General features: G+C 31.4%; 8 protein-coding genes across 9 annotated transcripts; all 8 read left to right on the plus strand.

Annotated features, from left to right (window-relative positions):
• The first annotated feature begins 19950 nt into the window (after positions 1–19950).
• Positions 19951–20856, plus strand: LOC113870089. The gene is made up of 3 exons (XM_027506686.1): positions 19951–20296; positions 20387–20641; positions 20705–20856. The coding sequence occupies exons 1-3, from the start codon at positions 19951–19953 to the stop codon at positions 20854–20856; spliced, it is 753 nt and encodes a 250-aa protein (XP_027362487.1).
• Positions 20857–43710: 22854 nt separating this feature from the next.
• On the plus strand, positions 43711–46819 carry LOC113869879 (mitotic spindle checkpoint protein BUBR1). The gene is made up of 11 exons (XM_027506383.1): positions 43711–43907; positions 43993–44052; positions 44436–44580; positions 44668–44825; positions 45110–45191; positions 45316–45379; positions 45607–45655; positions 45914–46073; positions 46179–46261; positions 46570–46650; positions 46737–46819. Exons 1-11 carry the CDS (start codon positions 43711–43713, stop codon positions 46798–46800), a joined length of 1143 nt encoding a protein of 380 aa, XP_027362184.1. The 3' UTR covers positions 46801–46819.
• Positions 46820–53796: 6977 nt separating this feature from the next.
• On the plus strand, positions 53797–57166 carry LOC113869168 (splicing factor U2af small subunit B). Of its 2 annotated transcripts, none has more exons than XM_027505357.1 (3): positions 53797–54891; positions 56625–56720; positions 56862–57166. In XM_027505357.1, exon 1 carries the CDS (start codon positions 54009–54011, stop codon positions 54810–54812), a length of 804 nt encoding a protein of 267 aa, XP_027361158.1. In that variant the 5' UTR covers positions 53797–54008; the 3' UTR covers positions 54813–54891; positions 56625–56720; positions 56862–57166. The 2 variants fall into 2 exon arrangements, with proteins under 2 accessions (XP_027361158.1, XP_027361159.1); XM_027505358.1 differs by having other exon boundaries at positions 53869–54850; positions 56862–57089.
• A 23663-nt stretch (positions 57167–80829) lies between these two features.
• LOC113870090 (cytochrome P450 71D11-like) lies at positions 80830–82877 on the plus strand. Its single transcript, XM_027506687.1, has 2 exons — positions 80830–81732; positions 82257–82877. The coding sequence occupies exons 1-2, from the start codon at positions 80830–80832 to the stop codon at positions 82875–82877; spliced, it is 1524 nt and encodes a 507-aa protein (XP_027362488.1).
• A 10065-nt stretch (positions 82878–92942) lies between these two features.
• On the plus strand, positions 92943–95766 carry LOC113870492 (cytochrome P450 71D11-like). The gene is made up of 2 exons (XM_027507078.1): positions 92943–93951; positions 94903–95766. The coding sequence occupies exons 1-2, from the start codon at positions 93040–93042 to the stop codon at positions 95524–95526; spliced, it is 1536 nt and encodes a 511-aa protein (XP_027362879.1). The 5' UTR covers positions 92943–93039; the 3' UTR covers positions 95527–95766.
• Positions 95767–99614: 3848 nt separating this feature from the next.
• On the plus strand, positions 99615–105126 carry LOC113870491 (pyrophosphate--fructose 6-phosphate 1-phosphotransferase subunit alpha). The gene is made up of 19 exons (XM_027507077.1): positions 99615–99872; positions 100008–100180; positions 100288–100400; positions 100549–100623; positions 100711–100824; positions 100913–100980; positions 101173–101256; positions 101667–101720; positions 101849–101929; positions 102016–102109; positions 102203–102276; positions 102494–102604; positions 102703–102747; positions 102843–102899; positions 103391–103495; positions 103598–103714; positions 103849–103952; positions 104101–104266; positions 104766–105126. The coding sequence occupies exons 1-19, from the start codon at positions 99783–99785 to the stop codon at positions 104892–104894; spliced, it is 1854 nt and encodes a 617-aa protein (XP_027362878.1). The 5' UTR covers positions 99615–99782; the 3' UTR covers positions 104895–105126.
• A 1394-nt stretch (positions 105127–106520) lies between these two features.
• Positions 106521–108889, plus strand: LOC113869030 (pentatricopeptide repeat-containing protein At3g48810). The gene has a single exon (XM_027505134.1). It carries the CDS (start codon positions 106645–106647, stop codon positions 108619–108621), a length of 1977 nt encoding a protein of 658 aa, XP_027360935.1. The 5' UTR covers positions 106521–106644; the 3' UTR covers positions 108622–108889.
• Positions 108890–110046: 1157 nt separating this feature from the next.
• On the plus strand, positions 110047–115827 carry LOC113869031 (G-box-binding factor 1-like). Its single transcript, XM_027505135.1, has 12 exons — positions 110047–110077; positions 111306–111407; positions 111505–111543; positions 111648–111737; positions 111824–111898; positions 112051–112226; positions 112300–112351; positions 112522–112549; positions 112719–112795; positions 113877–113954; positions 114999–115124; positions 115570–115827. The coding sequence occupies exons 2-12, from the start codon at positions 111351–111353 to the stop codon at positions 115645–115647; spliced, it is 876 nt and encodes a 291-aa protein (XP_027360936.1). The 5' UTR covers positions 110047–110077; positions 111306–111350; the 3' UTR covers positions 115648–115827.
• The last annotated feature ends 2082 nt before the right edge of the window (positions 115828–117909 follow it).

The raw sequence follows: 117909 nt of genomic DNA on the forward strand, positions 1-117909 counted from the left end.
CAACTCAAAATTTCTCAAAGGCTAAAAATCCATGTAATGAGTCTAGAAATTCTTGCACAATTATTCAAATGATCAAAATTGCAAATTATATCTATGTAAATCAATGTAAACTAACCAAAAATTAAGAAACCTATGAAATTTGACCAAAATGATGTTTTTATGTTATTTACACTTCCTAGATCTATTTTTTCTATTAAAGAATACTAAAAAGATAAGTAAAAATCCAATAAATTATGGATTCATCAAATACTTCAAGTGAGGTCTCTAGGAATCAATACAGACTCGCCACCCATTCTGAATTCTGGTCAAAATCAAGTCATCAAACTGGTTCTTTGTGACTATTATGCTGGTCTTCTTTGGTACAACATGGATCAGACTCACCCACTCGCTATTAGAGATTGGGTATGTCATGCCAGCAACTAACAATTTGCCAACTTGTTTCTTCACCACCTCTAGGAAGGTGGGATCCAGCCTTCTTTGGGGCTGTCTCACAACTTTTGCATCTTCATTCAACATAATTCTGTGCATATAAGTTGATGGGCTAATTCCTGAAATGTCTGCCAAAGTCCACTCAATTGCTTGCATATGAGTTGCTAAAGTTTGCAACAACTTCCCTTCTTGTGCAGCATCCAAATCTGCTGAAATGATCACTGGTAGCTTGTTATCATCCTCTAAAAATGCATACTTCAAATACTTGGGCAAAGGCTTCAGTTCAAGTGTAGGTTCTTGCATAATAGAGGGAAGTGTCCTGGTAGAGAAGTCTAATTCTGCAGCATGTATCTGAGCAGGTTCAGGGGTATGTGTACTTGTCGTAATCAAGCTAGAGCTTCCTAAACCTGCTGCTGCATCACATGAAACATCATCAGCTATTAAATATGTATCTATTTTAGCACGAACTTTACACAAATCTCCTACAGTGCATGTACAACTAGAAATATAAAAAAAATGAATACAAAACTCTTTAGTTAGAACATCAATAATATTTATATGAAATGTAACTATGCAGCTTTGATAGATGCTTCATGGCCTCAAAGATGTTGAGTTGCACAACATCGTCTCCAAACTCCATGGATAGAATTCCTAAGTGCACATCAATATTTGTCCTTGTTGTTTTCAGGAAAGGTCTACCAAGAATCATTGTAGGCATGTTGGACTCTTCTGCCATGTCCAAAATGTAGAAATCAGCAAGGAATATCAACTTATCCACTCTCACTAGCACGTCTTCTACTACTCCAGCAGAGAATACAGTGCTCTTATTTGCCAATTAAATGACTACATCAGTTTGCTTCAGAGGGGGGCCGAGGCTCAAAGACTAATAGATTGATGTAGACATCACATTTATGAAAGCACTAAGATCAAGTAATGCATTGCTGAAGGTGGAATTTCCAATAGTATAGGGGATGGTAAAAGTGCCAGGATCCTTTCACTTCTATGGCATATTGGGTTGTATGAGGACTGACATGTTCCTCCCCGTGTTGACTCTTTCATCCCCTTTCAGTCTCCTCTTATTAGTGTACATCTCTTTAAAGAACTTTGCATATTTTGGAACTTGTTTTATCGTATTCAGCAGTAGAATATTCACTTCTACTTTTCTAAATGTCTCAAAAAGCTCCTTATCAAAGTCTGTTGGTGGCCTTAGTTTGGCCACTCTGTTCGAAAAGGGAAGGGGTGGTTTCTGCACAATTTTTGAACTACTAGGGGCAGTTTATTGCTCTGTGTTTTGCTGCTTCTTTGCCTCCACATCATCTTGTACCTTTTTATCTTTCTTGTTGCCTAACAAATCCTTCCTACTCCTTAATATTATGGCACTCACATTTCTAGGATTAACCTCTGGTTGAGGAGGGAATTATCCAGAACCTTGAGACGATGTGTAGAATCCAATGCAATTGGAATCAACCAAAAATGATATATATAGAAAAAGTTATGGCCAAAAGAGTAGTCAGATGTTAGAATAACCAAAAATACGAAACAAAAACATTTATTTGTAACAAGCTCAATTTATTCAAATAACTAAAAAAATGATAAAAAATTTAAAAATAAAGCAAATGAAAAGTGTTTATTAATTAAAATAAAACTATAAATATAAACCTAAAATATGTCACATCAGTCTTTGGAACACCAAGTGTAACATCCTCATTTTTGCTCCCTTCCATGTTTACATGTATAATGTGATTTTCCTTTTCTCTCAAAGATAATTCAATGTGTTTTACAAAATTTTATGATATTGGTTAAAGAAGATTTAATATAAAAGCATTTATTTTATTTTGTTCAAATAATTCGTCAGTATGTGTTTGATGTTTTAAGAGATAGATCTCAATGCTTTAGATTATTTAGGAATCCTGTAATTATATTTGAGTTTCAAATGTTATATGCACGAGCAGAGGCAGCGTAATAGTGAAGGGTTAGTCCTTAGTCAAGATTTGGTAGTTGCTGGGTTCAAGCCTTAGCAAGGTAGATTTTGCTTCAACAAGGTTTTTCAGAATTTTAATTCATAGAATGAATTACAAAATGACCAGACTGCCATCAAAATATCATGCATGCATGATATAGGTGGCAAAACCATAAGATGAGTGGTGATAGGTGGCAAAAATGTGGTGAGCCCTTACATGCGTGACGACAGGTGGCAGCCACGTGTCGAAGAAGGAGAAGTTCTTGCATGCGTGACGACATATGTCGGCCACGTGTCAAAATAGGAGAAGCCCTTGCATGCGTGAGCCACGTGTCGAAGAAGGAAGACCAGCCCTTGCATGCGTTGTAACACCTTATGTTTAATTTCAATAAATCATAATTTTGCAAATTCAGAATAAAATAAATTTCATTTCAAATAAAGTTCTCAATCCCTGGTTTCATCAAATATTTTAAAATAAGGAAAGGGGTTACAATTTCTATCAAGTCACTACTACAAGACCCATTCAAATACATTAGTTTTAAATTAAAATCCTAGTTCTATAGCAGTTTCACCTGCCCCTTTCACTGAGTCTGGTGCTGATTGTCTTAATTACCTGAAAAATGAATGTAAGGGTGAGTACTCTACACTATCAAAACATACAATTAAGCATAGAGTCTCACCTCCAACACATTTCCAATACATTAAACAAATACGAGCACAGGCATTATTATCACATCTATAAGCACAATTCATGAACCCATGCATACTCACGCCATCCATACTCACATTGACACTGTGATCACAAATTTATACCATGAATGGTCACCGGTTAACCCCGCCTCATGGATACCACGTGGGCAGTCATGGGTCGCTCAACAAAGATAATGGTCAGAGGTCTAGTCAGGAAGAGAGTGTGTGGCCCGTGGTGCACCCGTTCCACAGTCAGTGTCACCACCACTCCCTCTCCCCCAAGGTATTTCTACCATCCTCATCTCCCACATCCCCAGTGTATCGCTGAACCATTCACAACACATTACAACGGTGCTAATATGCCCCAGTCACACACATTTCAATATACAACACATAGCCCACATTTAACAGTACACGACACTCGACTCATATTTGTTCAACTTTACGGCACTGGGCCCACATTTCATTTTTCACAGGACACACAGCACATAGCCCACAATTCATTCTAGACACACGGCCCCTAGCCTATTTCCATTCATATTACACGGCTCTCAGACCCATATTTTCACAATGTTCATTCAGATATACACATGTATAAATGGCACAAGTGCCCACATCACATATCTCAACAATTTCCTACTCTCTACTCAGCCACATCACAATATCACACAAAATATCAGCAAATCACACATAAAAGAGTAGGGTAGAGTCCTCCCTTACCTCGGATTGAAGACCCACACGCTAAATCCACCAAGAGATGCTCCCCTTCATGGATTTTGTCCTAAACACATGGAGAAACTCCATTAGAACTCAGGGGAACCACGAAAACAGAGAAAGGGGATGAAAAACTGAAACCCTAACCATTAAAACTCACCTCCAAGCATCCCCACATGAATTCAACCTTCAATTAAGCCTCCGAACGGCTTTAGAGGCAATATAATCGGTGAAAAAGGTTTTAGAGATGAGAGGATCAAAGGGATTTTGAAGGGAGAGGGGAAATAACTCTCCCCTAACCCTAACCCTAACCCCTTTTAAATCCTTTTCTGGTCACGACACTCTCGCTACAACGAGATATTCTCGCTGCAGTGAAGTCTCACCCTCTCGCTACAGCGAAAAAACCAAAGAAAACTGCACTCTGGTTTCTGCAGAATCTCGCTACAGCGAGACTGCACCCAGAAATGCACCCTAAACTATCGCTTTGTCGCTATAGCGAGACGTCTCTCGCTACAGCGAGAAGGCGATAGTTCTGGTCCTTCCTCCCAGGACCCTCTCACTACAGCGAGAATCCTCTTGCTGCAACGAGAACAGCCCAGTATCATGCCCTATACTTAGACACTTAGCCCATTTCAGCCCTATCCAGTCATACATACACGTTTATACATACACACATGAATATACATTTAGATTTATATAATTATCAATAATTAATACTACAAAATTCGGGGCGTTATATGCATGACATATATAGCCATGTGTTGAAAGGTTGGCAAAATCAAAATTCATTCTTTCTCCCTCTCGTAAAGTTCTCTCTCACTCTCTTTTTCGATTTCTATCTTTCTTAATCTTAATCTTTACTACAAAGGTGTATGAAAGAATGTAAATAGACTACACGTGTAATATAACTCTTTCCAACTCATGGATTTAAAATTTGACAACTGGAATGTATGTCTTTGTGTGTGTAATAAGAGGGAGCAGAATTGCCTTGTTGTCTCATGTTTCTCCCATCCATTTTCTTGTTGCATAGCAAGAGTATTAGAAAGAGCTCTTGGTTACTTTATTGAAACTCTGTAAAAATTATGGTTTAAACACATAGAGAGAGAAATATGAAACTGCATCTAGGTAGGTATCCCACGAATTTACATTTCAGCACTTAAGTTCTACTCCCTCATTCTCTCTTCCCCTTTCCATTCTAAGGTATTCACCTCTACTGCATTTCTGTCACTGCATTTGTGAAGAGTCAAGACCACCTTTGAGGGGACTTTGAGGGGCAAGAAAGAAAACCAAAACACCATGATGAGCCAAAAGTTAGACCAAGGTGAACTTTCCCAAGAACTTGTTGGTTTTCCTAGAAAAGTTCATGTTTTCCCATATGCAAGCATTCTGTCCCAACATTCTCAGCCCCTAAACATTGTGATCTTTAACATACATTCACTCCCTTGTATAGTTCCCACTCTCAGCTATGCACATCACTTTGTGGAATCAAGATCAGAGTTCGAATCGTCAAGATACGCCAAAAAAACATAAGTACCTGTCCAAGATTTCATTTTTCTGATACATGCGACCAAAAAATGATTTTTTTACACCTTGTGAATGATCTAATATAACATGAAACCCTTCCTTTGTGTTCCTCATAGAATAAACTTTCTAACGTACTATCGCAAGCTTGATTTGGAGTTCGTTTCACCACTATAACATTTAATCCTGTAAATTTGATCAAGGCTGAATTCTACTAGTTGAACAACCACTGTTCTTGAATTTTTGGGAAAATTTAATGTATAGAAACTGACATTTAAACCTTCCATATTGTTTATTGTTGCCTTAGCTTTCCAACGCACTTTGCGACTCGTCAATCAGACTCTAATTGATAAAGATATGCACAAAATGGTGAGATGTATGCAAAGTTCAAAGCTTCATAGAGGAAGTCTGTGTTTTTCACTTTGCATGCAAACTATTCTACATACTTTACTTGTTAAACCCCCTTGTTTTAACTTGACCTTATTCCTTCACATAGTACACTTCATTAGCTTTCCATAGCCACTTTCGAAGTAAGATTTAGAGCAAAGATCAAAGAGAAAAACTATTTTTACTTATTAAACTATTCTACATATTTTACTTGTTAAACCCCCTTGTTTTAACTTGACCTTATTCCTTCACATAGTACACTTCATTAGCTTTCCATAGCCACTTTCGAAGTAAGATTTGGAGCAAAGATCAAGGAGAAAAACTATTTTTACCATGCTATATCTGATTCATAAAAATTTATGAAGACAATGAAAAGAATATGTTTTTAAATCCCTCTTCATCCAACTTTATGAACATTCATAAACACTTATAAAATCCTTATAATTAGATCTTTCCAACAAGCTATCTTAAGCCCATTTTCAATCTCATTTGCTAAGTTGAAATGTCAGGACAAGCAAAGGTCTCATTTCAAAAATTGGCAGACACACTCTGTATTAATGTGAGTGCTGCGACCAATCTGCATTTCCAAAAATTTGAATGAGCATATTTTTATAAAGCTCAATGTCTTAGTTTTCAAACAAAATTGGTTGGACTTGATTTGGATCACAAATTAATGAGATATGCAATTTTTAATGAAGCTATCTCAGAATTGCTTTTTCTCTGCTAATAGCAGCAAAAGTCTTCTTTTTTGAATTACTTGCATGTGATTTTATTGACATGCATGCATATACTTGTGTTCCTTATGACATAAACTTTTCATCAAGCCATCTTTTGCGCAATTTGAAGTCCATTTGATATTTTGACGACAAGCATGAATCAAGTATCTCAAATATGCTAAAGCAATCCATGACAACAGAAACACATCTCTGTAAAATTGTTATTTAGTACCTCCTACGTGCTTGGAAAACTATTTTAATAACATCTCCACAATCCTTAAGATGTTACTTTTCAAACCTTTTTGCAGAACTTAATTTGGAGGTCATTTTCTCTGTGTTTGGTCCAAAACTCACAAGCTGCCCAATGCGAAATTCTGTAGAAAATGTTTTTCTGAAATTGCATGTGGCAGCAAATTTCTCTTAAGTTCTGGAAAAATATGCATGTGGAAAACATTTCCTAACTATGTTCCTTTATTCTAAGTTATATAAGCTTTCTGACAAGCTATCCTAAGCTTGATTTAGATTCCATTTACTTCCCCCAAAGAACGAGGATAAGTCAACAACTCATTCTCTGGATTGTGACAGTTTTACCTTTTCAAAGAACTATCTTGAGCATGATTTGGACACCATATCACTCAATTACACTGCATTTGGTAAGTGCACCGAAACTTGAAATTCTAGTTGTTAAGAACTAAGCACCTTGTTGTACCGATATTGTGTTTAGTTAACTAAAATTATTTGATTCAGTTAAAAACCTCCTCTAATGAGTTTTGTGTCTGTATTCTTGAATGAGAAATGCATCAGTATCCCACGTGCTTCATTCAGATTCTAAATGCCTAAGTTATGGGCTTAATCGCAAGAACCGCTTGGAAAGGACGATTGTCGACCCCCTTGAGAAAAATGCGATTACAAGCCAAATAAGGCTGGAAGTGGAGCATCTTTCCTCACCAAACTAAGTTAATCTCTAAGGTGAAACTTTCATATGACTCGAGTTAGGAATTGAAGGAATGGTTAAGAATACACTTGATGAAATTATCAATCTTGTGTGTGGTTGAAAGCTCTTGAGATTTCCTCACTCTCTTGAGTTTATAGATATGTATTTGATATTGAGATTGATATGTTTGCTTGTGTTACTATGGTGCATATATATGTGTAAAATTGTGTGATTGAATGCTAAGTGAGGAAAAATTTCATTGTAAGTTTTAGACTCCTAAACTTGATAAAAAAAACCAAGGAGAATGGAATTATCCTTTACAGTGTAGCATTAAGTACACTAAGACTAGTTAAATGAAATCAAACTACAATATGCTGGATAGAAACACCTAGGCACTTGATTCTTGATAATTTAGAAAAGGATATGACCCTTTAATCAGATTGTTGCTTAAGCAATCTAATGAACCACTGAGTCTTATAACTTAGTCATGCAAAGCTTAATTACGCTAATTCATAATTTTAGTTTAAAAAGGAAAATCGATAATAAGCAACAAATTGGATAAGTTTAACAGATGTTCCAATAATGGATGAAAAAGGAAAGAGAAAATGAAGCCTCGATTTAGGCATCTGGCCCTTTAGAAAATTTAATTGAATGTGGTATAGAATAGGAACAAAATGACTTAGGTTATGTTTGATAAATACTAGCTACGTTAACTATCCCCGTGGATTTAGAAAATAATAATAATAATAATAAAATCTAATGTCCTTGTATATAGCAAAGTGTCTGATGAAAAGATTGAATGAACTACCATAAGAAAACTTAGACAAACCTGATGTAGGACGCCTATGAGAATAAAATTCACCTTTACTGGTAATGATTGAGGAATTTTGGTTTTGAATATACTATTTGCATATGCATAAGTCTTGTACACATTGTGACATTTGAATATGAATATGATGATTACATGATTTTAAGGTCTGGTTTAACATATGTGAATTAGTGACCCCTAGTTGGTTGAAAGCATGTAGAAATGCATAGGCAAGAGAATTGAGGCCCCCATTGTGATTATAAGACCCTGAAGGGTTGTGTATGAGTTAATGAGAACGCTTAGAGAGAATTGACATGTAAGTATAACCACACTATTGAGTCTAGCCACTTGCTTATCTTAGGCCTAGAATTCGTAATAGAACCTTAATGATTGAATCAAGGAAAGCAAATGTTTGTGAAAATCTAACATCTTTTCAATCATAAGTAGTAAATTAGGTGGATAAAAATTAGGAATTCAAAGAAAGAGACAAGGCTAGTGAGCTAGAGACTCTTAGTGGATGTGCTTGAAAGCATTGGTATAAGTATATGTCAATCTCTTGTGGAAATTGTCTGAATAGTTGAATGTGAAATGTTGATCCTAGATTTAAACCAATGCCTGAGTGCATGATGTGAAACAATATAGAATATTAATCCTGATTGGAATTGGCACCTGTTGCGTGATATGGAGATTGAGCTCCAAAGGGAAATGAACTATTCATATGGCAATATGTGTGAATACCTCTCCCCTGTGAAGGAAGTCACGAGGTTATTTTATAACTGTCGTTGGTAAAAGATAGGGAGGACCTCGATGTTTAGGGGATTTAATGGAGTTGGGTGACTTCCAATATTGTAACACCTTAATTTAATTTTCAAGTATTAATTTTGCAAAATCAGAGTAATAAAAATTTCATTTAAATAAAAAGATCCCATCGTAGAGTTTCACAAGACAGTTCAAAACAATAAAGGATTACAAATTTATATCAAAGACTACTCCAAGACTAATGTAGTTACATAATATCTTAAAATACAATCTATGTCCTATAATAGTTCATCCTTTCTTCACTGAGTCTGGTGCTGATCGTCTTGGTCACCTGAAAAATAAATGTAAGGGTGAGTACTCTACACTATCCAACACACACAAACATAAAAGCTCACCTCAAAACATAGTAAATAAACAGGTTTTCAAGCAAAATTAGATAGGGTAAAGTCTTCCCCTTACCTCAAGCAAAAAGGTTTTCCCTGGGAGTGTCCTCACTGCAAAATAAACAGGTTTTCCCACGTATGGACTTCCATAGGTTAACTAGGGTTATTAGAGTCAATGGATGAGTAATTCTTTGATGTTGGATTTATACTAAATTGGTATGATACTAGTTAAGGATTTAACATTTACCTCGTGAACTAATATGGTATGGGACGCATTAGATCCTTGAAGTACAAGGTGTAAAGTGGTATAGGATGCCTTATGCCTTGTCCGAATCTTCATTCAATCTTTGGGACTACCAAGGATGAAAGTATGACAAGTTGCTTATAATTGAAAGTGTGTTTGCTTGATTAGAATATACATGTGACAGACTGTGTGAGAATGATTCACTAAGAGTAAGAATCAATTTAGTTTGGGTAATGAAAAAAAGATTGGCATTTTCATCGTCAGAAAAAGGTCATTACACCAAGGTTAGGGTTATTGTTCTATAAAAAATCTAAACATATAATCCACCTTCAGATTAGTAACCAAGGGAACAAAGATTAGATTATCTCCTTTATTTATGCTAGTCCCCAAGAGGGTCTAATACCCCCACACTTAAGCTTTTGTACTCCCAAGCAAAAGAAAGGAAAAGAAAGCTAGACAAAATAAAGCAAAGCAAAATTTTTCAATGGATCCAAAGGTGAAAGTGATGTGAGCAAGAAAGAAAATGAATTTATCAATCAAAGTATGAAAGAATAAAAAACAATCAAGAATATGTTCTAAAGATAAAAGTAAAGAAGAACTTCAATCTAATTAAATCATGGATCATAATTGGCAAAAATTCTCTCAACGAAATTGGCAAAAATTCTCTCAACGATATGTGTATCACTCATTCTCTCAAGTATTTAAGTTAACATTTTCACTCAAAGCACATCATGAAAGTAAGCACAACCATAAGCTTGAAGAGCCTCTAATTTTCACTATTTGAAACACATGCATTAAAAGATCAATAGGACTTTTATACAAGGCGAGGGAAAAGGTGGGATAAAAGAAAGTATACAAGGCTAAAAACCAAAAGAAAGAAGAGCAATGGGGAAAGTTAAAAACAAGTAGAAAGGTACCGAAAATTCAACACAAATTCTGTTTGTTTTTTTTTTTTTCATTTTTTTTTACTTCATGGTACAGTTCCAATGATTGATAATGCATCAAAATTTTTCAAAGAAAGCACAATGTAAAAAATACCCCCACACTTATTTTTAACTAACTCCCAAAACAATTCCAAAGCTCATATAATCTCCAAGGTTAGGTGAATCATGGTTTTTCAGGTTACATGACTTGTAATGAGCAGCAAAATCATCAAGAAAAGGTTAATAAGGCTCAAAGGGGTAAACAAGTGGGATAAATGCAAGGTGAGTCAATTTGGCTAAGTAGCTAAAATGTGAAAGAAGGCCTACATCATATCAAAAGTGCATGTGAACAAATAATCTAAAAAAAAGTCAAGTCAAGTTCTAGAATACCTACAAACATGAGTGAATCACATAAGAAAGAAAATAAGCTCAAATCATACTAAGGTAATTATTCTACCAATCATTGATCCAAAATCTAATTATCACGAAAAACTAGCTAAACTCCAATGCAAGACAAAAATCTCAACTAAGAATGACAAATAAAAAGTTGCTCACACAAATTAAATCTAAAAGCAAAGGAATCCAATGAAAAATATGCTAAGACACACTTCCCTCACACTTGAATCAAACATTGTCCACAATATGGGAATAGATAGAAAATGAAAAACACACGAAAATAATTCAAATAGAGTGAAAAGACATGCATGAAAAACTAAAGGAAAGTATAATGAAAAGAAATAAGAGTAAGATAAAATAATGCTCCAAGTGCCTATGTAGAGACTTCCTCCATCAGAATAGGCTCCACTAAAGATACATCATCTATGTTTTGAGGTTTGCTTTCCTGGAATAGTTTCAGCTGGTGACCATTAACTTTAAAAACTCTGTCGGTAGCTTCCTCCAAAATTTCAACTGCACTATGGGGAAAAACATTAGTAATAACCAAAGGTTCATCCCATCTAGATCGAAGCTTACCTACAATCAGTTTGAAACGAGAGTTAAACAATAACACTTTTTGTCCCTAAGAAAACTCTTCCCTTAGAATTTGTGTCATGAAATTTTTTGACTTTTTCTTTATACATCCCAGAGTTCTCATATGCTTGCAAGCGTAGCTCATTGATAGCTCATATTTTGTTCCCACATTTTTAGTCTTATTGCATCCTTTGCATGTCTTTTCATTCCCTTATTTCTTCCATTTAATATGTTTTTGCATTTATCTTGATAATTAGGAATTTTTGTAAATACTATACTTTTGTTCATATTTTCTATTCTGACCTTTGGTTACTAATTTGACCATAACTTTTTCTGTAGATATCCTTATTGGCTGATTCTTTTTGCATTGGATTCCTTACTTCCGGGCTTTGGATATTTGGATCATGCTGTTTGGAGTCCAGAGCTATTTTCTACTAATTTTAGAAGTTTAGACTTTTAGTTGACTATTGTATAGTTTTTATTTTGCTTTTATTTTGCAGTTCTTTTGTATTTAATTTCGGCCAAACTTTGGCCCACTCGGTTTTTGCTCTTTTAGGATTAGTATTTATAGAGGTCAGGGGCTGATTGGGAAGGACTTTTGATTCATTTTTTCATTTTTCAGTTTGCAATACCTTTCCCGCTTCCAATAGAACCTCTCATTTTTTTTACCATTCTTCTTCTTTTCTTTCCATTCTGAATTCGTATGCCTTTGCAATTACAATTGAAAGAAGTTTAAGATTCTACAAAGTCAAGATGATTTCTGCTATGTTTCTCCTTCAAATTCATTGCCAAAGTCCAGATCGCATTTGTTCAAGACGTTTTTGATGCTCCGAGTTTGTTTTCTGATCTCACATTTTTACGATTGTATAGAAGCATTGTTCGATTGAATTGTGCATTGTTCTTAATCGTATAACAATCAATTGATTAATTGTTTGTTGTGCAAAAGAGATTTAAACAAATTCAGTTTTCATTCAATCTTAGTTTTGGATTTTCGCGCTCTGGATTTCGATTTTAACTTTCGGTTCTAATTCTGTGCAATTTCGTTTGTTGCATTTCAATTCTGTGCAATTTCGTTTGCTGCATTTCAATTCTCTGCGATTTCATTCTCTGTAATTTCATTTTCTGCATTTCAATTCTCTGGGATTTCATTCTCTGTAATTTCATTTTCTGCATTTTAATTTTACAATTCAGTTTTTTCATTTAAACCCCCAAACATACAACCTTTTATGCATAATTGAGATTAGAGCAATGTGCATTTGCATCCTTGTGAGATATGACCTAGGTTGCTCCCTGAATTGCATGTTTTTGTGAGGAATTTAGTAGTTTTTGATACCACTGCGACATGGCTATCAAAATTGGCGCCGTTGCCGGGGATGCATTTCGTATTGTTTTGATTCAATGGTGCATTGTGTTTTCTGTATTCTGTGTTTGTGTAGTTCAATTGTGAATTCTGTAAATTTTGTTTTCTGAATTCTGTAATTGTGCATTGTAGTGTGTTTAGTGTCCTGTGTCCAGTATAGTTCGTATGCATTTGGTTATGTTATACAATTGTAGTTCTGTGATTTGTGATTCATGAATTGTTCAGTTGCATATGATATGGTGTGTTCTGTTCTGCAATGGTGTGATTTGGTGTAATCTGTTATGATTTATGTTGCATGTGTTTGTATTGCATGATATATAGGTGTTGTGCTTCAATTCGTGTTTGAGTGTGTGACTAGGTTCAATAGATCTGTGATAGCATTTTGTGTAAGTTGTAGTTTAGTGTATGCATGCTGAAAACAGAGGACTAGTAGAAATCATGTTTGCCTTGCTGAATTGATGAATTGCTGAATTGCTGCACTATTCCTACACTATTCATCAACTATTCATCAAATTTTGGAAAATCTCAAAAAAATAGTAAATGGTCGAATTTTGGCCTGAATTTTTGTGTCCACATTACATTTAGTGTATATTAGTGTGTAGAGTTGGTAGAATTGAAAAATCATTTGTAGAGAAAGAGATACACCATGGTGGTAAAGAAAAATTTTGTGCAACTTAAAAGTGTCATAACTTTTGCTAGGAGTGTCAGAATTTTTTCCACCACACATGACTTTGGGGTAGAATAAAATTTCCTATTCACTGCAATCGCTTCGCTGGTTAAGGTTTTCCCGATTTTCAAAAATCGCATGTTTTCTAAAAGTTTTTTTATTTATAAGCATTTATTGACCTATTTTTCTTGACTTTAGGCTTCCAGTTTCCATATCAGATCAATTCCAAAAATTCTGAAAATTTTTATGGTGTTATCCTATACCATTTGGGGATTTATCATGGTCTCACTTCAACCATTGCTTGTGTTTTGATGGTACTTGCTTTGTTAACTGATTCTGTGCATTCAGGATTTATGTGTTGTTTCCTGTGACCCTAACCTTGTATGACTAGATCTAATCCAGGCATACTGCATTCATTTGACCCTGAGATAGAGAGGACGAGATTGAAGCTTTTGAAATTGAGGAAAGAGCACAACACTACTCATAGTCAGTTTACTTCACAAACAAGCAACATGACAAACAACCAAGAGAGAACCTTGAAGGAGCTTGCTGCCCCTGATGTTCGACATCAACCTTTATGCATTCAGATACCACAATTACAGAAGGGAGTAGCAAGTTATGAATTGAAGTCTGGTCTTATTCATTTACTTCCTAAATTTCATGGTCTTGCAGGAGAAGTTCCACACAAGCATTTGATGGAATTCCATGTGGTGTGTTCTACCATGCGACCAGTGGATGTGCCAGAGGACTTTGTCAAGATGAAGGCATTTCCATTTTCATTATGTGACATAGCCAAGGACTAGTTGTACCTGCAGCCAACACCAATCTGTACATGGAGCGACATGAAGAGGCAATTTTTAGAAAAATTCTTCCCTGCGTCCAGAACAGCAGCAATAAGGAAGGAGATTAGTGGCATTAGACAGCTGCAAGGAGAGAGTTTATATGAGTACTGGGAGAGGTTCAACAAGTTGTGTTCGACCTGCCCAAACCATCAGATAAATGAGTAGCTTTTGATTCAATATTTCTATGAAGGATTGATGCCTATGGAGCGCAGCATGATTGATGCTGCTAGTGGAGGTGCTCTGATGGACAAGACTCCAGCAGCTGCAAGATATTTGATCTCCAACATGGCAGAAAATTCTCAGCAATTCAGTTCCAGAAATCTTACCACTAGAGTTGTACATGAGGCATCCACAAAGTGCGTTGCTGCAGTTGATAACCAAAGGCTGGAAAACAAGCTTACAGAACTGACTTCTTTGGTGAGGCAATTAGCCATGGGCCAGGCAATTCCACAGATCCAGCAGACGTGTGGCATTTGTGCAGGTGACCATTATACTGATTCTTGCCCTCAGCTGCAGGAGACAGCCCAACCTTCTCATTTGGTAGCAGGTATACACCTTCCTTACAAGAGTCACCAGCAGCAACCTCAGCAATATAACCCTTTCTCCCTTACATACAATCCAGGGTGGAGAAGTCATCCCAATCTGTGGTATGGTCCACCAGCACCACAGCAACAGCAGAAATATGTGTACCAGCAGCAGTCTGCACACCCTTCATACCACCAGCCACAACATCACCCTGTGCAGCAGCAACAACCAAAGTATCTGCCTCCTCCTATGAGACAACAATAGCAGCCTGCATAGCAAAATCAGACTCAACAACAACCTCCTCCACAGACCTTCTTTGGAGGAGTTGATGAGTCAAATTGCCACTCAAAGTCTGCAGTTTCAGCAGAACGTTTCACCCACCATTCAGGACTTACAGACCCAAATTGGGCAGCTGGCAACTTCAGTGAATAAATTACAATAGCAAGGGTCTGCAGCACTTCCTTCGCAGCCTGTAGTTAATCCGAAAGGTAATGTAAGTGCTATTACTTTAAGAAGTGGCAAGGAACTGACCAATTGTCCAGTGCAGGCTAGTAAAAGTAGTGGAAGTGAAGAGGGAGTCCGAGATAATTTACCACATCACCAGATTCCACTTCCTTTCCCAACTAGAGTTCCTCCACCAAAGAAAATAGAAATGGACCAAGAGTTGCTGGATACCTTCAAGAAGGTGGAGATTAATATTCCTCTGCTGGATGCCATTAAACAGATTCCTCGATATGCAAAATTCTTGAAGGAGCTCTGTACTTATAAGAGGAACTTAAAGAAGAGGAATGTCCAGCTAGTTTCATCCTTGTCCCAGTCTAGCCTTCCACAGAAATGTGGTGATCCAGGAACTTTCTCCATTCCTTGCACAATTGGAGAGTCATCTTTTGCTAGTGCCTTGCTGGATTTGGGAGCTTCTATGAATGTTATGCCTTCAGCCGTATATAAGTTGTTGCATTTGGGAGACTTGAAACCAACCAACGTGATTATCCAATTAGCAAACCGAACCACAGCTCAGCCCTTGGGAGTGCTCGAAGACGTGTTGGTAAAAGTTAACCAATTGATTTTTCTGGCTGATTTTTACATTCTTGATATGCAGGATGAGAACTCGACCTTAATTTTGGGTAGACCATTCTTGATGACTATGAAGACAAAGATTGATGTCTATACTGGCACACTGTCCATGGAGTTTGGAGATGACACAGTTCATTTCAATATCTTTGATGCCATGAGACATCCGGCTGAGAGCCATTCGATGCTTTCTGAGTGTTCTAATTTTTCTGTTTTTCTTATTAATGTAGTAGATAGAAATTCTGATTTAGATTTTGATACAGTTCATGTAATTGATTCTGATTTTGATTTTGCTTTTGATTCTAATATTGATATTGCTGTAGATTCAGATTTTGACTTGTCTCAGTTTTCAGACTTAGATTTAGATGCTTTACCAGGATGCACCTGTGATAGTGGCATTTGTTCCATTTGTGCTGAGATTAATACTGCCATATCTTTTGCTATTTTGCCTTCTGATGAATCCACATTTTACTACATTTTTATACATCATTTATTACTTTTTATAGAAAAGAATAGACTTAGATAGTGTAAATAAGATGAATATTCCAATTAGGCTAAATAATGTAGGTTTCTTAGTTTTTTGTTAATTTACATGGATTTAGATAGTTTATTTTACATATTTTGATCATTTGAATAATATGGCAGGAATCCCCAAGCTTATTTTGTAGAATTATTGGATTTTGAGGAATTCGAGGTGAAAGTAACTACTTTCAAAATTGATAGTGACAACTACAGCAAGCCACTTCCAGCAAAGGGACCAAAGTGATCACTTTCAAAGCTTAAAGTGACAACTACAGCAGCCCAGAATCCACTAAACCTGCGCGTGGTTACTATGAATATTCATAGTGGTCACTCCAGAGCATGCAGAACTGAAGGTGTTGCGGGTAGTTACTATCAAAATTCATAGTGACAACTCCAGAGAGTCCAAAATGTCCTAGTGTTGCGCGTGGTTACTATGAATATTTATAGTAATCACTCCAGAGAGGAAAAATTCAACTGATGCTGCGCGTGTTTACTATGAAAGAATGAAAGTAATTACTTTGGGCGGTGCCAGCTTTAGTATAAATAGATTTTTACCAAATTAGGGTAGGGAGTTCTTACACTTTTTGTACCTTTTCTCTTCTTTACTAAATTTAGGACACTTGGAAAGCCTAGGGTGGCCTTGGGTGACAGCCAAGGGTCCAACCTAGGGTTTGATTTCCATTTTCTCCTTACTTCTCTTTGATTTTTCTATTGATGTTATTAATTTCTCTTTACTTTCATTTTGCAATTGTGAGACTCATCCTCATGAAGGGTTAATTTTCTTGTAATCTCTAGTGAGTTCATATGAATTCTTGAATTCTTGTTTTTGGAATGTTAATGCAAATCTTTTTCTTCCATGAATTTGTTCCTCCCAAACTCCTGAATTGAATTAATGGTTGAATGAGGGGAGCATTGCGTAATGAACCCTAATTCGTTTTAAGGAAATTCTAAATTTGAATTGCTTAATTCTTGTTTAATTCCAAGATTGCGTAATCAAGGAATGAGATATTGGAGTTCATTGGATTGCTTAATTCATATGAAAACATAAGGTTGATTTTCGCTTGTTAAATCAACCTAATTCTGGGAGGAGAGGAAGAGTATTAAATTTTGAGAGGAATAGGGATAGACTTTATATGAATGAACTAGGGGTTACTGCATTTTATCGATTGAACTTTGCAATTTAATTTTCTGCTTAAGTTGATTGAACTTGAAATCACAAAACCCCCCTTTTTTACTTGCTTTCTAAATACATTGCACACTACATGTTTGATATTTGGTCACTTGTCCAATGATTCATGGGAGATGACCTAGGCTTGCATCCTAGACAACATAAATTTTTCTGCATATTTTGATGAAGGTTCACGACAAATCTTTTTGCAAATGAGAAAATATTTCATTCATCACCTTCATTGCAGGTGCAGATCCAGATTCTGTGATATCCATGGCTACTGCAGCCCCACAGTCTCCATTATCAGTTATAGAGCAACAGCCAAGTTCATTGGAGTTGAGCCCTCTGCCAAATCACCTTAAATATGCTTATCTGGATGCAGAGCAGCAGAGGTTTCCAGTAATTATATCCAGCAGCCTTCTGGAGGATCAGGAAAAGAAGTTGCTACAAGTCCTGAAGGTGCACAAGAAAGCCATCGGTTGGAGCTTGAGTGACATTCCTGGGATCAGTCCAACTGTATGCATGCACATGAGTCACTTGGAGGATGAGTCTAGGCCAGTGAGGCAGCCCCAAAGAAGACTCAATCCTACCATTCTGGATGTAGTGAAGAAGGAGGTGACCAAGCTACTGATGGCTAGGATCATCTACCCCAATTCTGACAGTACATGGGTGTTACCTGTCCAAGTGGTACCTAAGAAGTCTGGGATTACTGTGGTACAGAACCAGGAGAATGAGATGGTTACCACCAGAGTCACCAACAAATGGAGAGTGTGTATTGACTACAGGCAACTCAACCAGGCTACAAGAAAGGACCACTTCCCTCTCCCATTCATTGATCAGGTCATTGAGAGGTTAGCAGGTAAATCCCATTATTGTTTTCTGGATGGTTTCTCTGGCTACATTCAGATTCATATTGCTCCTGAGGACCAGCACAAGACCACTTTCACCTGTCCTTTTAGCACTTTTGCCTATAAAAGGATGCCATTCGGCCTATGCAATGCACCTGCCACTTTTCAGGGGTGTATGTTAAGTGTTTTTTCTGACTTAATTGATAATTGCATGGAGGTGTTTATGGATGATTTTACTGTTTACGGTTCTTCATTTGATTCATGTCTGCATAGCTTAACCAGGGTGTTAGGGAGATGTGTTGAAACTAACCTCGTGCTGAATTATGAGAAATGCCATTTTATGGTAAAAGAAGGTGTAGTTTTAGGACATCTTATTTCTGAGAGAGGAATACAGGTTGAGAAGACAAAAATTGATGTTATTTCCTCTCTATCTTACCCCGCCTCTGTGCAGGAGGTGCGTTCTTTCTTTGGACATGGAGGTTTTTACAGGCGATTTATCAGAGATTTCAGTACCATTGCACTGCCGCTGTCCTGTCTTCTACAGAAAGACGTACCATTCTTATTCTCTGATTCGTGTAAGGAGGCTTTTGAGGAGTTGAAGAGGAGACTCACCACAGCACCTATCATGCAGCCACCAGATTGGGAGCTCCCCTTTGAGTTGATGTGTGACGCCTCTGACTATGCACTTGGAGCTATTCTATCTCAGAGAGTCGGTAAATTTTCTCATGTTATTGCCTATGCCTCTAGAACTCTCGATGCAGCCCAGATAAATTATACCACCACTGAGAAAGAACTCCTGGCTATAGTGTTTGCATTAGATAAATTTCGTTCTTATTTGCTTGGTTCCAAGATAACTGTCTTTACAGATCATGCTGCACTAAAATTCCTACTGCAGAAGCCGAACGCGAAACCTAGATTGATTAGATGGATGCTTCTTCTACAGGAGTTTGATATTGAGATAAAAGACAAGAGTGGTGTTCTGAATCAGGTTGCTGATCATTTGAGTCGTATTGAAGGGACTATAGACCCTTTACATATTCATGATAGTTTTCCTGATGATTATTTATTTGCTCTGAACTCTATAGACTCTATTCCCTGGTTTGCTGATATTGTGAATTATTTGGTTACTTCTGTTGTACCTCCTGATGCATCTAGATCCCAGATTGATAAATTGAAAAGTAATGCTAAATATTATGTCTGGGATGATCCATATCTGTGGAAATTTTGTAATGATCAGGTCATCCGTCGATGTGTTCTTGACCACGAATTTCAGGACATTCTGTATTTTTGTCATGGCACATCTGTAAAAGGCCATTTTGGACCGCAGAGGACAGCCGGGAGAGTTTTGGACAACGGATTCTATTGGCCTACCATTTTCTGATATGCAACCAGATTTTCTGAGAGCTGTGAGATATGTCAGAAGGTGGGAGGGACTATTACTAGGAGACATGAGATGCCTCAGCAGCCCATTATTTTCTGTGAGATCTTTGATGTTTAGGGCATCGATTTTATGGGTCTTTTTCCTGTTTCTGTTGGATACTCTTACATATTACTTGCTGTTGACTATGTGTCTAGATGGGTGGAGGCAAAGGCCACTAGAACTAATGATTCTAAAGTTGTTTCAGATTTTCTCCGTACTCATATTTTTTGCAGGTTCGGTGTGCCTAAGGCTGTCATCAGTGACCAGGGAAGTCATTTCTGTAACAGGACCATTACAGCCTTGTTCCAGAAGTTTGGGGTTACACACAGAGTTACTACACCATATCATGCCCAAACTAATGGGCAAGCTGAGGTATTCAATAGGGAAGTCAAGCACCTGTTGCAGAAATTAGTGCACCCGAATAGGAAAGATTGGAGTAAGTTTCTGGATGATGCTCTCTGGGCTCAGAAGACAACTTATCGGACACCATTAGGCATGTCTCCATTTTGAGTGGTGTTTGGTAAAGCATGCCACCTTCCGGTGGAAATTGAGCATCGATCATATTGGGCTGTGAAGAGTTGTAACATAGCACTTGAGCAGGCCGGAATTAAAAGGAAGCTCCAGCTTCAGGAGCTTGATGAAATACGCCTGCAAGCCTATGAGAATTCTAGATTGTATAAAGAGAAAGTTAGGAGATTTCATGATACACATATTTTGAGGAAAGAGTTCTCTTTAGGCCAGAAAGTGTTATTGTTTAACTCTCGATTGAAATTGATTGCAGGTAAGCTTCGATCTAGATGGGACGGACCTTTTGTGATTACTCATGTTTTTCCCCATGGTGCAGTTGAGATTCAGGATGAAGCTACCAGCAGGATTTTTAAAGTCAATGGTCATCAGTTGAAATTATTCCAGGAGAGTAGACCAGTGGAGTCGGCTCAGAACATAGTTGATCTATCCTTAGTGGAGCCTACTTTGATGGACGATGTGTCTTCTTAGGCACTTGGAGTTTGGAGCATTGTGTTCTTTGATCTTTGTTTCTTTTCCTTATAGTTTCCTTTACTTTCTCATATATAGTTTTCATTCTATTCTTGGATTGTTTGCATGTTTTGCATTTTATATTTCCTTTTCCCACATTGTGGACAATGTGTGTTTTAAGTGTGGGGGGAGGGAGTAGTCCTTAGCATATTTTTCATTGGATTCCCTTACTTTCAGAGACTTCATTCTTGTGAGCATCTTTTCATTTGCCATTCTTAGTTGGAAGTTTCTTAACTTCATAGTTGTGTTTCTTGCATTTTAAGTTTAGCTAGTTTTTCATGATGATTAGGTTGTGGATCATTAATTGGTAGAATGCATGCCTTAGTGAGATTTGAGCTTATCTTCTTTCTTGTGTGATTCACTCATGTTTGTAGGTATTTTAGAACTTGAATTGACTCTTTTTGATGTCATCTATTCACATGCACTTTTGATATGATTTAGGCCTTCCTTTGATTTTACCCACTTGGCCAAATTGACTTACCTTGCATGTATTCCATTGGTTATCCCCTTTGAGCCTTATTGACCTTTTTCTTGATTATTTTCCAGCTCATTACAAGCCATGTAACTTGAAAAACCATGATGTGCCCAATCTTTAGGAATAGATAAGCTTTGGAATTGTTTTGAGAATTGGTTAAAAACAAGTGTGGGGGTGTTTTGTACATATTGCTTTGAGCATATTTTGATGCATTGTAGGTTGACTAGAAAAGTGGATTGTATAAAAACAGTGCAGTACTTACAAAGTAAAAAAAAAAAAAAAAAAATGAAAAAGAGAGAGTAAAAAGTACTATTCTATTTCTAGCTTTTGTACATGTGTTCTTGATTGTTGTGATGTGTTGTTGTTTTGCTTTTACTTGTTTTTAATCCATTCCCCATTGCTCTTCATTTCTCTTTAGTTTTTAGCTTTGTTCACCTTCTTTTATCTTACCTTTACCTTAGCCACATTACAAGCTTAATTAAAGTCCTATTGATCTTTGGTGCATGTGTTTTAAATGGTAGAAATTAGAGGCTCTTCAAGCTTATGGAATTAATTACTTTCATGATGTGCTTTGAGTGAAATTTCTTGCCTAGACACTTGAGAGATTAAGTGATACACATCTATGTGAGAATTCTATAAATTGTGATCCATAATTTGATTTGATTGAAACTCTTCTTTACTTTTAATGTTGGAGCATATTCTTGATTGTTTTGATTCTTCCATACTTTGATTGCTGGCTGATTTTTGTTGCTCACATTACTTACACTTTGGGAACCATTGAAAAATTTTGCTTTGTGTTCATTTCATTTCATTTCTTTTCTTTTCTTTTGCTTGGGATTGCAAAAGCTTAAGTGTGGGGGTATTTGATAGCTTATATTTTATTCCCACATTTTTAGTCTTATAGCATCCTTTGCATGTCTTTTCATTCCCTTATTTCTTCCATTTAATATGTTTTTGCATTTATCTTGATAATTAGGAATTTTCGTAAATACTATACTTTTGTTCATATTTTCTATTCTGACCTGTGGTTACTAATTTGACCATCACTTTTTCTATAGATATCTTTTTTGGCTGATTCTTTTTGCATTGGATTCCTTACTTGTGGAGCTTTAATTTGGATATTTGGATCGTGCTGTTTGGAGTCCGGAGTTATTTTCTACTAATTTTAGAAGTTTAGACTTTTAGTTGACTATTGTATAGTTTTTATTTTGCTTTTATTTTGCAGTTCTTTTGTATTTAATTTCGGCCCAACTTTGGCCCACTCAGTTTTTGCTCTTTTAGGATTAGTATTTATAGAGGTCAGGGGCTGATTGGGAAGGACTTTTCATTCATTTTTTCATTTTTCAGTTTGCAATACCTTTCTCGCTTCCAATAGAACCTCTCATTTTTTTTACCATTCTTCTTCTTTTCTTGCATTTTTCCATTCTGAATTCGTATGCCTTTGCAATTACAATTGAAAGACGTTTAAGATTCTACAAAGTCAAGATGATTTCTGCTATGTTCCCCCTTCAAATTCATTGCCAAAGTCCAGATCGCATTTGTTCAAGACGTTTTTTATGCTCCAATTTTGTTTTCTGATCTCACATTTTTACGATTGTATAGAAGCATTGTTCGATTGAATTGTGTATTGTTCTTAATCGTATAACAATCAATTGATTAATTGTTTGTTGTGCAAAATAGATTTAAACAAATTCAGTTTTCATTCAATCTTAGTTTTGGATTTTCGCGCTCTGGATTTCGATTTTAACTTTCGGTTCCAATTTTGTGCAATTTCGTTTGTTGCATTTCAATTCTGCGCAATTTCGTTTGCTGCATTTCAATTCTGCGCAATTTCGTTTGCTGCATTTCAATTCTCTGCGATTTCATTCTCTGTAATTTCATTTTCTGCATTTTGATTTTACAATTCAGTTTCTGCATTTAAACCCCCAAACATACAACCTTTTATGCATAATTGAGGTTAGAGCAATGTGCATTTGCATCCTTGTGAGATATGACCTAGGTTGCTCCCTAAAGTGCATGTTTTTGTGAGGAATTTAGTAGTTTTTGATATCACTGCGACATGGTTATCACTCATCAAGCTCCTGAAGTTAAAGCTTCCTTTCTTTTCTGACCTACTCAAGTGTCATGTTACTCCAGTCTTTCCTGTAAGGATGAACCAACTTTTGCAATAGATGTTTGACTTCTCTGTTAAATACCTCAGTCTGCCCATTAATTTGGGGATGATATGGTATAGCAATTTTGTGTGTCACACCATACTTTTGGAACAATGCTGCTATGGTCCTATTACAAGAGTGACTTTCCTGATCACTTATGACAACCTTAGGCATACCAAACCTACAAAATATGTTAGTTCAGAGAAAATCTAAAACAACCCTAGAATCGTTAGTCCTGGGGCCTTTGCCTTCACCCATCTAGAAACATAATCAACAGCAAGTAAAATGTAAGAATATCTAGAAGAAATAGGAAAAAGGCCCATGAAATCCATACCCCCAAACATAAAAAATCTCATAGAAGATGATAGGTTACTGACGCATCTCATTCCTCTAGGTGATGGTCCCTTATGCTTTCTGATATATCTCACAGCTCTCAGAAAACTTGGCTGCGTCCCTAAAAATGGTGGGCTAATAAAATCTATTGTCCAATACCCTCTTAACTATTCTCTGTGGTCCAAGATGGCCTCCTACAAATGTGTTCTGATAGAAATGCTGAATATCTTGAAACTCATGGTCAGGAACACACCTACGGATAACCTGGTCACTACAAAATTTCCACAGATAGGGATCATCCTAGACATAATATTTAGCATTACTTTTAAGCTTATCAACCTGAGATTTAGATGCATGAGAAGGTACTACAAAAGTAACCAAATAGTTAACAATATCTGCTGTAGCGTCCTAAATTACTAAACCTCTGATACCAACTTTTATAACATAGTAGTTTAGAAAACACCAAAATCTGGTAAAATTTTTTTTTTCCTTTAGACAAGTACAAGTATAAGTTCCTTTCTTTGAAGGGAATTTAACATGTATATGAATTCAGAATTCCATAGATAATTATCATTCAACATTTCAATCTCAATAGCACACTAGAGTAAGAATAGACACAACTCATGATATGATAATACCTCGATATATTAAGCATTAGTTTAGTGGAATAGTCAAGTACTTAATCATAATTATAGACGATTAGCATTATCCAAATACAAAACATAACATAATAAAACCAGACTTCCTAAGAGCAGCTGCCCTAATACATAAATAAATAAAACAGAACATCAATCATAAGGAGAGTAATCCTCAATGGAATAGGACTCCTCAAAAGAAGTAGGGGAAGCAGAACTATTAACAGTAGCTGTGCCAGGATCTCCACCATTCTCTTCCATCAATCCAGTAGTGTGAGGAGGTGAACGAGTAACAGTAGGTGGAAACAAGGTAGATGGGTAAGTAGGATGCATATAGGATGGCATAGTAGTGTACCTAATAAAGGATTCCACCACATGGAAAATCCCTCTCCATTGGCACAGGTGGAGAAGCAGGGTGCATAAAAGAAAAAGGCAAGGATGTAGAGGCTAGTCTATGATGAATCCATATTTTATTGGATTTTTACTTGTCATTTTGATGTTTCTTAATAGAAAAAGTAAACTTAGGAAGTGTAAATAACATAAAAACATCATTTTGGTCAAATATCATAGGTTTCTTAATTTTTGGTTAATTTACATTGATTTACATAGATATAGTTTGCAATTTTGATCATTTGAATAATTGTGCAGGAATTTCTATAATTTTTTCCACAGATTCATAACATTTGAGAAAGTTTGAGATGAAAGTAACCACTTTGAATCCCATAGTGAACACTACACCAAGCTAAGTCTAGAAGGGCAGACTAAAGTGATCACTATGAACCCATAGTGACAACTACAGAGACCCATTTTGAAGAAGTGTTGCGCGTGCTTACTTTGGGACCATAGTAGAAACTCTGGAGCAGCCAAAGTTATCACTCTAATACCAAAGTGACAACTCCAGAGAGGCCAAAAACACAAGACTTGTGCGTAAACACTATGAAGCGAGAGTAACCACTATGGAGCGCTGCGTGTTATCACTATGAAGCCAAAGTGATAACTCCAGAAAGGCCCAAATCACAGGACTTGCGTGTAAACACTATGGAGCGAGAGTAACTACTATGGAGTGCTGCGCGTCATCACTATGAAACCATAGTAGTTACTTTGGGTAAAAATTTATGCACTATAAATAGGATTTGAGAAATTAGAGTACGAAGCTTTTACATAATTTTAGATTCTTTTGCCACTTTGGGAGCATTTTACAGAGCTTAGGATCCTTGGGTGATAGCCATGGCCAATCTTAGGGTTTGATTTACGATTTTTCTTCATTTTCCTTTAATTCTTGCATTGATGATGTTGAATTTTCCTTGTTTTCATCTTGAATTTGTAAGACCCATCCTTATGAAGGGCTAAACTTTCTTGTAATCCTTAGTGAGTTCATGGATTCTTGAATTCCTGGGTATGAATGTCAATATAATTCCCTTTCCTTCATGAATTTACATTTCTTAACTCTTTGAATTGAATTAATGGTTGAATAAGGGGGACATTGCTTAATTAACCCTAATTTATTTTAATGAAATTCTTAACTTAGTTTGCTTAATCCTAAGTTTATTTCTAAGGTTTCATAATCTTGGAGAAAAGAGTTGGAGCCCATGTAAATTGCTTAATTTGTATGGGACGTTAAGGTTAATTCTTGCTTTTTGGGTTACCCTAATTCAAAGGAAGAAGAAAAGTATTGAATCTTAAGAGGGATAGGGATAGAATTACATGAACAAACTAAGAATAGCACATTTCATTGATTGGACTCATTAATTTTATCACTTGTCTTTACATTAAAATTGGAGTTACACAAAACCTCCTTGTTTTAATTGCTTTTTATAGTAAATGTTTACAACATGTTCAATGTATGTTACAAACCTAAGTCGTTGGAGACAACCTAGGCTTGCATCCTAGACTACATAAATTTTTTGGCGTCACAATCACAAACCAGTCCAACAATCAACATTCAGCATCATCAAATATTCAATAATATAGTAGGGTGATAAACAATATCCATAATCATTGCCAAATTCACAAGCACTCAATCATCCCTAGTAGTAATGCATATGATGTATGAATGCAGGTTTCAATCTCACCTATATAGTCACTCATGTTTCAATAGCATGCAAATGATGCATGGGGATCCCACTCCTCTATGACTGACGACTTGTCCAACTTTTAGCACAAAGATAGATAGATAGATAGATAGATTCAAGTCGTATGGTGATCGGAGGACTCCATCCTACGCTGTACAGTAAGATTATAGATAAAAAAGAAATAGTAACACATCAGTTCGATGTGTAGTGCCATTTGACATGTTCAGAAATGGACCTCAACGACCCTAGGATGTGGAGTTCTTGTCAGGTTTGACTAAGGTCTTGCAAGTTGGGTCACGACCTGGCTACAGGGACCGAAGGTCTACTCGGGACCGAACCTCCAATACCTACAGTTGTGCCTCCATAATGCCATCAAGTCGTTCAAAAGATAGTATGATGCATTAAGTAGCATTTTCAGTTTTCTTTTGATAGTTTTCTCATTTCATTTAGCCGCTTGAAGGCTTATTGCACAGTGAGAATAGAAGCCATCATGGGCTTAGCATCTTAGATAGGTAGATTTCATAAGTCACATGTAGCATGGATAGATATTTTCCATGGGCCTCATGCCGTGGCATGGATAAATAGAACCCAAGAGTCTCATGTCGTAGGATAGATAGGTAGTTTTCCATGAGTTTCATAACAGTTCAATGAGTTCATAATAGTTTCAAAGTAGTATAGTTTCAGGAACTCATAACATAGAATATATCTTTCATCATAGATTCATACTCATGGATTAATTTTAGTGCAACATTTAGTAATTTGGACCTTAGCTTAGTTAAGTCATTCAATCCTCCATAATTCATATTCTCTTTCTCGATTCACTGTATACCTGCCATATTTCAAGTCTAGTTCTTTTTAATTTAGTACAATTTCATTTCTCAACCCATGTAATCTCGCTGTTCAAGTTCATCCTAATCATTTCATTTCCTTTTCATCAATCTCTAACACCTTCTAAACCATCAAGTAATTAAATTAAATCCTAACTCACTTGATTCTTTCCTCCTAGTTTTCTCTCTCCATTAGAGAATATCAATCAAACTTAGGCTCCTTTTAAACCATGAAATAGTCAAACTAATTTTCAAGCACACAAGGTTCTTTCCTCTCGGTTTTTCACACCTTTCCTCATAGAACACTCGCTGATTTTTCATTCCTCATACTCAATTACTCACAATATAGATAGATCATAGAATTTCTAATAAGTCCAATCATATTCATGGTCGATTTTAATCAAACAGCCCTCAAGGGCACTAGATCATCAAGATCATAGTATTATAGAATCATTTTAGCTGCACATTAGTATAATTCACCAAATCTTTCATAGTGAAATGCGAATGATGCATGCGATGCTAGCAAAATAATAGTCTCACAGAATAGTTCATAGCAAATAGCAAATAACTTAGATTTTCAGCCATGCATCACATCATGCTCCTTCATGATTTTCTGAGGGCAATTACTAAGGATGAATAGTGTTTAGTTTCACATCATTCACATTTTTCCAGCACTTTCACACAAGTAATTGTCATTAATTTCCAATACCATGGCAAGGTAAAATCAAGCCACTCCTTTATTCTTGTCCAAGTCAATCATCCAAGTTTACAAGCAACAAATAACTATTCACACAAGCATAGTCCATCACAGATTCAATCAAATCCAGCCAAGGTAAAACACTGTCACTTTCATTTTAGCTTCCTCACACAAAACAAAGCATACAAGGTAAAATTTAGATTTGGACATGCTTTCAAAATGGTCAAAACCGAGATATGTCAAGTGAAATTTGCTCATCACTTCATATAATTTCTTTTCATAACTTCCATAAAATGTTTCCAGTGTTTCAAAGCATCAAAATATGGAAATACTAGCCATTTTTGCAAAACTCAAATTTGTCCAACACCAAAGTTTCCCTTTTTTTTCAAAACCAAGACATGCAAAATAGAAGAAAACAACATGCAAGCACATAGCTTCATCATCCAAGTGCAAGACATTATTTCCAAGAAGGATTCATGCTTAGAAAGGTAAGACCAAGGCATTCACAAATACTTTCAGCACTCAAACACTTGACTTTCATGATCCTAAAACGGTAAACTTGTTTCAAGAAGGAATTAAGGTTAAAGAATAGGAAATCCAAGACATGCAAGGCAAGAACTTAACATACAACACCTTATCTTATCATCCAAGTGTAGGATTTTTGGTTTGAAATGAAGATTAAGTTTAGGAGATGAAAAACCAAAACATACAAGGCTTGAAATCAACATGCAAGTGGAGAGATTCATCAAGCCAGCTCATGGTTCCATGGTTCCAAAGGTAAATAATCATTTGAACAAGAAAATCAACAAGTCAAGTGCAAATTCGTGACATGCACAAGGAGAGATCAACATGCAATTATTAAAAATTCAAGCTTCCGAAGAGATTACCTCACCCAAGCACAAAACCGAGAATTGAGAGGCAACAAAAGTGAAGTACAACATGGAAAATTCAACATGCAAAGGATAATTTCAACTTGTCCAAAGACATTGAAGGTAAAAACATAATCTTTTCAATAGTTTTTCACAAGTACAGACAAGGGAAAGCAATTTAAGAACAAGTGAGAACTCCCCATTGCCTTTGAGTTTGAAGTGTGAAGTGAAGTAGAAAGGGCTGGAACTTGTAGATCTCCAAAGGAAATTTGCTGGACCGAAAAAATAGCACCAAAAGACTTGAGTTCTTCCTCCAAAGTAAGCTCCTTCAACAGAAATCTTGAAGAGAAGATGGAGGAATATGCTGGTGAAGAAATGGTGGAGTGTTTGCAAGAGTTGGATGGAAGAATGATGAGGTTTTGTGGCTGGAACCTCTCGGTTTCTTAGAGAGAAGTTGAGAGATTTTGAGAGACTTTGAGAGAGTGAAAGGTTAGGGAGCAAAAGTGAGAGAAATGAAAGAGAGGTTCTCGATTTTTTGTAGCAAAATGGGCAAATGGAATAAGTAATTTTAATTTATATGAAGGGTCAAGGTTCTAATTGCCAAATGCAATTAGGATTTCACGGTTTTGGCTTATTGGACAAGCCTTGGAAGTCCCAAAATTGCACACGGTTCAAATGAGGTAAAAAGGAAGTGAAAAGGGTAAAAATTTATTCAAGAAAGGTGGTCACGATTTTCTCAAATTGAAATAGTAAATTTTAGGGAAACTTGCAAGCAAAACATACACACTTTTAACAAGCAAAATGCATGGAATGATTTGTCAAATGCATACACAAAGTTTTGGGGTGGTACCATTCTCAAAATCTGCACAAAATTCCAAAGAGAAGATTTTGGACAGCATTTGCATGAAATTTAATTGGACGGAAAGGAATGTGATATGACTAGGTTGACATGTGGACAAGACATTTGACATGGTGCTAAGATGATGTCTGCAAATCGGGAGACAAGAATTTCTTGTATGTAATTCTAGTGGCCGACACTAGACATCTGCAAACCAAGGTACAGAATCTACAGAGTATAGAGTAAACAGATAATCATTAAGAAAATGATCACGAATGGTTAAGGGATTTACTGTCCCTTTAATATGGCTAAGGTGATCAGCAACTTGATTCAACACACCATTTCTGTCTTTTATATTAATATCAAATTCCTATAGGAGAAGCATCCACCTGAGTAATTTGGGTTTAGCATCTGGCTTCTTCAGTAGGAATTTCAATGCAGCATGATCTGTAAAGACAGTTATTTTGGAGCCAAACAGATAGGAGCGAAACTTATCTAATGCGAACACAATAGCCAAAAGCTCCTTTTCAATGGTGGTATAATTTACCTAAGCTGTATTAAGAATTCTAGAAGCATAAGCTATGACATGTGGCAATTTACCTTCTCTTTGTGACAATACAACTCCAAGTGCATAATCTGAGGCATCACACATTAACTCGAACGGGAGCTCCCAATCTGGTGGCTGCATGATGGGTGATGTGGTGAGTCTCCTCTTCAACTCCTCAAATGCCTTCTTACATGAATCAGAAAATATGAATGGCACATCCTTCTGTCGAAGATTGGACAGTGGCAGGGCAATCTTACTGAAATCTCTGATGAATCTCCTGTAAATACCTGCATGTCCAAGAAAAGAACGCACCTTCCTCACAGACGCAGGGTAAGATAGAGAGGTAATAACATCAATTTTAGCTTTATCAACCTGTATTCCTCTCTCAGAAACAAGATGTCCTAAGACTACAACCTCTGTTACCATAAAATGACATTTTTCATAATTAAGTAAAAGGTTATTCTCAACACATTTGTCTAAAACTCTGGTCAAACTATGCAAGCATGAATCAAATGAAGAACCATAAACTGTAAAATCATCCATAAACACCTCCATGCAATTTTCAATCAAATCAGAAAACATACTCAACATACACCGCTGAAAAGTAACAGGTGCATTGCATAAACCAAATGACATTCTTTTATATGCAAAAGTGCCAAAACAGTAGTGAATGTGGTTTTGTGTTAGTCCTCATGAGCAATGTGTATTTGAATGTAACAAGAAAAATCAACCGTAAAACAGTAGTGAGACTTACCTGTTAACCTCTCTATGACCTAATCAATGCATGAGAGGGGGAAGTGGTCCTTCCTGGTATCCTGCCACTACTAGAAAACTTGAAAATATAGATGGATTTACAAATGAATTTTTTCACTATGACAGACGAATTTTAGCATTATAGACAGATTTACAGACGGCTACAGTCCGTCTGTAATATGCGCGTCGGTAAATAATTACAAACAAATTTTTAAATCCGTCTATAAATTACAGATGAAAAACTCTGTCTGTATTTACAAACAGAAAAATCTGTCTATGAATTACAAATGGAAAACTCCGTCTATAATTCATTTATGAAATTTTAAAAAAATATTTAATTTTTTTATAAACATAATTATTTCTCGCTGTTCCTAATTATCACAATTTATAAACATAATAAAAACTACAAAATTATATATTTAAAATTAAAAGTTATCTATAAAATGTAAAATTAAAATTTCATTACAAAGGAAGAAGTAAACATCTAGAAAAATAATATAAGAAATAAAATAACATTGTATATCACTAATAATCGGCGTGATCATCTTCTGAAAAAGTATCGCCACCAGTAGAGGAAGAGTCAGAGGAGGAATGACGCATGGAGCTGAAGATTGGTGGTGGAGGAGGAGGAAGAGGTGTAGAGGTGCTTGCTCTCATGAGCTCAAAGTATACATTTGTTTACACCTACTTAATACAAAAATCTAAATTTTCTTTACACATTATCTATATATTATGTAATCGCCCACTTCTTCCAATGCATAAAAAACATACACATTACAATCCTAAACTGTTCTAGAGCACATCCCCTTATAACTCCACAACATGCATATTCTACAAACTCCGCAAACACAAACAATCCAACAGCACACAATAATCAGGTTTGGAAAAGGACCTCTACACCCTTCTCCCCAGTCATACAATCTTCAATCCTATAACTCTATCTTAGAAATTTTAAGTCTCTAAAATACATCAAAAATAAAAAAACTAAACCGATTAAAAGTTAGAGTATCGTACCAGGAACACAATGATGCAAATTATCTTTCAAATGGATGCTCCAATCACTCGCAAAGGCCAAAAAACTGAAGCTCCTTGACAGAGAGAGGCGAGAGAGAGAGAGATTTATGAAAAATTAGGAAGAGGAAGGGGAAGGGGGAGGCGCAAATTTATGGGTTTCAGACATTACAGACGGGAAAATTCATCTGTAAATGGTTTAATAAAATGGTGCGTTTTAAAGATCCAGTTACAGATGAATTTTTTTGACTATAAATTCGTCAAGTCCATTTACAGACGGATTTTTCCGTCTATAAATTGCCACATGAAAAGTCAGTTAAAAAAGGGCAATATTTATAGACGGAAAACTTCGTCTGTAACTCCCGCTCCAAATTTCCCTCCCTTTTTCAAATTATAGACAAAAAAAATATATCTATAATTCCTGTCTATATTGTTTTGCGCCAAATGGCGGGCAAACTACAGACGGATTTTTATCTGTCTGTAGTACAGACAGGTATTACAGTCAAATTTTTATTCATCTGTAATACAGACGGATTTTTCAGAAAATTTAAAAAAAATAAAAATCACAAATCTGTCTGTATTACAGATCCGCCTATAATCAATGCATACTCTCCATTTGTTGGCAACTTCTGTGGAAACCAACTCATTCTCCTAGTTCTACACAATCATTATCCCAGACTTCTTAGACATCACTTGCACAGGTGAGACCCATGTGCTATCTAAAATGGGGTAGATGATTCCAGCCATCAATAGCTTGGTCACCTCCTTCTTCACTACATCAAGAATGGTGGGATTAAGTCTTCTTTGGGCCCGTCTCACAAGTTTAGACTCATCCTCTAGCAAAATCCTATGCATGCATATGGCTGGACTGATTTTAGGGATATCAACCAAAGTCCATCCAATGGCTTTCTTGTGCACTCTCAAAAGATTTAGTAGCTTCTCCTCCTGGTCCTCACGAAGACTACTCGAATATAATTACTGTAAGCCTCTGCTCTGTATCCAAATAGGCATCCTTGAGGTGGTCTGGCAAAGGATTCAGCTCTAGTGGTGGCTGTTGCTATGTGGATGATGAAGGAAACTATGAAACTTCAGTAGTCATGGAAATACCAGATTCTGCACCTACAAACAAAGGTGAAATAGAGGATATAGCAGTATCAATCTCAGCACAGATGGCACATACGCCACTATCACAACTGCAGCTAGGAAATGCATCAATGTCTAAATCAAAAAACTTGAAAAACTCAAAGTCTATGTCTAAATCTACTTCTACTCCTACATCTAACTCTATACACACATAAATATTTTTAATATTTTCTGCAACATCAATAAAAAAAATAAAATGATCAAAAAGCATGGAATGGCCTTCAGCTGGGTGTCTCATGGCTTCAAAAATGTTGAAGTGAGTTGTGTCCTTTCCAAATTCCATGGACAATGTGCCAGTATGAATATCAATCTTAGTCCTTGCAGTTATTAAGAATGGCCTCCCCATAATGAATGTAGAATTCTCATCCTACATATCAAAAATATAGAAGTCAGCTGGAAAAATTAACTAGTTGACTTTACCAACACATCTACAAGCACTCTCAAAGACTGAGCTGTGTTGCGGTTTGCCAATTGAATGATCACATTAGTTGGCTTCAAGTCTCCCAATTGTAGCATTTTATACACAGCTGATGCATGAAATTTACGAAAGCTCCAAGTCCAGCAAGGCATTAGTAAAGGTTGTTTCTTCAATAGTGCAGGGTATAGAGAATGTGCCTAGATTATCACATTATTGTGGAAGGCTGGACTGAGACAGGGATGAGACTGTTTGGACCGCCCTCTTCTTCAAATTTCTCTTGTATATACATAGCTCCTTCAGAAATTTTGTATACCTAGAAATCTGTTTAATGGCATCTAATAACAGTATATTTATCTCTACCTTTTTGAAAGTATCTAGCAGTTCTTGATCAAACTTCAATTTCTTTGATGTAGAAGCCCTGGACAGAAATGGAAGAAGGATCTGCTGCTACTATTGTACAGACTTCTTTGTGGAGTATGCTCTGGACTGGGCTAGTTTGGCCTACACCGGGCTGTTATCCAGCTCCTTGCCACTTCTTAAAGTGATAACACTTACATTACCTTTACGATTCACCACAGGTTGAGAAGGTAATGTTCCTTGCTGCTGCAGATTGTTCTGAGGTAGCTAGTTCCCCAATTTGGGTCTGCAAATCTTGTATTGTGGCTGAAACATTTTGCTGGAATTGCAGACTCTATGTGGCCATCTAGTTTGTTAGTTCTTTCAAAGAGGGGCCAAAATTAGGTTGCTGCAAAGGTGGCAATTGTGGAGCTTACTGTCTGAGAGGAGTAAGAGTGTATTTCAGCGGCTGCTGTAGTGCTGGCTAGTGGTGGGCAGGATGTTGCACAAGCTGTGGTTGTTACTGTTGGTAATTATACCTCTGTTGATGTTGTGCTGGGCCTAGACCATATCACAGGTTAGGATGATTCCTCCACCTTGGGTTCTCTGTGGGTGAAAACAGATTGTATTGATGCTGCTGGTATGGAGGACGTATACCTGCCACCACATGAGAAGGTGCATTGAACGTCTCTTGTAGCTGAGGGTAAACGTCTGTGTAATGATCACCTAAGCATATGCCACATTGCTAGTTGCCTCACCAATTAAGTTAACTCTGTAAGCATATTTTCTAGCCTCTAATTATCAATTACAGCCACATTGCTATTTGTTGTTTCATGTACAGATCTGGTCACCCTCCTAGAACTAAACTGTTATGAGTTCTCTGCCATATTGGAAATCAAATACCTTACAGTTGCAGGGGTCTTGTCCATCAAGGCTCCTCAACTAGCCGCAACAATCATGCTCCTTTCCATAGGAAGTAAACTTTCATAAAAAATACTAGATCAATAGCTGCTCATTGATTTGGTGATTTGGACAGGTTGCACAAAGTATGTTAAACATTTCTCAATACTCATACAAAGTCTCTCCTTGCAATTGCTTAACCCTACTTATTTCTTTTTTGATTGCTGCAGTTCTGGAGGCAGGAAAGAACTTCTCTAAGAATCTCCTCTTCATGTCATTCCAAGTAGTAATTGGTGTTGGCTGCAAGTAAAGCCAATCTTTACCCACATCACACAGTGAGAATGGAAATGCCTTCATCTTTACAAAGTCTTCAGGCACATCTATTGGCCGCATGGTAGAGCAGACTACATGGAACTCCATCAAGTGTTTGTGTGGATCTTCTTCTGCTAGTCTATGAAATTTGAGTAGCAAATGTATTAATCCAGGCTTCAATTTTTAGGTGGTTGCGCTCTCTTGTAATTGAGGTACTTGGATGCAAAGTGGCTGGTGGCCAACATCAGGGGCAGCCAGCTCCTTCAAAGTTCTCTCTTGGTTGTTTACAGCCATCTGTCTTGTAATGTTCTCTCTTTCTTGTAATTTCTGAAGCCTTGTATGTGTCCTCTCAATCTTAGGATCTAATGGATACAGTATACCTGCTTTTGACCTGGTCATGCATGATTAGAATGACCAAGAACATCCTACACTTAATAAGCACTTACTGAGTGAATAGTGTCAGTTTACAAAGCATGTACCATGAAAATGTGAGATATGGATGAAGTGAAACCTTAATAAATCTCTTTTTGGTGTAAGAAAATACTACAAAAATTTTTAAAATTTTTTGAAATGCACAACTATGTGAACTAGATGCCTAAAATCAGGAAAAATAAGTTAATAAATGGTAAAAAAAATAAAAGAAATTAGAAACCAGGAAATTTATGAAAATCTAGGAAGCCTCAACTAGCAAAGCAAGTTACAGTGGATAGGAATTTTTTTCCTACTCCAAATGCATATGCAATAATGTCAATTCTGAGTTTTCTAGCCAAAGTTATGTCTATTTTAAGTGTCTACAATTTTTTCTTTGCTACTTACTTATATATTTTTTTCTACGACTACTTTTACAAATTCGCCAACTCTACTATCTAAAGGATACTAAAAGAAATGTGGACACAAAAATACAACTCAAAATTCAATCTTTAACTATTTTATTTGATTTTTCTAAAATTGGGTGCATAGTAAGTGAGTAGAAACCTATAATAGCGACCACAATTGAGGCTAACTCCTCTGTTTTTCACGCCTACTACTCCTCTGTTTCGAGCATACAATTGTTCTGTTATGAGTTACAAGGCACAAATTGTTCTCTAATTAGATCAGCAATGCAAGATACCACACGCACAAACAAATCATACAAAAAACAATGCAAACGAACAAACACAAATGAACTACAATAAAATTAAAACAAAATGACTTGTATCCCGACAATGGCACCATTTTGACAACCACGTCATAATGGTTTCAAACAAAACTATATTTCTCAAATAATTTTGCAATATAAGGAGCAAACCTAGGTCATCTCACAAGAACATAAATTCATTCTGTTTCCAATTTTAAACATGCAACAGTGGTTAGATTGGGGATAGTTTTTTTAAGAAATTATACAGAAATGTAAATTGGCAGCAAAGAATTGAATTAAACCAAAAGAAAAATGTAGTAAAACAAATAAAATTAAATCATTAAATTAAACTCAGAAAATGAATTCAAGTTCAAAAAATGAAAACGAATTAAATCCAAATCATGAAAAAGAATTTAAAACCCTGAAAAATGAAAACCAATTGAAGGAAGAATGAAAGCAATCAAAATAAAACCAAAAATGAATATTAAAAATGAAAACAAATTTAAAAACAAAATCAAAAAAAAATTTGACCCAGAAAAACAAAAATGAATTGAAAACAAAAAAAATAAAACAAAAACAAATTGGAAAACGAATGGAAAACAAAAGTGAAAAATGAGCAAAACCCAAAAAAAATGAATTGAAAAAGGAAAATGAAAATAATTTGAGAGTAAAATAAATGCAGATGAAAATGAACAAACTAGGATTACTATACCAAATTTGCCTAAATCTCAAATGCAAAAGAAAGCAATCGATCACTATTACACTCAAGAATAAAAACTAAATTCAATCGAATTATGCATGCACAACTCTTAATCAAGAATTGCAAGAAAATGAAAAGACAAACTCGGAGCGATCAATCGATCTTGCAATCCACGCTTGAGATGAGATGATTTGCTTGAAAGGAATAATTATGAATCGTAGCAAAATCGGGAATTAAATTTTGGAAAATCTGAAATAAATGGGCTAAGGCTGACGCAAGTAATTATAATAAAAGCCCTAAATAAAAACCCTAAATATAAAAGGTATGTTTTAAGTTTGAACTTTAAAAATTAATAAAAAAAATAGCTTTGAACTCCAAACAGCAAGATCTATGTCTAAATTGAAGCCCAGGAAGTCAAGAATCCATTGCAAAAAGAATCAGTTAAAAAAGAGATCTACAGAAAAAGTTGTGGCCAAAATAGTGGACAAAGGTTAGAATAGAGAAAATATGAAATATAAAGTAAAGATAACAAGTATTCATGAAAACTCCAATTTAATGCAAGAAATGCAAAAACATGCTAAATGAAATAAATAAAGAAGGAAAAGGTATTTTGGAAGATGCAATAAGGCTATAAATGTGAGTACAAAATATGAATCATCATAGACCTAATTGCTGGAAAGAGCTAATAGAATTTAGCTTAACCATTAACTCTCCTTAGTGCTTAGCTGAGGATTTTAATTCTATTTTATATGATAAAGAGAAATTTGGAGGTAGACCTGCTAACTTACTTCTATTAGAAAATGTGATGATTGTCTTGATAGATATGGGCTCTCTAATATGGGTTTTAAAGAGGACCCTTTCACTTGGCATAGAGATTATCTTAAGGAAAGAATAGATAGAGTTGTTAATGATGTTTGGCGTCTTTTGTTTCCTAATAGCTTTGTTATCTATCTCCCCATCCTTAAATTAGACCATGCTAGCCTATGGTTGAAGATCAAAGGCCAGAATAGCTACATTAGAAATAATAGTGCCTTTAAATCTATTGCTCCTTGGTTGTCCCATAGTGATTTTCCAAATCAGGTTAGAAATTCCTAGCTCAATTCCAGCTCTTGGACTGAAAATGTAACCAAATTTCAATCTAATATAGCTAACTGGAATAAAAATGTGTTTGGAAATATTTTTTATAGGAGAAAGCGTATTTTTAGCCACATAAATGGTATTACTAGGCAGCTAGCTACTAGGGATAATCCTTATCTATTTAACCTTAGAATATCTCTTTGGAAAGATTACCAATCAATTTTAGACCGAGAGGAATGTTATTAGTATCATCAATACCAAGTTTTTCATAAAGCTGTCCAAAATTGTAAACGTAGAAACCTAATTGAGGCTCTAAAAGATGATAAACACAGATGGAAATATGATCTCTCAATCTTGGAAAACATGATTGTGAATTATTTTCAAGATCTATATTTTGACCCTAACCTTTCTGAGTTCTCTCTTTATAATACATATTCCTTTCCTTCTCTTAGAGAGATTGACAAAGAGAGAATGTAGGCTGTGATGACCTTGAATGAGGTTAAGTCTGCTCTTTTTAGTATATGAAACTTTAAGTCTTCTAGTTTGGATTAGTTGCATACCCTTTTTTTCAAGAATCAATGGAATTACCTTTCTTCTCTTATTTTTAGATTTGTGTTAAAGGTCTTTGATAACCTTAACAATTTTTTAGGTTAATCATACAACCATCACTCTTATTCCTAAAACAACTAGTGTAGAATATGTTAGCAATTTTAGACCTATTTCCTATGTAATGTTAACTATAAGATTGTTACCAACTAATAGCCAACAGAATTAGGGATTATCTTCCTACCTTAATTTTTTAAAATTAGACTAGTTTTGTCCCTAAAAGACAAGGGATAGATAATTCTCTTATTCTTTAAGAACTTATTCACTCTTTTCAAATATCAAGAATAAATCAGCCTATATGATTATCAAGTTAGATCTAGAGAAATATTATGATAAAATGAGGCAAAATTTTATTCAAGATACCCTTCTTATGGCTGGCTTGGACCCTCACTATGCAAGCTTATTTTATGAATGTGTCTCATCTTCTAGCATGTACGTGAACTGGAATAATAATCAAACTAAAACTTTTAACTCATCTAGAGGTATTAGATAGTGTGACCCCCTATCTTTTTGTCCTTTGGTAGGAGAGATTAGCTCATCTAATTGAAGATAAAGTCATGAATAATGATTGGATTCCATTCTTATTCAACAATTCTGATCCAAAACTTTCGCATTTATTTTTTGTTGATGATATAGTTTCGATAGCCAAATCTGATATGCATCAAACTAGGATTATTAAAGAAACTCTTACTGCCTTTTGTTCTGCTTTAGGGTTAAAGATTAATTTTAGCAAATCCTCTATATTTTTCTCTAAGAATATTGATCCAGCCCTCTCTCAGGATATTAGCAATTTCCTTGGGATTAATATTTCTCCCTAGGTTGGTAGTTATTTGGGTATTCCTGTTAGCAACCATAAACTAAATAGAAAGGATTTTACCCATATCATTGATAAACTAAAGAAAAAATTAGGGTTGTGGAAAATGAACTCTATTTCCATGACTGGTAAGATTACATTAGCCTAATCTTGCCTCATGAGCATCCTTGCTTATACCATGCAATCCCTGCTCATTCCTGTTTCAGTTTGTGATGAGATTAATAAAATTTATAGAAATTTTATTTGGGGGTCTTAGGGGGGGATGCCATTTGATAGGTTGGAATAAAGTTTGTAAACCCAAGAATGAAAAGGATTTAGGTTTTAGGGACATCAAAATTTTAAATAAGGCCTATCTCTTAAAACTTTGTTTGAGACTAGTTAACTCTCCCAATAATCTCTAGGCACATATTGTTAGGAATAAGTATAAGTTTGATCTTGGAAAAAACCATTGTATAGACAATTTTCATAAGGTTTCACACCTTTGGAAAGACATTATTTCTGTGTGACCTATCTTTTCCTAGGGCCTGGGGTGGGAGGCTAAGGGATGGCTCAACCATCAAATTTTGGACTAAAAAATGGATTCCCCAGCATCAACCCCTTGTTAATTACTCTAAGGTTCATACCCCTAAGGTTGAGTTAGACACCTCTGTGGCCCTTTTCTATACCAATGGATCTTGGCAGTGGGATAGAATTTCTATCTTTCTTCATGCTCAGATCTGTAATGAAATCAGCAAAATTTCCTACCTTCGAGGCCTGATAATCAGGATGTGTTCTTCTAGAATTTGTTCAGTGATGGTAGTTTTTTCCTCAATACTGCTTACTCTCTCTTAATTGAGAATCTTGTTCAATCTAACCCCTACTTTGATAATTTCAAGCTGGTTTGGAAGTGGATGAGTCCTCCTAAAATTACTACGTTGCTTTGGAAAATAAGTCATGGTCACTTGCTTACTAACTAGGAAAAATTTGAGAGAGGCATGGCAGCCTCCCCATACTGCCTTAGGTGTGGAAATGACATTGAGTCAATTATTCATGTTCCCTGTAACACCTTAACTTTAATTTCTAAAATAAATAAATTTTTGCAATAAGTGGGAATAAATAAAAATTTTCATCTCAAATGGTTCCCAATGCATAAGTTTAACAAAACATTTCAAAATAAGGGAGGGTTACAAGCTTGCATCAAAATAAACGCTATAGGACTCTATTAAATACATCAAATTTTCACAAATAGTTTTCTAAGTCCTATAGCAGTTTCATCCCTCCTATTCACTGAGTCTGGTGCTGATCATCTTGGTCACCTGAAAAATAAATGTAAGGGTGAGTACTCTACACTATCACACACAAGCACAGAGACTCACCTTCGCATATCATACATATTCACTACCAAATTCAAATCATGTATCAATTAGCAAATTCATCACTTTCAGCATTTCATACCAATCCACATATAGGTGCACTCATTACACCATCAAACAATCCACACACACACGTGTGCTCTCTACACGTAGCCACGCTCACTGTGACACTGTGATCACAGTTTCACACCATGGATGATCGTTGGTTAGCCCCCGCCTCACGGATACAATGTGTGCGGTCACGAGCCCCTCGATAAAGGTGTTAGTCAGAGGATGAGTCAAGAGGAGAGTATGTGGCCTGTGTGTCACCACCATCCTCTCTTCCCCAAGGCATCTCTACTGCCCCCATCTTCCACACCTCCAGTGTATCACTGAACCATGCATAGCTTCCAACACTTTCATAACCGCATTTAACATGCCATATCCTCAGCCACACACAGTATTCATATTCATACACAGCACATATGCCCACATTCACTCACTTCACATTCCATACACACAACATTTCCATTACACTATACTTTACACAATCTCACTACAATCAATCAATCCCATCCACACACAATTTCCTACCTTCTATCTCGACCACATTGCAATACATAGCAATTTAACGAAATTCAAAGCGTAAATGAGATAGGATAGAGTCTCCCTTACCCCGGATTGAAGACCCACATACGAAATCAACAATGAAGAGGCTCTCCACACGAATTTCATCCTAAATACATGGAAGAATCCCATAAGAATCAAGAGAAACCGAGAAAACAGAGAATGGAGTCGAGAAACCAAAACCCTAACCATGAAACTTACCTCCAAACGCCCTCAAATGTGAATCCAACCTTTAATCCTACTCCCAAACGACTTTGGAGGCAATTTAATCAATGAAATAGGGTTTAGGAGTGAGAGAATCACGAAAGAAGGGAAGGGAAATGTAAAATAACCCATTTTCTCGAACCTTAACCCCTCAAATACCCCTTTGATCGCGACACTCTTACTACAACGACATATTCTCGCTGACGCGAGGTCCCCTCGTTGCAGCAACACCCTCTCTTGCTACAACGAAAATCTTAGAGGAAACTGCACTCTAGTTTCTGCAAAATCTCGTTACAGCGAGACCCTTTCACTACAACGAGACTGTACCCAGAAATGCACCCTCAACTGTTGTTCCCTCGTTACAGCAAGAATGCAACAGTTTCACCCCATTCTCCTAATGTCTTCTCGCTACAGTGAGAATCCTCTCGTTACAGCGAGAACAGCACAATTTCATGCTCTTCTCCTAGGGCCTTCTCGCTACAACGAGAATGCCTCTACAACACACACTTAGCCTATATACTCAAACAACTCCAGCCCAAACACAAGTCAATGATCAACAATCATGAACAAGCACAAGTCCACATCACATTTTAACCACATAATCATACATTCAAATCATTACACAATCAAATGCACATTCAAACATCCATTTATACATTTATATTAATAATTAAATAATATTACAAAATTCAGGGCGTTACATTCTCTGTGACTGTTTCTATGCAAAATAGGTCTGGGAGCGCTTTATCATGCCTGATCAGTGGGTTAAATTCTTTAGTAGCAGTTTACATAATTGGGTTAATAGTAATTTATCTAATCATTGTTATAATAAGTTCCTCAATTAGAATAGACTGTTTGGATTTCTGATCTGTTATCTATGACTTGATAGAAATAATTTCATATTTCAGTAATCCTCTATATTACCTAACTATTTGGTTCATAAGATTTTATGTAATCTAAGCTACTTTAATTGTGTTTTCAGGGACAATAGGAAATGTCGTTCTAGTCTGCTACATCAATAGAATCGAGTTAGGTGGACTCCTCCTAGCCTTAGTAACCTTAAGCTAAATGTTGATGGCTTAGTCCCTTCACATTAAGAGCTGTTGGTTTTGGAGGACTTATTCGGAATGATAAGGGAAAGTTTGTTGCTGGTTTTCATGGATGCTCCAGTTCCTATTCTCCCATAGTTGCTTAGCTTTGAGCTCTCTTTTGGGGCATCAAATTGGTCATACAAAAATAGGTTCAATGTATTTAGATAAAGGAAGACTCCAAGGAGGTTCTATCTCTTATTCTTAATATTTTGTCAAGCTCTCACCCCTGTGCTTTGCTTTTGTATGATATTAAAGTTTTATATAAACTAATCAAATTTGTTAGATTTAATTATATATGTAGAGAAACCAGTCACTATGCAAATTAGTTGGCCAAAATTGATGTTGATAAATGTATTCTCATATTCTATCTTGATAACCCCCTCGTTTTTATATCCATCTGTTAGTTTAGATGTTAGTAGCACTTGATATTTTAGATATAAACTTTAGTTTTATTTGTTTGGGTTTTAACCTCTCTTAATAGAAAAATAAAATAAAATAATATTTTATTTTATATTTTAACATATTATATTTTCATTTAATATTTTGTTATAAAATAATAAAAAGATTATTTTATATTATTATTACTTACACTGTGAATTAAAATAGTTTGATTATATTAGAAAAAAATAGTTCAATTATTATTAATTTATTTTTAGAATTAGAATAATTGTATTCAAGCAAATTTTTTACTAAAAGTCAAGAATTTAATAGAAAGATAAAGAAGCGAAAATATAAAAGAAAATAATGAAGAGAAATAAATTGTAATAAAATATCATTAGAGGTAACGGCTAGTAGGGTAGAATTAGCTATCATAAATAGATTTTCAAAATTTGAACGAGAAAAGGCAACAACGCTCCACTTTATCTGAAATTCCCATTTTCCCTTTCTTTCCTTGTGAGCACGAAGAAGAAGCTTTGACTGCAGCAACAATGGCGGAGAGTGAGATCCAGAAGATAGACCTAGAGACAGAGTTTCTGGCGTCGAAGAGAGAGAGCGGGAACGAGTGGGAAACCTTCAAGGAGAACGTGAGGCCACTGAAGAGAGGCCGAAACGTGAACGTTTTGAACCACGCTCTCAAGTCTCACACCGACAACAACCTCAAGAAATCGCTCCTTCAGCATCGAAGGTTCTCTCTCGCTCGCTCACTTACTCTTCACCCACACACCCTTTCACTGTTCACCTTCGTTTCACTTATTAATTTCCTCCAACAGGAAACTTATTGAAGCCATCGACGAATACCAAGGTGATGACCCTCTTCTCCCGTGGCTACAGTGAGTATCCCTCTTTCCATCCCAATATTCCGTTATTTTTCTAAATTAAGTTCAACCGAATATGCAATTACAACCTTTCGAGTTCTTTTCATTATTCAGTTACTGACACGAGATGGATTATTTTAATGTTATATACAATGTGCTCACTTAAAAATTGCTGATGAGGTAATTTGATTGTTTAGGGCTTATTTGTTTCCTAGTTAAAAAAAATATGCTTTTGAATGCAAAATATACGTCTCTGTAGTTAATTTATGCTTGTATTTCAATTATATTCAGCTATTTAAAATAAATTTTATTAAAATAAATTTTGTTTGAGTTTAAACCAAACGGGCACTAATTACAAACCTTTTATATTTACATATTTTTGTATTTACATGTTGAAGGTGTATCAAGTGGATTCAAGAGGCGTTTCCTCCGGGAGGAGACAGTTCGGGGTTGGTGGTGATTTACGAGCAGTGTGTGCGTGCTTTTTGGCACTCGGAACGCTATAAGGATGATTTGCGCTACCTCAAAGTGTGGCTTGAATATGTGGGTGTTCTTATCACAATCTTGTTGGTTAATGTTCCTTACTTCAATTATTCTAGACTACTTAATAAAATATATGTATTGTTGCAGGCAGATAATTGCTTTGATGCAGACGTTATATATGCTTTTCTGGATGCAAATGGAATAGGAAAAACTCATTCTGATTTCTACATTTCATATGCATTGCTTTTGGAATCTAAGAACAAGTTTAAAGCTGCCAACCAGACATTCGAGCTTGGAATATCCAGGTAGTGACCCTAATTTCTTGGAATCCGTGAACAAATCTTTTCTTGTTTGATATATGTTAGTTCCATATTCTCCTATTGTCTGCTCCAAGTGTTTATTCATCTGATTTTATTTCATACAAATTTGGTTTGGAGTTTGGGCTTCACAAGTTTGTGGGTGTTGTTTGGTGCTGGTGGCATGTTATTTCATGCTTTAAAGATTAAACTTTGTATGCTGTATTCTCCAGTGACTTCTATATGTTTCAAACTTGCAAATGTAACTCCTCAATTGATTGCCCCTTTTGCAGGAATGCTCAACCGGCTGATAAATTGAAGGCTGCTTATAGAAAATTTTTTGCACGCTCAATGACAAGGCCAAAATCTATAGATGTATGTGATGATACTGAGTTACTGTCTTACTGCTACCTCTTCTTCTAAACTGTTGTAATTATAATACGATCTATGAGCTATCTACTATTTTTGTCTAACCCTGCATCAATCTTTCGCTGTTTAGGACTCATTGGAAAAACTGGCACCTGTGCGTAGCTTTGGAACTGTTCTTGCCAAGGGAGAAAATCGTGAGTCTTTTGTGAGTTTTAAAATCGTGAGTCTTTTGTGAGTTTTTGTTTTTGTTTTTTGTTTTATATTACACCATTTGCCTTCTAGTTTATGATTTATGGTATAACATTATGGTGTTTTTGGTCCAAGTAATCGATCGAACCCATTTAGTAGAAAAGGTTTGGTTTGTTGTTTTGTACCTTTTGTCTCAAATCCATTAATTCTGTACATCTTCCCTGTGTTGCAGGTGCTCCTCTGACCTCTTTAAACTGTGATCCTTCTGCCAAGAATGATAGGTAATAGGGTCATTTCTTTGGCTTTATTTAGTTGGAGTTAGCTACCTAGTGTTTCCTTTTGGAATTGCTATATACTTCTTTTTGTGGAATTGCACACTACAGTGTTATCTTGTTAAGAAAATATATAAATTGACGAGATGTATGTATGACATGTTAACTACAAACTCGTGCATTCAGAATGTGTGAAGGGTTTCTCAGTTTTTATGACTATGTTCATTACTTGATGAATGTCCATCGTATTGTTTTCTCATCATAAAGGACTCGGGCAGCTCCACTTTCCATTTATAAAGATTCAGTTGGCACTGGAGATACCAGCCCTCATCATCCAGACCTGTCACACTCTTGGCTCAAACTTGGAGCTCATGCTGACAGAAACAAAGAAAACAACGCAGTTCCTGGAAAATGGAAATCCTACAAGGTGCTAATTTTCGCAGACCTCTATATTACAAAACTTCACTTTCTCCTTCAGGTTTGTGTTCTGCATTCGTTTAATGTCTAACTTTAAGATATTAAATGATTTCAGATTCCACAGCGACCTGGGACTAGAACTGAAGGATCTACTGCAAGTGCTTGCATCCCAGTGTTTGTTGATGAAGAATGTCATGAGTAAGTTGAATCAGAATCACTTTCCATAATTAGTTTGGTCGTTAGATTTACGTGGAGATATTCAGTGGGATGTAGTAACTTGTCTCCTCCACTGCACCAACTGAATTTGCTTAATAATCTAGAATACTGTTAAACCTTTTCACTTTTAAAAAAATACTGTTAAGAATGATTATGTGGGAAGCAAGTGAAATGATGATTTATGTGCTTCTGGTCAACATGGATACAGAGCAGTTTTAATTGCTATATGGTAGTAGCTACCGGTAGGTTCTTTTATATATACTGGTGAATTAACATGTTTGTTTATACAGTTCACAAAGTTTGAAATCAGCCGAGGGTTGCAAGTCCTCAACTTTGAAGATTAGGGAAGACGAAGACAAGGACTTGAAAAGGTAATCCTGATTCACCTGACAATTTCTGGTACCAGTAATTGAGGATTTTCTTGTGACTTGATGAAATTTTGTATTGTTCGCTGCAGGGAAACAGAGCTACTAAGGAAGAACCCATTACGCAACTTTCCTCGAAACAGCCTTCCCAGATAATTCAAACAGCGTCAAAACATGCCTATTGCTGCAGCAGTAGGCCATACTTCCTGTTGTAACTTTACATGTTGGCATTAACAATTTGCGGGTTAGGCTTTTCCCTAGAAAGCTTGATGACCCACATCCAAGTTGGTGTTGGAATTTCAGGTCTGTTTGATTGTTTGAAAATGGGGATGCATGAGTACTGCTTTTGTGACCCAGAATTTTAAGAAACTTGTGATGCTCAGAAGATGTAATAATTACGTCACTTCAATTATTTTCTCATTTAAAACTATTCAATAATGCATTTTCATCCTATAACTGTATCCTAAACTGTAACACAAACGCACTTAGTTATAAGTTTAAATTTACTGAAAATTACAAAAATACAAAATATTCAATTAGAAATAAATAAAGGGCCAATTCACGTAATTTTTATAAATTTCATTCAATTTTAATCAATAATTAATAATTAATTAAAAATAAATAAAAGTGAGACTTAATACTAGTCCCAATTATAAAAGTTATTTTATAATTTAATCACAATTAAGACCACTTCCACTCTAGCTATTACTATGTAATTAAGGCTATTGGAGGGTACAATGTGAGGCCCCTGTTTAGGGTTTAGGTTACAATTGTGGGCTTTTGAAAGAGTGAATCATAAAATAAGTTAATACTACGAAATATTTTATAAGAAGCAAGGGCATTCGTAATATCGTATTTCGACTAATTAAAATAATTTTATAAGAAAAATAAATATTATTTTAAAATATAAAGATATAAATAAACATTTTAAAATAAAAATATCATTTTTAAAAATTAATGCTAACAAAATTAATAATTTTATAGTAACTTCATTAGGAGTGAGAATGAGTAGGTTATGTTGAGTTTGGGTTTAGAAGCTCATAATTGACTAAAACTAAGGATAAAAATATTTTGGCCTGAAATTATCTTTAAGCTTTTATTGGACTGATTAAAGTTTTAAGTAAAAAACTGATTTGATCAAGTAAATTTTGTGGTTTCAGCCTTTTTTTTTTTATTTGAATATTATTTAGGTTCATTTTCAATTTTTTTCAAAAGTAAATTTTGTCAAAGAAAATAAAATAATTTTTTTTTTATGTCTTGGACCCTGAATTGAAAATAGACTTCTTTGCTATAATAAGTTCTAATTGAAAATTCTAACATATATTTCTAGTCATAAAAAAATATTTAAATATTTAATTATATATATATATAAATTATAAATTTTTTATTGTACATATGTACTTCAATTGTATATATAAATTTACAACTCTATATGAATATTAATAGGCAATTTAAAATAAGTTATATGTTTTTAAATAACATGTCCATTGTCTAATAATAAATATTTGATAATTATGAAATTGTTCAAATAAAAAAATAACTTTACAAAATGAATCAAAATAAGTTTGTTTTTTTTTTAATTTTGAGCCAAAATTAAAAAATATAGTTTTGAAGAATCCAAAGATGAATATTGAATTAAGAACTACTTCCTCCAGTCCTTTTTATAAGAAATAAAAGACTAAATCACCAGAATTAAGAAAAGTAATTAAGTATGTTATGTTTTTCATAAATATAAATTTTATTTCAAAAATACCTATGATATTAAATAATATAGTTAGTAATTTGTATATTTAATGATACTAATAAAAGGGTATAAAATAAATTAGCAATTAATGTATCTTGAATTTATCATTTATTTTTTATAATAAGAAACAAGAAAATGTTCCATTTTATTTCTTACAAAAAGGACCGAAGAGAGTAATAATCAAATCTCATAAAAATATACAGAATACTTGCAAATTTACATTTATTTGAAGAATAAATTATAAAGTTCTCTAAAAGACAAATCTGAATTAATTTTTATATCTCTTGTTTTGTGTGAAAGTTACAAGGAAGACAATTTTTGAAATCTCAACCAATTACACAAGGCTATAAACAAAATCATCAAACCAACAACATAAATAGTATTAAAAAAGTAATTATTTTAGCATTCAAACCATCAATTTCATTACATAATTAAACTATCTCCTTAACTATATCATGCATTTTTAACATACTATCAGTTTCATTAACATCATCTATGAGAAGCAATTTTGAAACTTTATATAAAGAAATGAGATTTAAAAAAAAAAAAACCTTGTTTGAACTTCTAGTAATATAAGCTTATTGTCATTATGCAATTTATGCCACATAATAGCCACTCAAAATATCCTTTATTGCAGATATGTATATATGACACATAAAAAAATAATAATTAAAAATATAAAAAAACATGTAATTTTAATTACTATATTTTATAACTCAAAAATAGACAAGTAGGAAGTGTTGATGCCAAAGCCAAAAAGTTGAGTACTCTTATATATATTGTCAAATACAATAATAGCTCATAACTACATACATAAGACAACCAAAATTAAATTTGCATATATCAATACTAATTAAAATAGAAATTAAATTTAAAAAAACTCACAATATGTCATTAGTTAGTATTCCTACTTATCATGATTGTAAATATTTGAAAAATATAGAGTTTTAAACTTATAAATATACAATAAAATTTATAAATACATAATGTCTAATTGCTACATTAAATAAGAAAATTAAATTTAAAATATAACTCAAAAAATTGTATTAGTTAGGTTCTTCGGCCTAATACAATAATAGCCCACAATACATGACAACCAAAATTAAATCTGCATATATCGATAATAACTTAAAATAAAAATTAAATTTAAAAATAACTCACAATATATATCATTGGTTGATATTCCAACATGTTATGTGAGTAAATATCCAAAAAAAAAAATATAGACCTCCAAACTATAAATATATAAAATTTATAAATACATAATGTCTAATTGCATTAAATGAGAAAACTAAATTTAGAAAATAACCTCACAAAAAATGGTATCAGTTAGGTATTTCAACCAATGGTCAAAGACTGAGATAATGAACTTGCAGATTCAGGTCCACCAATATTAGATGACTTGTCTCAAATTTTTTGGTTTCATTGCATGAAAAAAGTAATTAGAAACAAAAAAAAGTTATAAAAATGAAAAAAAAAATAAAAGAAGTAATCACTCGATATAACTCTTTCAAAAATCTCTAAATCTTCACCAACATCAATGTATTTAAATTGATAAACATAAGACTTTAACCAATTTTGAGTACAAACAAGTGCCTCAGTCATTTCAAGGGATAATGAACTTCAAATATATCTAATATTGTACCCCTATTGCTAAATGCACTTTTAGAAGCCATTGTAGAACAGGTGTGACTAACACATTACTTGTCATTGATGATAAGATAAGGAAATGTGGTGAATTATATTTCTACCATAAAAGCAAGTGGAAATTCTCATCCGATCACCACAACCTTTAGCAAGATATCTATCAAGTTTATTCTTTTGGTTAATAGAATCTTTTGTCTTCAAATGTTTAAAAACTTCTATTCTAGCCAAATGTGTTGCAAGTATGTTAGGACTAGATGTTTGACCATGTGAATAGCCTTCCATTGAAACAAAAGAAGACTGTACCACCTTATTTTGCTGCTTATGAGTTATATCATACCAATTATACAATTTACATAGACTCTATTTCACACTATTGACTAATAGATAAGTTTGTATTTTGACATGCTTTACATATATATATATATATATATATATATATATATATGTGTGTGTGTGTGTGTGTGTGTGTGTGTGTGGAAGGATCTTCTTACACTAGTGTAAGTGTAAAAACTCTTACACCCAATCTGAACTTTTCATTTAACTTAAATCTAACGGCTAGTGAAGTAATAAATTATAACCCATTAGATTTAAGTTATACGACTCTTATAGCAGAAGTACAGTAAAAAATCTAGACAAGAAATAAGTATGGGGCCTGTGAATGCTTTCACTATCAATTGTGTACACATCAACTATTAGTATTCATTATCCTCATTTTCCAAATTCCCTTCAGACTCAATACCCCCAGTGTATATCTGAACTATCTATATGGAAACTCAACATAGCATGCTAAAATCATATTGTTTACACCAATCAATATTGTCTTAATACATATGTTATAATCACACTAATCAATATGTTACAAAATATGTGTTATATTCTCACCTATCGATGTATTACAACACATATATTCACATCAATCGATGTTCTTACGACACACATATTAGTTATTTCCTTTCTTCAACTCCTACTTTCTCATATATTCACATCAAATTTCATTTATCACTTTTACTATTAATCAAATTTTCTTCATCTATTTTTCCTCATTCAGTGCATTGAATTATGTTTAAATTACAACATATCTAAACTTAGTCCTCATCACATATACTGAAGAAAAATATTTTAATCATTCTAAATCAATCAATAATACATCATTAACTTTTCATGACAGTCAAGGATCTCATTCAAGCATATATTAATGAAATAAAAAAATATATCATTATATAGTTTGATACAATGTGTTGAAGGTCAAACACCTTTGGACTTAGTTCAATCGTACAATTCATAAGTGTATTATTGGAGATCACATTTCATCATCTAACACATGTATTATTCAAAATCAATAATTTAAAATATTAACAATACATATATACAAATATAATGAGTAGCTTGCCTATGAAAACTTCTTAAAACATTGTTTGTTTATAAATGTTATTATAAAATTCTGTTTTAGGTGATTCTTAAATCAAACCATATATTTTCATGCCAAAATTCCATTTTTAACATTACACTTTCCAGAAAAAAAAAAAAAAAAACTTCAGATCTACTATTTAAGATAGGATATTATAGGTTTTTCAAGTTAAAGCATAAAAATAAAACTTAAGGTTTAGGATCAACTCCCTTTACTTTTAAATGGGTTTTTCACAACAGAGAGATGGAAGTTGATGTCTCCAAGACCAAGTTCTTCTAGAGATCCAAAGGAAAGATACAAGGTTACAATGGAAGATATTGTCCAAAAGAAGAAAATGAAGGAATAGAAGTGAGATTGGAAGATCAATCTCCAAGAAACTTATTTGGAATCAAAAGGAAGAGATATCTAAGCTCGGATTTAAAAGAGATTTAAAGTTCAAAAGTGTTTTTTTTTTCCTGAGAAAGAGAAGTGAGAAAATAAAGCAAGAGATGAAAATGGTTTCTTATTTTGAAATATGTGTTTTTAAAAGGTCAGAATAACTTAACTAATCCTTTTTCTCGAGTATTCTCACTTGAGCGGAAAACTAGACAAAAATTGGTGTTTTTCTGCTGATATTTTCGCTTGAGCAAGAGTATTTTGGCTTAAGTAAAAATATGGCAGAGAACTACCCATTTTTGTTGTGAATTTTCGCTCGAGCGACATATTTCTTACTTGAGCGAGAATATAAATGGGAAAATTTGATCCTTTTTTTCTTGAGTGTGAAATTTTTGCTTGAGCTAAAAGGAATATTATTTTATTCTTTATTTTTTTTTTAAGAAAATCTTTTATTTTGAGAACAAGAAATATAATTGAAAAATTAGGGTGTTACAATAGACATCATTATTTCTTATGTATCTTGACCTTTTTTCATAATGTAAATAAGGGATGACAATAAATTTGTTTATGAAATAGTAGGTATTTTAGAGATTTGTGGTCAAGCAGGTGGAATATGAGCGTGGAAATAGATAATTTATAATCTTAGCAATGTTGCCGTTAATGTTATGGATTAGGTTGTTACCATCATATTGTGTTGTGAAATAACTTGGTTCTTGAGTGCATTTATGTCAACCCTATCCCTCATGTTAAAGATTAATTATTAATCAATCTCTCTCAAATCCAATGCTTGATTAAAGCTTGTTGGCTTCTGATTAGTGACTTTAATGACCTACTTCTTTCTAATAAGGTTAAGAAGAGTGAGTTTTTTTTATCCCAGACCAATAAATTTTTTGCTATAATGCATGAACGCGTGACCTTTTAAACTTAGAATTTCAAAGAGCAAATTTTACTTATGTAGAAAAGGTTAATAACTTTCACAAAATCTTGAAAAGATTAGATTGAGCATTGACAAATGTCACGTGAAGGTATATTTTTCTTAATCCTTTCGTAGAGGTTTAAAATCTCACTCAATGCCTTTTTCATTTTTAGGTATTCTAGATTATTTATAGATATTTTACTTCAATAGTTTGCAGGATTTGGAATAAAGGTAAACATTCTTTATTAGATAGTTTGTTGTACTTAAAGAATGATACACTTTAATTAATGATAAAGTCTTTTGTGAACATTTTTGTTGCAAGAATCATATTATTTCTCGACTACATAGTATCTAAATATAACTATCTCATATGATTTACTTGATTTGATAATAATGATTTTGTTCTCTGTGCTAAATTGAAAATAATTTATTTGGGTCTCCATTTGATTAGGTTAAAATGTTACCATATGATAATTTTAGAATATAAATTTTTAAAAGTGATAAATCTTATTATAAAAAAATTAAAATTAATCTCTTTAAAATATGTTTACATAAGATATTCATTATCATTATTGCATATATTCATAGATCATATTATTTACAAATTTAGCTTAATAACCTCCTTTAACACTTTTATACGAAGATCTTTTCCACTCTCTAGATATGCAACATAATGTTAAAATTTCTAATTTAAAACAATTTATGTGTTCAATAGTTTATTTTTATATTTTTTTCTTTACTAAAAATAAATTTTTTATATAATTTAATTAATAATTTAAATCGGTAAAATTAAAAGTGAACTAACAATTAGGAGCTAGTCACTTTTTAGAAAAATAGTTTAAAAAATAAAATAAAAATATTGAAAATATATTTTTGATTTTTAATTCCATAATTAATATTTTTAAACCGATTTTTTAACTTGTATTATATTATACATAATAAAAATAAATAAATAATTTTTTTGTTGAAAAAATAATGGAAAATGAGGTTTTTATTTTATTTAAAAACATTTTATCTCTTTATTTATTTAAATTGAATAATTTGTTATTCGGGTCAAAATTTATGGAAGGGAAGGTTCATTTAATTTAACGAGGCTTGATCGATCGGGGAAAGGCCATTTTCTTGATTTAGAGAGGCAGAGTGAAGTGGTTGGGTTATTAGGCAGAAATTACTGTAAAACAGAGTGGTTGTGGTCGCGATCCGTGAATTGAATTGTTCCCCCAATCCCATTAGGGTTCGAAAATCAAATCTATTGACAGAATCGATCAGTTTGGATGGCTGAGCACTTGGCATCGATATTCGGGACAGAGAAGGACCGCGTGAACTGCCCCTTCTACTTCAAGATCGGCGCGTGTAGGCACGGCGACCGGTGCTCGCGTCTGCACAACCGTCCAAGCATTTCCCCAACGCTTCTCCTATCGAACATGTACCAACGCCCCGACATGATCACCCCCGGCGTGGACCCACAGGGACAACCCATCGACCCTCGCAAGATCCAACAACACTTCGAGGATTTCTACGAAGACATCTTCACAGAACTCGCCAAGTTCGGCGACATCGAGAGCCTCAACGTCTGCGACAACCTCGCCGACCACATGATCGGCAACGTCTACGTCCAGTTCCGCGAAGAGGACCAAGCTGCCAAGGCTCTCCAAGCGCTCCATGGAAGGTTCTACTCTGGCAGACCCATCATCGCTGATTTCTCTCCCGTCACCGATTTTCGTGAAGCCACGTGTCGTCAGTTTGAGGAGAATAGCTGTAACCGCGGTGGCTATTGTAATTTCATGCACGTTAAGCTCATCGGAAGGGACCTTAGAAGGAGGCTCTTCGGTCGCCACCAGCGAGGGTACCGCGTGAGCCGAAGCCGGAGCCGAAGCCGAAGCGTGAGCCCGAGGCACAAGAGGGAGAGAAGAGAGAGGGATTCTCGCGGAGGAAGGGGAAGTAGGGAGAGAGAGAGGGATTTCAGGGATAGGGATGGTGGTGGAAGGAGGAGACATGGGAGTCCTGTGAGGGAAGGGAGTGAGGAACGGAGAGCGAGGATTGAGCAGTGGAATCGAGAGAGAGAGGAGAGGCATTGATTTGATGTTGTCCATGTGCATGTGCAGTGGCGTCAGCGGTAATAATGTTCATGAACCCTAACGATGTGTTTTGCTTACGGTAATTACTACTACTACTACTACTATTATTATTATTATTATTATTTATCTGATGATCTTTCTCTTTTGTGGTGTTTAAGGAGAATGGGACCTTGTAGGGCTTTTATTGTAGCTTATATGGGTGTTTGCTGAGATTGCAGGATTTAATTAGATTGGGGATGTTTTGTACTGTAATTGGGCTGTTACGACTTTTCCATATGATAAATTGAGCATTAACTACTGAATATGTTAGCTTGTGCTTGTTTCTGCTCCATATTTTTGCTATTGTGAATTATGATGTAGCTACTTCGGTAAGAGGAGCAATTGCGAGGGTGATTAGTACTTAGTACGGAGAAGATGAGAGTCGGAGTTGGAACCTTTTCAAGTTGAAATTCATGCTTATACATGGTGTTGTGTTTTATATTTTCCATTCTTCTTGTTAGATATTTAAATGGTCATGCATGGGCGTTAGTTGTTGAGGTCCTTTCTGGTTCATGATGATCTAGTAGTTGATATCGCGAGGGACAATACTTATGCTTATCTTGATCTGAAATATGGTTTTGGGTCTCTGTGTGCATTATCTAAGGTTGGCTGGTAAATTAAATTCTGTTGATCGGATAAGTAGTTTCGGTAAATTCTGGCCCAATTAGAGCTTTTGTCAGAGGCTTCGATGAATTACTTGTTCTAGTTTGGTCTATTTCTGGGTTTGAGTATGCATTTGTTTATGAAAATTCCAGTTTTCTGGAAAAATAGTTTATATGCAGCCCTAATAGTATTGAGTTGCAGCTCTGCCCACGTTCTCTTGTTTTATTTTGTTGTTGCCTTTGTTATGACAAATACGAAGATAAGATGGAAAATATTTACTGGGGACAAATTAGGTTAAGGCTTGCTGTGTGGGTATGGGACAACAATTTTCATTGGCGTGCTACTTCCCTCTTCAAGGTAGATATATTAAAGTAGGACATTTGGTTTACCGTTAGACATTTGATCATTTGGGAGTGTGGCTGTGTGTGACTGTTGTCAGTTTGCTCTCTTCCTGCTACCCTATTATTGCACATGTCAATTATTCTGTCACATTCTGATATTCTACCGCATATATCCCAGTTAATAAGTGGTAATGGGTATTTTTTTCTACTTCTTTGTTAATGTGACATCTACCTGGGTTGAATATCTTTCCTGGTTGTTTGTTGTTTTAGTTCTCTCTCTCTCTCTGGCCCAAAGCCAAAACATTTTCATTTTCCTGTGATTTTCTGATCTATGATGCTCTGTTCTTCCTCTGCATCTCCCTCTCTTCTCATCAGTTCCTCAGTTTTTGTGTTTTCTGTAAAATTCTTTTTTTCTTCAGATATTTTTACTCTTAAATATCAGTACTGTTTTAAATTTATATAGTATTGAAATATAAATTTGTAAACAATTTGTGCAAAATTTCTAAAGAAGCTGTTCTATACAGCCCTGCTGAGTGTGCTGTTCACTGTTAAGCAACTAGCAGGTGGCAGCCATATTTTGAATATGTTTTGTTAATGAATGCTCTAAAGGACATGCATTAAGACATCTGAAGTTAAAACATTAAATGAAATACTAAAGAATATAATAATTTGGAACTTAAAATCTTTTGATTTAAAATTTGTTTTTGATTCATTAACAAGTGTCTTGGGCACTTTTTAGCTTTTACTGACGTGTTCTTTCTTAATGTCTGTTATTCCCTTCTGTTTAACTGAATGACAAGATAACACACGTATGTTTTTCCCCGTGTAGGCTAGGTGCTAGGGGAATTGGTTGTGCAGCTGGTGTTCTTGAGATGTAGGAATTGCAATTCAAAGATTAACGAAGTTGGGGTTTGAATTGCCTCTTGTAAGACTGCATGCTTTTGTCATTAGTTATTATTTTTATTGAAACGTTTGCATGTGAGCTTGGAATCGTTTTCTTCGCATGCCATTTCAGGCAGGTCCACCAGTGAATTTTATAACGTGTTTTTTTTTCTTGTCTTTTCAGCACTCTAGGTATATAAAAGCATGTTGCGAAGAAATGTTTTTGATGAGTCCAAGTGATAAATACTGTACAAATATGAGACAATTAAGATGGGCAACTTCTGGTTTTTTATCATGGGATTTTTGCCACTTACTATATGGTGTTTGAGCACTCCAGATTCTTAGGCTGACATCATGGCTTAGTCCTTGTATTAATTTATGCTTACCCTACTTGTTTTAGGTATGTTTGGTTGAGGGATTTTTGAGGGATAGGATGTGTTGGACATTTTTACTTTTAAATGAAAACAGTTATATAATACTTATAAAAATAAACAAAAAGATCTTATATAAAGTTTATGTGTCTATTATTTTATTTCTTTTATCAAATCAGAGTATTTATTTATTTAGTTTTGGTCAATAAAGTTTTTATTTGAAATGAGATTGTTACTGTGTAGCTAATCTAGCTCGAGCACACAGGTTTATATATATATGACAGTTCTTCGCCGTGACTTTAGGAAGGATCAAGGATTATCATCGGACAATATGTGAAGCAACAGTTTCGTCGTCTTACCATAGTTGATTTGTTTTCTGTTTTGGAGTGGCGGGGTGGGCGTCATTGACAGTACTTTAGTTATCAAATCCGTATAAGATAATAATCCAAATAAGAAAATAGCTGCTCTTGTTTATGTTGACGTGTTGAAGTGTTTGGGTATACATTATTTTCTTCATTCTCTTTTTTGGTAGTGTGATGTCACTTCGTGTAATATCTCATAATTAAGTATTCGAGTATGTCTGAATAAAAATTAGTTTTTAATTTCAAATTTGTGCACATTGAAATTTCTTTGGCTCAAAATATAGGAGTACCGTTAACCCTTTAGGCGAAACAAGTTTACTCGATATTTATCTGCAACAAAGATGATCTGGAAGGGCCACCATTGGAGTTGGGATCTTGGATTATTGATTCACGATTTCCTTTGCTGCACCAGTAGCCAAAGAAATAAACAAATAAAACAACACTAGTATCCAAGATGCATCCTCTTCCAAAATTCCCGTCTCAAAGTCGTCCCACTCTGATATGTTGAATAATTTACGTTTAGAAATTTTCTAATTTAAACAATTAGGCCCGAAGTAGTTTCCGTACTTGTACCATGCTAAAGTACATCCCCCTATGACCTCTGCCTGTGGCTTGCCCTCCGCACATCTTGCGCCTTCTGCGAACTTTTTACAGAAAACAGCTTAAAAAAATAAAATATACATAAATAGATCTAGTTTCAATATATTTATCTAATTAGACCTATTTATTGTACAGGGGTTCAGAATTTTTATTTTTGGGAAGCCTGCAATTTTTTTTTTCATTTTGAAATTTAATTTTTTGTTTTTATATAATAAAATAATTTTTATGTATTTTTTAAGTTTATATATTTATATATTGTGAAATTTAATAAATGTTTAGTTAATTTTAAATAATAAAACAAGTTTTATTATTTAAATTATATTTATATTTTATTGAATATGTAAATTTGTGTTATAGATTTTTAATATTAATATGATAATATTATTTCAAATAAGTATTTGATTCTAAAAACATAAAATTTGTATATAAGATGAATAAAAATAATAAAAAATACTTTGTTTATATGTTTATTAAAATATATACTTAATTAATTTTTAAAATTATGGTTATAATATTTGGATATAAAATTTGTTATTAATATTCATAAAATGAATAAAGAATATGATATATATATATATATATATATATATATAAAATCATAATTTATTAAATATTTAATAAAAAATAGCACTTAACCCAATATTTTTATATTTTTATATAAATGAATATTTTTATTATGTTAATTTGTGTAAAATAATATTTATATATTTATATTATGTGAAATAATAAAGAATATTAAGTTAATATATTTTATTGAATATGTAAATTTGTGTTATAGATTTTTAATATTAATATGATAATATTATTTCAAATAAGTATTTGATTCTAAAAACATAAAATTTGTATATAAGATGAATAAAAATAATGAAGAATACTTTGTTTATATGTTTATTAAAATATATACTTAATTAATTTTTAAAATTGTGGTTATAATATTTGGATATAAAATTTGTTATTAATATTTATAAAATGAATAAAGAATATGATATATATATATATATATATATATATATATATATATAATCATAATTTATTAAATATTTAATAAAAAATAACACTTAACCCAATATTGACAACAACATTCATCAGTGATTTTCACTATCACTATCTCCGTAATGATGTCTAGTTTCACGAGGGCTACGTCTGTTATGTGCTGAGTTTTGTTGTCGTGGTTGCTGCTGTAGAAATTCAGGATGAACTTGTGGAGGATTATCGAGGTCTTGTTATTGAAATGCAGCTGAGGAACTACCAGGTTCATTAGCAAAATTCGATTGGTAAAGAGACTGCACGTAACTCTGTGCTGAAGATAGAGTTGTAAAATCAACTCCAAATAAGTTTGTAAAAAAATCCTCCGAAGTTATTGCAAACGAATGTCTTCTGTCCATTATGTTTGCATCTGGCGTGATATCTGATGGAGGAATTGATGCAGTCTCATAATACGATGGTGTGAAAGTTGTACCAATGGCAAATGTTGTGGTAGTCCTTAACTGGTGGTGGCTCTTCCTTGAATCTTGTAGTAATAGTGGTAGAGATAGAAAATATATGGAATTGACAATGTACCATTCCATATAATCTCGTATGTGACACAATGGGCCTGATATTGGATGACCCATTAATGTCAGGTCACATTTGTTGTTCCACACATCGATCCATCGAGCATGTCTTGTGATCCAATTTTCATCATGTCTTCCTCTCATGTCAATTGTGTGGAGATCATCCAAATTATTGGGTAGAGGAGAGACTTCTTGTCAGAGCCGAAACTGTAATTTGACTCTATCTGATTGGTTTCATTCAACAATCGCAAAACAAAGGATGGTGGTACATGAAGTCTATATTTGGACATCTATATATGCTTCCATAGGCATTGATATTTGCAACTCTTGATATGGCACCCATAAAAACTACAAATAAATTTAACTTTGTTAATTAAGATAATATATAAAACAAAATAAAATAAGAAAAAAAATTAAAATTTTAGTTATGAAGATTTATCCAATTAGCCTGAATGTGGTCAAACATTGATCTGTATCTCATAACATCATGGTGAGGTTTATTCTGAAAGTTGAAGACTCTACCCCTGCTCCATCTGCACACTAGAGGGTATGTTGGTGGATTACTAGAAATTGACGCAATATATGACATGCGATACCATGTCCAGGACATTAACAGTGATGCACAACCACCCATTGTTTTGCTCCTAACTTCTGTCGCCTTGCACATTTTCTTGTACAACAGCTAAACAAGCAGACCCCCAACTATATCTTCTAATTCTTCTAAGATTAGTTAATAAAGATAAATATATAAGATGAACTTTGTTGTTTGTTTTGTCAGGAATCAAAACACCTCCAATCAAACCCAATATATATGTCGTAACATGGGCTTGAACTTGCTCTTCAGATGGTTCATCTGGTAATGGCAATATGTTGTCTTTCAACCACTTCAGTTTTACCATAGAGCCAATAAGTGTTTCTCCCTTGACTAGCACGATGTCGAGATATGTGTCACACACATCCTCTCAGTCAAACATTGTTGGGCCAATGACTAGTAATCCATCAACTCTTAACCCGAGTTGAAGTGCAACATCCTCCAGGATTATGGTGCACTCCTCAGTTGGAAAATGGAATGTGTGAGTTTCAGGTTTCCACCTCTCGACCAAAGTTGTCACCAGTGCTTGATCCACTTTAAGATGTCTTAACTTTGCAACACCATCAAAATCAAGTTGTTCAAGAATAGGAACAATTACGAGGTTGGGTTCTGGCATTGAATAACAGAAAGATGAGATCATGTTTTCAGTTTCGTGCAATTATTAACAAATTAGTGAGTACCATTATACGTAAAAATTGATTTATATTTTAAGTAAATAATGATGATGTCTCAAACCTACCGTTCTACCAATGAAGGTAGACCTGTGTTTGTTTTGCTTCGACAACAACATTTTTGTGATTGATGAGTGAGTCATTACGTGGGAGTTGAGAAAGCTTGTTCAAATTTTGTGATGCTTTGAATGAGAGGGAATCCAATGGTGTCATAGACAGGTCATCATCACTCGTAAAACGTGGATGGCAGAACATTGCCTTAGTACTTGGGAGTCGAGAAAGCTTGTTTGAATTTTGTGAAGCGTTAAATGAGAGAGAATCCAATGGTGTCATAGACAGGTCACTATCACTCGTAAAACATGGATAGCAGAACATAGTCACCTTATAAGATTGTTCCTTTGTTCCTTTGAAACCCTAAACCTTCTAAGCTTGTTCATTGTTCTTGTGAACTTTCTCATTCTAAGCTTGTTCATCATTCACTTTCTTCAATCTAAAAATGTCTTCAATCTATGTTATTGTTCACTCTGATGGTGTCATTAACCAATATCCTAATAAGGAGTCACGTTCACCTCACTATCAGCCAAATTGGTACATCTCAAGAGGGAGTCACAACAGCAGGATGATGAAAAAGACTCCCTCTGTTACTTTCTCAACAATTGCATTAAAAGTGAAGTTGACTAGTAAGTGTACTAGTTTTGTTGTAGCAAGTTATAAAATTTTAGAATCATGTTTGAGTCCCAAACATCGTCCTAAGGGAATAGTTTTCTCAAATATCACTTCACAATTCAACAATTAGTTGAGTCTCATGTAATTCAATTGGAGTTTATAATATTTAAAAGCAAATCAACAAGTACAAAGTTCAGAAAACGTAACAGAACAAAAGACTACGAATTTGTGTATTAAAACAAATGTATGAAACATAGTTAGGGGTTTATTTTACCAAAACTTCAATGTTAATTCAATCAAGTTCTGATCTTTCAAGCATTTGGATTGAATGACAATCAGTTTCACGATGTATTAATCAAAGGTTAATTCCTTAACTCAATGATTCTAACATTTAATTCAATCATCCTATTTCCTTAGATCTGGTTCAATTAAATGTTGCATTAGAATTAGAAACCAGAAGATTGCAAGATTAAGATGACTTATCCCTAAGAAATCAATAATCTTGGTAGTTAATTCAAATCTGAGAAACAATTTCAACTTCCATTGATAAAAGCTTCTGTGTTTAGTAAATCATATTTCCATTCAATAACTACTTGAATAACAGAATCAACTACTAAATCCAATCAAACACTTAAAATTCAAATCCAAAATCAATCCAACATTTCCATTTCGGATCCATCAATCCCTAACTACAAAGAGTTTAGACAACCATTACAAAATGAAAAGAAAAAGAAAGAGAAGAAGGAGATGAGTAAAGAATCATTTTCAATCCAATCTTCAATCTAATTCCTCAACATTTGAAGCTTGGTGTTCATCCCCAATCTCTCTCTTTGACTCTCTCAAGACAAGAAAATGAAATGAAAATGAAAAATGAACATAAGATACAAAAAGTTTGAGCCAACTCATATTTATAGAATTTTCTGCCTTTCTAGCGTGATCACTTTTTTTCACTAAAGAAACCACGCAGAGGCTTTTTTGGTAACCTTTATGACTAGAACAATCACTTTTCTTTATAAAAGTAGCAACGCAGAGGTTAATTGCTCCTAGTGGCCTGCGCGTGTTCACTTGTACAAAATAAGAGTCACACGCATCCTGTTCTATTGAAGCGCTCTCTGGACCAATCACTATTTTTCATAAAAGTAGTAACACGCAACTAATTTAGTTAGAAAGCTCTTTGAAACAATCACTATTTTTTGAAATAGTGGCAACGCGCAGGTAATTTTGCCTTTAAATCATGCGTGCAATGACTTTACTCAGAAATAGTAATCACGCACAGCCTATTGCTCCAAATCAAACTTGCGCGTGTTCACTTTTGTACAAAATAGTGATCACGCACAAGTTGTTCTTCTCACCTAACTCTGGAACGATCACTATTATCAAAAATAGTGATAACGCAAGATCACTTCATCATTGGCGTGGTTACTTTTCTTTATAAAAGTGAAAACGCATAAATCAATCCTTGAAATTAGGCTCTAGATTGATCACTTTTCTTTAAAATAATGATTACGCCCAACACTGGCTTCATCAATTCTTGTTCCTTGTCTCCAAAATTGCTACTTTTCTTCTATCTTTCTCTTAATAGTTTAGCCTTATAAACTTAACTCAAAATTTCCTACAAAATATGATCTAATCATTAATTTTTACACAAAAAATTCACAAAATCTAAACAACTAGCTATTTAGAAAAGACTTGAACATTCTATTATTTTTGTTAGTTTTTCAGCTTTTTCCATTATGTTTTCTATATCAAATGTATTAAAAACTAAGATAAAATACTAGTAGAATATGGATTTATCACCCTTCCACTTCCAAATATTCCGCCATCACAACCATTACTATTATACAACTCACCTCCACATTTTCTAGACTTTTCCATTCAAATACATGAACATGACTCCGAATTTGGTTATGTCCTTGATCGTGAAATGGTAGTGTATCTGCCGAGAACATTATTTGTTAGCCAACGCTTATTGATAAAAGAACAAGTGCAAGACGTCATAAACAGATTTCACATTTTGAATCACTTCACTTACAAGGTGAAGATGTCAAGCACAATTAGGCTTGTCATGGAATGTGTTCATAATAACTGTGACTGGAGATGTCGAGCTATATTGCGCACCAAAGATTAACAGTGGGAAATAATGAAGCTTGAAAGGTGTCACACATGTGTTTCTCTACTCATTTCACAAGATCATAACAAGTTGGGATCACGAATGATTTCTCAAACCATTTATGAACTTATTGAGGCTGATTCATCCACACCTATCGCAACCATCATAGCCCACATAAAGTCCATAATGGGTTACACAATCACCTACAGAAAAGGATGGCTAGGAAAATAACATGCCATTGAACGAGGGGAACATGTTGGACGAGGGGAATGTATTGTTCAAGAAGTTGTTTTGGACCTTCAAGCCATGTATTGATAGTTTTGCCTTCTGCAAACCAATTGTTCAAGTTGATGAAACATTTTTGTACGGCAAATACAAAGGGACTTTATTGGTGGTAGTTGCGCGAAAGGGCCGCAAAAACATAATTTCCATTGTCTTTGTTGTGGTTGAAAGTGAAATCAGTGATGCAGGGTTCTTTTTTTTTTTAGAAACTTAAGGAGGTACGTAACCCCGCAAGAGGGGTTAAGCCTCATTTCGGATCATCACGAGGCCATATGAAGTGCATACTTTAGAAATGGAAGTGGTTGGACAGAAAATAATTTTGTCCATGTCTATTGCATTAGACACATTACACAAAATTTCATGCAATGATTTAAAAATGTTACACTTAAGAAAGATTTCGTCAATATGAGTAATTTTAATTTTTTACTTACTCTATTATCATTAATATTTTATACACTTGCTTAACTAGTTATATTAATTTAATTTGTAATCTTTTTTTCAGCATATGAGATAACTGAACCAAGATTCTTTTACTATTATAACACAATAAAAGATAATAATCCTGAAGCTACACAATGGTTGGACAACATCCCAAGCGAAAAATGGACACTGGCATGAGACAATGGACGATTCTGGGGACACATGACAACAAACCTAGTGGAGTCAATCAATTCAGTCTTGAAGAAAACCAGAAACCTGCCAATTTGCTTCATGGTCATGGCGACATACACCCGTTGCAACAAGTTCTCCACTGAGAGAGATAAAGAAGTAGATGCAATGATTAATGTTGGACATGTGTACTCGGAGGTTGCAACTAAAGCAATTCAAGATGCACAGTTAAAGGTAAATACTCATAGAGTCATCACCTTTGACAGAACAAACACTACATTTTTAGTTGAAGAAATGCAACATTCGAGACAAGTTTGACCCGTAGGGATATTTACAATATGGTTAGATGAAATATGGTGTGATTGTGGTAAGTTTCAAAAAGTTTCACATCCCATGCTCGCATGTACTTGCTTCATGCTTACATGCACATCACAACTTTGACATCTACATATCTTCTGGGTATACCTTATAACAAGTTTCTAAGGTATACGAAAGTTTGGAGAACTCAGACACGAAGACTATTGGCCAACTTACACTGGCCCAACTTTGTGCTCGAATCCAAAACTGAAAAGAACTTTAAAGGATCGACCCAAGTCCAACAAGATAAGAACAGCGATGGACATTAGAGAACAACAAAATCGTGCAAAAAATTGTTCCTATTGTCACATCCCTGGTCACACAAGGAAGATATGTCCAAACATTGGTCATGCATCTAGTTCCCGCCATTAATTTCTTTTGTTGTAACGGAGAAAGGATGTTGCATTAATATATGTCATAGTTTTACTTCCCAGGCTACCGTCCCTTGAATCACTTTTGCATATTAATATTAAAAATTTCTACGTTGCATTTAAAATGAAATACTTATTCAAAATAATATTATCATATTAATATTCAAAATTCATAACACATATTTACATATTCAAAAATATATATATATATATATATTCTTATATTCTTTATTATTTTTATTCATTTGATATACAAATTTTATTTTTTAAAAAATCAAATACTTATTCAAAATAATATTAACATATTAATATTAAAAATCCATAACACAAATTTACATATTCAATAAAATATATCAGCATAATATTCTTTATTATTTCACATAATATAAATATATAAATATTATTTCACACAAATTAACATAATATAAATATTCATTTTCACATAATATAAATATAATTCAAATAATAAAACTTGTTTTATTATTTAAAATTAACTAAATATTTATAAATATTTATTAATTTTCACAATATATAAATATATAAACAAAAAATACATAAAAATTATTTTATTATATAAAAACAAAAAACCAGATTTCAAAACGAAGAAAAAAACTGCATGTTAGAATTCAGTCCTGAGGAACAAGAATTCTGAACATGTACAATAAATAAGTCTAGTTTGGTAAATATATTAAAGCTGGGTCCATTTATGTATATATTTATTTTTTAAGCTCTTTTCTATTAAAAATTCGCCTTTTGCTGGTTGGGGAGAGAGAGTGAGTTAGAAGATCACAACTATGCTTCCATGGAAACTAGGAAACAATTGACTGAGAGGAGACTAATTTGCAAAAAACCTTAACCAAATTTCACATGATAGATCTTACTCACATTATTGTTATTATTACACCTCTAGTTCATGAAGCTAAAATTTGACAATGATGGTTCAATTACCTACTATTATAATAATAATAATGTTATGGGAAAAAGTGTGATATGAGGAGAGAGAAAAAATATAAACAAGTGGGATGCAATATAAAGTTGCACAATTTAGATTTGAAATATTATTAAGTGTTAGTGTATAATTAGATAACATCAGTTAAACATATTAGTCTAAAATTTTGTTTGAAAGTTAATTTTTAGAAGAGAAAGGGAGAGAAGAGGAAGACTTCTATAGTAGTTATCCTTATTTTAGAATTTTTAGATAAGAAAGAAAAGATTTATAAACCTTCCTAGAGCCTTTTTAATCTTATGATTTTAACTTTTTTCAACTTAAAGAGTTTTGTATTAACCATCTTTTTTTTTTCTATTTTCCTCTTTCCTTATCCTTTAAACTCTTTTCTTTTCTTTTCTTTTTCTCTAAACTCCTAACAAAGCTTAAAAATAATAATTTATAAATAAGTATTAATTATATCTAAATAAAAAGTTTTAAAAAGATTAAATTCAAATTATATAACTTTTGTAGAGACTAAAAAATTAATTAAATCTAATATAAAATATGATATATGAATTTTAAAAAGTAATACAAATAAAGAATTTTTTTTTGGACACATGAACTATATTCTTTTAACTTGTAAACAAATGGGATTAAAATATAATATTATAATGTTTATTTTTATATTGTCATTTAAAAAAAAACTTATAATCGAACTTATATTAGCGTTGAGAATAACTTCAATACTGATATTTTTTTTTATCTATTTGGTACCTATGTATTTATATGTAGATATATTACATGTATTTTAATTCATTGACAAAAGTAGAGAATATGAACTTTTATCAGGCATATGCAATCAACTAATAAAATATGAATGTTATTATAATATTGATATTAATGATGAAAATCAATAAAAAAAATTGATAAAAAAATGTGACTTAATTGAAAAATATTTATTAATAATTAAATTCTTAATTATGAATATTACAATTTTTAAATTTGATTAAAAATCATTTAGACAACTATCAATTATAGTTCTCAGATTGTTTAGGTGAAATTTTTGTATTTGAAATTACTTATTTATCCAATATAGTTTTAATGTTGGGTTTACTCTTTTGCGAATTTAGAAAAGAACTTATGGGTCAATTAATTTTGTTAATTATAATTGATGATGTTTTAGAGTAGTTTAATTGTAAAAATAAAATAAAAAATAGCAACTGACATATAAAAGAGGATGCAAGATAAGATTTAAGTTATATTAAATGAACTTGAAAATAAAAATATAAGAGACGTGAAATGAGAAATCACAACAAGCTTATGTCATGCCTACTTAATGTTTATGTAATGCTGCTAAAGGCGATTATGTTAGGGATCTTAGATAATGTTTATTAGAAAGTGCATGAGTAACTATGTTTATAAGTGCCTTTTGACATAGTTTTTCTTGAGTGTTTCTTTTTATATCTTTTTATTATTTCTTTGAATTTTTCTGTTTTTTTTTTACACTTCAAAAGTGTTTTTATATCTAATTTGCCTACTAATTATCTCTTAAAACATCTCCCTTAAATGAAAATCTGAAAGTTCTATTTATAAATTACATAGGAAATTACTAAATAATAATCATTAAAAATGCAATGACTGCATTATTTGAGTTAAATCTACATTTCTTAAACAAGCTAAATCCATTAAATTCATGTTCTAAATTATGTACGTGGTGATAATTGTTACAAATTATTTTTAACCATCTGTTGGTCTTTGGCATTTGTTTTTGGTCAAAATGTTTTAAATGGTGTTTTTGTTCAAAATGTTCCAGCTAGTACTTGTGATCGAAATTCCTCTAATAGGCTCAATGTCATCATCCCCCTCACATACGCGCACTTAACTCTTCAAGTCAGTCGAAGATCAATAATAAAACTAATATGACTTAAATTTTAGTTGACTCAATAATTCCTAACTAAAGTTCTAAATGATCAACACTTAACTATTTTTGTATTTAAGTCACTATCTTGAATAATATTCTAATTGAATTAATGATCCTTGACTAAGATGTTAAGTGATTAACACTTAGCTATTTTTACCGTCAAACTACTATGTTGATCAATATTATGATCAAATCATTGATTTTTGGCTAAAATGTCAAATAACCAACACTTAGCCAATTTTGTAGTTGAACTACTACTTTAAGTAATATTTCAATAGAATTGATTTTTAATTAAAGTGCTAAATAACTAACATTTAATTAATTCTGTAGTCAAATCACTATCTTGATTAATATTATATTGAATCACTAATTTCTACCTAAAGTGTCAAGTGATTAACACAATTATTTTTGTGATTAATTTGATGTGAATGAACCCAAAGTTCTTTATTGTTATTTATTAAAAAGAAACAAACAATTAAGTTTTTTGTTCTTTTCAGATTACAGGAATAATTCTTGAATTCTAGAAGCTCAAGAACGTCTTTAACTAATCAATCAATATTATAAATCATAATATAACGGATAAAATCACTAGCTTATTTATAAGAGGGTAAAATATTCATAAAATCCTTTGAGTACAAAAGAAGTAGTCTTAATTAGTGTACTATTTTCCGATTAAAATAACAGTTTACAATAATTAATAATAAAATTATTAAAAATATATAATTTTTTATTGATAATTATTTTAAAATATGTTTAACTAATTAATTGTAAATTTGATTAAAATATATTAGAAGTGTAAATATTTTTTTATATTATCATTTAATTATACGTTATTTTATAAAAAGTTATTAATTTTTGCAATAATTATTTTTAAAGTTGTATCTATCATATAAATTACACTGATCAATTATTTAATATTTAATTCTTAAAATGATCATGAGATTAACTTTATAAACATAATAATATATTAACTCTATATGAAAAAAAAAATGTAATGTGTTTAAAAGATTATATTCTCTCTTGCATACAAAAATATAAATATAAGTGACAGATATTTTTGTTTATAAAATATATTAATTATACTATTTTAATTTAATTTACTTATATTATGATAAATATATATTTTATCATAAATTATAATACTTTAATATACATCTTATAATATTATTGTATTTTTTATCTATTCTTTTGATTACACACGTATATGTATAATAGCTGAAGAAAGAGAAGTGTGAGCATGAAAATAAAATTGAAATCAAAATTATGAATCAATTTTATAATTTTTAATTAGAGAAAAAAATATTCTGATATGCTTATATTATATTGATTAGTTGTAGAGAAATTTATTAAAAAAATATTAAATTGCAGTTTTTATGCTCTATAATATAATAATTATAATAAATTAAAAATATATACAAAAATTGTTTTAATTATCAATTTAATGAATTTCTAAATTGTACTAAAAAAATTAATTATTAAACTATAAATATATATTCTTGAATTTTTATTATTATTGAATTTAAATTTGTAATTATGGAATAATAGTGTTGTAGCAATTATAATTTAATGTTTATTTATATGTATTATAATAAGATTATATATATTATAATCAAAGAAAGTGAACGAAAATTATATTATTATTGTTGTTGAAGGAGACCATTCTTCTGTATTTGCCATTAGCCATCGTGGTTGCCTTGGGATGGACACTAAGATGTTAAGAAGACATTATAATTGATAGAGAAAGTGTCCACTTCCCCTTTCATTGTCATGATCTCTGAAATTGTTTGGCGTGGCCTTAAAAAACTTATTAATTAGGTCCACTGTCGTGTAAATGGATTCCCTGATATTTTATTTTTCTATTTATTACATCTTTTTATATATATTAAAAAAGGTGATTTCATGTGTTTCAAACAAACCTCTTAAATAAATACTTTAAGAGCCTATAATACGGTTAGGGTGTGTGGCTTTTTCAAATGAAAGAATATAGAATTAAAATCTAATTTGCCATATTTATTTTTTGTTAGATTTTAATCTATTACATAACTTTTATTTTTCATCTTATCGTTATGAAATTATTATTATGAGACTCTTAATTTCTTCTTCAAATTATATAATTTATAGAGACAAAGAAATCAAATAAATTTATTTTAAAATATATAATATAAAAATGTGATAAAATTTAAAACTTTCTTGTAAATAAATCTATTCACAAAAATTTACAAAAGTATTAAAATAATAAAAAAAAATTGTATCTTAATAATTACATTTACACTAAAATAATAGAGAAATATATATATATATATATATATATATATATATATATACACTGAATTTCATTTACATATACAAATTTAATATTTACTAACTATTATCAAAATACAATAAGACTTATACTACATAATTACAATATCAAAATAAATTAAGTCCTAAGAACAATCTATATTCACACCCAAAATACTAAGGACTCAATCCTAATTGTTATTACTATGTCAGTCCTCTATCTTAACCAACTCCTCTAGAGTTAGGTCCTCGTCTTTTCCAAGATCTCCGGATCTCCAGAATCAGCCATGACATTGATGTTTGTTGCTTGCTCGAAAGTAAATCGAGTTGATCTTCCAAGTAGATCGTGATCAAAACATAATTTGCATTTGCTAGAGTTTTAATTGTCCCTCTATGAATAAAGATATTAAGGGTGTGGCAAATCCTATTATTTACATGATAATCGAAGGACCACTATAATCTAGTGTCATTTTTAGGGTAGAAATATCTCGTACTTCATTATTATACTCTACAACAAATTTAAAATAACATATGTGTTGATACTCCCTAATATATAATTTAACCCACAGTTGACCAAATGATCTACTAGTCTATTTATATCTCGAGATTCAGTCATCCTTGTTCCCTGAAATATTTAGTAAAGATGAGCATTTTTCTCACCATTAAACATAACACAATTTCATTAATAAAGACTACAACATAATCACCTCAAATACACAAACAAAATCATCAACAATTTTCACAAAATCATACATACTCAATTTCAAATCCCTACACTTTTCTTTCTCAAATATGCATTTTTTCCATGCATTGTGATCACAAATATTCAATGCCTCTAACACTTCTTGAACTCTTACACAGATAGGTAAATAGTCATCGGTTAGTCCATGCACATGTATACAACATATACAATAACGGCCCTTAGCAAAGGTATAGTTAGGAGTCTAGTCAGGAAACATGTGTGAGACCACCTGACACATTCATTTTTAGATAAAGTGTGTACATATACGTCAATATCGTTCACCACCATACATTTTCTCTAAATTTCCAAAATCGTCTCCGAACTCTATATCTCAATGTACCTCTATAATTATACCCACTAATTTCTTTCATCACTTTTTCTCATAATACACTCACTTTCATCTCATTCTTATCATTCAGCTAAAAAGATCGCGCTTAATAAAGCAATTATAGACTAAGTCCATATAACACATATAATGAAAATACAACACAACCACCCAAAACCAACCAAAAATATATCATCAACTTTTCACAATAAGTAAATAATATTCAAACATATATTTACAACAAGAAACATACAATAATGCTCCTTTGAGCACAAAATATTCACTATGTTCTAATGATGGGATAAATCTCTTCTTACCTTAAAATGAAAGTTTGGAAGAAGATTTGTGAAGAATATTGTTCAAAGAACAAGCTCTTCCTAAACATCACAAAATAGGTTACTTTTGAGAAAAAAAAAGAAAAGAAGGAAAAAGAACAGAGATTGGAAAACTAAGCTTTGAGAAACTTATTTGGAATCATTTGAATTGAACATCTAAGTCCGGATTCAATGAAGGGTTAGGGTCTAAGGGAGGTTCCTCTAACGGAATAACGCGAGAGATTAGAGAGAAAGTGAGAGAAAAGGTAACTTGCATTGTAATGCAAGTTTTTTGGGTTGAAATTCCGTAATACCCCTCAAACTCGCGCACTCTCCCTTGAGTAAGTTAACTCTCGCTTGAGTAAGTTAACTCTCGCTTGAGCGAGGTACCATCTCGCTTGAACGAAAACATCATAAAGTGATTTTTTAGGTTTTTTTGATATTCTCGTTTGAGTAAGGGTCATTCTCGATTGAGTGAGAATTGGTCCATAGAACTCCCCATTTTTCATGTGATTCCTTGCATAACCGAGTCCATCTCGCCTGAGTAATAAGACAGTTGGGACATCTTTATCCTATTTTGCCTAAATTATTAAGAAAAATCTAATAATAAATAATAACAATTAAATCTATTAAGAAAAAAAGGATTTACAACTCTTCTCACTAAGTTTGAATTCATGATTTTCACACAACATATAAGTTCTCCTACTATCAAGAGGTTAAAGAGTACTAACCTGAATCTATTATACTTTGATGTGATATCCCTTTAATGTTTTTGAACTCTTGGTATTTTTTTCAACTTTTCCTTCCTTCTTTGGCTTCTCTCCTCTAATGGTTGAGAGAATGTTCTCTTTTCTAGTTACTATAAAAAGGAAAGGAGATTGTATTCCTAACATTGGTAATCGGTCTTTTGTTTATCTGAAGAGAGAGGAAAGAGTTTCCTTATAATTATCTTTTCAATTATGTTCTCAATGACTCTATATTTTATATTTAACAACTATCATATTCAATCTTTAATTAAAGTGATACTATAAGTTATATAAGCCACTATATAGATTATTGAAATAATCCAATATTTCTTTCTTTTAATTTTTTTATTGTATTTTTTCAAAGTATTTCTCGCATTCAATTTATCAAGAGAATTTTAAAGGTTGTAATAGAATCGATGGTGAAAGACATGGCTTGTGAAAAAATATCTCGATAAGTACAATTAACTTTTTTAATTACTTATGATATTATTTTTACGATTAAATGAGTTAGAAACTAAAGCTTATTTATGCTTAAGCACTTTATATTTATCATAAAATTTATGTTTTTTTATCTTTTTTTTATTATCTTTTTTCTTCTCTTTTCTTTAACAAATTTTATTTTCGTCTTCTCTCTCATCTTTGTTTTTTTTTTTTTTTCCTTTTGGCTACTTCTCCTTCATCATTTTATTTCTTCGCTTTTATACTTTTTTTTATATCATTAACTTTTATGATTATTTATTTATTTATTACTATTATTATCATTATTCTTGACTTTTGATCACATTTTGATCATGCATGATATATATCAACTACTTTTGTACTACTTTAGATTCTCCTTATTCTTTAGATATCGTTGAAAATACAAAGATAAAAGTATCATAGATGAAACAAAAAAGTTAAATTATGCTTTGTTTTAATTTCTTTTATTAAAAGATCAAGTATTTTAAATAAAAAGATAAAAAGATATTTTAAATATCTTAAAGGTGTTTTAATTATATGCAAAAAAATTTATGATTTTGTTTATAAAGAACTATTACAAATTTTTTAATTAATAATAAATAAACAAGAAAATAAATAAATAAATAAGAGAATAAGGGAGAGAAAGATCACAACTATAGATTTATTCTAATATACTCTCACACCAAAAAGTCATATTTAAATTTTGACCAACTCATCAAAATTTTCACTAAGACAATATATGACCTACAAAAATAATTTTCATTATAGTGATGAAATCAAAAAATTTATTCTTGATTTATAATATTTTGCTAATCAATTTATAATGATTTCATTCAGTTAGCGAGATAAGAGTTATCTCTCGAGATTAATTTGTAGAAAATACCATTAATTTTACTTAATAAACAAATTTTTATTAAAAATGTTTCCAAAAGTAGTTATATTCCAATAAAAAGATATTAGTCCTGAAATTAGCTGCATTTTCTGTCTAAGACCTATAAGTCACCCAAGAATTCTTGACCTAAACATAGAAATTACTATAAGAGAGCTAAGAAGCAAGAAACTTAAAAGTTTTACCACATTTTTTAACAGTCTCTATCTCTTATTTTAAATCAAAGGTCAACATGGTCAGACTTCAAAATAAATATATGAATAAGAAAACTATTATGAAATAAAAGCTTCTAAGAGTCATTAACTACATCCCTATCTAACCTTTCTTTTATATTACCTCTATGTCAACTAAAGGGTTATTTTTGAATCCAAGATCCTCCAGACCACAAGCATTCAGGCATTTTGCAAATTGATTAACCAACTTCAAATTAGCAAGTTTACTCCATGATTTTTCTATTTCATAGAGAATAAAATTGAAATCCCTAACTAGACACCATAGAACATTAATGGATGAGTTAAAATCTTGCAAATGCTTCCAATATTCAACTCTAGGACTAATATAGATGGATGATAGAACTCAATCCCTTTGCCCATTACAAATTTTAAGATGGATGATAAATATGGTTTTAGTTAACATATATACTTTGTCTCTATTAGGATTCCAACAACACTAGATTCTTCCTAAAAAACCTATGACATTTACCTTTTTAGATCTATCTAAATTAATTTTTTAAATAACCTTATCAATTTATTCAAACTAATCTTGGGTATATAAAATCTAATTTGTAAATAACTACCTAATCATTTATTAACCTAGAGAAATGATTTTTTTCCTACACTCCTGCAATTTCAAAATAATTAATTCATAAAAACTAAGACTAGAGATTAACTGCATCTTTAATATGCTCAGACCTACTTGTCTTGTCATCTATAAGTTGGATTTCCTAAAAGATTTTTGGAACCACCTTAATTGGGATATCTAATTCCATTGAGAAAGAAGTATTTAATGCTTATCAGTATAGATATTATCTATAGTGTCCTAATCTTTCCATAAGTAAGGACTTATTCTTATAAGATCATGAACTAAGCTTCCTACCTTAATGTTATTCTACAATTGTTTCTAAAAACTAGACATTAAAATTAGAGTATCTTAACTATCTTGAGAACCTTTATTTTGGCTATTTTGGTCATTGCAAGAGTCATTTAAGAATTCAGGCTAAACACTAGCTTCTATTTCCTTACCTAATTTCTTGAGTTCTGCTACAAACTTAGCTTTTATAATAATTTTTTGGAATAGTTACTTATCTTAGGCCCATTAGAGTTTTTATTAGGATACCTAAGGAATATAGTTTCATCATTTAACAATCTATTATTATTATTATTATTATTATAGGTATCTAATGTTTTACTACAATCAAAATTCATATCCTAACTCATTCCTTGGGTTGAGTTACCTAAAATATTATTCATGTTGTTGCATAATACCCCTCCTCCTGATTATCTTGAGTCTTCACCTTAGAAGTTTCAATGTGATTGACATCCTCACCCTCTTTTCCTATAGTATTGATATTTAGATTAGCCCTATGTTCATTATTATCCTATTTATTTAACAATTTCAACACAAGACTCCTATGTATGCCTATGCTTTTCACACTTAAAACAAACAAGATGCAATCCCTTATATTTAACGTTCAATTCTTAACCCAAGACTTCAAAGGAGAGAACTAGTTTCTTTCTTAAGTCTATTTCAATGCAAATCCTAATGAATTTACCTCTAGAGAGTATAGAAGTATGAGAATAAACTTTTAACATGGAATCTTGGCAGGCTCCTACCTGCCACAAGAATCTTTCATTATAAAGCTCTAAGGGAAGGTTAGGTATACAAAGCCAAGTAACTATTTTTTTTAAGATTATAGTCCTTAGGCCTAAATAAAGGCCTCCACCTCTGCACAAGGAGGTAATGATTCACAATTAACCAAGGACCTTCAAATAAGGCATGTTTATAGTCTTCTATATTTTTAAATTTAACTAAGAAAAAATCATTATTAAAAATAAGGATTTTAAGAGAACCATTTTTCTTCCAAATATTGTTTAACTTCTGATTTAAGTAATTAAAGTTTATCGATTTACCTAAAAAATTTACTATTAAGGTGGAACACAATGTCTTGTTGTCCTCTAGGAGAATCTCTAGTTTATGGCAAAGATTATAAGTTATATTAGAAGTATCTTTGTTATCCTCATTTTCAAAAACAATATCAAAATCTTTCAACATATATTTAACTGTATTATCATCATTTTGAATCAAATCTAACTCTTTAACTCAAGTACTTATCTTTACAAGACAAAGATCAAGAAAAATTAGGTTTAAAGAGCACCTAATTTGTCTGAAGATCTGCAGGTAAATCCTCTTGCATGTATGATTTTAGCTCCTCCAATAAAGACTTTAACTCACCTTAACCTATTTTGAACTCTGATTCATCATATCTAGCTTCTCTATCAAGCATTTCCCAACTTCAAGCCATTTCATCCCTTTATTGTCCACTAGTGGTGCTAAAGACACGGGTTGGAGACCTCCTTGTGACATTGGTCTCCCCAATCCATGACGGTGCTAAACAAAAAGTAGTCTTAGAACTTAAGAAAACTTTGTACATATATTTCTAATATTTAACAAGTTTTTATTAAAGAATATTCTTTTAATTAAATAAAATTATTCTTCTTGTATAGTTTCTACTTAATTTTAAATTAAAATTTTTAAACTACTTTATTCTTTTGTTATTTTAATATTTTTAAAAATAAACTAATAAGAATGTATATATTATAATTATGTATAACCTATTATGTAGATAATATTTTATTTGTATTATAATTTTTTTATATTCAAATATTTTTTTAATCAAAGATTTTTTATTTTTACATTAAAAAATTATTTAATAGTTACTTAATAAATAATAAATATTTTTATATTTAAATTATAATTTTTTAAAAAATATTTTTAAATTAAATTAACTAATAAAAAATATATAAATATACCAGTACCAATCCGTCACACACCCGAATTTGTAGCAGTGGTAAGACACAGTGTAACAAGATCAAGTTGTGTAGATTGTAAGAGGACTTATCTTTAATGCAAGAAGTGTTAATAAAACACGCTCTTAGTTTTTATAATAAGAATTTGTATTGAACATACAATATTATTTTGAATTATTTTTATAATAAAATTTTATATTTTAAGAATAAATTTGTATACAAAGACAGAGTGGTTTTACAACGGTAGTTTTGAGCGGCAACGGTAGTTTTGGATTTTACTCACACTATGCATTATTATAAATTTTTTACTTAGTAACTCTTGGCCATTTTGTATATTTTTTTAGTAAGTTTAGTAAGAGTTATCTATTTTATACTGTTTTTTCCTTTATAATTTGTTATGAATTTTATATTTTATGTTATGTATTCATACTTTTAACCATGATTGTGATTTTAATTATTTTTATAATTATCAACTAATTTTGTTTAATTTGAAATATTAAACAAAATTAAAAATAGTCAAATGTTTCAATAATCAATTTAGCAATTGAATTAACAACTAATTATAAAAATTGAACAATGACTAAATTTGTTATTACTAAAATTGATTTAACTTGGGACCCGATTAATTTGCAAGTATTATTTTAGTTTAATTTACAAAAACATTTATAACCACTGTATTGACTTTAGTTCGTAACAATTTTGACTGGAGAATGTCAATACAACAACATATATAACAGGAGAGTAATAAACAGCGAAAAATATTTTCCAAATTTACAAAAATTAATGAGGAGAACTAATAAAAATAAAATAATAAACTATTTTTCACTCTCCATATATTTTCTCAATTATACAACCAGACAAAATAAAGATAGTTATAAACTTGCTGTCAAAATATCTACCCGATCTAATTATAGTAAGTCTTCTTATTGTTTAGTTCATGTACCAAACTTGCTAATTAACAAAATCATTATTACATTAATTTTAGGTTGAAAGTAAAAAAGTAAGAAAGTATATCAGAGTACTGATTTATTTCTAACCTAATTTAATACTTTTTACAACGAATAATCTCATGTTTAAAGAGGTGAAAAAAAAAAATTCACACAAAATTACAGCTGATTTCTGATGCATTCAGCTAGATGTTAAATGAATTGAGTCGAGTTAAAAAAAAAAAAAGGAATGTTGATTAGATATTTAAATTAGTCACATCTAAAGTGTTTACTTGATTGAAAATTTTGAAGTAAACTTGCTAGTCAACTTCTTTATAATTTTTTTACAAGTTTTGAATAATTTGTTATTTATTTAATATTTAAAAAATATTTTTATGCTAAAAAGTAAAGTAAAATAGAAATAAAATAAAATTTTATCTACGAATAGATGATTTAAGGTTAAAAATAATATATTAAAAAAATTACAGTAACTTGTTTAAAATACAATTTTTAAATATTAAAACTAGTTAATAATACACCAAGTTATAATAATTAAAAATATAAACTTTAGATAAATATAATAAAAAAATTAATAATTATTTAATAACAATAATAATAATAAATTAAAATTTATTTACTTCTTGAGTTAAATTTAAATATTTACGCTATTTGATAATTTTTTATAAAATATGAGAAATATTAGTTTAGAATTTTGTATGAAATATAATAATTTTATATAAAAATAAAATATTATATATTTTATTATATTATTTTATTTTAAATATGCAATATCTTCTAAATATAAATAAATGTTAAAATTTAAATAATATATTTATAAATATCTAAATCATATAAAGTTTGATATATATAATTATAAAAATAATATAAAATTAGATTGATTAATTTATATTTTATAAAAAATTATTAAACAGTGTAACTATCTAAATTTGACATCTAATATTTACATATTCTAACTATTTATGAATTATTAATGTCAAGTTTTCAAAGCTTAAATTTAAATCATTTCATTATAAAAAAAACTTAACTCATTTAAATATTTGAATTTAAATTTAAGCTTGTTTATTTAATAAAATAAACAAATTTAGTGAAATAGTTTGCGAATCAATATCGAATAATTTACAAACTCTTCACCTCATTTGGGCGTTACATTTTAATTCAATAAAAAATAATATTGAGAGTAAATATATAATAATTTATTAAATAAAATTTGTGCAAAAAACAAAATTAACAACATGGATCCTTTACGCAATTTAAAAAATATTATAGTCAACTTTAAAATAGTATTAAAGCTGAAAAATTTATAAATTTTAAAGAATATTAACGATCGTAAGGTATTTATACGCATGCTAATTAGAATTTTCCATTTCACATAAGATATAATTTTTGAACTTCACAAATTTATCGTAAATTGTTAAACTTAATTGAATGTTGTCTACCGATGGACCATTATTTACTAGGTGTGGATTAAGTGTTATTTTGGGGCATAGTTAAGGGTTAAGTCTATAGAAAACCATAAAATTTGACGACTCTTTTATGAGATTCTATACAACATAATGTCAGAAGCATCCAATTTGGCAACTCAAATAATTAAAACATTAGCTCAAATAATTAAGATTACTCAAAAGAAATGTATCCCAAATTGAGAAAAAATAAATAAGAACAAATATTTACAAAAGAAATTATTAATTAGTATGTTTGAAATTATTTTAAAAAACTTATAAACACAAATCTAATATAGAAATTATAATTAAAGAGAATATAAATAGATATATCCAATCAATTTGTTGTACATTTCTCCTACCAAGACATAAGGTAAGAAAGTACGTAACCATATTAACTAGATCGGGAAACTAATATATTATATTTTAAAATTATTTTATTTTTGAATAACGAAAATAAAAAGCATAAATTTTTAGATAAAATTGCAAATTGACATGAATTATAATAGTAAATTATTATAATTATTTTACTATGCATTTAGATGTAGTTCAGAAAAAAAAAAATATTGACAGCAGGTAGATTAATTCAGTTAATGATATTTATGAAAAGGAATAAAAGCAAAGGGATTGAAATACCAAAAATAAAAAATAAAAATATTACGGTCAATTTTTAAAAATAATTAAATAAAAAACTAGAAATTTTAAAAATTGTTCTTCACCATGAGATTGCCAAATATTTCATAGATTGCCAAACTTGATTAAATGTTCTCCGGCGATGGACCACTGTTTACACGGTTCACATTAAGTGTTGTTGAGGCATTGACAAGTTTAAATCTATGGAAAAGTATAAAATTTGGCAATTCTATTCGGAATTTTACACAAGAAAACGACATAAGCAATCAATGTGTTTGCTTCACTTTGTATATATGTATTAAATTTAATTAATTGTTCACTCAAATTATATTTCTAGTCTTTTAATTTCTTTTATCAAGAATCAGTTTTTTCAATCTACATTTAATATAACGAGATATTTACAAATATGTTCTAAATTTATCATTTTTTTCACATTTTAATTATATTTAAAATATACACAATACATAAGATATTTGCTAGTAATCTAGAAAAAAAAATTATATTACCTACACTTTTTTTAATTCGATTTTTTTCCCTCTCTCCATCACATAAGTATCATATATCATATATATTTCTTTCCTCTTTTTATCTCTCACAGTTGTGAAAACTTATACAAAAAAAATATTGTATAAATAAATTTTCTTATCTAAATTATCCACACAAAAAATTGGAAAAGCCTAGAACAATTGATGAGTAAAAATCATATTGAAAGCATCAAAATAAAAAAATGAAACAATCAAACCTTTAAAATGTCGATGTTATAAGAACACCCATGCATAGTAAAATAGAAGCTTTATGTGAACACGTGTACCACCTAGGTTCAGCACAAACTACCGTATATAAATAACAAGTAACAAAAGCCAGAATCGCAAGTCTTATTCTATTCTCCCTTTATCTGCCATCAATAATCTTTATCAGAATTATAGAACACTTTGCTCTAATTGGTTAGTTTCATCTCCATGGATTCTCAAATCCTGGACTATTTAGCCATTATCCCTTTTTTCTTCTTCATGTTAGTGGCATTGCAAATGTGGAGGAATCACAACAAAATTGACATAGCTCCAAATATACCCCCAGGGCCATGGAAACTACCCATTATAGGAAATATACCTCATCTTCTTGCATCTACACCCCATCAAAAATTGAGAGACATGGCTAACATATATGGACCTTTGATGCATCTACAACTTGGGGAGGTCTCCACAATCATTGTTTCCTCACCAGAGTATGCTAAAGAGGTAATGACAACCCATGATGTCATCTTTGCATCAAGGCCTCATATTCTAATAGCAGAATTAAGGCCATCCACAAGTATTGTTTTTGCACCATATGGAAATTATTGGAGACAGCTACGAAAAGTATGCACAATGCAGCTTTTCACCCAAAAACGTGTCAATTCATTCCAACCAATAAGAGAAGAAGAGCTCACCAATCTCATACAAGAGATTGATTCACATAACGGATCACCCATCAACATCTCTCAACTAGCACTTTTATCAATATATAACATCATTTCTAGAGTTGTGTTTGGCAAGAAATCCAAAGACCATGAAAAAATCATATCACTACTAAAACAAGGAGCAATGCTTGCTGGAGGCTTTGGGATAGGAGATTTGTTTCCTTCTGCTAAATGGCTTCAACTTGTTACTGGTTTAAGGGCTAAACTTGAGAGGTTGAATCGACAAATTGATTTAATACTAGAAAACATCATCATTGAACATAAGGAGGCAAAGTCAAAATCCAAAGAAAGACAAGGTAAAGTAGAGAGAGATTTGGTAGATGCTCTCCTAAAATTCCAAGATGGTAATGACAATAAGCAGGATATTTGCTTAACTGATGACCATATCAAGGGTATAATTATGGTAAGGATGATAACATCTTGCAGTATTTTTACAATGATAATCTTGCTCTTGCTTGTAGAACTTAGATGAATGCTTAATACTTCACACAATAACTTCTCACATGTGAGCTACTTGATCAGTGCAGTATTAACCATTTTTGGATCATTGGTGCAGTTTGATTACCCCTTTTGGATTTGGATCTTCTGAATTAAGGAATACACTTTCGAATTTCAATGGCAAAGTACAGAATTTATAACTAATGATATAAAAAAAGTAACCGTTTTCAATTAATGTTTCTAACTTTAGAGGGTAAATAGTAGAATTTTGAAATTGTTGACTGAATGAATAATGGTTTCCAATCAACAAGTCAGATTTTATCATTATATTATCTTACACGAGTGCATATACATACATACATATATATATGTGTGTATATATATATGTGTGTGTGTGTGTATATATTACAATTTTAACTTCTAAATTTTTTTTAATGAACATTAATAACTATGCACTTTATCTTTTAACGTGCACTTCTCACTTTTCAGGATATATTTGCTGCTGGGGGTGAGACATCAGCAGTTATCGTAGATTGGGCAATGGTAGAGTTAGTGAAGGATCCAAGAGTAATGAAGAAAGTACAAGATGAAGTACGAGAGATGTTCAATATGAAGGGAAGGGTTGATGCTACTTGCATCAATGAACTCAAATATTTGCAGTTAGTTATCAAAGAGACTTTGAGGTTGCATCCTCCAGCTCCTCTTTTAATTCCAAGGGAATGTAGACAAACATGTGAGATTCATGGGTATAACATACCAATCAAAAGTAGGATAATTGTCAATGCTTGGGCAATTGGAAGAGATCCAAAATATTGGACTGAACCAGAGAGGTTTTATCCAGAGAGATTCATTCATAGCTCTATTGACTACAAAGGGAGTAGTTTTGAGTACATTCCATTTGGTGCTGGAAGAAGAATTTGTCCAGGTAGCATATTTGGTTTAATAAATGTTGAGTTGGCTCTTGCATTGTTGTTATATCACTTTGATTGGAAGCTTCCCAATGAAATGAAAGCTGAGGAATTGGACATGACTGAGCAATTTGGACTGACAGCTAAAAGAAAACAAGACTTGTACTTGATTCCCATCGTTTCTCGTCCTTTCCTAGGATGATAAACCATGCAGCACAAGCTACGATATTAATTTGAGTTTGTTTTTCTCAATTTTTCAAAAAAATAAAGGTTTGTCTATCTTTCTTGAGTTTAATTAATAGAGCTGAGGAGTTTCTAATAATGTATCTATAGTGACAACCATGTAATGATCCGTAGTGCTGATAAGGGACTTCCTTTATATATATATATATATATATATATATATATATATATATATATATATATATATATATATATATTGTGAATATCAATTTTTTTTTACCTCCCATGAATTACCTCTAAAATTTCAAAAAATAAAATAAAATAAAATTATTTTATAAAAAAATAAAAAAAATTTGACAAAAACAATTTTAACTTCCCAAAAATAGTAGCCTCCACCACAGAAGCTTATACCACATTATCAAAAACTAGTTCTGAGCATGGAAAAGAAAAAACTTTGAACTTTTGTCATTTTGCAAAAACTCTAAATTTACCTAATATAAAATCTCAAGGAAGAGAGGGGAACAGAGGGTCTTTTTTTTAGAGAGCAAAATTTTTAAAAAGAAAGAACAAGCTTTTAGGGAGACAAAAAATCAAGAGAGCATTTTTTCTAGGAGAGATTTGAAAAAGAAGGAGAGAATATAGCAAAGAAAGATGAAGAACTAGAATATTAGAAAAAAAAAACTAATACCAAGAAGAAGAAAGAGTAGAAAAAAATCAAACCAAAACAGAGGGAAGAAACTGCATTGTTTCAGCCAACCTTCGTCCTCCTCGCCCACTATTCTAACCACTCATTGTAACACCCTCATTTTTATAATTTATTATTATTGCAATTAATGTTAGTTATTTGTGCATGTTATTTGAAATTAGAAGTGTTTAATTGATGTGAACTATAGGATATCTCGCTGTAGCGAGACAAATCTTGTTGTAACGAGAATGAGGCGGTAAAAATGGAATATTCTAGAGCCCTCTCGCTATAGCTAGAATCTCTCGCTGTAGCGAGAAGCTCTCGCTGTAGCGAGAAGCTCTCGCTGTAGCTAGAATGACAGACAGCAAAGGAAGAAAACTTCTAGTTTTTTCACTGTAACGAGAAAGTCGCGAGTTTGAGAGATATTTAAAGAACTATCGCCCTAAAATCTTTATTTCCATCCAAATCACATATCTCTCTTCATCCTCTTTGTTCTCTTCCTCTCCCTTTTCAGAGAAAACCTTCATTAACTCTGGATTTCCTTCATATTTGAGCTCAAACATCCGTTCTTCTTGGATCTAAGTAAGTTTCTAGACCTCATCCCTTGAATCTCCTTCCTATTTCTTTTTTCTCTTTTTCATAATAGAAATATACCTTGTGATGTTAAGAATAACTCTTGTCTTTGGGTAGTATTTTAGATCGAGACGTGGAGTTTTTCTTTAGAGCACGCGAAGAACATAGTTTTTGAGATCCATTTCAAGGTAAGGGGAGTATTCTCGAGCTTTAGTTTTATATACATATATAGTGATCTTAGGAGAATCTGAGTAATCTATTTTAGTAATAATTTATAATTTCTATGAAATCATACGGTGAAAATGTATTTTAATATAAAGAGAGGTTTTGGGTTTATTTTAAACTAATAAAACCATATTTTTAAAAAAAAAAATATGGGCTTGAGTAGCATTAAGAGGTTTTAGAACTAAGTTACTTAAGATGTATATGAGTTAAGTAATAAAAGACACAAAATAATGAACTTTAGGTTAGAAGATTATATTAAGATTGTACGAGTTGGGCTGAGTCCGAAGGTGTTCGACCTTCGGCATATTATACTGATTGTATGGTGTGATATTGTGTGGTAATCTATGTGCTAAGATTGAAGCATTGTATTGATTACATGATGTGATATTGTATGATAACTTTATATGTTGGACTGACATGATGCAACAAGTATAGATATGATTTGATAGCTGAAATGTATACAATATGAGCATAATCATAGGAATCATTGAAGTGTTGGTTGATTTTGAAAGCATGTAATATATGAATGAGTAATGGGAATATGACTGAGAAAGAATATGATGCGTGATTATAATGCATGAGTGCAAGTAACTTGGAACAGAGTGATTATGATATAAATTATAGCACATTGAAGGGCATGATATCATATATGTTGTAATCCAAGAACTTGTATAAATTGTGACTCATGAATCATGACATGCTGATTGATAGAAATAATGTGGAATGAGAAATATTAAGAAAGAAAAAGAGAACAAGTATAGATAGTACATCGATACACTGGGTATAGAGTTAAGGACAAGATTTGAGAAATCTTGAGGAAATAAGGATGGTGAATGTTAATAATAAAAATGGTGCATAATAAATTATTGAAAATAAACATTCACAGGCCACACTCTCATCTCCCAACAAAGCTCCTAACTATACATTTGCTAAAAGGGGCCAAGGTGGCACACGTGTATCCGTGATGTTGCGGTCAACCAGCAGCTATCTATGCGAGGAAGTCCTCAAGGGATCACAGGGGCAATTATGATAAAAAGTGTTATAAATAGGATATGATATAGAATATGTATGATTATTATGTATGTATTGTAGCAGATCGATTTATGTTGTTATGATACGTGTGTTGTAGTACATCGATCGGTGTTACTGGAACATATGTATTATGACATATGAATTGAAATGATATAACACATGTATAATAACATACAGGTCAACATAAAAATGTATGTATGATGAGTGAATTGTGGTATATGCTCTAATTGATAATTGTATGATCGTATGTATTTGGATGTGATGAATGTAAATATGGATTGTACTATGTTAATAATGAATCAAAATAGGATATTAGGTTATAACTCTAATTACTAGTAATTAATTTATATTAAAAGAGACTTAGTGGGGCAGGAAGTACTCACCATTACTGATTATTTTCAGGTAATGAAAGAGAAGAAATAGAAATGGTTTATCCGTTCTAGGGTTATACTCGTCAAGGATTTGTGGGAGATGAACTGCTCATATATAATAAAAATTTAATGCAGTAAATGTATAAGTCTTTTATGTATTTTCATTTACTTTCACAGTGAAACCTTTTATTGAGGAATTTTGTATATTGGTCAAGAAATATAAATTTGTATTCTCATATTGTACCATTTTTTTAAGATATACAAATTTTACCAATTTTCCTAATCATGTTTTAATAATATAATATATAAATGCAAATTTTTTATATATAAAGGAAGGGTGTTACACTCATCATCCTCTTTGCTCATATCTAAAATGTTCCTTAACTTTCTAAGGTATGAATATTGCTCTTGGACCATGTCTTGAGCTCTGTTAAACAAATAATGGACTATGTCTTGAGTTCTATTAAACAAAAAAACGTAAAGTGGAGTATAAAGACAGAAAAGGTAGTTTACGGGTTAGTTAACTAAGTCCTTTTTATCTCTCATTTATTTATTTATTTATTTTTCATTATTTTGTTATTAAAATAAAAGAAAGAAAGGTTTGATAAAATAAATTCCAAAGATCTTAAGTCAATACTGCTACTTTTTCATTTTATATGCATAATATATTATTACTTGTACTGTTGAAATGAGAAAAAGTGATATGTGATTAGATAGGAAGTTAGCATAGCTTCAGAGTAGCATATTAGAACACACGGAACCAATCTTCACGGTTTATGCTATCCATTTTTTAATCATTATTATTTATCTTTTTTTTTTTTTTCAAACTTTCGATTTTAGGTAGCCAGTTTGCAAACCAAGCAAATGTGAAAATTTTTAATGTTCGAAAAAGATTTATTTGTTTTAGAATTAAACTTCCTTTTTATTATTTAATATTTTTTATCTATTTATTTATTTATCTATTTTTAACCTATTTTTTAAGCAAAAATACCTCATTAACCTTTTTTTCTTTTAGTTATAAAATTTATCTTTTTCTCTTAAAAATAATGGAAGATAAGTAGGATAATATATATACACTACCCATAATAATTTTTATATTTTTTTCTTTTTTGTTAGCATTTATTCCATTTATTTATTTTTGGCTTTGTTCTTTAGCATTATTTTCTTTTACTATTTTTTGCAAATTTAGAATATAATTTAATTTTATATTTATATTTTCATTTCTTTTATGGAATAAATTACATTTTAAATTTATTTTACAATAAATGAATAAATAATACATGTTTGCATTAATTTATAACATTAGTGTGTAGTTTCTCTACCATCGTATGTTATAAATTGATAAAGTCTATGTGTACCTATGTTATTGATACTTTAGACAATATTAATTTATTATATGTTATTAAAATTTAATTATCTTAATAATCAATCAAAATGTATTCCCTATAATTACTATTTTACTAATCAATCAATTTAAATAGAATTTATTTTATTGACACAATAATTTATAATGCTAATGTGTAGCTATTCTACTTTTATGCATTATGAATTGTTAAAATTTATGTGTATCAACGTTACATTGGGTTCTATATAATATAAATTTATTAAACAAAGTTTAAATCTTTTTATTAAATAATTTTATTTTTTAACAATTCAAATATATTTACTTCTTTCATTAAATAGGATTAATTTCATATTTTAAAATTTCTTAAGTCATACTTCTAATTTTGATAAATTAAATAGTTAAACATTTCTTTACTTATTTATACAAATTTTTATAACATCGATGTGTAATTTATATTGCCTTCAATTATTCAATAAATTATAAGAGATTTATGTATAACTTACATATCTTAAATTCTCTTTCAATGTTAATTATAATCAAAATTTAAATTTAAATATTTTATTTATGAATAAAATATTTTTAACGATTTGCAATAAAGTTGTGTGATCTTCTTTCACCTTCTGTATTGTTTCTCGTAAGGTACATGTATAACTGCGTTATCTTGTATCTTAAACATTATAATTTTATGAAAATAATTTTAATTTCAAAATAAATTTTCTTTTATTAAACTTAATTTTAATCAACCAACTTTGTAATTTTTAAATAGAATTACGTGAGTTTGAGTTTCTATTGCACCCGAGGATACGTAGGAGCGGGAACCAGACCCGTCAAGTTAAAATAATTTTTTTAAAGTATCCATCAACATTTTAATAAATAATTTGTCTTCTTTTAAAATAAATAATAATAATAATAATAATAATAATAATAATAATAATAATTTAGGGATTAAATAAATATCTTTCAAAATTAAAATAAATTTACATAATTAATTAAGGTAATCATATTTTAAACAGACGTTGTAGGGTGCAATACCTTCCTTACACGTAAATGACTCCTAAATTCATTTTTAGTTTCAAAAATTATATTATTTTAAAAAAAATTTAAGGTTTTCTTAAAATAAATTTTAGTGGCAACTCCTCTAATGTATCTGAAAATCTTTTTGTCGTACCATTGTGACATATATATATATTTATTGTAAAGAATGAAATATGCTGACTAATACTTTAAAGGCATTGATTAAGAAAATAAAAATAAAAATATTTTGTTAAAAAATGTAAATCTCATACACTTCTATATATTTCAATTTTTTAAAATTGTTATTTATTTATTAATTTACTATGTTAGCAACATCCATGAATAATTTATTAGAATGAATACGAACGTTATTTTGCCCTTAATATATCAGTTGTCCACGTATGAAACACAAACATGTTTTTCTAACACATGCATATAAGGAAGAGAGGTGGGGCAAGGAAAGTGAAAATATAGTGCGTGTTTATATAAATTAATTTTAATTTTTTTATATAATTTTAATTTCTTTTTACTCACTAAATAAATGGAAACTTATTTTCTTTTTTTATTTTATTTCAACACCTTCAACCATCAAATTAGTTTTCTTTATTTTTAATTTATTTCTTGATTTTCTATTTTTTTTCTATTTCTTTTCACTCTATTTCAACACATTTAAATAAGAGGTGAAATAAAGAAAAAAATAGATGGAAAAAAGGGATAAAAATAGAATAAAAAATATTAAATGTTTCAATGAATTGATACATGAGAAAAGAATTAATATCAGACAAATATTAAATACAATGCAAAAATAAAAGTATTTACTTTAGATTTTTATATTTTTTAATAAATAATTTTAAAAATAAATTATTAAAATAATTTTTTTATTTAAAGTTCTTTTGCTATCACAAGTTTTGTTCATACAAAAAAATAAAATTTAATTTTTCTTTTAATCAAGTTTTTTTTTTTGGTTAAAGAGACAAACCTAAAAAATTAAAACACCTAAAATAATATTATTAAATTTTATATATTAATGGAAGAAGACTTAATTTTTTTTATATTTTTTAAAGAGTTTTGTCTAAAGAGTACATAAAACTTAATTTTTATTATTTTAGTATCATGTGAAATGAATATGACACTAACACACACTTCACTGTTGACTATACCATCGTGCTTGAGAACATTTATTATTTGAACGTTGGTAGGAACGACATCTCCCCTGGCATGTTTAGGTCATGAAGGGGTGATACACTCTATATCTTACTCCATGTGAAGCGGTAGAGCTTGTCGACAAGTAAGGGTAGAAACAGGTAATGTCAATCTTTACTTTAAACAAGTCTAGTCTGTAACATAATTATTAAGTTTGAGTATGACCTATTACCTTTCAAAGACTTTATTTTCAAGAATGCCTAGCCTATTTAAGTGGTCTAACTTGTCTTGAAGTCTGTTAACAAAGTCTGTTAAAAAAATATTTTAATATTAATAAAAATATAAATATTTTATTATCAAATTAGTTTACATATTTTTTAATTTTCATCTATATTATTAATAATTATTAAAATATTATTTAAGCATCAATTATAAATATTTTATATTAATGAAATTTATATTTATATTTTTCTTGATTTATTTTTTAAAAATTATTTAAATATTAAAGATTTTAGTTTTATTTTAGAAACAAATTTTGTTTGTTTAAAAACATCTTATATTTAACAAATAAAGTTACAATGAACAGATAAAATTGATCACAAAATAACATTCACACAATTTGTTGAATCAAATAAAAAAATTATTATGTTTTAAAAAATAAATAAATTTAAACTTAATGCAATATATATATATATATATATATATATATAATGACAATAATAATAACTATTAAATTGAAAAAATAATTATAAAAATATTTAATTTTATTTATTTCATTAATTTGTTATTTTAAATTAACAAATAAACATAAAATTAACTACACTATAACACTAATGTAATATAGAAAATATTACTGATACAATAAATTAAAACACATATTATATACTATATAAAAATTGATAAATTAACTAATAATTTAATTAAAACATGTGAAAGTTACAAAAATATATATTATTATATAATTTATTTATAATTATATTATTTGTTACATGGTCTGATTATATATATATATATATATATATATATATATATATATTATAATAAGTTTTTTATTTTATTTTCTTATCATTTTTTATAAACTTTTACTTTCAAATAAAATATAATTTATATTTAAGCTATTTCTATTTATTATAAATAAAAATAATTATAACATAATATATTAATATAATAATTAAATATTAATAATAATAAAATTAAAATATAAAAAATATATTAATAGAATATTAATATTTATTTTTAAATTTTAATTCATTTAGTTTTAACTGTGTCTTATTTATTTCTGTTAAAAAGACTTAGACGTTATTCAACTTATTTAAATGAAATCAATGTAATAATTTATGATTAAATAAATTTATTTTTTAAACATGTATAAGCGTGTATAAATATTTTTAGTTTCAAATATAATATAAAATAATTATTTAAAATTTGACATATTTATATTTAGGTGTGTGATTGTGTATTGTGAACCTGATATCTAAATATTTTTTATAGGTACTTTAGTAAAAAAAATTTATACCAATAAAAGTAAAATACGGAATAAGTTATAAAAAATATATATTATTATACATAATTTATTTAAGATTATATTATTTACTATATAGTCCTATTATATATATATATATTGATTTTTTATATTATTTGTCTATCATTTTTTTATTAAATTTTATTTTTGAATAAAATATAATTCATATTTAAATAATTTCTATTTATTATAAAGAAAAAGAATTAAACATAATATATTAATATAATAATTAAATTAATAGTAATAAAATTAAGAGTATAAAAAATATAGTAATATAACTTTATTATTTTATTTTTAAATTTTATTTCATTTAGTTTTAATTGTGTCTTATTCCTTTTTAAAAACTTAACTTATTCTTTAACCTGTTTAAATATAACAAATATGATAATTTATTATTAAATAAATTTATTATTTAAAAAGTGTAATCGTGTATAAATATTTTTAATTTTTAATAAAATATAATTTCTGTTTATTATAATTATAAATAAAATAATTATAACATAATATATTAATTTAATAATAACAAAATTAAAAATATAAAAAATATATTATTAAATAACTTTATTATTTAAATATATTTTGACAGCTCTATTTTTAAATTATATAATCAATATATATATATATATATATATATATATATATATATATATATAGGCCGGCTTGTTAGACTTAACAGACTTTATAAACAACTCAGACCTGATTTGTTTACTTAAATAGAATTTAAAAAAAAATTAATCTTTATTTGTTTACTAAAAAAGTTAGGCCAAACTTAAACCAGGTCAGACCATAAATTCTTATCAGACGGCCTGACCTGTTTCCATTCCTATCAACAAGAATTTTTTATGTTTTACTTTAGTGTAAGTTGACATAAATTAATTTTTATAAAATTTTAATTTAATTAAGTATTAATTAGATGTTAAAATATTAAATTATGTTATTTAGTTCATATTATAATTACTAATTATTATTAGACTTATTTATAATAGTTTTATAATTATTAATAAATATAATTTTATAATAATTATTATTGAGCTGACTCAAAAGGTTTCAATTCATCGACATTTGTCTAGTATAATAAAAAGTAAGTTTCATATATTCTCTAAGGACACTCTATAAAAATATATTAAAAAATAAATTATGTTTGTGTAATATGTGAAATTTAACATAATTATGCCACGTATTTAAATAAAAAATAAAAAATTTTATTTTTTGTACGAACGAAATTCGTAACGACATATCAAAAAGAATCAGGACAGAAAAATTGTTTTAAAAAAAAAATTATTTTAATAATTTTTTTTTATAAAAAAATACAAAAGCCATCTATTTTACATCATGAGACGAGAAATTGACATCAAATAATGCAACGGTGGACCACTGAATTTTGTATGCTACGCAACCACTACACAAAGAAAACGACAAAAATAGCCAACGATGTTGTTTCAACTCTACACGAGAACTTATCCTCCACACAAAGCAAACAAAGGAAGTGGGTGAAATTATGCAAGCATGAAAACTAACTAATTAATTATATAAGTAAAGCAAGGAATATTAAATTTTTTTATAAAAATAGACTTGTATAGTTTGGATAAGCTTTTAAAAAAATATATAAAAAATTATATAATAAAAAATAACTTATTTTATATATTTTTTAATTTTTTTCATTTAAATTTTCTAAAATTTAAGAAAATAAATTATTCATAATTCATGAGAAAAAAATGTATTATTATTTATACTGATTTTTTTCTTATTTTTCTAAAAATTTACTCAAATTAAGTCATAATCAAGTATAACACTAAAATATTTTTTAGAAATGATATTTGTACAAAAAAAAGTACAAATTTTATTACAATTTAGAAAATTAAGAAGGAAAAAATGAAAATTAAGATAAATAATATGTTTACAAAAAAAATATATAATGAATGCATGTTTTATAAGAGAAATGACTACGAATTAAATACAATTTTTTTCATAAATTAAAGATAATTTAACCTCAAATTTTAGAAAAAGAAAATGAGAGATTTTAAACAAAAAATAGAAAATCATAAATTAAAAAAAGAGTTATTATTTTCATACTAACCTTTTTATGTTAAAATGGCTTCTTTATCTAAAATGATTTTGTTTTTCTTTGTAAATACATGTAGAATAAAAGCAAGAATTAAAAAGCAACAAAAATCCCAACTCTTGTATTCGAATTCCCTCCACCTTCAATAATCTTTATCTTATCAAACTAGGAACACTTTAGTCCAGACTACACAGGTTTGTTTTATCTCCATGGATTTCCATATCCTTGATTTACTAGCTTTAATCTCCTTTTTCCTCTTCATGCTTATGGCACTGAGAATAGTGAGGAATCTGAAGACAACAACATACTTTACGCCAAATATACCCCCTGGGCCATGGAAGCTACCTATTATAGGAAACCTACCCCATCTTGTTACATCTACACCACACCGAAAATTAAGAGACTTGGCCAAAATATATGGACCCTTGATGCATCTACAACTTGGGGAGGTCTTCACCATAGTTGTTTCCTCACCAGAATATGCTAAAGAGGTAATGAAAACCCATGATCTTGTGTTTGCATCAAGGCCTAAAATTCTAGCAGCAAAAATAATTGCTTATGATTGCACAAATATATCTTTTGCACCTTATGGACACTATTGGAGACAGCTACGAAAAATTTGCACTTTAGAGCTTTTCACCCCAAAACGTCTCAATTCGTTCAAGCCAATAAGAGAAGAAGAGCTCACCAATCTCATCAAAAGGATAGCATCAGAGAAAGGACCACCCTTCAATCTCACTCAGGCACTGCTCTCATCAACATATGCAATCATTTCAAGGGCTGCGTTTGGCAAGAAGTGCAAAGAGCAAGAAGAGTTCTTATCTGTGGTGAAAGAAGTATTAAAGGTTGCTGGAGGTTTCGAAATAGGAGATTTATTTCCTTCTGCTACATGGCTTCAACTTGTCACTGGTTTGAGACCTAAGCTTGAGAGGCTTCATCATAAAATGGATCAGATATTGGAAAACATCATTAATGAACATAAGGAGGCAAAATCAAAATCCAAACATGCCCAAGGTAAAGGAGAGGAAGATCTAGTAGATATTCTCCTAAAATTTGAAGATGACTGTGATGGCAATCAAGATATTTGCTTAACTAATAACAACATCAAGGCTATAATTGAGGTATGGATAATTAGACCTTGTAAATACTTGTATGAATACAAACTAAGAAACACGGACTTAAAGAACAGTAGCCTATCGGATACAACACATTTTAAACAACTTTTTTTAAACATATATTTTGCATTTTTTAAAAAGTTTTATATCAATACAGGTAAGAATACTATTATAATTATAAAAATGATATCATTTTATCGTGTTTAAAATGAGATGCTAACATGAAATTTTTCTCTTATTTTAAAATTTGTATTCTATATTTTCAACCTATATGCTAAAAATAAGATTTTACTCTTAAAAAAATAAAGTAGTAATCTGAATTATTCTCTTTCATAATTTGTCACGTATACATTTTAATATTAAAATAACTGATGTGTAAATTATACTCTTTTTTATTGCAATTATTTTAATTTTATTAACATTTTTGTTAATTCTATTTTAAATTTTGGATATTCAAATTATTACTTAACTTTTCCTTGTTATTTTATATAATTTTTTATATTTTTATTAACTTGTTTTTACACTTATAAAATTATCTTAATTTTTTTATATTTTCAAATTTAAAGTTTACTTTTAAGTGTTTTATCTCTTAAATATATGATTATTAATATATTTTAATTATTGATATTATATGATGAAAGTATTATTTTAAAATAAATGTATATTATATATAACTACTTATAAAATATAAAATTTATTATTTAATTATTAAATTATATATATATATATAAATAAAATATCAGTTTTTTACTAATTTTATGTATTATATTATAGCTGTACCGTGTCCTATAATTTTTTAAATTTATCATACTCACATATCCGTATCGTATCTTACTCCTGTCCCATGTCGTGTACATGCTTGGTACAACCCAAACTTGTCACTTGCTGTAGACCTTTTAGATATGTTTAATGCTCAAATATGACAATTACTCACATCAATGATAATTTGTTTTCCAGAATATCTTTGCTGCTGGAGGTGAGACATCAGCAACTACCATAGATTGGACAATGGCAGAGTTGGTGAGAGATCCAAGGGTGATGAAGAGAGCACAAGATGAAGTGAGAGAGGTATTCAATAAGAATGGAAGGGTTGATGAAACTTGCATCAATGAAATGAAATATTTGAAATTAGTTGTTAAAGAGACTTTGAGGTTACATCCTCCAGCTCCTCTTTTACTTCCAAGGGAATGTGGACAAGCATGTGAGATTCATGGGTATGACATACCAATCAAAAGTAAGATAATTATCAATGCTTGGGCAATTGGAAGAGATCCAAAATATTGGACTGAACCAGAGAGGTTTTATCCAGAGAGATTCATTCATAGCTCTATAGACTACAAAGGAAGTAGTTTTGAGTACATTCCATTTGGTGCTGGAAGAAGAGTATGTCCAGGTAGCACATTTGGTTTGCTAAATGTTGAGCTGGCACTTGCATTGTTGTTGCACCATTTTGATTGGAAGCTTCCCAATGGAATGAAAAATGAGGACTTGGACATGACTGAGCAATTTGGGTTGACTGTTAGAAGAAAAGATGACCTGTATTTGATTCCTGCAGCTTCTTCTCGTGTGCTTGCAATATAATGCTCTCAACTCAAGCCATAGAACCTTGGAATTTGGCGTTTCCCATTTTCTCTTTAAATAAGGCTTTTGAAGTTGGACAAAACTTGGCTATTGTTATTTGGCCACGGCCAGTACTCTTTACTAATTAAAATTATAATTTTATTAATAAAATATGTATATTTAATGTTATTGCATATTCATAATGTAAATTTTAACTTAATTAACTTTGTATTTTTAGTCATATAATTTAGATTTTGAGTTTTAAAATTGTACAATCAAGTTCTATACTTGTCAGATTATAGGAAAAAACTTTTCTATCATTTAGATATCTAATTTAGCCATTAACTTTCCATGTGTTTTTTAGAAGTAGGTTAAGTTACAAGATTTTAAAAACTCAAAGTACAAATTGCACACAAAGTAAAATTTATTTTTTTCTTTTTTATAAATTAAAGTAAGAATTTCTTCGTACAGTTTAATAAGTTTAAGACGTGACGTTACATAATTTTAAAATTTAAAATTTAAATTACATATAACTAAAAGGTAAGTGCTTAAAATAAATTTTTTCTTTTAATTAATATACAATGCTTAAAAAATTATGTTTCAATTTTAATTTATGTTGATTCAAATAAAGTTTAATACTTTTTAAAGCATCCAATCTTAGTGATGATTGAATTGATAATTTTGTTATCCTTAACACATCATTTTATTGCTATCGTGCTCTTATTATTGTTATTACTAAAATAAGAGCCCAAACATGTGAAGTTAATTTAGATCCTACAAATATAACATTTATTACTCAAACTATCTAAACTATCCTTGAAGTCTTTATTCTTTTGATATAATATTAGACCACTAAGACATTCAATTTGTCGAATGAAAACTAGTTACCCACTCCAATTTTTATTTGTGTATTTCATTAAAACAACAGTATTAAAATAAATAGAAAAAAATGAAGAAAAATTAAATGATTTTAGAATCTTCACTTTGACACCAAATCATGGCGAATAAACGAGAACTGGGATCTATTGATGCAAAGCTGAATGACAGAGACACTAGGTAAAAGAATATTCTAAAGCAAGCAAGAAAAGAGAGGATTCAACCTTCTATTGATGCAACATTAATTTTTTCAAACAAGAAAATTTTAAATTTTAAAATTTAATTTTATTTGTATAAAAATAGAACTGGATTCAAATAATATTCACAATCACTTTGAAATAGCTCTTTTTCTTATATTCAAGATAATAAATTTATTCTTTTTTGAAAAATTTATCATGCAATTCACACTGAAAGAGAATGTAACGCCTTGTTGTGCACTATAATATACTAAAACTTTCTTTAAAAACTAAATTTTATCAACAAAATTAGAATAATAAATGATGAAATTTCAAATCAAAATAAAGATATTGAAATTATCACCCTTTCATGTATAAATAAATTATTTCATTTGGGCCAATATAATTTTTGTCAATAAATCTTCTTAGCTTCCATTCGATCTCTCTATCATAATTTTTTTTTCATTGGTCTTCTTAGCTCCTTACATAAGCATGAACAGATATAGGTATTGATGAAACTTTATTTTAAGGCTGAATTAAAAAAAATTAAAACTTTAACATAGTAAACTAAAATGCAAGAAGAAGGTAAATCATATCGTCCAATAAAAAAGGGAAAAAAGTAAATAAAATTTACTATATATATATATATTAACTATTAAATTATGGAATTTTATATAAAATTTCTAAAAATATATATAATCATTAAAATAATTTTATAAAATAATATCTTCAGTTCTTTTTATAAGAAATTATTATTATTATTATTATTATTATTATTATTACTATTTTCATAAATATAAAAAATAAAGACTTATTTTCAATGTATTAATTACTAAATTTGTTACATGGACAACACACACATTACCCTTTTGCCAATACATACTGTATACCACAAGTTCGAATTGTTATCTTATTAAATTTTCAGAGATATTGTCACTAAATTAATCTTTACGTTAAACTAAAATAGTGATGAAAACAAATTTTAAGGGTTTAATTTGATGATAAATTAAATTTATAAAAGCTTTATTTGATAACAACCCTAAACCCTAAATTATTTAGTAACAAACTAAATATTTCAATTCTATGATAAAATATTTAATTAACTAGTGAAATAATTATTTAAATTTATAACGATTAATTTGATAGTAAAACAAAACTTTTAATTGTAGATGACTGAGCAAGAGACATGGCCCATGCTTGCCCCTCTCGATTGTCTGTTTTTTCTGATGACATGTGGTATTTGGGCCCTAGGTTCTTGGGCTCCCTTTCATGTAATTGGGTTTTCTTTCATTATTAATAGAATTTTTGAAATTGATAAAAAAATAATTTTGTTACAATATTTGTACATCAAAAAGTATTTTATATTCTTTTTAAATTAATCGTTGCAATTTTTTTATATCTTAAAAATTTAAAAATATTAATATTTTTTTAATTAAACTACTAATTTTATTACAATATTAACAATTATTCAATGTGTAAGAAATGTACTGAATTTTCTCAAATACAAGGATACAATAATTTTTTTTTTAAAAAATTGCAAAGATAATTGAAATTACTGACAAACCTATAAAATAATTTGTTTTAAAAAACTAAAAACAAGTGATTTTAAAAACTACGGTAAAAATTGCAAAAAAAGAAAAGAAAAAGAAAAAGAAAAGAAGGAAAAGCGTGAATAGAAAAATTTAAAATGCGAAGCTTCACATTGACAGACAAGCAAGAAAGTGGGATATTTCCTTTTGTCTTGGGTCATATACAATCTCCTATATATTTAAATAAATTATGGTCTTCTAGATAAAATAAAAAAACACGTTTAGTCTAACAGTGGTCAAAGAGAAAAGTTCCCATTTACCGTTAACTTGTCAACTCAAGTATTTGCCATTCCTCAATAGGATGAATTTTTCGAAATATTCTATGATAGACGACATTTTTAAATTAAAAAACAGACCATAAATAATATACGTAACTTATGTCAAAATTCAAAAGCATTTGAGCTGAGAAGAATAAAAGTTATAACAGCTTGTTTAAAATAAAATAGGAGTTAATTTGGGAAAGGGAATTATAATAACTAAATCTTTAATTGTCTCTAGATGCATTGACCATGCTACACAAAGAAATTCTCCATTCCCTAGTTTTAAAACAAATGAGAAGATTAATTTATGAGTCAAAAATAAAAACCACATTTACCATTCACAAGTCAACTCAACTCAACACACGTGCCCCAAGATTGTGACTCACTTTGATTAATGAAGCTGTAAATTAACTACTAAGTATCTAGAATATAAAGTATATTTGTGTTTCCACGATAAAATATCTCCATCATGGATTGAAGACATTGGGTTAATTATATCAATTAATAATTATTTTTCTAATTATTATTTTATGCAATTTTAACCTGTCTAATATTGATTTTATTAAATACTATATTTTTAATAAAAGTTATTTTTATCAATTAATCTTATATCCTCTCTTATTGGTAATTTTCAAGATTAGCATTAATCAAATTATATTATATTTTGTTATAACTAGTTTTTATTGAAAAAGTAATTATCAATCATCCAATGTGTTGGTCTGGCGTGACACCGAAGCACAATAAATTTGGAGGTCAAATAAAATTGGGCACCAAAATTTGTGGGCACTGATTATTCCTAAGGTAAGGAATCTCAATCGAAGCATAATGACTTTTTGAGACCGAAAATCCAAAACGCCAACGATCATAATAATTTATACATGTAAAAAGTGAATATGATTTATTTTCTCCTACCCTTTTTTTTTCCACCTTAGAAGATGACAAAAGCATAAGCGAAAAGGGCATAAAAAGCTTAGAATTTACCATAAAGATAAGAATTAAAAAACTCTAAGAAAAAGTGTGGCGTCAACAAAGGGATGGTAAGGGTGAGCGAGAAATGAGGGAATATTCGAATAACAATAAGGTAAAGGGACCCGAATCCGGTGGGCTTGGTAGGTCAGTTATTGTTGGATACGTTTAAATGGGTCATTTGTTTTGAAGAAGCAAAGAAAAAAGAGAAGTTTGGTAGGTGCAACTTAAAAATAAAAAGGGTACCCTACCCAACAACAACACTAAACGTTCAACAACAACAACAACAGTTACACTCTCACAGTTGCTCTCATCAACAACGTTTGTAAACGTTGTATTCTGTTTCGTCAGTGCAGGCGTTTGTTTTTTTCTCTGTTGTTTCAAGCAAAGCATCCAAAGAGGGTGTATCCATGGATTCTGACTATGGTATTCCGAGAGAACTCTCAGATCTTCAGAAGAATCGATCTTTGTACCAGCCAGAGCTCCCTCCTTGCCTCCAGGTACTTGTGTGTGACCAGATCTTGTGTTTTTCAGTGTTTGATGGAGCAGTAGGGGCTACCAGGTTTTGATTTTCTTGGATTTGGGTGATGAACTTGGGTGGAATGGGATTGACCCTTTTTGTTTTTCTTGTGCAGGGAACCACTGTTAGGGTTGAATTTGGTGATGCAACCACCACTGCTGATCCCACTGATGCCCTCTCCATAAGCAGGGCTTTTCCTCAAACGTATGGACACCCTTTGGCTCACTTTCTCAGGGCCACTGCTAAAGTCCCTGATGCTCAGATTATAACTGAGCACCCTCCTATTAGGTAAGTATATTGTTAGCATGGTGATGTTTCCTAGGCATTGTTGTGAATCTCTTTATGGTACTTGTCTGTTTTGAATCTCACAACTTCTGTTGTTGTTGTTGTTGCAGGGTGGGAGTTGTCTTCTGTGGGAGACAATCTCCTGGTGGACACAATGTTATTTGGGGTCTCTACAATGCCCTCAAAATTCACAATCCTAACAATGTTTTGCTTGGATTTCTTGGTAATTTGCATGATCGGGTCATATATATTGATAGTTTGATATGCTTGTTTATCATATTGTATAAGTATTTGCTTTCACCCTAAAATTGAGATATTTGTTATTGTCAGAGTTAGTAACTACGTCTGCATATGCTTGTTACTTTCTCCAGGTGGTTCAGAAGGTCTATTTGCCCAGAAAACTCTGGAGATAACTGACGATGTTCTTTCCTCATACAAGAATCAAGGTTTGTTGTGCAGTTGAAGGTTTTGACATTAATCAGTCAATTATCTTATTAGCTCCTTGTTATAATACCTTGGGTGTTCTATCTTAGGTGGTTATGATTTGCTTGGGCGGACGAAAGATCAAATCAGGACTACAGAGCAGGTTAATGCTGCACGTACTGCATGCAATAATTTGAAACTTGATGGCCTTGTCATCATTGGGGGTATACCTAATCTTCCTGGACTTTCACATATGATTATCTTTACTTCTGCAGAAGAGGTTTCTAAATGTTGAAATACATTATCTTTCAGGGGTGACATCAAACACGGATGCTGCTCAGCTTGCAGAAACATTTGCCTTAGCAAAATGCCCCACGAAGGTATTTTTACTGGTTATTCTGGGTTTTGTCAATTTATCCACATAGATGTAAATGGGGGAGTTTTTAAAGCTTTATATTTGGGATTATTTACTCATTTTCATAATGTGTTTGTTTTAAAAATTATCTATTCTTTATATCAGTTGGTTTAGTTTCATTTTACAACTTATTGATTATGGTAGTTGGATTCTGCAGGTGGTTGGTGTTCCCGTGACTCTGAATGGAGATCTTAAAAACCAGTTTGTGGAAACTAATGTTGGTTTTGATACAATTTGTAAGGTACTTGTCATGTGAGGGTGAGATTTTTAATTTACATATTATTCTTTGTATTAACATATGATATAGCTCAATATCAATATATTTGCTCTTCTATATGCTTTATTTAGAAAACATGATTTTGTGAAGCTGATAATTTTGACATTATGTCACCTATTATAACAATTAACAAGTGACAAGGCCAATTTGTTTTGAATATGATAGGGCAGTGTGCATTAGACTATTGGGATATTGTTTTCCTCTATTTCAATATGTTTGATAAAATGATTGTGTATTCTCATTTGAAAGTTCCCTTCTCCTGACCAAAAAGATAGACTGATTGGGATAGTTGTGGCCATGTCAGCTTGGCAGATTATGTTCTGAAATAATGAGCTTTTGAATTGCCAGTGAAACTTTGCTTTTTGTTTATTCAGGTTAATTCTCAACTCATCAGCAATGTCTGCACTGATGCTCTCTCTGCAGAGAAGGTAATGAGTCCAATGTATCTTGCTTTTCTACGATATATTTTTGTGTGTGTATGAATACAGAAAAGTAAGCTTTTAATTTTCATTAATTTTATTTTCAAGTACCTTTCTGAATGAGTTTTCTTTTCCAGTATTATTATTTCATCCGTCTTATGGGACGCAAGGCGTCACATGTTGCTTTGGAATGCACCCTCCAATCCCATCCAAACATGGTATGTATTATTATCTTGCTACATTTATGGCTAATTGTGCTATTTATCCAATGTGACAAACAATTCTTTTTATATGCTTTCTGCAGGTAGTTCTTGGTGAGGAGGTGGCTGCATCTAAGCTGACCCTTTCTGAAATTACAAAACAAATTTCTGATGCAGTTCAGGCTAGAGCAGAGCAAGGTTTGAGTTATCTGAAATTCTGAAATACCTCTCTTGAGCCTCAATGATTCTTTTTGAGATCTGGTATCATATTCCTATGTTCTTTTTTTTAAGAGAAATACCATGGAGTAATCCTCCTTCCTGAAGGGCTGATTGAGAGTATTCCTGAAGTGTATGCTCTCTTAAAGGTAAGCTTCCTTCCTCAATAGTCAGGCCCCACCTAAACACAAGGCATTTAGAACTCTTGTCAATCAAATATTCATGCATATGTATCTGTCTATAAGCCATTGTAGACTGTTGAAGCTTCAGAAAATGACAGTTTCCTTTTTGACATTGATGTTAGCTGTTAACCTTACAATGGATACAACTTTAATCTGTTCTTTCCAATACTTCTTTGTACCTCAGGAAATTCATACTTTACTCAGACAAGGTGTTGCTTCTGACAAGATATCTTCTCAGCTTTCACCATGGGCATCTGCTTTATTTGAATTTATGCCACCTTTTATCAGGAAACAGGTAAACTCATCTATCATGTTGAAAATTGGCCTTGTGTCGATTCATCTCTGAATAGTATATGACAAAGAAAAGTCTGTCTGGTTTTTTCAATGCTGCAGCTGCTTCTTTACCCTGAATCTGATGACTCAGCACAATTATCTCAGGTAATGATCATCATCATGTGTTCGTTTGAATGGCTAGAAATTCAAAGCCTTTATTCATGTCTTTGTTCTTCTTCTTTCTTTGTAATGACATGCAGATTGAGACTGAGAAACTACTGGCATACCTTGTGGAAGCAGAGATAAACAAGCGTCTGGTATATATTCACTGGATCTCTATTCCATTCTGTCTGCTTTGCTTCTTTTACTTGATTCTCCACCATTATCATTGCATTTCTACCGATTTTTATGCATCATATATTTGTTGTGTCCTTTGCAAGGCATAGTATTACTGATCTGGGATAGCCAAGCTGTCATTCTTGTGCTCCTTCACAAGCTACTGCTAATTTTTCTACATTTTCTCTTGTGCTTTGTGAGAAACAAACATTTTATGTGGCAAAAATGAATTACACTTCTGCAATAGATTAGTACTGAATTGAAATCATCATGAAGGATCAAGGATGTGTCAGTTATGAATGATGTAATCTTGAATCACACCTCATGTATAGCATGCAATCCGGTTTGATTTCAATTTTTGTGTGTGTCAAAAGCACAATGGAGTTGGCATTGATTGCTTTTAGTAACTTGAAGGTCAATTGGCCACCTATTCTCGTGGATTGGTAAAGATATTTCTTTCTTCCTTTGACAGAAAGAAGGCACATACAAGGGAAAGAAATTCAATGCCATTTGCCATTTTTTCGGTTATCAAGCTCGTGGATCTCTGCCATCAAAGTTTGATTGTGATTATGCATATGTATGTTGATCCAGTTACCTTTCATTAGCCCCTATAATTGCTATATTCTGTAAGTGTTACTCTCATAACTCATTTGTTAATAACTATTTGATGTTATTGTAGGTTCTTGGACACATCTGCTACCATATTCTAGCTGCAGGTTTAAATGGATACATGGCAACTGTGACTAACCTGAAGAATCCTGTGAACAAGTGGCGATGTGGGGCAGCTCCTATTGCAGTATGTGTTTGTTCTTTTCATATTTTTCTTGTATTCCCTATTTAATGGTTAGTCATGATGGTTATGTATTATATGTCAATTTTTTCCACGTTAGAGAATATTGATGTATTTTGTCTGTTTGTGATGAACTTTAGGCTATGATGACTGTGAAGCGCTGGTCTCCGAATCCTGGTGCCACGTCAATTGGAAAACCTGCTATCCATCCAGCTACTGTGGACTTGAGAGGCAAAGCATACGAGTAAGACTTTTTGTCATGTTGTATGATGTGTATGTACCTGTATATGGAATAAAAGATTTAATTAAATATTTTAAGATGCAACTCCTCTTGGTCAATTATGTTAATACACTTGATTTTATAATTCTCTGATGCACAATCTTGGCTGCAGGATGTTGAGACAAAATGCAGCAAGCTTTCTTATGGATGATATTTATAGAAATCCAGGTCCACTTCAGTTTGATGGTCCTGGTGCAGATGCGAAGCCAATAACTCTTTCTGTAGAAGACCAGGACTACATGGGCCGCATTAAAAAACTTCAGGAGTACCTTGAACAGGTCTTGACAATCAACTCTTATAACTTTTAACAATCCTTGATTCTTTAAGACGTTAATGTTTCAAGTTGAAAATTTCAAACTAATTGATATGGTAAGTGAAGTATGACTGGTCATCCGAGTATGTGTTCGGAGTGAGTGAGTTTTTATATTTATGTTTTCAGTTCTTATAAACTTGGTAGATTTTGATTTATGTTTCTAATTAAATTTTATTCCTTTTTAGTTCCTATAATTAACAAAAGTAGTGTGTTTAGTCCCTCACCAGGGACTAAAATCAAAAGTATTTAACATAAGCGCATGATTTTTGTATTTTGTAGGGGTAGAAGACAGCTAAAATTTAATTCGGAACCAAAATCAAAATTTGTTAATTTGATAAGAACTAAGAATATGTTTAATCCTTTATTTTTTAATCAAAATCAAAAGTATTTAACATAAGCGCATCAATTTTTTTATTGTGTATAAAACTTCGATTCTCATGGAGTTTTTCTTCTTTTTGCTTCAGGTTCGAACCATTGTAAAGCCAGGATGCCCTCAAGAGGTTTTGAAAGCAGCTCTGAGTGTGATGGGATCTGTTACCGAAGTTCTAGCTGCAATGTCATCATCTTCAAGCAACGCCCTATCAGCCCTTTGAGAGTAACATATGGAAGTTGTATTCTTTTCAAAATTTTCTGGTGCAACATTTTAGCTTTTTGCATTCTATAGCCATGAAGTAGTTGATTGGTAATAAGTGTTAGGTCTGACATGGAGCATGTCAACGTGAGATTTTACTGTAATCAAAGTTTTGACTCTATATGTTCTTAACTGGGTGAGTTTCGTTTTCTAAAGACAGCGGTTCCATGTGGCATTGTTTGATAATTTAGCTTTGTGCTTCAGACATTGGAAAAATGGTTTGCACTTTTGAATGGAATTAGACCGTTAATAGTTGGGTAAAAAATTGCTTATCCACAAGCATAATATATTAATATTAGAAGTACGTTTAAGTTAATAAGAAAAATGGTTTGCACTTTTGGCTTTTAGTTATGATAAAGTAGTATATGGAAGGATATGAATAATAAGAAAATTGGAAATACATAATCAAATCAGCCTAATTCAATTTTCTTATTTTAGTGTTGAAAACTGAAAAAGAGCTTTTTTTAGAATACTTCAACTATAAACCAAAAATGTATCAGGAGAGAGTCTATAAAAAAATTGGAGATGATTGTAAGTTTTTAGTTTTGATTTTAAAATATAAAATTTATATATATATAAAAAACACATTCAATTAAAATTGACTTAAATAAAATATTTTTTTAAACTTATTTTTAACATAATTTTAGTGCATTTTTTTTATCAATCAATTATTTATTTACTCATTTCACATTCAGGAGTGATCTAGGGCAATGCATGAAGATTCAAATCTTCCATCTATTCTTCTAGGCTACCAATAAGTCCTTTTTTTGAATTGGGTTAACACTTTGTATACATTTAATACACGAGATTACATGCTCGAGCAGGAAAATTCTTCTCAAATGGAGTATAGTCAATTGCTCGAGTTTGACAACAGAAACCTTGGTATTACAGAGAAGAAGCACACGTGTTTCTGAATATTTATATCATTTAATAAATTTTTATATAACATAAGATCATTAAATTATTTTATATTATTTTTTTATTATGCATATTAATTTTTATGTAATTTAAATATTTGCAAATACATTATACAAAATTTAATATTTATTTTAACAAAATATGACACGTTGAAATAAAAGCAATGAAATAAAATATTTATTATTTTTTAATAAAATTTTATAAAAATAATATACTTAATAACAACCTTTAAAATAATGATTTGTTTGACTAATATAGTATGTATTTGTATTTTTAACTTATATATAAATAAAATCAATTGATACAAAGTATTGAACTTAAATATTTATTTAACAATAAATTTTCTTAAAATATAAAATTAATTAATTCAACTCACTTAAAATTTAACATAATTTAAATATTTATAGACATGTTATTTAAAAGTTGATATTTACTTATATTTTATTTTACTAATCAAATAAAATAATAAGATGGAGTATTTAATAATTTTTATTTTTTTTATAAAATTTCATAAAATTAATATACTAATAAGTATATAAGTTGGATACAGGATTATTCGGATCTGCATCTGTCTATGTATATTATATAATAAATAAATTTATTTAAAAAAAAATTATTGTTTTTCTTTACTTGGCGGCGGTAGAGAGCTTGTTAACGTAGAGCTAATGAATTGTGGGTCGTTGGACCCCAAATTATTCATGCACTTGATCTTCGCTTTCATCAAACTGGTCTTCGTTGTGTATGGTGGATTATCATTTCTAAGTCACTGAGGGCACACATTGAAGTTGAAAGCCATGTATCTGAAAGATGGGTGTTCCTTACTATTGAAAGTGCGTAAGCCTTCGATCCCCTTGGTGCTCAACACACCCCCAATTCCCAATTCCCACTTCCCACCCTCTCCCATCCATGAATCCCACGTTGCAAAATCGTTGAAACACGAGCCAGATGTTGCGTTGGCATTGCAGCACTTCAAGTACTTGGCCAATTCTAAAGCTTTCAAACACACCCAGCTCACATACCACATCATGATTCAGAAGCTTGGAAGAAACTCTCACATTGATGAGGTTCAGTACCTTTTGCAGCAGATGAAGCTTGAAGCTGTACCTTGCTCTGAGGACTTGTTCATATGTGTCATTAATTCGTATAAACGTGCAGGGTTGAGTGATCAAGCTTTGAAGATGTTTTATAGGATAAGGGAGTTTGGGTGCAAGCCCACAGTGAAGATTTATAACCACCTTTTGGATGCTTTGCTTGGTGAAAATAGGTTTAACATGATTGGTCCTGTGTATAACAACATGAAGGGTGAAGGTTTGGAGCCTAATGTGTTTACTTATAATATGCTTCTCAAGGCTTTGTGTAAGAATGGGAAACTTGATGGTGCTTGCAAGCTGCTTGTGGAAATGTCTAACAAGGGCTGTGCACCGGATGCGGTGAGCTACACCACTGTGGTGTCTTCTATGTGTAGGTTTGGTCATGTGGGTAAGGCAAAGGAGCTAGCTTTGAGGTTTGAGCCTTTGGTGTCTGTTTATAATGCTTTGATTTTTGGGGTGTGCAAGGAGAAGAGAGTTGAGGAGGCCTTTAATTTGATGAGGGAGATGGCGGAGAAGGATGTTGACCCCAATGTTGTTAGTTACTCCACTGTCATTAGTTGTCTTTCTGATATGGGAAATGTTGAGTTGTCTCTTGCGGTTTTTGGCCAAATGATTAGGAGAGGGTGTGGCCCCAATGCTCATACGTTTTGTTCCTTGATCAAAGGCTATTTCTTGGGAGGGAGACTGGGTGATGCGCTTGCCCTGTGGAATCTTATGATTCAGGAGGGAGTTAAGCCGAATGTTGTCGCCTACAACACTCTCCTGTATGGTCTGTGTTCGAATGGGAACGTGGCTAAGGCTATATCGATTTGTAATCGGATGGAGAATGATTTTTGCCAGCCTAATGTGACCACGTTTAGCACTCTTATTTTCGGGTTTACCAAATGTGGGAATTTGCAGGGCGCTTCTGAAATATGGAACAAGATGATCAATTGTGGTTGCCATCCTAATGTTGTGGTATTCACCTCCATGGTGGATGTCCTTTGTCAGAATTCTATGTTTAACCAAGCTTATCAACTTATCGACAAAATGGTTACAGATGGTTATCCTCCAACTGTTGTTACATTCAACACATTCATCAAGGGATTGTGTCGTGGTGGAAGAGTGCAGTGGGCAATGCATGTGCTTGATGAGATGGAGAAATATGGATGTTCGCCTGATATCAGAACATATAATGAGTTGTTGGATGGTCTGTTTCAGGTGAACAGATTCGGAGAAGCTTGTGAGCTTATAAGGGAGTTGGAAGAAAGGAAGGTGGAGCTAAATTCTGTCACTTACAACACTATTATGTGTGGTTTTTCTTATCTTGGAATGCAAGAACGCGTTTTGCAACTTTTGTGTAGAATGTTGATAAATGGAGTAAAGCCTGATGACATTACAATTAATACAGTTATTTATGCATACTGTAAGCTGGGTAAGGTAAGAACTGCCATCCAGCTTTTGGATAAACTTACTGCAGAAAAGGAACTGTGTCCAGACATAATAGCACATACTAGTCTTTTGTGGGGTATCTGTAATTGGTTAGGCATTGAAGAGGCAATCGTGTATCTAAATAAAATGTTAAATAAAGGAATCTTTCCCAATGTTGCCACTTGGAATGTGTTAGTTCGAGGCTTCTTTAACAACTTGGGTCATATGGGACCAATCCGCATTTTGGATGATATCTTGGGAAATGGCTAGTATGCAATTTTCAGCTTCTTCTATGCAAACTAATGGCCTTCAATTGTAGCTATTTGTAACAGCATACAACAGATGACAATGTCACTAAACTCCTAGTTTGGAGCAGAGGCAAGTGAGGGGATTAATGTGGTAGGAAAAAACACTTGGTGAGACATCATTGTTAGGATCCCAGAAACAGGTTGAGTTTCCAATGAGAGAGACAAGAAAAATTATTGTTTTGGAAGCATTTATTAAATTATAAATAAAGAATCCAAGGAGAAGATTCTCCATTCTCCGACGTGTATGGGTCCTCTGCCGTGAACTGCATAATTTCACGGGTTCAGTGATAATTCTAACCGTCTATGATGTTAAAATATTTATATTTGGAGCAATGCTATATAGTATGAAATTGTTTTTCATGATCACAGTACTGTTTTTAAATTTTTATATGGTATTTAAAAATAATATATACTAAAAATGAGATTATTTGAAAAAATTATAGAAATTATGGGTTCAAAAATTGCCTTGGTGCAGATACAGAAATTTAGAGATGGAATAACTGAAAATTATGAAGTACTGAAAATCGTCGTTAATGATTTTTTAAAAAATAGTTTTTAAAAAAAAATCTCCAGTCAATTTAAAAAAAATTAAAAACATGATAATTTTTTTTAAATGATAAAAATTTTGAACTGTTAAAAACTACCAATAACAATTTTTCAGCTCATTTTTTTTTAAATTGTCATATTCTCGTAACTTTTTTTAAAATGTCATATTTTGATATTTAAAGGGATGATTTGTTGTTGTGTAAAATAATGAAAAATATTAATAATATATTTTTTAGTATTATTTAAAACTTATTAAGAATATATAGGTACTAATTTAATTTAATGAGTTTCAATTATAATTTTACAATTTAATAAGTTTTTATTTTTATTCCTTTATTATTTTTATTTTTTAACTTTAAATAGTTAAATTTAGTTTTTTTATCTTTGAAAAATGTTTTAACTAAACTTAGTATTATTTAATTAATAAAATTGTCATTTGATAAATAGATTTTTAAAAAAAAAAAATCAACACTATCATCGCACAAAGACTTGATATTGACATCATATTTAGTTAGCAATATGTACGTATGAACATATAACAAAAAAAATAATAAGAAGAACGTATTAATTGCAGGTGTCGTAGATTATTAAGAGTGAGAGACACGGGTTCAATTTTATTTTATTTTTCACAACTAGAGAATATTTTAGAGAGGGAAAGGATTAAAGATAGATTATATATTATTGTGAAAATGATTTGAATCGAATCAATAATGATAGTCCAATTATATCGCGACATCTACATACAATAACAATACTTAACCATTATAACACAATTCAAATTTCGAAATAATAAAACTGTGGTTTGATATTTATTTTTGATACAAGACACTTGTACATATCTATATCTAGAGACAGTATTTCGCGCCACGCAGGTTTTCTTCCTTTCCTTTCTTTTTCGTCCTCTCTCTCTCTCTCTTCTTTCAGGGCTGGTAAGTTTGAAGCTTTTCTTCACTTTTTAGTTGCTATTTGCTTCTATTTTTTTACATTTGGTTTCCCTTTATTACTATTATTCAGTGATTCAAATAGGTTGATTGTGTTCTTTATCTTCCCATCTTCTCTTCTCTCAGTCTTTGTGCTAACTTTTTAGATTTTTTGGTCTTTTCTCCCTCTTCAGTTCGTAGCAGTATATGTGTGGATTTATTTTGTTGGAAAAAATTCTGACAATGCAATATTCATTCGAATTTGGATTCGCTTGTGTTCTCCAAAAACATGTGTCACCATCTTAGAGGGACCATCTTGGAGGGATAAATACATAATTTTCATTAAATTTAATTAGTGGGTCTTGCAATCAATCCTGGTAGATCATTATTTGATTAAAAAAATGTGTCTTTTTTTTCATCCACTATGATCGTATTACGTTAGTTAATAATACTAGATTATCGAAATTTTATTCATTCCTGGTACTTTTTTTTAATAACATAAATTCCGGAGTTTATTATTAAAAAAAGCCTCTTTCTCTTTTTCCTTTCTTTTCTCTTTGGTTAATAGAGGATTGTTTAACTGGAGGAAGGGTTCACCTTCAAATTTATGGTTGTCAATATCAAATTAAATATCAAGAAATAAAAGATTGAGTGGAAAGGAAGAAAAAATTTGCATTTTGTTATTTATTTAGTGGAAATAAGTTACGTTTATTTATTTGGTTAAATATATTTAGAGGGCATTTGGAAGACCTTATTTGGATCCATGAGAGTACGTTATGATCTTATAAAATTTTTTTAACGGACTTCAGGAAGCTTAATAGTCAAGTTTATGAATTAGTTCTCATTTGATAAAAAGGTTTTTAATAAGTGCTTAATTTAGCTGTTTAGTTAAACATATCCTTAATCTTGTTTTTTTTCAGTTAGAATGAATGAAACTTGATTAATCATTATCCGGTAATGCCAATGTAGGTGCCTTCTGTCAAGTAATTGATGAACTTGTAATGAACCAACCAAATTTTCCTTGACAATTATCCTTCTGTAGAATACAGATGGGAAACAAAAGGATTGTGCTTGAATTTTGTTTGTTTTTTTCTTTAGAACAACTAGCTCACATGTTTAAATGAACCTGTCCTTGTTCATCATTGGATATTTGTTCACTTGGAATTTTTTTTAAAAGCAGTTATTAAGGTGGGAGGCTACTGAGATCACAAGTTTTTTGAGCTTGATGGGGACAGAAAAATCTAATACGTTTGGTACACCTTACAATATGGTGCCTGAAGATGTCAGTAATAATGCCATGGCCATCTTAACCAATTTTCTCTTTCTGCAATTTGCTTATAGCTAATATTCTTGTTGATTTTGCTTTATCTTTCTAGCAGGGAACTCTTGGCGCACCGCAATGGACTACTTCTATGCAGGTGAAAAACATTCTCTGCTTTAACCAATTTGTGTTGGTATCTTGATCATGTATACTTGTGTTTCTCATGAAAACAAAATTGATTCCCTGCTTCTCTTTAAATAGGCATATAACGGGTCAGAGTCTACTCCAATTCCCATTTTAAGTCAACATGGAGCTGGTTCTTACATGTCTCTCTACATGTGGCCATATCAGGTAGTGTAGTGATACATGTAGCTTGCATTTATGACAAAGGGACAAGTTACACTCTTCATTTCCACATTCTTTGTTCTTTGGTCTAGGCAAGCAGCACGCTACTTCAATCTGATGCTTTGCATGATCCCAGCAAGCTGTCCAGTAAACCCACAGTAGCTGGGGTAATCCTAAATATTTCTGTCAATTTATTCATAGTAACTTAAATTATTTTTCCTTCCATAATTTCTGTAAAATTCAAGTTTCCAGTTGGTTTAGGTTTAATAGAATGTTCACTCACATTCTCATAGGATTAAACCTACTTGTTTTGGGTCAGGATGCTGCACTGGCTTTTTCAGAAATGGTATACAATACTTTTGGTGAACAAAATATGAATTCAATGAATGGATGTGCTAGAAACTTACAACCTGAAAGTTTAATTACTGACAAATCAAGAGAAAATGAAAATGAATCTTCAACACCACAAGACAGCAGAGATGTAGTGTCACGGAGGTACATTTTGTTTGTCTAGAGACCATTTTGATCACTTTTGTTCAAACCTAAATAAAAAATTATTTGTGCACAGTGCAACAAATGGAAGCAAGGGATCACAGGACAAAGACCGTGACACAAACAATGTATGTTGATCTTACACACACACATGTTCTCCCACTGCTATGTTTAGAACACTAAAAAAAATACTAATTTTCTAAATCTTAAATTAAAGATGCATTAGTTTATTCATATGTGTAGTTCAAGATGCTTAGAATCTGGCAAAACATGTTAAATGATATCCTTTCTGTTGCAGGATTTTCCTTCAGCTAAGAAGCTGCAATGTAATTTGATGCTTAAAAATGGTATATTCAAGGCCATAGATTTGTCTTTTGCTTATCTGAACAATGAAAATTCATGTTTTATAAACTGAGATCTGAGCAAGATGCACAGAAGGTGAAAACTGTAATGAAGTTCACGTTACTAAAATTCTTTGATCTTACCACTCTGCAGCAAACTCAACGGAACTGAATCATAATTTTGGGACAGGCCTAAATGCATCTGGCACTAATGCTCAACTTGCAAAATTGGTATGGTAAACTTCTATGGTTTTTTATACTATGTTTGGTTAGCTTTTATTGCTAGATTAATTAAAATACAAAAACAATCCACTTTCTAATATAACTTCTAATCCCTTTTAAATTAAGTTGTTGAACAATGCACATATAAAAGGTTTTGTTGATGTAATTGTGCTTTTGTATCTCAAGTTTACGGCTTTTAGTGCTAGTGATTAACTACATATTCAATGTTGAAATCTTGAAATATATCAAGAAAGAAGCTGTAAGAAAGAAAAAATCATATTGATCAGCTCCTCTTCCTTTTATTGTCTCCTCTACATATGCCATTTATAATTAGTATGGAAGAAAATATAACTAGTGTGAGAAAGGGAATTTATTGTTAATTGTCAGTAAACACAAATTATTTTATAAATGAAATGATTTTATATCTTAATGCACCACCTCACAAGACAAGAGTCCTTTCGGCTTGAAGTGTAGACAATTCATAGGTGTGTTTTACCTTGTGTTGAAACACAAATTTATTTAGAAGAATATCATGTGAAGGATCAACTCTCCTAAAAGCTTAAGCTCTTAGGTGAAGATACATGAGTAATTTTATATCTCTAACATTAATATTTAGCTCTGTTTTGGAATCACACACAAGATGCTCCTTAGCCATATTATATGGGTTGAGATTGAACTCATTGATTTTCCATCTTTAACTTTGTTATGTATACTCAATTTAGTTAACAACTACAGTTACGCCATCTATTTACTCCTATCATTAATCTACGTGCCAATAATACTACTATACTTTTTCTTATATTGCAGCTGATCCTGGAAGAAGTAACATCTTCAAATTATTTGAATTTTTTTATGTTTTATTTTGCATTTATTTTGTTCCTTTCCACATTTCATCCTGTCAATTATGAGCCCGTTCTGTGAATGCTATCTACATGTTATGTTAGCATTTTAGCTATAAATATGTACTGCATTGAAAATGATCTGGTCAATACATTTCAGAATGTAAATCCCTCCTTAAGGTTTCTCAGTTTAATTCTTACCCATGTGGCCATGTCTACTATTTCCTGCTGAGGTACCTTTCTTTTGACAGGAAAAGGATGAAATACGCAAAGAAAGGAAAAGACAGTCAAACAGGGAATCAGCTAAGAGATCAAGGATAAGGAAAGAGGTACATACTAGTAAAATAACTGTGCCAAGCTGCAGATTTTGTTGGATCTGATGTAACTATATATCTTCAGAATTACTATGAAAATGTTCTATACATCTCCTGTACTACTAAGTAAATGAATTGTTTTAAAATTTCCATCTTTTCTTTGGGCCTAGTTTTTTTTTTTTTTAATCCTTATTTTAATTTTATATTTATTTAAAAATATACGAAATTTTAGGGTAAATTAAAAATTGAACTTTTATACTTGTCATTGTTTTTCAGTTTAATGCTATATGAAAGAATTTTACATGATTTTTTCAAAAAATCAGTCTCCACCATTTATTGAGATTATAATGGTTTTAGAGTACTTTTCCATAGGGATTATATTGAAAAATGTTGTTAGGTGTGGGTACCAAATGTAGCGATATTTTCATACAGGGACCAAAATGTTTTCTTTTGCATAGGAACTAAAACGAAAAATGTTGTTAGGTATAAAGACTAACATAATACCATTGTAATGGACTCAATTTTTAATTTAACCTAAAAATTATGATGATCTAAATATAATTAAATAATTGAATAACGTATAAATACTACTCCTATTCCTAGTTACTTGTCCAAAGAGAGGAGAGAAAGAGATCCGTTAATGTGTCATTCATTATTGTGGTGTAGAAATGTGACACATTGCTTGTTTGTTTTTTTTTACTAAAAATTACAGAAGATAAATGAATTCTGTTTTCTTCTGCTATTTTTGTGTTCTAGAGCATACGTCAGAAGACATTAGATCTAAGTTTTCTTGTTGATATTAGTCTCACAAAACTTGTCTATACTTCTCATGATGCCGATGATAAGTTGTCACGTATTGAGAATGGATGCATGGTCTAATTTTCAGAAAAGTAAGCTAATAAATTCATGATAAACATACAATACATTGTCAAAATCACTTATCTTGATTTTTGGAACATGGTAATAGGAACTTGGCTCTCTTATCAGCTAAATCATATCTTTGATGAGCACTTGGAAATAGTAAATTTCATGTGATGTTTTCATTACTTGTTTCTTCAGAAGGAATGTGACGAGCTACATAATAACATTAGAATTCTCAAGGATGAAAACTCTTTGCTAACACAAAGGCTGGTGAGTCTTTCTGAAGACTGTATGGAGCTTTGCAACGAGAATGATTTCATAGAGGTCCGTTGTTTAAACTCTACTTTCTATTTATTTAACTATTTACGGTTCATTCAATTGAAGTAAATAGGTTCTACCAAAAGAGAAGGTTGATGTCAACGAATCTTAGTTTTGTTTATCTTGGTTCTCATGTAACCCATTTAATATGGAACTTTATAACTTGTATCTGAGTTCAGTATAATCTCTCTAACCAAAAGCCTCTTGAATATGGTTTTTACTCGGATTTAATCAACAATCACCAACCTAATTTATTATAAGTATGAATAGACAGTCGAAAGTGCCAATAATATCACATTTGGAGTTGGTTTTCTAGATAATAGTTATTTATTCACCAGCTTTGATTTATTTGGAAGTTAATAACGAACATCGAGTTGTTGATGAATTATGTATTTTGGTGCATTTATTTGCAAGATTACTACTAATTTGAGTATCATTTGTTGGGGAACAGGAACAACTGGTTGAGATATATGGACCAGAATCAATAGCCGATTTATTGCCTTTAAAGCCTGCCTCTGTTACTGGTTAAGGGAGGAAGCATCTTACAACTTATCAGAATATATAATTTCATTTTTTTATTTTGTTACAATTATTAAAATAAAAGATGTGGTAATAATAATCATAGATAAAGGTGGAATAAGGTACTGATTATTCCTCAATTAATCACATTTAAATTTCCGATTGAATCAATTATAATTTTTTTATAAATTTACTCAAATGTTCAGCTATGTAACTATGTTATTTAAAATTTTTTATGCTAATATAAGTTTGGACATAAATCCAATTCAAACTTGGATTTTATTGAACAAGACTCGACATCAAGTATAAAACTTGCTTATTACATTGTTTAATAGTAGCTTTTTATAAAATTTGAAACAAACTAATCCTATGGATAATTTAAAAATTATGATATATTAACTTTATAAAATTTCATATAAAATAAATTAATAAGTATTTTATTTGTTACTTTATTTTAATTAATAATATATTTTTAAAATATAATTATCAAATTTAGAATAATATATTTACAAATGTTAAAATTATATAAAATTTAATATACATAATAATAAAATTAATATAAAAAACAGTTGAATTAATAAGTTTATATTTTATAAAAATTATTAAGTGATGTAGTATAATCAAATGCGTGTTATGTCATTAGTTAATAATATATTTATATGGACTAAGTATATTTTGTACTTTCAGATATTATTTGAATAAAATATTATTAATATAAGATTTGTTTGAAAATATATAAACGAGACAGGTTGTTAACTTTTTTCTTTTTAATTTTCTTCCACCTTTTTAACCAAATTCTGCGGACTTAGACGAAAATGGGAAAAATAAAATAAACCATTGCTACATTTATCTTTCAGTCAGTAAAGTTTGGAGGCACATTCTGTCAGCGAAATCATACGTTCACGGCCTCACCCAGCGCTCACATCTTCTCAGCGGAACCCACCACTCTTTCACATCTTGTGTTGGGCAGATGAACGTGAAAATACGAGTTATTTTAGTGATTGAGTCTATATCTCAGAATGTCTATTATTACTTCTCGTTAAAATTTTGTATAAAATATTATTTTTATTTGTTAATTAAATTAAAAATAATGTTTAAATAAAGTTAATTAAAACGCGCTTCTTTATTCCAATCTAATAGTTAGTCATTATGAAACCGAAGTAAAGAAATCAAACTCAAAAAAATGTGTTGAAATCAAGTGAATTAGTCTCACATAGAATGCGATATAGGCAAATTAAGGGTCTATATAGAGATATTGACCTAAGTATTTATTATCTTAAAGTTTGAGAGTTGCATTATGGTGTCTTACTCATTAGAGACTTCTACCTAAACTCTCTCTACCCAGTAAAAAAATTAACAAACTTGCAACTATTCATTTGCAAAAAAATAAAGTATTTTTCTTCTTTGTCATCTATGTTTTGGTGCATATACTTTCACTTGCTTATTCACTTTACGATAAGTTGAACATGAAGGATATGAGTTGCATAGATCTATATCTCCTCATGTTGGAAATCTCTCCTTGAAGAATATTTTAATCTAATTCTTAATATAACAAATGAAATTAAATGTTATAACTAAGAGTAAATGTCAAAATTACTTTAGAAATTGATGAGTTCATGACCTGTGGTTCTTGTCTCTTGTAATAGAAAATCAACTAGAAAATAGAATGTAGAGCGAGAGAGGAACTCATTCTCTCAACATTTCAACTCTAACAAGTGTTTTGTCTTAATGAGGCAACAACCACTTTGAGCTCTTATTATCAAAAAAGAAACTTTCCATTATAAAGTTATCATAATGTCAAAGTCTCAGGGATACTCTTCACAAAATCAAACTCTCAACATGATCTGACCTCCTATATATATAATCATATCATCTCTATTACCTTTCAGATATCTCAAAACAAGTTTTGCAGCCTGCCAATGTACCATACTAGGTTTACTCAAATATCTTTAAAAGTTGGCCAACAACAAAAGCAATATGAAGAGGTGTACATACTTAACTATACATAAGGCTGCCAAAATAATAAGTAATTTTCTTCATATCTACCATTTCACTTTCGAGGTCACTAGACATTAGAAAGCTTCTCACCCTTTTGAATGGGTGAATTACAAGGCTAACAAAATTTTCACCTTAACCTTATTAAGGATTCTATCAATATATCCTCATTGAGACAAACCAAGGATACTGCGAGATTTATCACGATGAATTTCAATGTCTTAAAAAAAAAAAAAAGCATCATCAAGGTCCTACATATCAAAGGAGTTGTAAGCAT

Source organism: Abrus precatorius, unplaced genomic scaffold (genome assembly GCF_003935025.1).
Source record: "Abrus precatorius isolate BTA unplaced genomic scaffold, Abrus_2018 Scaffold6, whole genome shotgun sequence".
Classification (NCBI taxonomy): Eukaryota; Viridiplantae; Streptophyta; class Magnoliopsida; order Fabales; family Fabaceae; genus Abrus; species Abrus precatorius.

Excerpts from the sequence above, each read along its gene's own strand:
- LOC113870089 (XM_027506686.1), top strand. The coding sequence starts at position 19,951 with ATGGGTCTTTTTCCTGTTTCTGTTGGATACTCTTACATATTACTTGCT. Across the intron at positions 20,297-20,386 it reads CCCGAATAGGAAAGATTGGA|CATGCCACCTTCCGGTGGAA; the intron begins GTAAGTTTCTGG and ends TGTTTGGTAAAG. Across the intron at positions 20,642-20,704 it reads TCGATTGAAATTGATTGCAG|TTGAGATTCAGGATGAAGCT; the intron begins GTAAGCTTCGAT and ends CCCATGGTGCAG.
- LOC113869879 (XM_027506383.1), top strand. The coding sequence starts at position 43,711 with ATGGCGGAGAGTGAGATCCAGAAGATAGACCTAGAGACAGAGTTTCTG. Across the intron at positions 44,053-44,435 it reads CCTCTTCTCCCGTGGCTACA|GTGTATCAAGTGGATTCAAG; the intron begins GTGAGTATCCCT and ends TACATGTTGAAG. Across the intron at positions 46,262-46,569 it reads GTTGATGAAGAATGTCATGA|TTCACAAAGTTTGAAATCAG; the intron begins GTAAGTTGAATC and ends TTGTTTATACAG.
- LOC113869168 (XM_027505357.1), top strand. The coding sequence starts at position 54,009 with ATGGCTGAGCACTTGGCATCGATATTCGGGACAGAGAAGGACCGCGTG.
- LOC113870090 (XM_027506687.1), top strand. The coding sequence starts at position 80,830 with ATGGATTCTCAAATCCTGGACTATTTAGCCATTATCCCTTTTTTCTTC. Across the intron at positions 81,733-82,256 it reads ATATCAAGGGTATAATTATG|GATATATTTGCTGCTGGGGG; the intron begins GTAAGGATGATA and ends CTCACTTTTCAG.
- LOC113870492 (XM_027507078.1), top strand. The coding sequence starts at position 93,040 with ATGGATTTCCATATCCTTGATTTACTAGCTTTAATCTCCTTTTTCCTC. Across the intron at positions 93,952-94,902 it reads ACATCAAGGCTATAATTGAG|AATATCTTTGCTGCTGGAGG; the intron begins GTATGGATAATT and ends TTTGTTTTCCAG.
- LOC113870491 (XM_027507077.1), top strand. The coding sequence starts at position 99,783 with ATGGATTCTGACTATGGTATTCCGAGAGAACTCTCAGATCTTCAGAAG. Across the intron at positions 101,930-102,015 it reads TCCAATCCCATCCAAACATG|GTAGTTCTTGGTGAGGAGGT; the intron begins GTATGTATTATT and ends TGCTTTCTGCAG. Across the intron at positions 103,953-104,100 it reads TTGAGAGGCAAAGCATACGA|GATGTTGAGACAAAATGCAG; the intron begins GTAAGACTTTTT and ends TCTTGGCTGCAG.
- LOC113869030 (XM_027505134.1), top strand. The coding sequence starts at position 106,645 with ATGTATCTGAAAGATGGGTGTTCCTTACTATTGAAAGTGCGTAAGCCT.
- LOC113869031 (XM_027505135.1), top strand. The coding sequence starts at position 111,351 with ATGGGGACAGAAAAATCTAATACGTTTGGTACACCTTACAATATGGTG. Across the intron at positions 111,544-111,647 it reads AATGGACTACTTCTATGCAG|GCATATAACGGGTCAGAGTC; the intron begins GTGAAAAACATT and ends CTCTTTAAATAG. Across the intron at positions 112,352-112,521 it reads AAGACCGTGACACAAACAAT|GATTTTCCTTCAGCTAAGAA; the intron begins GTATGTTGATCT and ends TTTCTGTTGCAG.